Source organism: Amphiprion ocellaris, chromosome 8, assembly GCF_022539595.1.
Source record: "Amphiprion ocellaris isolate individual 3 ecotype Okinawa chromosome 8, ASM2253959v1, whole genome shotgun sequence".
Lineage (NCBI taxonomy): Eukaryota > Metazoa > Chordata > Actinopteri > Pomacentridae > Amphiprion > Amphiprion ocellaris.
This window is the reverse complement of record NC_072773.1, coordinates 10,933,135-11,077,313: the sequence shown is the minus strand read 5'-3', so window position 1 is coordinate 11,077,313 and position 144,179 is coordinate 10,933,135. Positions and strand designations below refer to the sequence as shown.

General features: G+C 39.4%; 2 protein-coding genes across 2 annotated transcripts in view; both read left to right on the top strand.

The window, feature by feature from the left end:
- Nucleotides 1–61,330, top strand: part of LOC111564728 (transmembrane protein 26) — a 106,357-nt gene extending 45,027 nt beyond the window's left edge. The window contains exons 4-5 of the mRNA XM_023264495.2: nucleotides 60,794–60,914; nucleotides 61,005–61,330. Of these exons, the coding sequence (XP_023120263.2) occupies nucleotides 60,794–60,914; nucleotides 61,005–61,330 (447 nt within the window). The remainder of the gene's footprint in view (nucleotides 1–60,793; nucleotides 60,915–61,004) is intronic.
- A 16,402-nt stretch (nucleotides 61,331–77,732) lies between these two features.
- On the top strand, nucleotides 77,733–134,737 carry ajap1 (adherens junctions associated protein 1). The gene is made up of 6 exons (XM_055012874.1): nucleotides 77,733–78,610; nucleotides 108,310–109,049; nucleotides 122,820–122,907; nucleotides 123,041–123,283; nucleotides 125,210–125,342; nucleotides 126,638–134,737. Exons 1-5 carry the CDS (start codon nucleotides 78,582–78,584, stop codon nucleotides 125,280–125,282), a joined length of 1,173 nt encoding a protein of 390 aa, XP_054868849.1. The 5' UTR covers nucleotides 77,733–78,581; the 3' UTR covers nucleotides 125,283–125,342; nucleotides 126,638–134,737.
- The last annotated feature ends 9,442 nt before the right edge of the window (nucleotides 134,738–144,179 follow it).

Here is a 144,179-nt window from a genome sequence, read left to right as displayed (position 1 = left end):
GTTAGACCTTCAGTTCTAATACAGTCATTCCATTGCTGTACCCACTTAATCTACCCAACCTCCCACCATGGAGGTTAGGCTTATTAATACTAAGTCTCACAGCAATTTTGTGAAATGGGCCTGGACTTAGAACATTCATCTCATTCACCAGAAATGGGATTATGCAACAAGAATGGTACAGCACATGGCATTAGAACTGAGCAGACCACCTTCTGCCTTAAATCATGGATTAGAGCAATGAAAATAAGAAGCAGTCATGTAAACATATCTTGGTAAAACATTCTGTTGGTGTCCTAAGTTTCCTATTGGGCCAAAAATAAGATTGTAAGATAATATCAAGCCTCAACTTTTCGCTGTGATTTACACACGGCTTCTTTTAAACAGACAACATACAGACAGATCTTGCAGAGCTTCAGAAGTTGATGCACAGTCTGGCAATCAACATGATGTCCTGAAATGAAATTGGAATCCGTTTCTACCTGGAAGCTCTCTAACACTTTGTCAGTTACTCCATGATTCAACAGCATATTGTTACTCCACCAAGGCAGAGTTATGTGATAATCAGCGTACGTTTGTCCGTCTGTTTGTCTGTCTGTCTCTGTTAGCAACATTACTCCAAAACGGAACAATGCATCTGGATGAAATTTTCAGGGAAGGTCAGAAATGAGACAAGGACCAAGTGATTAGATTTTGGCAGTGATGTGGCTTATAGTCTGGACCCACGGATTTGTTAAAGCTTTCTGTATCGTTGTGAGATAGTGGTACGGTGTGACTGTACCAATGACACCAAGTGAACATTACGTCAGCTGCCTGCTGATGATCACATCATTGCGATCCTACTACAAATCGACCATTGCAAACTTATCGGGACTTATCCATCAAAATTATACAAGGAACAATTGATTAAATTGTGGGGGTGTTTCTGAGTCCCATCAATTCCCACCGCCTGCTACATATGTAGGTCACACGATTCGGTATCCGTACATAACGTACACATGCATAACACACACCTGGGCTCAGCACAAGGTCATTTTGTTTGTGGGCACATCTATATTCAAAGGACACATTCTATGGTGCTGTGATTTCTGCCACAATTTTTTTCAAGAGTTCAGCCATTGGAAATGATACAACTGAGCAGCCTTGGTGGACTACTGCACTCTATGAGTGCTTTTCTTGTTGCAAATGTCACTGTTAGGAAAAGCAGCTCATTAATTGATATTAACCCATTGGTGGAAGAGGTGGAGCTAGTGGTGAGGTATGATGAAGATTTTTTCTTTTCATGAGAAACTTGGCTTAAAATATACATATTGAAATTTAACATTTGGTGTGGCCTGCTGGACTCTACAGATACACTTTTGAATATGTATATATGTATGTTGTGTGTGTGACAAAATCACAGAGCAACATATAAAGTAGTGAAGTTTCAAATGGGGCCAACTGGAAGGTAGGAAATCAATGTAAAACTTATGGTACACTTTGAAAGATTATCCAAAACAGTAAGAGATATGCTGCCAACAAAAATAGACCACAGGAAGGAGAATATGATGCATGATAACTGCTCTGTAAAGAAATAGGTCTCTTTCTTTTAACTAGTAAATAAACAGAACCATGTTATTCTAATGGGAACTATGTGCCTCTTGAGGCTTTGAAAACCAGTCCATGCAAATGGAACACATTCACATTTTGTAACTAGTAAGATGAACATGTAAAAGCCTATAATATGATTGTCCAAAGCTTTGGTCATGGTAACATTAAGACACATTCTCCAGTCTCCAAATTGTATGTCCTCATCTTATGCTCAAAGAATTGTATTGTTTTATTAATCAACAAAATTGAAAAAAAAAAAACAACAACAAACTTTTCTTTAAAGCAGGACACAAACTACATCCCATAAATTGAATTAGTCATCTGCAGCATCATCTACAACACATACACCACGTACTCTATATAGCAGAGGTTAAAAGTTAAAAGACTGTGTCATCTTGCAGCTTCTTTAGGAGCCATGCGATGCAGAGCATCTCTCCCAGTGGTTCTCGCGAAAGAGCTTTGGCAAGTGGGAGATGCAGTGGGGGTGAAGTGTAAGGATGAATTGAATTAAAAATGCAGGAGAACATCAGCAGACTCCTTTCTCAAAGCAGGCACTCTCACGCTCTCTTCTGGTATGTGTCACTTAAAGTGCATTTTCAAATACATCACAGCTGTTCTCATTTGGTGTTACAAGCTGACCATGTTTGCTGTCCTCGTTTCCGTCTGGCACTGGAAAGAGCAAGAAGAAGAGGAGGAGGACCATCGTTAAAGTGTCAACACAGAACTTTTTTTTGACTGCCAAAGAATTTTAGAATTCTCTTTTGGTGAGCGTCAAGCCCCAGTGTGGATTATCCAATCGTCACCCTGAGGGATAGAAAATTCTAAAGACAAGACTGAGCTTCTTTTCACATCCAAATGAGCTTCTACCTGTTTTACAGAGAAATAACTGCTCTCTCAAGGCATTGCCTTGGCTTTTTGTGTCAATCCCCAGAAGATCCTTGACCTTGGCTATGTATTCATCAAACTACAATGATTCAAAGATGGAATATTAAAGTTGTTTCCTGGATACTTCAAACATGCTCATGAGCTTCTAGGAATTGATTTTTAAACTGCTAAGAAAAATGAGATAGATTATAGTGTCCGGGTATGTGAGTGGAGGTAGTGCATCCTGGACTGTAATCCAGTCTTAAACTGCCAAGTCAAATGGATCTGGAATGCACTACGAATACTTACGAATAGTAAAGAAAGTCACATGCTACAGAAGTCAACAATGGCTACAAACATTAGAATTAATACTTACACATCTACAGGAATACTAGCGCCAAATGGCGGAATATAACCTAGAAAAACAAACTATATTAGAACTGGGTACAGAGATTGGGCAGGGAACTTAGCTGAAGACTGACTGGGAGCAAAGCGGAGCTAGAAAGGACAGGTGGTGTGTGACTGGAACCATGACGGGAGCTGGACATGTGCTGCAGCTGGAGAGGGAGCGGGTGGTGGGGATTCCAATGGCACAGACAACAGAAGTCCTTTAGGAGGATCCAGGTGAGTAATAAAAAATATATTTAAAAAAAAAAAAAAAAAAAAAAAAAAAAATATATATATATATAAAATTAGAAAAAATAAGTCGAACTACTTATAACATCAGCATCACTGGCTGATGTTAACATAAATTGGACTCATATCACAGCAATTCTTGCACTGCTGCATCTTTGCACTTTTTAAACTTATTTTTTCGAGCCACTTTATATTATATTGTTTACATTGTGTCAGTACCATAGTATTTCATTCTCATTTCTCGTCCCTGTATATTGTAAATATTATTGCTACTATTTTATTATTATGTTATTACTATTACTGTGTTTATTGCTACATAAGTTGCTGTAATGATGTGAATGTACCCTGGTGTGGGGATAAATAAAGGATTATCTTATCTTATCTTATCTTTTCTTGTCTTATGTGCCATACAGTGGGAAAGCCTAACTGAATCCAAGCTTTAAATCATCAAAAGCACTTTTTTCTATGTCCCATTTCAAAATTTTAGAAAATTTCAATTATAAACACATATATGTCTATCCATTGACTCATCTGTCAATGTCATTTATTTGAATTGAAACTTACTGAAAAACATCTTGAAACTTTACTTATTGTGACAAATATTGCTATTTGACAAAAATGCGATTAATCATGATTAATTAATTACGAAGTCTGTAACTATATGTATATATATATAATATATATGTATATATATATATATATATATATATATATATATTCACATATATAGTTGATTACTATGTAAAGGTTGGTTAGAGTAACTTACAGGACTCATTTTGTGCACTTTTTTTTTAAAGAAAATTAATGAAAGTCTCACATATTTTCAGATCAATATACTACAAAGATGGTTCATTACACCGTTACTGTATAATCCCTGATTTTAGCCTAGTTCTAAACAGGCTGTTTCAGTGACTGCTGCGTAAATGTTGCTTCTGTCTACAACCCCTTCAGGAAGACTCTTTCAGCATCTGTGATAGACAAACAACTGACAGCACTGCAGCTCACAACTCAACTCCCAGACATGAGTGTGTGAGACCAAGAAATGTTGTCGCCCCTAACTTTCTCTCTAGATGATCATTTAACATGGAAATAACACCAAATTCACAGCACAGCCGTTGTTTTTAACTCATGTGCATGGTGAGTTTGTCAGATAATGTAGCAGTTACAAAATCAGGAGTTTTCGAAGCAGCAGCTTGGTGATGGCGCTGAAATGAAGACTGATTAACATGTAGTCGCCATGCGCTGCATTTTAGTTTTTGTTTCATACACATGCAGTTGTCTGACAACAGAAACAAATGAAAAAACTATGTTAAAAAACAAACAGCTTTATGAGGAATTCGGTTGTATTAAAATACAGTATAAATGAGCACAGGGAACATGAGAGAAGTAAACACATGTAAACAGTGGTGGAGCTGAGCACAATAGGCAACTTTAAAAACACAGTACCCACCCAGTCCTTGTGAACTGATTTCAAATTGAAATTTCCACCCTCAGTGTCACATTTTAAACAGGGCTCGGACTTACGGGCATAGGATCAAAGCTAATGGTAAAGTTTGTCGTACGAGTGCTAAAATTAGGAGTTTCCTTTTGCTGTGGGGACATTGCCATCAGTCATAAAAGTAAGCCACTGGATCTTCAAGTCTTCAGATGCTCAAGCGTTCACTCCTGCAGCCAACAGCAGAACATTTGGTGTGCTTTGCTCATGGCTTAAACATTTTAGAGTTGGCAAAAGCAACTCTTGAGGGTAAATAAACCTGGTGGACTGAGAGGCAGCTGCTCATTTGAAATAACTCACCTGGAAGCAGTGCCGGTTCAGGATTATTCTCATTTTTAGTTGGGAACTATTCATTCCAAAGTTTTTACACAGAGTGTGCATAAAATTCTGAAGGCAAGAGGTCATGTGGTTTAGGCGTTGCTAAAGGAACAGCAGTAGGAAGTGCGTTCATATTGTCACAGCTTTTGCTTTACACCTCCAGGTTTATGAAATGTACAAAACACAGGAATGGATTTTCACCAGAACGAGACCTTTAACACCATTTTGACAAGCAGCGTTTCATTCACCTCTGTGTTCTGACAATTTCAGCCTGTTTCACCTTTAGCTGCACCCGTATCACTGATTCACTGGTGTAGTTCAGCATGTTCTCCTACACCTGGCTCCTCATTCTACAACACAGAACACCCTGATGTACGCCTCCGTCTCCCTGCAGCAAGGTGAGAAATCCCACCGCTGAAGACACAGTTTTCAGCGGTTAGTCTTTCAGATTTAAAAGATAGTGATTTTTATGGTTAAAAAAAGTGCATGCTAGGACAGTCTTGCAGACTCTGATGGTGGTTTTAGCTGACTGAGTGGTTTGAGCATTGAGCACATTGTTAGCAACTAGTACCTTAGAATATTAACATCCAAATTGAATTTCCTGTGAGACAATGTGGGAAATGAAATCACAGTTTAGGTATTTGAAATGATAAGCACAGCAGCATCTTCCTTTTTGTCTCTTACTGAAGCCTTAAATTCAATCACACCAAAGGTGATTAACAACAAATTGTGTTGGCCTCAGACACGAACTTCTGTTTAATATTTCATCTACTCTGTCCAAGAGGGTGAGGGCAGTATCACCCATGGAGCTGGATCAATGAACAATGTGTCACTCACTGAGGATTAAGCTTTCAGTCATGCAGTATTGTTTGCTGTACTCTTTCTATTGTCAATATTCAAACACCAGCAACCTGATGTCGTCCACTTAACCATGCAAAAACAGAGGAAGAGTCTGGCTGTTACATTACTCTAAATCTAATCCTGATGGATTTTTTTTCTCTTTCTTGCATATGTAAGCCTCACAGACCATAAAATCAGAGACTTCATTGCTAGGCAACTAGTCTGCGCACAGAGATGGGGAGGGTGTTCTGTGTTTACTGTCAGAGATCTGCTGCTAGTGGGAGTGCAGCCTCTCCAAAAGAGAATAGATAAAGCAGATACCAGTCATTTGTGCAGACTTTAAATAATTCCAAGTAATTGCCGTATCCCACAGGAACATGTGTGACTTGTTCATATTAGAGGTCTTTGCTTGTATCATTCAGTGCCCGCTCCAAATGCAGTATATTAAAGTCTCACAGCAAGAGACGGCCTCTGGATTACCAAGCTGTAAATTTACTGGGCAGAGTACAGAGGGAGAGGAAGCTCTCTGGAGAATGGGAATGATGAGGTAATCATTCACCCTGATCTGAATTAATAAGGCCTCATTAGGCAGTCAGAGGCACACTGCAGCGCTGAAAAGAACCACAGTGTGGATTTACCCCATCATCTCCTCCAGTCAGATTTGGCTTCTGCAGCCCGCCGGCGCACACTGTGTTCGTTAGAGATCTCCACGTCTCCTTCCTACTCGTGCATTAGGCTGATCTGAGATGCGTGTGAATTGTACAGTGTCGACTGCAGGAACAACCTTGTGTTACATCCTTGTGCTTTGTGACAAGATAATATGGTTACGCAGGTTTTCTTTCAAAGGAGCTGAGCATGTGAGATCATTAGACTCGATTTAGTATTGCTCATTTTACTGCTGATTATGTTACATATTCCAACATATTTACCTGCACTTGAATGCTCTACCTTGTGCGTAAGTCTTTATTTAGTGTCAGCCGGTTCAGATGGTGTGTTCTGGGTCAGTGAGAGAAGGCTTAAAGCTTCAAAATGCCCAAAACGCAACTTGTGACTATTATCATTCCCCTCAGCTGTCAGCAGCTTCTCTGGGTTTGCACCCCTATGAAGTGAACCTAAATATGCGGACAGACGCATAGAAAATCACACAGGGGATTGATTAAATGGTCAAAGACCCCCCCACAATCTAGATTTCATTACCCGGAATAAACACATTGCATCACGGCCTGAGCTTTTGTCTCCCTGCCAGTCTGTTTTGAAATTCAATAGATTGTAGTGTAGATCTCTGAGGAGTGGCAGAGAGAATTGTTTCATGGAGTGGAAGCCTGTGGTTTTGGTTTTATTCCCAGGGAGTACTTGCCCGAGCAGACTGAAGGGCACTTTGGTTCAGAAAGCACCCCGCCTCACCTCAGCCTAAGTGGATGTGACAGGTAGACATGAAAAAAAAGAATGCAACAAAGACACAACAGTGGAATTACTGACATTAAAACCTCTGCCTGTCCTGGCTTTTTTTTCTCCTCCCTCTCCGTTTTACATGCTGTGGCATTTGCAGCACAGCCAACCAGAAAGACACGTAATAGGAACAGTTCCAGTTTGATACATTTTGTTTATTTCCATTTACCTCAACCTTGAAAATCAAACTGAAGCTAGGTAATAGTGTTAAAGATCAAAATAGGGAGATGAAACAAAAATGCGGTCATTCCATTAAAAGTATATGAAAAAGATGCTATGTTTTACCACAGTATCATTCATAGCTTTTTAAAAAGAGGTGTGTTGAGCAACCCGAAAGAAACTTTGGGGTAAATTATTGACGACTTAGTCATTAACCTACTTCTGCTGTTTAGACAAAATTAGCCACAACTAAGAATACAGTAAGAAATCAGGGCCATACACTTGGAGACATAACTGGAATAAGCACATTGTGTTAAGATTTAAACTTTTCAGGTTTTCTGTCAGGAGGTGAATGTCCAAATACTGACAGACAGTTTGATCTGTGTTACCAACCCAGTGCACACCACAGTCAGCCTTTTACAACACAGCACACTCATGTGCCTGGATCTGTACCGTTCTTACTGGGCAGATGTACCGCTGTGAAAAGAAGACAGAATTCCCAGAGGAGAGGTCATTTATAGGACAGACACACACTGTCTGTCAGGGCAAGGTTTGCACTACTCACCACTCCGACAGAGGATGAAAGCAGAGGCGCAGAGAAGCCAAAAGTGAATCTCTTTGTGACTGAACGACTCAGCTCATATAAAAATGTCAAAATAGAGACTACACTGTCAGTGAATTAAGTAAAACGAGAAAGAACAGCCAGCTAGATATGTGACAATTTGAAATAATGAACCACTGTAATCACATTGGTTTCCTTCGAAGTTTTCAAGGAAAGTACTCACGTATCGATCCACAAGATAGAATGTTACAAATAGCCTCAAGCCTCTTTGACTCTATTCCATGGTGCAATATTTATTGACTGATTTCATGAGCCACCCTTCTGGTCATGTGTAGAAATATTGGAACTATAAATGGATTAGACATAACTGAACCAACAAAAAGGTAAATATGTTTCTTAAATTGTAGCTTATGGCGAATACTTTTTTTGGTTCTTTAGAAGAGACAATTGATATTACTCTGACAACCTTCTCTTAAGGCTGCAAGACCAGTCCACAAGACTGGAAACAGGAGAAACAGGTAGTCTGGATCAGTTAAATGTCAATTATTTGCCTAATTTTTTTGTCCAGGACCAGTCATTTCCTGGAGTTGTCACTGGTTGACTGGCAACTTTCTTGAGCAAAGAAACAGTTTGACACAAATTCCGTTTTGCATGGAATAAATAAATAAATGAGTCAAAAATAAAATGCTAATTAGGGAGCTTTAGAGGTGCTGCTAGGCTGATTTTGTTGCCCTTATTAAATTTGTTTGTGCTACACTAAGCTAACACTTCACCATTTCTTCTTCTACAGTAATTATAATACAAGACTCTGTGGGAGACAGCGGTCAAGTCAAACTTTATTACCCAAAGACAACTATGTGTCAAAGTCAAGGAGCATTTAGATAAATGTGGGTTGCCAGAATCTACCAACAGCTTCAGCACCTCCTGTGATACTCAGAGTCTCTGAACTCTCTCTAAGGTTATACAGCATTTATCAATATAGCAGGGTATTTGCTGTGGCGTCACTTTAGAAGGACGACCACTGCAGCTCTGATAAGTGGCACTATGTCTCATTCTGTCCTCAGCAACCTAAACCTGATTATTGCTGCAATTTGCTCATCATGATTTTTAGTTATTACTGACCTTACTGTATCATTTCCATCTTTGTGAAGTCTAACAATCAGTTTTTGGTTCCTCTGATAAACTTTGCCCATGTGGAGTCATGATACAGACATCCAGATAGACAAAATTAGTAAAGTTCTGGTGCTCTGGTGTGCTATATATAGTTGTGCGACGATCACCGTACGTTTGTGTGCCCGTCTGTCTGTCTGTCTGTTTGTAACATTACTCAAATGGAATGACGGATTTGGATGAAATTTTCAGGGAAGGTCAGAAATGATGGACAGACCAAGTGATTAGATTTTGGCAGTGATACAGCTTATAGTCTGGATCCATGGATTTGTTAAAGATTTCTGTATCATTGTGCGATAGCAGCACAGTGTCACTGTAACTATGACTACAAGTGAACACTACATCAGCTGATTGCGATCCTACTACAAATCGACCACTGAGGTCTTATCAGGACTCATCCTTTGGAAATGAACAGTTGATTAATTTGTGGGGGTGTTTCCCAGTTCCATCAGTTCCTGCCACCTGCTACATATTTAGGTCACGTGATTTGGTTTCCGTACATAATGTACACATGCATAACACACACCTGTGCTCAGCACAAGGCCATTTTGTTTGTGGGTACATCTATATAAATGGCCACATTCTATGGTACCATGATTTCTGATCATCAACAACCAACAAACAAATGCTGCATTTCTAAATAAAAAAAAAAAAACAAACTAAATTTCTGACAATGCCATATTGGGGAATTAACAACCTTGGCAGAGTACTGAGCTCTCTGAGTGCTTTTGTAGTTTTATAACTGGGAGCATGCAGTTATGCTGATTGGAAATCACAGCTGTTAGTTCAGTTAGCTAGTTAGTTTCAGTGATCATATTGTTTCTAACTTGTTTGTCAGTCATCAAGTGTGTTCACTTTTGTTTTGAGTTTCTAGTCTGGGGCCTGTATTTTTAATATAGACTTTCTAAAATACATCTTTTTGATTGCTTGTAAGACAAAATACTCATCTACAAATAATGTAACAATGAGAAGTGATACAGTTTAAAATCATTTGACATTTAAACGACAGGGGTGTACTCACTTCTGTTGTACACTGTATGTTTAGATCAGGATAATATTTTGTGAAACTGCTATCCTTTAATAAACACAGCGTTCCATAAGACCTAAATGTTTTCAAAACAAATGGTGCAGTTCAAAAGTTCTACCTGAAGGAGTCGAAGGGCTCAGACATGGGTGGTTGCAATAACAGCAGCACAGAGAAAACCAAATGCTTTCTGGACCGCAGAAAGCTGAAAAAAACCTACATTTGAAAAGAGTGTGGTTTGCATACCAAAGCCACAATGATATAAATGCCTATGCTTGTGCACTTGTTTTTGTTTAACCTGGTTAAACTCACAAAGGTTTCAGTTTCCTCTTAAGCTGCATTAACAGATACCAGTTTGTCTTTCATCTCTCTTCTCCTGTCCATATACACTACCGTTCAAAAGTTTGGGGCCACCCAGACAATTTCATGTTTTCCATGAAAACTCGCACTTTTATTCATGTGCTAACACAATTACACAAGGGTTTTCTAATCATCAATTAGTCTTTCAACACCATTAGCTAACACAATGTAGCATTAGAACACAGGAGTGATGGTTGCTGGAAATGTTCCTCTGTACCCCTATGGAGATATTCCATTAAAAATCAACCGTTTCCAGCTAGAAGAGTCATTTACCACATTAACAATGTCTATCTTCATTGGAAAAAAAAAACGCTTTTCTTTCAGAAATAAGGACGTCACCTCAAACTTCTGAACGGTAGTGTACACTCCTGCTATTACACTTTTAGTTGTCCCTCTTCCTTTTTTCTTGGCTAAATCACATCGATTGACCAAAACTGTTTCATGTCAAAATTAATATTTTGGAGGAGACTTTAAATGTAGAATTCCAACTTTGTCAGGTGAAGCTTGAGTCACTGACCATGATGGACATTTCTTTCAAACGCAAAACCTCTGAGGAATCATCTATACTGCTCCTTAAATAACCACAGTTAAGTATGCATGATGTTCCAGCAGCCTATAACGTTAATGCTGAAAGGTCACAGAGAGACAAGGCATGTGGACGTGCATTGATATAGAGCCATTAGTCAGGCCTCTCTTGAGAATTCTCACTTAAATATAAAGCAGCTTATGTGACAAACGACCTCAACAGCATGAACCCCCCTTCAAAGCTGATGTGTCTCTTGTGATACACAACGCCCACAGCTTCACAGCAGAATGTGGAGAAACAGCAGGCCCTATTGGTTCCTGCAATTTTCCCTAATGGTTTTACATAGCTCATTCAGTGAAATAGTCACTTTGATTTACCTGAGCAGAGCAGGCAGCTGGGAGGACATTGAGATTCTAGCGGATGGGTGCCATATACACCAGCGATAAATAATCCAGAGGGTGTGTTTAACAGATAAATGGCTTTTTGCTTGAGTGCTATCCCTCCCGTGAAGACTGTGTGGGCCTGAAAGAGCTGCCGTGATGCCGTCCTACTCTGTACACTGTTTATTCTCACTGTCTGCAGCTTTAATGCGCAGTTGCTTTTCTTTCCTTTTCCCTCTCCTGAGACCGTTCAAGTACACCCTAAGAAAAGTCTGACCTACCAACACAAAACAGAGTTAATAAAAGTTTCAGCATTTGCCATTCTGAATGCTTGCTGGTTAATAGCTGTATCACAGTGCTCTGGTAAAATTTGTTTGGCCCAAAAATACTTCTCCCCCCCGGGAGGTCTTCTTATTTTCACACCCAGCAAGAAATGTCATCAATTAACATTTTAATTTCCCTTACTGATGGCTTCTGAGACTGAATGCAAAAAGAAAATGTAGTGAATCTCACTCTTTGCCTCTTCATGAACAGAAATTACACGTTGTAGTGGTAATTGTAAGTGTTATTTTAATGCATAAAACATTAATTCCTTTAGCAAGTTGTCAGGCTACTTGTCACTTATCTAAGACAAATTTCCCCTCAGTAATCCCCTCAAGCGTTATGATTTCTCATACAACACTGGATAAAAAAAACCCCATTTTGATATAAAGTAAGTGATGGGTTTCTGCATTTTCAGTTTAATTAAATCACAAATCAATCTCTGCAGTATCCTTTCACACAAGCTGTTGTAGTCCATCATCCACAGTTGATTTCAGCCAATAGGGAGTCTTTGAGGCATACTGAATATCAGTTTTGAGAAAATATAAAAACAGCATGTTGGTAGATCTACGTAGCACTTTATGACATACCACTGATGAGCGAGGCATTTTATAGCTGATTATGTCTCTGAGTCTACAGCCATGCTCGTGTTTATATGAGGCTGTACGGGGCCACTGCTGTGATTTCAACTATATGCTAATGTTATCTCCAAACAGCAACGATAACATGGAGTTCTAATGTTTGCTACTATCACTTTCTTAGTTGCAGCCATCGACCACCAACAGGGATTTCTACATTGATTTGTAGTTGGAAACTGGGTGATAAACAATTTAGATTTATTTTGAAAAAAAGACAGACTCCACAGTAGGGATCCTAAAAAATCATGACACTTTCGTTAATGCAATTCAGATCTTTTATTTGTTCATACTATATGTGTCCTCTTTAATTTTTGATGAGAACTGAGGATAGCCTATATCTGAAGAGATGTTCTGCCATTCTTCAGGGATGACCAAAATCCTCACAATTCATCCTGTGTGGAAATGAATGCACGAACCAAACATCCTGACAACACTATGCTATACAGTGGACTGAACAGGTGGAGTCACAGTCACAGTCACTGTCATCCCAAGAACCATACAGCTGGCATGGCAAAAAAAAAAAATAGACTTGTACGTGGTCAAATTTTCTAATTTGGACCATGTTTCTAAACGACCTCAAATGTGTCTTTCATGTTTCTCCACTAGGGGCTTGGTGGATAGCACTTTTGCCCTTGCTGCTAGAAGATCCCCGGTTCGTGTTCTCCCTGTGCATGCGTGGGCTTTCTCTGGGTTCTCCGGCTTCCTCCCACAGTCCAAAAACATGTTAAAGCTAATTAGTAATTCTAAATTGTGATAGACTGGTGAGCTGTCCAGGTCCTGCCTTCACCCTAAATCAACTGGGATAGACTCCAGTCCCCACATGACCCTAATGAGGATTAACCAGTGTATAGATAATGGATGGATGGATGGATGGATGGATGGATGCTTCTCCATTGATATGTTTTCTACTTATCGACTGACATAAACACAGATACTGATACTTGTGAGCTAAAGTCTTTGGCCTGTAGTCTTGAGATGGAACCTGTGGGTAATGAAGTCATTTTAAAATGTTGTAGCCACTATGCATGGGTAACATTTAACAAAATGAAATGAATCAGTGCTAAATCTACCACTGAGGACATCAAATACATGTCTTCTGTATTGTTTTACCAAGCTGAAAGGCTTTCTTGTACAGTATGCCATTAAAAGTTGTACATGAATAACTTTCTATTTTCACAGCTTAAGATAACGCTGACGTTGTTTGAGTTGGCCTTCGTTCACCACGATGACATATGATTTTTGTTCACCTACATCCCTCTGCTTCCTTTTATACTGCCAATGACTAAAGAGTGTAGGTACAGTATGCATGTTGTTATTTTGAGTTTAGGCTTGAGTCCAAAATTTCTCTTTCCAAACAAGTACAGAGACGAGGCTAAAATGCTCTCCTTCAATGTGAGGTGCAGCCTGTGGTTCACTTCTAGCAGACAGCTGCTGGATAACAGCTCAGGCTTTTGCTCCCTGCTCCAACAACGTGTCAGTAAATGGTCCGCCATCGCAGTACAGTACTGAGGTGCAGAGAGGGGATAGGATTTGTGGGGTTTTGAAGAGTGACATAAATAGTCTTTGATTCAGTATCTTTACAGACGTTTCAAAAAAAATTGGGAAGGTGCATAACGGCAAGTATATTTTGCCGTGGTTGAAAGACAGCTACTGTATTCCATATTTAATCTGACTGATGAAATAACTGGCAAATAACTGCCTGCCAGACAAAGTGAGCGGTTGCAGTTCTATCAGAACTTTTAAAACCAACTTAAAAAGTCGGCTAAAAGCTGCTCATGTCTGCACTCGCTGACTTTGATAATCTATTCTATGGACTTCATGAGCTGCATTTATCTGACAAGTACTTGATGCACTATTGTGTGTAGTTTTTGCTTTAGTGCAGATTCTTTTCTGTATGATTTTGTATTCTTTAAAGGGATGTCCTATCAGTTATAATGTTTAGATTTTTTTTTGTTGTTGTTCTGACCAGCTAAGGGACCACATATGCAAACTACACCGATCAGGCATAACATTATAACCGCCTGCCCAATATTGTGTCAGTCCCCTTTATGCTGCTAAAACTCTACTGACCCAGTGGGGCATAGACACAGGACCTCTGGGGATGTCCTGTAGCACCAGGATGGTGGCAGTGACAGTTAGCCATGGGTGGTTGTGGAGGGTTGTTTGACTTGCAATGTATAGGTAGGTGGTACGTGTCAAACATCCACATGAATGTAAGGACTCAAGATTTCCCAGCAGAACGCTGCATTATAACAAGATGATTGATGTTATTCACTTCACCTGTCAGTGGTCATAATGTTGTGATCAGTGTACAACAAAATGTTTTTAATACTCAACCCCCTACAAAAACTGCAGTTTCAACATTCACTGTCCTGCTGTTTTGAATTATCAATAGTTAACCAAATGTGTTTATAACCCTCCCCAGCTGACTATAGAATATTGCATGATGCCTGTGTTTGCCTAGTTTGTGCTTTCCATCCTGAGGTTTATTTCTTCTTGTAGTCACTAAAGCTACAGGCACAAACTAAGACTATAATAAAACATACTGCATTTTATTCCTGTCGATCAAATAGTTAGGCTTTATTTGTATAGCACTTTTCACACAAATGGAATGTAACACAAAGCTCTTTACAGGCAAAGGAATAAAAACACATCGCAGCAAAAACAATACACCCACCCCACCCTATCCACCATCAATAACCACAAATGAAGGACTCAATAAAAACAGGGACTGAGGAACTGAGGAAACAAATGTCAGAAATAAACTGAAATTAAATGAGAAGAAATCAGGAAACCACAGAGGCAGGATAAATCAAATTCCAAATTAAAAAATAAGACAAAAAACAGCAAAGTGATATAAGACAGATGCGTTTATGTAAAATGTACAAATAAACAACTGAAACTGAAAAAAGGTAATACACATTAAGAATAAGAATAAAAATCCATCCATTATCTATAAACTGCTTAATCCTCATTAGGGTCGTGGGGGGTGTTGGAGTCTATCAGCTGACTTAGGCTGAAGGCAGGCGACACCTTGGACAGGTCACCAGTCTGTCGCAGGGCTACATATAGAAACAAACAATCACACTCACATTCACACCTTCGGACAATTTAGAATCTCCAGTTAACCTCAGCATATCTTTGGACTGTGGGAGGAAGTTGGTGAACCCAGTGAAAACTCCAGACAGAAAGACCCCAGGCCCAGATTAGAACCCAGGACCTTCTAACTGTGAGGTGACAGTGCTAACTACTGCCACTGTGCTGCCCAATAATATTTTTTTTTTTTTTTAAAGGCTGACTAAAAAGGCATAGGTTCTGAGTTTGCTTCAAAAATTATCGACCCTCTGTGCAGCCCTCAGGCTTTCAGGAGGGCTGTTCCAGAGATGTGAGCCATAATAACAAATGCTGCCTCAGTGTGGGGTTTTTGTGTCTTTGTGTTTGACACTGGGAGTCATTAAAAAGTCGCTACTAGAGGACCTGTGGACTTTAGAGGTTTCATCGGATAAAAGCAAATCTGATAAATAGGTAGAACCAAGACCATTAAGAGCTTTATAAACCAATAAAAGGATCTTAAAATCAGTTCTAATGGAGACAAGCAGCATTGCAGAGGCTTTAAAACTGCTTTAACGTGTGCTGTCCTTTTGGTTTTAGTCATTATTCAGGATGTGAAATCATGGTGCATTGTTCTGCTGAGGGTGGCAACTGGCATCAAGGACTGCTGCTTCCGGGGGGTTAGGGTGTTGCTTGACCTGCAGTGTTTAGGTGGGTGGTACATGTTAAACATCCACATGAATGTCAGGACTCAAGGTTTCCCAGCAGAACGTTGCATTATAACAAGATGATCGATGTTATTCACTTCACCTGTCCTACTGTTGTGAGTTATCAATAGCTAACCAAATGTGTCTTTTAAAAACCCTGCCAAGTTGACTGTAGAATATTGTATGGTGCATGTGTTTGTCTAGCTTGTGCTTTCCATCCTGAGGTTTATTTCTTGGCTGATCGATGTCAGTAAACAGTGAAAATAAGACATTATCTTATCTGATGAAAGTCCCCTGCTCATGTGAAGGTGCACGTTTCACAATTTTGATCCGAGGTAAACCAGTTCTACTCTGTGCTCTGCTCTGTTGTCATTCACAAAAACAGCCCAATCCCAATTCTCTGCAGTGCTCCTACAAAGTGTGTGAAGGTTTAGGGCTGTCCCACTGTCAGATCCTCAAGTGCATGAGGGCTCTGATGTGGATTTTTGAATTCTAATATGTGCCCATTCAGTAAATTCACAGATCTGCTTATTTTCCTGAGAGACTTGCACGTATATCAAAACAAATGTAGAAATGGGTTGCCTGTGTATGTGGAGTTTGTACACAAGCTGGACATGAACCATGTTGTGATCTCCTCTCCGCAGAGGAGCAATGGTGATGAGATGTATGCCTCCTTGGCCTTGGCATACAATACGTCTGGTGTTTTATTGTCTCTGGTGTGGCAGGTGACATACTGTGTGAATGTGGGCAGAGTGGAGGACGGAGGACCACGGTTAAAGTCACCAGAAAAAAGAAGGAGGGCATGTGGGTAAAAAGAAACAGATGGCAAAAAGTATCTTGCTTAGCCAAGGCAGTCAAGGGGACAGTGTTACATTGTAAGGTACAATGGAGGATGCTGAACAGTAAAAGCTGCCTTGCCAAAATGTGCACCCTGAATGTGTTGAGGTGCATTACCTCCATTTTTATTTCTTGACAAAAACGAAATATTCAGCATTTAAATGAGACCTTCAACATTTGGAGTTGTTGAAATGTTCTGAAAAGTTTGGGTGATTGCTTCCTGCCTCTCTCCTGAGCATTCTGGAACAAAAATGAAACTGATTTTATATGACTTTTGCCAACATAACAAACAAATATTCCAATATGTTGGATTGTCCCATTATTAATAGATTCGATTATTTTTTTTCTGATCCAAATATTCACAGTCAAATACAATCAGCAGGTCTCCTAAGTTATTAACATATCCCATCTGCCATCCAGTTTCTCCTTCAAGTTTCTGTTAATGGTGAAATGATGTTCCGTGAACCTGCATATTAAAAGTCTCCTTGTCATTAATTACTATGCTGGAGAGATCAATCCAAACTACAGTCACAATTTAATGAGTGATTGTTGGCTAGCCTGCTGTAAAACAAATTTATTTTGGAATGGCCTCAACAGCCACTTATTGATGAGAGCTTGTGGTTTTCATACAGGAGTGCCTGACCTTGTTAAGTGCTCGGGGGGGTGGGAGGAGGAGGCTTTGTTTCACTCATTCGGATTATGCATTCATTTATGCATTGATCATGCAGTCATCTACTTGTTACCATCAAGTGTTGTATGGTATACTGATACAGGGAAAGTGTTGCATATCTTGCAGCTCAAAATGACACTAAATCCCAGTTTATTACCACAGATAATTTAACTGGCCAGCAGTGTTTTGCTCAGAGTAGCATGATTAACATCGATGTGCCACAGTGAGACACTGGATATACTCCCAGCAGGCAAAGTGGGCGTGCCAGCCACTTTTTACTCTCCGGCAGCTTTAATAGCCTTAAGACATGGCTGCAAATTCAAACACTGTTGCTGGCTATCCACAGCTTGTGGATAAGGCAGACACTAAAAGTAAAATATGAAATTATTTCATTTACCTGGCTGAGGGAAAGCCCATGGACACTATAAAGTCTGCAAAACATATTTAAAAGACCAAATGTGCCAACAAATCCATTTGTGATTTATTTTGTAATTCTTTGGCTATTAAGTTTGATGAGGTAATTAGATAAGACCGATGATGATAACTGTTTCACCGGACTGTATCTTTTAGGCTAACTGACCAATGTGGAGACATGTCTAAATGCAAACGCAGCATTCACTCTGGTACATTAACTATACCATCGCTCATGAAATGTTCAAAGTGAGCTTCTTGAAGTACTGCTGCGCTAATCTCTGCCATGACATGCCTTTTATGAGCAACAGTCTGGCAAGCAAAGGTGGGAGACGTAAATGTGTAAAGAGTTGTTCTTAATGAAGAGTCAGTTCTAGTTGGGTAAGAAGACATAAACACATTTTACACTAATTCACTCCTTTTGTTTTATGGCTTCTTTTCTCATCCTCCACCGCCTGGCAAAATATTTTTAATTTCTAATTCTAAAAAGTTTTAGGTCTGTCATCTATTATTACATTACTTACCCTGATTTTTTCAGTTGTTGCTGTGGTATCATTGTAGTATCAGTGTGGAAGATTATCAGGTCATTTTGACATCATCTGCTCCTTCACACATACTACCATGGTGGAAAAAAGTTTTGCGACACCCTCAAAATTTTACACAATCTCAAATTTTTTTTGTGTTTCAAAAGGTGTGACTGTGTTAGACAGACACAAGCAAAGACAAATAATATTTTTTTGTTTCTTGTTCACAAGAAAAACTAACAAATACATTTTTGACGGTTTCAATATGTCTGTTCTCAATGTGGTCGGCATCAAAGTCAACAAAGAACAGAGAATGTGTTCAAAACTGAACAAAAAATAAACCATCACATCATCAAATTAATATTTAGTAGTCCTGCCATTAGCACACAGTCGAGCTCTAATCCTGGCTGGTATGTTCCCAATGAACCTTTCACACTGTTGGGGGGTAATCTTGTACCATTCTTCTTGAATTACTGCTTTTAATTCTTCTAAATTCTTTGTTTTGTGCTTTGAAACAGACCTTTTGATAATCCACCACAGATTTTCAGTGGGGCTCATGTCCAGGGATTGAGCTGACCACTCTGAGACCTGGATACTGTGCTCATGCAGCCAAGTTCTACTGGTCCTGGATGTGTAGCAAGGAGTATTATCTTGCTGAACAGTGCACATGCAGAAGGGAGCATGTGGGTCAAAGGGACAGTGCACAATACTTGGTAGAATTCAATGTGCCATCACAGACAGTGAGATGACCAATACCAGCAGCACTCATGCACTCCCAAACGACGATGCTACCTCCACCATGCTTGACGGTAGGTACTGTACATGCTGGAGATAATGCTTCACCTGGTCTTCTGCGTACCCTCACATTAGCAGGAGGAAGATAAAGCTGGAAACTGTTCTTCCAATTCTTTGCTGTCCAGTTCTTGTGTTCTTGGGTCCAACAACGCCGGGCTAACCTCTGTCTCTCTTTGATCAGGAGCTTCTTGACAGCCTGCACTTCCTGGCTATCTGGTGGCAGTTGTAACCTTCCTGGCTGAGAATCTGTATCTTCTGGAGTGTTTCCTGAGTTAGGTTCCTTGTTTTAGCCATTTTTGTCTCTGAAGAACTTTCAAATGTGCTGGCTTTATATAGACACAAAGCACAGCAGCAAAAATAGTCTCTTTTAATGAAAAGCTTGACCTTCATTAGTGGATAGCTGGTACCAAAATGACCCAATACTCAAAATTTCTTATGATTTTTATGGAATTTTTAAATTGCTATTTTAGGATTTGTTTAGTATTTTGACTGTGTCTGTACTAAAATAAATTGCATTAAGACCTAAGAATGATTCCTAACGCAATATTTCACAAATGCATGGGGGGTCCGAAAACTTTTTTCCACCACAGTAGGATACTCAATCATTTTTCTTCCAGTGGTTACAGGAGTGCACAGATCTGAGGGAACATATACAACCTCTGTGTTTTATGATCTATGTTTAATATAATTTCCAGTGGTTTCAGACTGCTCCATTTATTCTGGTGTTCTTATTCAGCGAGAAATGAGAAAAAAAAAGAGATCTTGTGACACTGCTCTATGTCTAAGAATTGGAAAAGATAGAAAAGGTGCCTGTAAGTGCACCACGAGGAAATTCAGTTGGGGATAATGGATCAGTTTTCTCTGTGGGATCAGTTATCTTTATAAAATAAAGCTTATTTGTTGTGAAAACAACTAAAGAGACGAACACAAAAAAAAAATCCAATAAATCAGCACAGCCCAGTCAGTGTCAGTGATGAAGCTCCAGGTTGCACATTGTGCACAGTACAAGATTAAACCTTCGTATGTTGTCTAGCTGCCGGCAGGGGTTTCTCATGTTGGGTAGCTGTTTCATTTCATTTTTAGAGCAGATAAGATTAACACAAACTCAAGTTTGCCCATTAATCTTTCGGACTAATAACTAGTTTGCAACTATCTCCACTGTGAAAAAGAAAAACTATCCCTTGACAAATGCCAAACACATTGATGGAGTAGCCATGTTGCTCTCCCAAGCAGTTTTATTGATGTGTACGGCTCATGAAGATGTGAGATTTCTCACTTGAGGGGGAGCAAGAGAACAAACAGAGTGGCTTTTTGCATCTGCTAGAGTGCCTCTCATTCTGTTAGGGCTTGGTGGAAGTGAGACAGTATTTGTGTTATCAGCTGGCAGTGATATTATTTATTCCCCTCAATTAACTCCCACCCACCCACGCTCTGTGAAAAGGATAAGACACCTGCACAAATGGGTTAATACAAACCTTCAACCAAAATTTAACAGTTTGCAGTGAAGTTGTACAAACTCGTAATTAATTTTATACCAAACTGCTTTCTAATGTGCACTAAGGTACTGAGGTATTACCACAGTCAATCTTCCATCCAAAGCCTCCAGCTCAAGATTAGGAATTTGCAAAACAAAACAGGTGAGACTCGAGCACCTATTGGAGGAAACTGTGGCACAAGTGTCTTTCTCCAGCTTTTTCATCCAAATAACACCTGTCATTGCATTATGCTCAGCTGGAGAGATATTTCATGTAAGCCACTTGGTATGATTTATTTTTTCTCATTATGAGCAGAGGGCTAAATTGATATTGCACCCCAACTTTTTGATAAAGCATCAAAAATAACCAAGAACTAATAAGGCTGCTCATTACATTGCTTTCCATTATTTTGCTGAGTCCAGTCTGAGATGGCTTCTGACATGCCACAAGACAACTGCATTTTACTACAACTTGCTGAGATCTTGGAGGATGTTGACAATGTTAGAAACCTGACAAGCAGGACAACAAATACATCTGTGACTTGTTGAGATGGGAAGATAAATGCAGTGAGTCAGTTCAGCCCCATTCACCAGTAACATCAGATTATCCATGAATCCCAGTTGTCTGTGACGAAAGTTGTAAAAACTAACAGTATAAAATGGCCATTGCAGAGGCAGGTGTTTGTGGTGATCTTCAGCTCTCCATCGATGTGGCTCTTCATATAATCAGTCCAGCTCTTTTTCATGTCATTAATCTTAAGAAATTTAAAAAAGAAAGCGGAGCTGTTCTGCAAATTCTGGCATCCAGGAAACATGCGACTGTGGGATGAAAGCATTGCTTACAGGCCAACTGTAGGCTGTAGTAGGTGTCCAGATCAAGCAGGAAAATCACTGATGCTACTGCATTCTAGTTTTTACAACAATACAGGGTTTTGAGTGGTCATGCAAAGTGGAGCTCCAGTACACCATCAAACCATGATTTCTGACACAAACAGACAAACTGGTTTTGGCAGGGAAAGGAATCTTTATTACAACAAACAAAACTAAGGATACAAACTAAGGGGGAACTAGAAACAGGAGGGATGACTGGGCAGGGAGGACGGGCTGAAAACTGACAAGCCAAACGTAATTGAGAAAACAGACATGACCACAAAAACAACAAAACTCTAAACTAACTACAGAGGAGAAAACCAAGAAATCTGCAGATGAAATGAACTAAAACCAATCCAACAAAACTGAACACTCACAACAGGAAAACACTAGAGAGAAGGGGCAGGAAAGCAGGCTCAGGGAATCCAGGGGCTGGAGGAACAGAAGAGGGAGTTACAGCAGGCTGAGACAGAGCAAGACAGGTCAAAATCCAAAGAAGGGGGAAAGCAAGTCCAGGTGGGGAACCAAACATTAAGTCCATGAAACTGTGGTGGTTGGGAGATGCTACAGGATACAGAAGTCTATGGTCCAACAGGGAATGAATGACAGAGCAGGCTTATATACTGGGAGGTGGAATTGCAAACAGGTGACTGGTGTGAGCTAATTATGGCAGCTGATTCACATTGCTGCAATCAGACTGCAGGGCAGGTGGAACATTCAGGAAGCAGAGAGACAGAGAGAGAGGGAGACAGGCAGACAGAAAAAAAGGAGGGAGAAAGAATGGAGAAGGACGGAGAAGAACAGGAGCAGGAGCAGGGACAATAACATTGTTCTGTTTTCAACTGGGAAATTTTTGTACTTGCGGATGTAAAAAGGTAAAAGAAAAATAAACGAGTTATACGAGTCCTACGGACTATGAACTTTCCTGAAACCAAAGACTTCTTGGTTTCAGGAAACCCAACACAAAAATATAGTTCACAGTCTTTTCACATGTTTTCAGCAATTACTGTGTAAAATACATAATGTGTTTAAAATCAAATTCCTGAATTCACTGATTAATACTTCTAACAAGGTTATCAATTAAATTCATATCCTGTAAATCTAGATCTTGTACTCCATATGCTTTGGTCTCTGCAGATATGGTGAACGAGCCTCTGAAATAGAATTGACAAAGCCAATACATAAGCAAATGCCTCCACAATAACAAAATGACAAGGTTAAACTAAGACTGCTGGACTTATCTCCAGGATGACTGACATTGATTAAGCAAGCAGTAGGCACACGTATGTGTTGTTTGCTGCTGCTATGGTGATGGGGAAATGTTAGAGCTAATAACCATTTCCTTCTATTTACAGACTAATTCGAACTGCTACAGGGACAATCAAAGTTATCAAATTTAAAGGCTAAATATGTATCATGCAAAATCTTATTTTATTGTTTTTGAACTTCATGATATGCTTCCAGGAAGCACATCGGTCCAGTGGTTAGCACTGTTGCCTCAAAGCTTCCCAGTCTTCCTGGGATCCTTCTGTGGGGAGTTTGCATGTTCTCTCTGTGTGGGTTGTCACTTGCTGCTCTGATTTCCTTCCACAGTCCAAAAACATGAGGTTAACTGGTGATTCTAAAGTGTTTGTACCTGTGAATGTGGGTCTGCTTGGTTGTCTGTCTCTATATGTAGCTCTGAGATAGACTGGTGACCTGTCCAGGTGTCACCTGCCTTCACCCTAACTCAGCTGGGATAGACTCCAGTCCGCTACAAAGGATGAAGTGGTGTATAGATAATGGAACAAGCCAGTGAACAAGCCATTCAGGCTTGCAGCACCTCAGAGCCAGAATGTCATAAAGGCCTAAGCACAGCTAGGGAACATTTCCATGCAGAGAAAGCTAATATCAGCATTAGCTGCCTAATTATGCATTAGTCACTGTAGCACCACTCTTGCACTGATTGGAAAAAAAAAGTTCTACCAAATTGTCAAATAACCATTCATAAACCTCCTGTTGTGTTTTCAGTGCTGTGACCTTCACAAATCTCTCCTTGTTCTGCATCCAGTTCTTGTCCAAACCCGTATGGTTGAACTAATATGTTTTCTTTACCTCCATATTCTCCTATCACATTTTTACATCTAAAGCTACTGACACTGAAACAGTCCATTTGGTAGAAGGCATGTGTCATGTTACAATGAATGATGTGCATGGTATTTTGAGACAAACCTCAAAAGACACATTCTATAGACATGTGAAACTAATATTAACTTGTTATAATGGGGTATAACATGGCACAATCAAAATCTGGATACACCCACAGTTTATTGGCACAATAAGAGTTCATCTGAAAAAGGCTGGGGTGGAAAGTTCTCAAATGTATCATTTTCAGCATATTTAGAGACAGCAATTACATGCCCCTGAGAAACAAAATGACAATAGACTTGAAAAGTTGACTATGTATCACTTCATGATTTGAACGTCTTCAAAGGTAAAGTGATAATTGGTCTCTGGAGAAGTCTAGATACCATTAGAAGTTCCACAAAATCATGGATGAACGGCTCCCACTTTTTCATAATGTCAGAGATTCCTTCTTGTGAGGGGCTTTGCAGAGTCATTCTCCCATCTTAATGCCATAATGGTCACAATGAGAAATGGATTGTTAAATACAGATTATAGGGCTACTGTGATAAATCCTCAGCCACAATTCAGCTGGGAAACTTTCACCTTCATGTAACCTGCACCTAAGTGAAGAACATTGATTTGCTATAAAAGGGATCGCATACTCTCCGTGATTCTTTTTCCCACTGACCGAACTGCAACATGTGTAAGAGATTCTTTTTTCAGGTTCACTGGACACATTCACAGATGTCTGACAGAGTCAGTATGCTCACTTTATCCTTTTTGCTCTGCTATTGTCAGGATCTTTGGATGGGGACGTCAGTCTGTTTGTCCTGCACTTCTATCCACATTTTGACATCTCAGACTCAAAGTTGTTTTGGATGTTTGAACTTGTGGTGATCATAAAGTTGAATATTCATGACAGTCACAGGATGATTCACAATTATGTCTATCTTCTTCTAAACTAACACTTTGATATGTGATTAGAGGTCAGAAGGCCTATTTCCATTTATTTAATTGTGGATAGTTGTGATCAGCAGTAGATAATCATGACTCTGTGGTGATACTTTTGTATTCTTGCATTACCTGCAGATGAGAATGTACAAAAGAAACTGTACAAAACCACTGATCACAAACTAATGAATGTAAATGAATGACCAAGGAAATGTATGAAATAACCTTGTAAACACATTCATACTTGCCAGGGGATGAACCTTTTCCATTTTGGAGAATCCATGGATTTTCTGTCACTATGAGGGGAAATGTTGAAAAGACATTTATTTTGCAGATTTTCAGTTAAATCTGTCCTGAAATGATGAATTCCTAGTGTTTCTGGTGATCTATACCTTTTTCTCTATGACCATTCTGAGGCTGATATTTGTTGTTTGTGGGAAATATCTCACCAGTTATTATAGTGATTGCCAGGATATTAGATACAGACATACACATTGGCAACAGAATAAATCTGTAATAACTTTGGTAACCTCTGAACTTTTCACTGAGTGCCATGACAGTGTAAAAATTTTGAATTTTGGTTATACTTTAGTTTATGAAAAAATATCCATTAAAACCAACCATAACATTGTCACTGTGAGCATGGTTGCATGCTGACATTAGCATTTAACTCAAAGCACTGCTGTGACTAAGTACAGCCTCACAGAGCTGCCCGCATGGCTGCAGATTATTGTTTGCAATTATGCTTGTAAGGATATGATTGTGTATTGGCCTGTGCCTGTGTCTGACTGCACAACAGTACTGTGGCTGAATGAGTCCAGTGTGGACACTAAAGCTGCTGATGTGCTGCTTTTGAATGTTGATTTTTTGAATGTTTGTGACCTAAAAATCAAAACAAGTTGCATAAGTAAACTGCACTTCACAGATGTAAAGTTTGCTCCATATTAACAGATGTGATGAAAGTGGTGATAACACTGACTCTAAATTACTTTTGGATTTCATACTGAAGTTTCACTTCATGACTTCTGTTAGGGACCAAGCAGCAAAGCAGGGACACAAGAGAAACTTTCAAACCTTAAGGTTTTATTTGGCCAAAGGAAACAGTCAATAGAAAAAACAGGATTGCAAAAGATTAAAATACACAGCCAAAGAAAAGAGCATCAACAGAAATTCTAAGTCTAGGCCCTTTAAATAAACTGAGGTCAATAAACCAATATAGCAACAGAAGTCTGAATTGAACAAACCTGACCTCCTGAATGATACAAAAGAAGGGATATATATACACATAGGCTAGCCTACAGACATACAAAAGGGGGAGGGACCTATTTCCATACCATTAAAACCCCAAAATATACCCAACTGTCACTTAAAGCCATAATACAAATAATAGGTATAAATACTAAATATCAATACCACCCCAAAACTCAAACAAATATACACATGCTGCTTTTCTCAAAGCCTCTGCAGTTCAGAACTCCCCTTCCTAGCACTGGGAGTTGACGCCTTCAACTTCCTGTCTGCCGGCATAAAAGGCTGCCTTAAACTCCACCTGTCCCTTAAGTCAGGAAATTTGCAGCATGTGGAGCAAAAAAGAGAAAGGTATAACATAATAACATTTAAAACCAGTTTGATAAACCTTTGATTATCAAATGTTTACCAAAATGTGTACACTCAAATTGGCAACAGTATCATAATGCAAATCAAAGAAGTTAAACATATTTAACCAAAAACTGTGTTGGTGATTATTTGTTTGAAATGAAAAGAAAACATTACTGACACTGCATGGTGCCAATTGTTGATGGGTCCATCACAACTTCCTAAGAGCAGAGAAAATCCCCTTCAGTTGTGACACAATGATAATTTAGAAAAATATACAACATTTTAACTGTGAGAATGCAGTCCTCTTAGTTTCACTTCACTTTTGCTGCAGCCTCGTGATCCTCAATGATCAAACTGGCATTGGGGGAAGACATCAATTTCCTCCAACAAAAAGGAGCACTTTGAATATTTAGTGGATCAAAATAAATCTGACATGCACAGTGGAATTATTAGTTGAAATTGGTAGACAGTACATAGCGTACATACACATCTGTACTGGTATAGAGGTCACAAAAACATTGGTCTCCCATAAACGAAAGACAACATTTACAACAGCTCTGTTTGCATTGAAAACTTCCCACGTAATGTGTGCAATCAACTTTAAGTGTTTAATTCTGTCTTGAATAATGCAGCTGAACCGCAGCTCACTTCTGTGCCAGCTAACATAACCCTCCACTGTGGATAAAATTATCTGTTCAATTCTTTATGAGCAATGGGAAGGAACTGGTAGAGACTATAGGCTTATGATAAATGAAATAAGCTGAATGCATTTCCATTTAGAGCAGACAGAGATTTCAACAGACAATTCAATAAAACTGACCCTCAGAGACTGGCTTCTGTGAAAATGGAGTCACCATTAATAGAAGAGGTTAACGTTCTTGAAGCAATTATAAGGAAACACAATTGCAACGGTCAAACTTAAGCATCATAAAGTGATAAGGAGATGTGGAATATGCTGATATGATGGAAAATACATTTTCAAGGTCAGAACAGTAGGCAAAAGCCTGAGAAAAGAATGAGAGGAGAATGTAACCAAGTGAAATCAAATTCAAAGGAATCCAAGATTATCAAAGTGAATGCCTGTGCAGGGAGCAGGGTATAATTGCTTGTCATTAAAATATGCATTAAAGCCAAGAAATAAGCAAGCATTGTTGATAAGTGAACTCCATTTGTGTGACCCTGTTTAATGGATCCTGTGGCACTGATAAAAATGTGTGCTGTTCATGAAGAATTAATTACCACCCACAGCTGAAAAGGCCGTGTTAGAAAAAAAGCAACCAGAAAACTGTGTCTTTTGTTGGTTGGAGAGTGTTTATGGGGTTTTGAAAGAGTCACACTTTTAACAGCAGCTTCCCTTATCTGGAATTTGTCACTTCATTAGCAGCTGTCTTGCATGCAGAGACAGAAAGGTTCCTCAAGGGTACTTTAATTCTGGCACTGGCTTATAGTGAGCCACAATAATTTAAAGTAACCTGACAATTTATATGAAGTACCCTTGTGGTTTTCTTAAAATCTTGTTAAAAATCACTCAAAAATCACAAATATTTTCTACTCATGCATGTGCAGCTTGCTTCTTTGCAGAGGATGGCACCTACCAACATGGATCAGAACAATGGCAGAAGTATATGTCAAAATGCCCACAAAACCTCCCAAACCATTCCTGCAGGATAGTAACCCATACACTACCATTCAAAAGTTTGGGGTCACCCAGAACATTTCACAATTTCCATGAAAACTCATACTTTTATTCATGTGCTAACATAATTGCAGTAGGTTTTTTTTAAATCATCAATTAGCCTTTCTACACCATTAGATAAGACAATGTAGCATTAGAACACAGGAGTGATGGTTGCTGGAAATGTTCCTCTGTACCCCTATGGAGATATTCCATTAAAAATCAGCTGTTTCCAGCTAGAATAGTCATTTACCACATTAACAATGTCTAGACTGTATTTCTGTTTGATTTAATGTTATCTTCATTGAAAAAAAAGATTTTCTTTCAAATATAAGGGCATTTCTAAGTGACCCCAAACTGTTGAACAGTAGTGTATGTCCACTGCTCATCACTATGTCTGAGACTATTCTCTTGAGCAAAACAACATAATCAATTCTTTCAGAAAGTGTACCAAAGCAATATACGTCTACATTCAAGTGACACACCCATCTACAGGCTGTGGGAATTAAAGCTCTTCTCTTTTGGGAACAAAGGTGGAAACTGAGTGACATAATCATAGAGTGACAAAGTCAATGGATGTCTTTCATTATGCTAACTTCTTCATGTTTTCTCCTCTCCTTTGACCCTATTATCTCCCTGCCGCCATTGAGACTCTTCCAGTTACTTCATGCACCACAAGGAGGATACGAGGGATTAAACTTTAGGTAGAGCTTAGAGTGAGGAATAACAGGTGTATCCTACGCAGAAGTCTTTTATGAAGTGGCATGACATATCAGTGCAGCACCTTTGTTGGTTGGATATGACAGCACATCCTTAGTAACTGTCTGTGTTTAAGACTGACGCTGAGGGACCAAGTATTTCTCATTTGGCAGCTTTGGCTCCTCCATCTTCACTTCTCTTCTTCACATGTCTTACATCCTCGCTGGGAGAAGCTATGACACAAGGAAGAAACATAAGAGGGACATAAGAAGGCTCATTACCATAATGAAAAGCGAATCCATTGTGGGACAGAATGGCAATCCATGGTTTGTCTCCTGTTTTCTAATGACATAATGGTGGTTGCTTTTAACTACAGTCACGACAGTTCCCTAACCTTGACCACATAGTTATTATTGACAATAAACATCTCCTGACAATACTGAAATAGTTATATATGAACTCAAACCATGATCTTTTCCTCACCGTAGCCAATTTGTCAAGCCAGGCTCACAGTGAATGTCCTAGCGCATCTTAAACATGAAACACGCTATATTGGGCCATAATGCAGTACTGGATAGTACTCAGTGATGCTTAGGAGAGAAATGTGACTCTTGATAACTCAAAAGTGATCTTCTTTAATAAGGCTATGTGATGCAAAATCGAGTTTTTCTTTGTTTTGGAACATAATTAAGCGTCCACAGCATGTCTACAGTCTCACAAAATATTAGAAATGACAGTGTCATTGTTTCTTTCCATTCTGTAGCCCACTCCTCTCCCAGCTAATGTGTGTTTCTAAACGAGCTGTTCAGGTTTGTAGCCTATTATGATGTCACAACCGGATAAGCACCGCCCCTGTGTGGCTCCTCCTCTTCTGGGCTCCTCTGTTCCACTGAATGAACAAAGCAGATGTGCCTGTGGCCCTGTTCCTGAAAAGGAGTGTGGGTAGCAGCAGCTTAGTTGGATTTGAAGCTACAGACACTGAAATGCAGCACCACTGTAGGCGTGATAGATATAAGAATCTGTATTTTGAACTGAAACTTGAAAAACACATTTTGAATGTAAAATTTACACTATCTTGTTAAAGTGGGTATGATAAGGGGCCTTTAAATGTTTTACAGGCTCTTTCAAGGTCAGGCTGGATCTTCTGCACTCTGTGAACAGGGGCGTTACTATGTTAAAACGGGCCAACCACAAACCGGATAGTGCTGCACGAGTGCTTTGAGCAGTTTCTAGACATTGGGATCAGTTATGGCACTTCTTTCTGCCACTAACTCTGGGTTTCCATTGTAATACATATCGTCATTCTGCAAACTATTCACAGATGGCCAAATTGAACAAAAGGCGAATTAGGGTGGTCACCTGTTTTCTGAGTTTATTCCAAATGAAAAGGTTGAGTTGCTTCATTGAACTGTAAATAAACCCTTATTAAACTCTTGTGGAACTAAATATTTTGCAGGAACTTCAGCTTCGTCCCTAGACGCCACTTTGAGAACCAATTCTATAGCATTATCATGTCAAGGAGTCTTTCTTTCTTAACTTTTGTTTCTCCAACTTACATACAGTTGAACTAGGCCAGGTTGTACTATATGTTGTGTACACTGCAATAAACTCAAGCGGAGAAACAGGCGCATGAGCAGCTAAAAACAAGGACACTGCTACACAGAGGGCGAATTCCTCCACTGTTGGCTGTTCCATGGCTCAGGGCTCAGGCAAACATCTGTTGAATGTATTAAGATCTAAAACTGAGCCAATTACCAGAGAGAAACACAGCCTCTGGTCAGTCTGTCCTCTGCCCATTTCTGGTTAGCTGTTGATGACTGCGGCTTGTTTCCATCTTCCTCCCTCCTGCAGGCATGATTGGCTGAGTCTAGTCCAAGGACAGGGATGTGGAGAGCTATAGCGGCAATAAAAAGCCAACCGGACTGACTCATGTTGTTTATAAAGGAATCCATGCGGGAGTGGGTGTGAGGAGGTGGACCTCTTTGTTTATGTGTGTGTGCTTTGTGTTTAATCTCTGGCAGCTATTTAACATCAATATATTCATATTCAGATATGTGCTTCCAACCGCTGGGGTGTTTTAAGGCTCTTTTCTCATTTTAAGGCTCTTTTCTCTATATAGGTGGCTTGATCTGGAAGGAGGAGGCAATTATTTTTGATTGGACACAGATAACAGGCTTTGCTAAATTGGTATGTGCCAGGTCTGTTCTGCACTGTAGCTTCAGTGTCGTCAACATTGCATTAAAATGACAGTAGGACTTCAGTTAAGAGATTTGTTATATAGGTGACATTTATGTAAATATCATTGCAATGTGTGACATATTTCAAGCAAGGGTCAACTGCCATGAAGTTACAAGTAGCTATTATTTCAGGCTTATTAATGAGCATTACCTTAAATGACGCCCAAATCTTGTGATTGATATAAATGCCATGGTACTTTGATTGATAAAAATCTGTGTCAAAAATTAAGGACAAGATACCTCTCTATCTTGTTTTTAATACTCAGTGTCCTTTTGAGGTTACATTCTGCTGTCTTGTTATTTTCTCATGTTTCACCTAGTGCCACTATAAAGGCAAAGTTGCCATTTGAACACAAGAAATTTCAGCGAATTTAATTGATTGTCAGTAAAGTAAGGACTACATTTCCACTGCCAAGAAGAGGAACACATGTCTACAGTCTTTTGTCAAACCTGTAAGAGAAGTCCGTCTATTTAGCATTGCACTTAAAATAAGGATACACACTGACATAACATATTCTTTTTTTTCATGCAAAACTCTGTCAAATCCTTGCACCAAAGGACCTACAATACTAAATTTATTACTGACAACTGGTCAGCGATTCAGGCACTCTCTCAATCTACTGATTACACAACAATTTGAACCTTTCATCATCGAGTCATTAAGCCCTTCTTCCTTTCTCATATTTTTGCTAGATACTGTGCCTTTGTTTTTTGTATTGTGTGTTGAAATTCACAACCCAATGGGAAGTTTTGGCTTTTGATTTCTATGGAAATTGAACAGGTTTTAAGATTTATAACCCCAAATAATACAATCCCATTGGGAAAACAACACATGAGCTCAAGTTAAGGCCTGTGAGGAAGTATTCTGGTTTTACACCATATCTCACTGTACTCAGTGCTATTTAAATGTGCCAAAGGATAGCCAGGATTGTAAATGCGACCTACATTTGGCCACCTGGACCGGGTGTTTGATTAGTGACTTGGTGTTTTCCCTTCTAGTTAGTTTTTTTGACATGCAGCAACACTGTTTTTCTTCATGCTAGCCCAGCAGACCTCCAGGTGGCTTCCCTCGATGCCTCACTCTATTTTAGTCTCTACAGGTACTCTATTATTCTGACAGTGGAAATCTATGCTCATACAGTATTGGGGAAGCACCACCTCACTTTGTGTTTGTGATCTGAATACACCATCTCAAATTTATGCTCCAAAAAACAAACAAGAAAAAAAATTAAACAAAGAAAAACATGTGCTTGTAGCTGTTGAAATATGACCTAGCACACCTAGCTTTCTGTATCCCTTTGTCTCTTGATTGAGAGCTTTGCAAGGCTACATTTTAAATTCAAGAACATTGACAAGACCCTGAACTTGACAGACTTTGAGGGCAAGAAACACCTGGTAGCAAAAAAAATATTTAATGTCATTATCTTACCTTTGCTCAGTAATTCACCCTATATGATGGATATGTTGCTCTTTATTTGTGAATTCCCTGTAAACCCCAAAGATGAATGGTTTTGTATTCTCTAGGACAATGTGCTGCCAAACAAGCGTTCAGACTGAATCAGTACTCGGTGTCAGGAGCCTCCCATAATCCAGCGCAAATACGAGGACTTGTGCCAAAGCAGCAATTCATGTCAAACTGGGTTTATGTACGGTTCGTACATGTGCAGTGAAGGTCAAAATGTAGTGATTTGCTCTTTTATTCACAGAAGATAGCCATCACTCGACATCTGACTGATGTCATTATCTGACTAGTAAAAGGCCAGATTTCTGCACAGTGACACATAAAGGCATACGGATGAATCAGAGCAACCTGTCCTCTTTTAACCTTTCAGCAGTTAGACATGCTATTGTACACAGAAGGTGCACATGTAATCAAGTATTTATGGCTGCACTGTCAGGCTGACCGGTGTGGCTTACCAGGCTGTGACTGCTCGCCTGGCTGAGCAGCATCCTCCCTGTTTGCCCCTGCTGGAATCCACTGACATCTCTTTGTTTACGTCAGTCCGACACCGTTATCAAACTGCACACAACTTTCATGCGGGTGCCTGTCAACCATATCAAACTCAGTTATTCCCTGCAAAGTCAGATACTTATGCCTCCACCGAAAAAGTAATTTCACACCAATTAAAAGCTGCAACAACGGAATCTGCAATCCGGTATTGCAGACCCCTTCTATCCTGCCTGCAGCCCCGACAATGTGATACAATGAGGTCAGTCGTAAGCTGAGCATGATGATCATAATGCCTCTGTCTATTTTTCTGACAGGATGAACTAATAAAATAGGAAGGAACAATATTAAGAGACTCAACACAACATGGCAGTGGGGTGTCTGCTGGGGAAAAAACTGTTTGGGGAGGCACGTTTCAGGAGAATAAAATGCATTCCTTTAAGAGCGAAGAGAAATAAACACACAGCATCTGTTGAAGGCTATCGTTGAGATAATTAAAACCTGCACAATACCTGTCTCTGCCCCATTGGGTTTTATAGCGAGTCTTAAACTGCCAGATTATATTTAATGGAAATTGGGTTGTCACTGCGGCCTGAAGAGGTGAGAAAAAAATTAGCACGGGTTACCAAATCACCTCATTGCTGCTGTGTCATTGTTAAAACCATAATTAAAAAAAGAAAGAAGGGTTAGCTCCTCCGCATCCATCATGGACTCGAGCATCTCTGACACTGAACCCATGGGCTCAGAAAATCCTTTCATTATGTCTTGCCAGCGGGACACGGCCTCTTTTCAAATCTCTCATCCCATTGGACCTGTTATGGGGAATTTTCTCTGTGGGAATCATATTATTGATGGTTTTCTCATTTGAATAATTTTGCAATAACAAGAAAATGAATTTCCTGTGTCCCTCGCCTGGTAGCGTTCGTGCAGCTAAAAAGTGTATCAGTGTTTTAATAGCTTGCCTGTGGTTGTTGTTGCAGCACTTTGAACACAGTGCAGGAAACTAGTCGAATGTTGTCTGCTTGAAGATAATCTTCAGCTAATAAGGGTATTTGCTTGTCACAATGGTTTTATTTGCTCATTATTAAATGCATAGTTTTGAAACATGTGCCCCCTTTGCTGGTGTAATTCTAGAGCCGTCTCTTTGATGGGATTTAATGCAGAAAATACAATAGGCTGTGCTCCAAACACAAACCGCATCTGTTGGCTTGCAGGAAAATTCTATAAAGCAAATTTACATAAAGCAAGCAAAACAGACAAACATAAAAAACAAACAAACAAAAAAAACCAGTATGCAGATTCTTTAAATAAAGTAGCAGTATAAGAATGGAAAATACTCTAATTAAAAAAGTTAACAAGTAAAAGCAGTCAAGGCTTACAAGCAAAAATGATCAAATGGAAAAAATAACGTATAATATTAATATATATATATCATATTATGTGATCATTGTTACTGATGCATTAGCATGTCAGCAGCTTTTGCAGCTCTTCAGCATGGGATTGGGCAGTTGAAACAATACCAATTTATCATGTAACTTCAGATGATTTCAAATAAAATCTCACACCGTGCCATACAATATTAACTACAGCTGTAAATAAGTGTAGTCGAGTAATATGTAGGACTTAAAGAGAGAAAAGATTCTTAGTGACAACCAAAAGCAACCCTAAGCAAAAAATGCCATTATTTTCTCATTATTCCACGTAAATTGAAACAATACATTTAAGTAAAAGTACCAAGTTAAACTCTCTTATCCATCACATAGATGAACAGAATTTATATGAAGAAACGTTGCAAACTGCTGACTAACATGAAAGACAACCCAGCTCAGCCCAGTCTGTTACTGTTATAACAGCATCCCTCCTGTATGCATCCCTGTCTGTATGACTTTGTCAACTGATCTGGGTAGTTGAGATTATTTGAACACGAAACAAATTTCCCTAATTAACCAGACAGGACATGTGGCTTCAGAGTGCTGTGACTGTCTTTGTTTGATCACTCTTGTCCTCTTCAAAGCAGGTAGCGCTACTACAGTGAATACACTTCCTGTGGGTTTGGATTGGTTAATTAGATTTTTTTTTGTCACACTCTTCCACCAAAACACAGGGAAGTTGTTAGCACATGTACAGAGTGTTCTCGCGTACATTCTGCTTTGAGGTGATAACAAAAGAGAAATCATCTAAACAAACAGAAAGCGACCACAAACTTGACAAAACTAATTTCAGGACCTGTCAACACGGTGACTTGCTCGAGACGTCGCTACAAACAACTACGGGTATCAAGCCAGCAATAAATGAGGGATAAGGCTCGAGGTATTTCATCATGACCTTCGGTTTGGTGTGTTTTCAGCACACAGCTGGCGAAGGAAGAGAGAGTGTACACAGAGATTTGTTGTCTGAGTGTTTACGCTGACTATTGACATAGCCATGGATGAAGGAGGTGTCCATTAAAACACCTCAGGCCGTGCTTGTGCTGTTGTTGAAGGAGTCAAATAATTTGTCTTTCTGATGTGAAAAGAGGACAAAATCAATGTGGGCAGAATGGCCAACACTGATAAGCTGAAGGAGTTACTGCTGCCCCTCGCCACACATGATATGTGGCGATGCTCAGCATTTCAACAGAACTAAACTAAAAGTCTTGCATTCAGAAAAAATCAGAGCATTTACTTCCTTTAAAACTGTTCATGTACATCTACGCTAGAAGACCCATGGGACAAAAACACAGCGTAAGTTAAGCTAAAGTGTATTCAGATAGTTTATGGGGATAGACTTGTTTCGATGCCAGGCAGGTGATGCAAAACTATTAACCACTTTAGGGCAATTTCATAATCTATTCACCTTCATAGGAGTTTGTAAGTTTTCATCAGGCCTCTATAGTATAATCTGTTTATAAGTATTTTACAAAGGGGTTTTGTTTATTTTTCACTCCATTTCAGTCCATTAAACCAGTGTTAATATTACATGCCCACATTGCAAAAGAAATTACCTCCACACTCATGAATATTCTAACAGGGTTAGTTAGAGGTTTTGGAGCTATCTTCCCCCAGATCTGACTGTTCTCATCAGGCACACTCTGCAAAGATTTTATGCAACATCAGTCACTCTGGAACAAAGAAGACAAAGACAAAAATATAACTTCAGAGAGTTGTTTCAATTCTTCTGTCAGCTAAGGATACCAACAATGTATGACAAAATGTTTGAAAGCTTTCTGTACTCCCTTTCTAAAATGCATAGATGCCTTTTCATTGTAGCAACACAAAACAAGCTGAAGACACTTCAAAGACAGATTGACAGAGTTCTGGCAAAAATCTGATAAAATTATTGTCTTTTGTTGATTCAAACACTTGTAAACACCTCAGCACAATATCAGGTGCTTTTTGGCACTGATGAGACTGAATTGTTAAATAATTTGTTACTATTACATGAACCATAAGCGAATGGTGATGACATAAACCATATATATATATATATATATATATATATATATATATATATATATATATATATATATATATATATATATATAGAGAGAGAGAGAGAGAGAGAGAGAGAGAGATAGATAGATAGATAGCTATAGACACTATATTGCCAAAAGTATTTGCTCACCCATCCAAATAATCAGAATCAGGTGTTCCAATCACTTCCATGGCCACAGGTGTATAAAATCAAGCATCTAGGCATGCAGACTGCTTTTACAAACATTTGTGAAAGAATGGGTCGCTCTCAGGAGCTCAGTGAATTCCAGCGTGGAACTGTGATAGGATGCCACCTGTGCAACAAATCCAGTCGTGACATTTCCTCGCTCCTAAATATTCCACAGTCAACTGTCAGCTGTATTATAAGAAAGTGGAAGTGTGTGGGAACGACAGCAACTCAGCCATGAAGTGGTAGACCATGTAAACTGATGGAGTGGGATCAGTGGATGCTGAGGCGCATAGTGCAAAGAGGTCACCAACTTTCTGCAGAGTCAATCGCTACAGACCTTCAAACTTCATGTGGCCTTCAGATTAGCTCAAGAACAGTGCTTCAGCAGAGAGCTTCATGGAATGGGTTTCCATGGTCAAGCAGCTGCATCCAAGCCATACATCACCAAGTGCAATGCAAAGCATTGGATGCAGTGGTGAAAAGCACACCGTCACTGGACTCTAGAGCAGTGGAGACGCCTTCTCTGGAGTGACGAATCGCGCTTCTCCATCTGGTAATCTGATGGATGAGTCTGGGTTTGGCGGTTGCCAGGAGAACCATACTTGTCAGACTGCATTGTGCCAAGTGTAAAGTTTGGTGGAGGGGGGATTATGGTGTGGGGTTGTTTTTCAGGAGCTGGGCTTGGCCCCTTAGTTCCAGTGAAAGGAACTCTGAATGCTTCAGCATACCAAGACATTTTGGACAATTCCATGCTCCCAACTTTGTGGGAACAGTTTGGAGCTGGCCCCTTCCTCTTCCAACATGACTGTGCACCAGTGCACAAAGTAAGGTCCATAAAGACATGGATGACAGAGTCTGGTGTGGATGAACTTGACTGGCCTGCACAGAGTCCTGACCTCAACCCGATAGAACACCTTTGGGATGAATTAGAGCAGAGACTGATAGCCAGGCCTTCTTGTCCAACATCAGTGTGTGACCTCACAAATACGCTTCTGGAAGAATGGTCAAAAATTCCCATAAACACACTCCTAAACCTTGTGGACAGCCTTCCCAGAAGAGTTGAAGCTGTTGTAGCTGCAAAGGGTGGACCGACGTCATATTGAACCCTATGGATTAGGAATGGGATGTCACTGATGTTCATATGCGAGTCAAGGCAGGTGAGCGAATACTTTTGGCAATATAGTGTATGTGTGTGTGTGTGTGTGTGTGTGTGTGTGTGTATGTATATATATATATGTGTGTATATACATATATATATACATATATACATGTATATACACTTTCTGATGTGTCAAAGGTTTTAGAACACCCCAATTTTTTAAATTTTGGGGGGGGGATGATGCATGTTAATGTGTCATTGTACTCTGAAATTAAACCATAGAACAAAGAAACAAATGAAGTTTTATGAAGTTTTAAAGAAATGAAGTTAGAAACCAAAATGTATCCACCTTTGGCAGATATAACAGCTGAACACACTTGTAGCATTCTTTCCACAATGAAAATCAAATATTCTTCAGAAAGTTCTTCCCAACTCTGTTGCACAAGTTCCCATACAAGTGTGGCATCTGTAGGTTGCTTTGCTTTCACTCTTCTGTCCAGTTCATCCCAAATCAGCTCCATGGGGTTTAAGTCTGGAGACTGTGCTGGACACTCCATGTTTTCAAACTTACCATCTTGTTCTTTTTTCCTATGGTAGTTCTGGCATAGCTTGGACTGATGTTCTGGGTCATTGTCTTGCTGTAGGATGAACCACTGACCAACTAGGAACATACCAGAGGGTACTGCATGGTGCTGCAGAATGCTGTGGTAGCCTTTTTGTTTCAGGGTACCTCTCACTCTGTACAAGTCACCAACACTGGATCCAGCAAAACAGCCCCAGACCATCACTCTTCCTCCTCCTTGTTTGACAGTTGATGTCACACACTGAGGAACCATCCTTTCTCCTACTTGACAACATACAAAAATCCTACATGACGAACCAAAGATGTCAAATTGTGATTCATCAGTCCATAATACCTTCTTCCAGTCCTCAGTAGTCCATTGGCGGTGTTTCATGGCCCAGACAGCCTCTTTTTCTTATTCTAATATCTTAGCAATGGCTTTCTTGCTGCAACTCCACCTGTCAAACTTGTAACTCCAAGTCTTCTCTTCACAGTTGAAACTCAGACTTCTTGCTACGTCCACTATTAAGCTGTGCTTGAAGCTGTTGTCCTGTGAGCTGCCTATCACCAAGCTGTTGACTCTCAGAAACTTGTCTTCTGTTGTGGCTTTAGGAAGAAATGAAGTGAAGAAAACTGTACTCACGGACACCTTAACCTTTGCAATTTCTCTGTAGGAAAGACCTCCATTTTTAAGTGTTATGATGGTCTGTGTCTCTTCTATTGTTAATTGCCTTTTCTTCGCCATTTTTATAGCAGCACACTACTTTATGCAGTACAATACTGTTCAAATAATGCTCTGGAGGGTATGGTGCCATGGTGTGTTCCAACACTACTTTTATGCAGACAGAGGGAGTTGTAAGTAATCAAGAAAAGTTGGGACACCTGTAGGATTTGGTAGCAACAACTTTCAAGGTTTGATCAACCTCCATTGCTGCAGAACAGCTGTTAACCCATTTGTTGTTCCCTGAAAAAGGCCTTTTTGTATAATTCTGAAATATACATTACTTTTCAATTTTATATAACCTTACCTTTTTTTAACCTCTTCCAGTTCACCACTTCCGTTTTTATCATTTCAAGCTATTCACTGGACTTGAACTACATGAATTTCAATTTAAAAAAATGGAAAAATTGTGTCATTCTAACACTTTTGAATGGTTGTGTATAGATAATTTTAAAAAATACACCTAGACCAATGTATTTATTTGAATATATACACATGTGGACAAAATTGTTGCTACCCCTTGGTTAATGAAAGAAAAACCCACAATGGTCACAGAAATAATGTCTGATTTTCATTGGATAATTTTCATAGAATTTTTATTTATTATTGCTTTTGTCAGATTCAAATTATTTCTGTGACCATTGTGGGTTTTTCTTTCATTAACCAAGGGGTACCAACAATTTTGTCCACGTGTGTATATATTTTTAAATAACTGAAGGGATTTAAAGCTCTCATTCTCAATGTTTTTATGGTAGCAACTGATCAAATAACTACATACACACAAAATGTGCTTGTAACAACAACATACAGAGTCATCTTGCCATTTGCTTCAGATCAATGGGCCACATCTGGTCACATCTGGCTCAGAAATCTGGAGATTTACTGGCCAGTATTTCCAGAGGCAGTATGCAGCTGTTTTTGGGACAATTTCATGCAAAATCCACTTTTTCTTTGTTTTTTGTGATAATTATCCCAAATGTGTGTAGACACCCCGAAATATGAGAAAAGACCATTCCCTCATATCTTTTCTATTTCATAGATTCGAAAATGTGTCTCTGGTTTACAGCCCGTTGTGATGTCACAACAAGATAGGCTCCACCCCCCTGCAGGCCCCTCCTCCTTTGGACTTCTCTGGGTTTCAAATTGGGCTAAAACCAGGAGTATAATAGGCATGCTGGAATGCTGCGCAGTATTTTGAAATTGCACATGTGAGACTTACTTTAGCTTGTTAAAAACGTGGTACAATATGGGACCTTTAAAAACTTAGTTTCTGCAGCCCACAATTAAAAAAAACAAAATGAGGGTTAAAATGACTTTAAAGCAGACTTTGTGTATAGCTATAGTCTGGAAACTAGATCATAAATCTCACACTATTGAGTTGTGTTTATATCATCCATGTTGAAATTGATTACCATAAAATTTCTATTGCTTCAATGACTAAAATGCCATATTTAAACATCTTCATGGAAAAAAATAAACAAAAAAACTAACAAAAAAAACACTTATCCCCACTTCCATTCGAACACTTAAATGCTTTATCAAGCCTTTTTTTTTCGGCCTGTCTTTCTTTTTTCCTTTTCTTTTTTTTACACTGGAGGCCAAAAAGTCTCAAAAACAAATAAAACATGGATTAATTGTTAGGAAACATAGGCCGACATTTATATTCAGGAAGCACAACATTATTAATCTGGTTGAGTAATAACAACAGAAATATTCACTGTGTTCTAGTCTTCATCAGCTAACGAGAAAAATATCTTTTGCCAGCCACTATTTTGCTGCAGCTCTCTGCCCAACTGAGCTTGTTTACTGAGCACCAATACCCACAGTTCTACACTGAGGGATCAGTGAGTGGCGAGACCACTTTATAATACACACCTAAATGTAAAAATGCTTTCCAGGTTTTTTTTCTTGATTTCTTCAAATGCAGCAGAACTTTACTAGTTCAGGTACAACATTTGGTCACCAGCCTGATATTTTCAAAAACAAAATCAAGACCTGCCTCTTTAGTTTGGCTTTGAATTCAATTTGTTTAATTGTTTTTATGAATATTGTTATTTTTGACTGTATTTATTCATTTTTGGGAGGGTATATTTCTTTACACATTGCATTTGTACAAAAAGTGGTATACAAAAAATAATAAATTGGATTGACTGCGAGTGTTGGGAGTCTGTGAAATTATCTGTTCAAAGTCATTTGTCATTTTATGGCTGCAGCTATGAAATAAAGCAAGTTTTCAGCAATGCTAGCAAAATCTCAGAAATATTAGATTACTATGAAATCTAGAAATAACTTTGGGCAATCAGTTCATTTTTCATTTGGTAGCATCAACATCATCAATTGGCCAACATTTATGTTTGGCCAATACACTGGTTTAGGACCAAATACCTTCAAAGTTAATAATGTCCCTTTGTACTTATTTTTAGTAATAATAAGTGAATGTTAAATTGTGAATGTGGTAAAAGTTCGTATTTTAAAAATTCTACTAAATATCACCATATTAGCATTGTCACTGTGAACATATTGCCTTGGTATTGGTTAAAGTGCCATTGTGCTTAAGGAGGCCACAAACTCACAGTACTGCTTGCATGGCTGTAAAAAAAAAGCAAACAAAAATTGATAACTGGGCATTAAATTTCATGTGAATCAGAGACAGCAAGACATGCAAAAAAAATGCTACCTATCCTGATTAATAGATGGTCCAGATGTAGCCACAAAAGAAGCGAGCTGTTTCATCCTCACTTGTTCACAGTCATGTAAGAGAAAACATTTTGCATTTTAATTTCATAATGAAGATCAGGTCATAATCTGCTGTATGTATGCTGTATGTACCAAGTTTTACAGTTTACATTAGGCCCTTATTTCATGGATTTATAAGTGCACATTGCCTTTACAAACCAGTTAATGGAAAAGTCAATTTTAGAAATCAAATTTCTTTACAGGTTTGGGAAACACTAATATACCCTGTCAAAACATTCAAGTACCATTAGCTGCTACTACCATAGTGCACACGAATCTCCATTCAAATTGCTGCTGTTAGCGTATTCACCAAGGTTTGACAAATAAAGAGAATGTGCAATAAAAGAAAAGATAGTTCATCTTTTGTGAATTCAGCAATGTTAAAGAAGTCTAATGCAAATCAGTGGTCAACACTTTTATTAAAAATTTCGAGGTATGCTCATGTGGCTGCACAGTTCATAATATTTATTAAAGGAACTCACAGGGAGACCTATTAAGTTAGCATTTCCCCCTGAATTTTGCAAAGCTGAGAGGCCTGGATGCCGTAAAGCTAATTGCCATTTCTTTGTAGCCCGTACAGATTTGGGCATTCAATTAAATGAGTGTTGGAGGAACAAAATGAACTGTCACTTTATATACTATTATGCTACAGCACAGTGCGTCCAAGAATAGCACAATCCATGCTGGTGACCTCAGCAAAGTCTTATTATTTTGGGCTGATTTTTGAATACTGTCTCAGACCTTTGAGCTGAGACAAGAAATTCAGCATCCGGCAAAGCTTTCAGGATAATTTTTTAATGAAGTGGCATTTAGGTTGGGAGTAAGTGCACAAAAGCATTAAAATTTGAAGTGTTATTGAGAAAGGAGCCATTTTATCGATCGAGAGGAGCGTTCTTGTTTATGACTCTGTGAAGAGGAGCAGAAAGCGGCCTTGGTTGAGTTTCTTAAGGTGTGGGAATATCCACCTGCTCTGACCAGAAACCTGCTCTTTCAGAGAGGCTGAAGGTTTTCGTCCAAGCTGCTGAGCTCTGTACCACACTGCCAGCATACAGAGAGCGTGGCAACGAATTCCACCTGAGACTAGACAACTCTTACTCTGATAACGCAGGAGATTGATTATTGAACCAAGTTCCTTGCTCAACAGTAGGTCATACATTTCCAGTCGATGGCTTTAACCTCAGTGTCAGTGACGAGATATAGCCAAACAGAGGCATGGATTGATGAGGGACCGAGGAGAGTGATTACTGTATATGGATGAGAGCTGAGTTAAGTATGCGGTGGCACTGACAGTGAAAGTGGGGTTGCCCTCTTATTGTCAGATGAGGTTTGAATTGTACGGTGTGTGATAAATCTAATGGACTTTTGTGGCAATAAAATATCTGGTGTTGACTCCATAACCAGTGCACCAATGATTTGCAGCACCACAAGGTCGTGGCAGCGATGTATCAGCTAGAAAGGACGGCACTTTGATATAACTGACACCTGCAGATGGAAAAATGTTCCTCAAAATCTATGGATTAAAGCTTCCCTTTGCACATTCTATGTTACCGTGATTTCTGATCATCAGCAACTAATAAACAAATGCTGCATTTCTAAAAAATAAAAATTAAAAAAAAGCTGCATTTCTGACAATGCCATATGAGGGAATGAACAGCCTGGGTGGAGTACTGTACTCTCTGAGTGCTTTTCTTGTTTATAGATTTTATGGTTACAGCAGACAGTTAGCTTTTGATACATTTTTAAATGGCACATGTAGAATACAATGCTTGTGATAAAATATCCTAATTTTAAGCTTAGATTTGGTAAAGTTTTGCAACAAAATGGCACATCAGAGATGAATGACACGGTTTTTAACAACATGCCTTTCAAACCCAGTTTTAGGGCTTAGACTGTTGAATGTCATGGTTCTCATCAATGCAAGCAATGACTTCACACTGAAGTTGGTCAGCTACACATCAGCTTCAGAGCTATTGTACAAAACCAACTCTTTCAAAACACAATTTCACTGCTTTGGTTTCATGATGTGTAAGAAAATGTCAATTAAGATAAGCATTTTATCTTTATCATACTGTTCAGTAAATGACACCTCAAACATTTTCTTCAGCTTAACAAGTAAAGCATTACAGCTATAGATGCTAATCTCTTCTTCTCTTTCTTGATATTAAAGTTTATCCCCATCCAAAGCTGACAATGTCAAAAAAAAAAAATCACTTCGGTATTCTGTGTTCATGCCATGATGTAGGAAAAGGAGCACAGCCAATTAAAGTAAAACACAGATGACAAGTGCATCACTGTGGCCCAGTAAAACTAAATCAGCTAACATCCATAAAAAGCAGCTGATAAGTGTAGCATCAGTCCAGTGTCATCCTTGTTGAGGATTTAAAAATCCTGGCCATTACTTAAAAGGTTGGCACGGGTTCTTCTAATATGCTTTTGATCCTGTGCCCCTCAAGAAAGTCTGCAATTCTAAAACTGGGCAAATGGCGGTGTCTGTCCTCCTCTTAATGAGCATGAAACAGACATTATTCTCTTATGAATATTGCTCTCAGGCTGCCTGACCTGAGCAAAATTACGTCTTGGTACTCAGTCATATGGTGAGTGGTAATGAGCGAATTTAATCACAGCTTTCGGCCTCTCACAAAACACGTGATAGAAATTTTAAAATGAGCTATTTCCATAGCCCTGGAGGAAGGATGAGGACTTCAAGTGGAATACCACAAAACTAAGGTAAACAGAAATCATTTTCTGATGGCCTCTGGATGCCCAATCAGTATTTGTAAGCATAACTTCAACAACTTCCCCAGAGTCAGAAAATATAGGAACAAACCTCTGAGATGTATCATGCTAATGTGCAGTCTCGTCCTGCTAAGCAAACAATGGACAGATTTGCATATTGAAAACCTAAGAGTCAGTACTTTTTGGTATTAGTTGCCAGTTTTTGTAACCTCACATTCTTGAAGGTTGACTTATTCCAGCCATTCTGGGATGGGGGTTATAATCTTAGACTGATCACCACCAGCAAGGCAGTAGACCTGTCTTACACTGTCCCACTTGGACAAAAACACATGGGAATGCACAACGTAAATCTTATACATACAGAATAAAGACATCAAAGAGGATTTCTGGTTTACAGGGCTGCACAGTAGCTTGGTGGTTAGCACTGTCTCCTCACAGCTAGAAGATGCCTAGTTCACGCCTCAGCCTGGGATCTTTCTGCATGGAGTTTGAAGCATGGAGCATGTTCTCCCTCTGCATGTGTGGGTTTTCTCTGGGTACTCTGGCTTCCTCCCACTGTCCAAAAACAGGCTAAGGTAAATTGGTAATTCTAAATTGTCTGTAGGTGTGAATGTGACCGTAATTGTTTGTAGCCCTGCGATAGACTGGTGACCTGTCCAGCCCCCTGTGACACTAATGGGGATTAAGCTGTGTGTAGCTAATGGATGGATGGAGTTCTGGTTTACAGATGTGTTTTTCAAAACTTTGGACGTTGTTTTCATCATTCAAACTAAGAAGACAACAAAGAGATAACAGTGCTGGCATCAGTAACAAGTAGTCAGAATTACTAGATGTTGGTTGTTGGTAAAAGCTGCTATTTGCTGCATATTTCATGAAGCATTTATTTATGTATTTATTCATTTATTTGATCAGGGACCATGCAATTAACATAGAACACATCTGATGTATTACATATAGAGTGTATAGCATTAAGCTAATTTTCAACTCCCGTCCCTGGTTGGGCTTTTCTCTTTTTCTCCCTCCTTTCTGCTACCTGCATGTAAAGGCTGATACATGCTACTGTGTTGGTACTGCCATGGTGCTATGCAGAGCTCTGCTGAGGCAGGTATTAGTTCCAGCTGTCTGTTGCCACTTGGGGGCAGTGCCAAAAGCATGTGGAATAGCTGGGAATTCTGTCTACTCTTGCTCATATTTATGATGTGAGTAACAAAAAGAATGGATTGATGTCAGAAAGCATTATTGGTTGGCCTGTTGCATCAGCAGTGTCAAGCACTTATAAACACATTTAATGTTCATCATACCAAACCCTAATGGTCCGAGCCAACATTTTAACCAGTCAGTCTTCAACCTATGCATAGCATCATCATCAAGGGATGACCCACTGTTGGCTTGTTGGAGGCCTGCACAAAAGAGCATCACTGTAGCTTCTGCATTGGTTGAGTTCACATAATCCTTTATTCTGCCTACCCACAGAGTTACACAAGTTGATACCAATGGGAAACCATGAATACACTTTTAGTGTTTTCAAAATTTACTTTACTACGGGAAACAATAACCTCTGGGTAGCAATCTAAATGCTGAAAATCTCAAGTTTTGAATAAGCTTTGTATCAAGAAATGAGACAGGCCACCCTGGTTCTTTCACTAAAGATTAGGAATGCTTGTCCATCTGTTTCAAAACTGTTTCATTTTGTAAGCGTGTACCAGAGCAAGTTCCCCTCCAACAATGTTTTGCAGGGGCATCATCACTGTATCCTGGGCAAAGATGATCATGATTGATAAAAACAAAACTAGCCAGAGCTATTCTTTTTATTGTTGTTTATGGGGTTGTTGGGTTTTTTGTTTGTTTGTTTTTTGCTGATGTGTTCAGTCAGACCATTCTTCAGTGCTGACAAAGTGCAGTTGAGTTGGATCTGGTTATGTGAAGCTAATAAAGATGAAGCGAGGTCACAAAACCCTAGCCCTGAGATAGTCAGAGAAGGTGTATACAAACCCACATGTTAGAAAACCTATTTGTAATAGCAAATAACAGCTAAAATAAAAGTCATACCTAAGGCTGCAATTTCACCCATGGCACTTTCTATGGGCACACATTCTTATGCAATTAGGTGTATATTTGGAGCCTTTTTGTGCTTTCATTTCCAAATAAAGGGGAATAGATGATTGGAGTAAACTGCTGACTTGTTTACAACCCATTTGATGATGTGGCTGCTCATTCTATAATAAGTTAATCTAAAAAGAAAAAAGAAAAACAAACACATTCAATTACAGAATGTTACGACGAAGCATGTTTTGTGTACATTTGAAGTGTATACGGTTACCGCACTCATTCATGTTATGTAATTAAGTATTAACAATGAGTAAGGTTGCACAAACATAAAAAAAGGGTTTCAGCAGACAAGCATACTAAGAGTCAATAGCATTGTATCGGAAACATATATGACAGTAAATGTTGCATAAATACACATTCATTTGCTTTACTACTGCATTCACTAAAAAAAATGGAGACCTTATCATACTTCATAATTACAAGATCAGTAATTAAAAAATCAGCTGCCTATCTAATCAATGTAATTGCAAGACAAGGATCCTGTAATTATGAACTACAAATTATGCAACCCTTTCCCAATCATTTACCATTGATACATTTATTTGTGAAATGGTAAGTTAAAATGACAAGATACGAAAGCCGTAATTATGAGATAAGGTCTCTAATTTGGCCTTGGTCTAGTTTGGTGAATGCGGTTTTCTTCAGCGCTATACGTGGTACGAGAAACAGTAAAAATCCTATGCACCCTAGAGTCAGTGCATCATTGATGCACAGAGTTATAAACAAGCTGCTGTGGTGCTTTTTGTTAATTGGGCCTTAAATCAAAGGCCTTATAGTGAATAAAACCACATATCTAGAGGGAGGATAAGTAAAATGATTCAACAGCCAACAATAAATAGACACCATAAAAGTGGCAGAAACAGCAAGGCTCTAGCCAATTTGAATGATGGGAGTAACATGAGAACAGGGTCTCTTGGAGTGAGCTGTGGCAGTTCACACTTATTTTGCTTCAGAGTGTTGTATTTCAAGATAATTTCCACTTCTGTGCCTTCAGCCCGTTACCACATTTGCATATCCTATCCAAAAGTTTGGCAGCCACTGACAGCCTTCTAATTCTGTTGTGAAACATCTCTCTCTGAATCAAATGTCTTTTTTTTCATTTGCAGTTCTGGCACAGCACACTGCAAGTGGGAGACTGATTCTTATATCACCATATAATGCTGACATTGACTCATATACAGAGTGATCAGCACCAGTCAAGCATTCTGGAGTTTAAAACTGAATGACAATCCATTGAATACAGTTTCTTGTAAAAAGGCAGCAGCGTGCAAGTGGTCAATAAAGGAGCTTGTCCTCATTAAAAGAGCAGATTAAAATGAAGGGGCTGAATTTTCAGTTGTGACACCTAAAAAGACCAGTCCGATAATTCAGTACAATTCTTAAAGTTGCAATTAGTGATATTTTATTGGCAAAAACTGGCAATTCATCAGTGGTTTTGCCTGCAAGCTAATGAAGTGTTTCTGATTACCTTAATTGCTATAAAGATTTAAAACTGTCTGAGCAGGCAGTGCTGGCTTGGCCCAGCCCTGTTTCTTTTTTTTTTTTTTTTTTTTTTTTTTTCTGGAAGTGGTCCATACTCTCAGGCTCCATGAACTATCCTTTGTGTGCTAGTTATAGCTCCCCCATAAAGAGGTGCTGCTGAAGTATAGCTTTATAGTATATAGCATAGGTAACCGAAAAACAATGAAACTATTCACATAAGAATTTAGGTAAAGTTAGACATTGATGAAGAAAACATCAGTTTTCTCATGATTTGTTTACAAAGATTGGTTTATATAGGAATTATGAAAAAATATGGGTGATCTTTATATGCTAGCTTGCAAACTTTAGCCTTTATGCGTGACTTCACAGCATGGCAACTCTTCACCTGAGTCACTGTGGATCTCAGGTGTGGACTTACTCCTCTAGAAGTGTTGGAATGTGTAGCTTTTATAGAAAGGTGGCAAATTAAAGTAAAACGTGGATGAACAAGTGCAAGAAATAACGATGGCTCTATATGCTGCATGATTATTTACTGGATGGTTTGAAGAGTATAAAAATAAATCAAACAATACATTCATCAGTTATCTGCAAAGGCTTGGAGAACTGGTTGTTTTAGGGAAAAGGCAAACAAGGAGTTCATTGTACCTGACTAGTTCTGGTCCCTACTTTTTTAAAAGTAGCTGTCTGGCCAATGGTTATAGTTAGCTTCACTATTTCCCCAGTTATCCTGAAATAACTATTATTTTTGCAATGATACACCTGGTTTTTCCAGTTGTCTCTGACATTTGAATATGATAATCTCCTTAAAATCCCCCTGTGGTCATTGATTTAACCCTTTTAGCCTAGGTTAGTTTTAGGATAATTCATGTATTCATGTATCTTGTTTTTTTTTTTTTTTTTCTCAGACCAGTCTAGGCTATCTAGATCTTCCATCATTTGATTTGATAACACTTGCAGATTGTTTGCATTAACCTTCATATAAAAAGGATGTTGTACGTATACAAACGTAATGTATTTACATGTGTCTCAACCTAAAAAAAAAACTGGTAGGAGAGCTATTTTTTGTAACTGTTGGGAGATGTGGCATCTTCAAATAAATCAGTGGGGAATAATTGGTTATCTGTGTTACCATTCACTCTTGTGGGCAGTTTATCAATTTATACTTTTGTGTACAGTGACCTTGTATGTTACATCCTGGTTACAGTGGTTTTAGCTTTTTTTTGCACCTTTTATACCGTGTGTTTTACTGCCGTGAGTGACTTTTACTGTGTACTTTTATTTTGTAATTCTTAGTGTGTGAATCTGGATTCTAGATGACCAATGACTGCCTGCACGTATGAACATTTGGCTTTTAATAACAGAGGACTGCCCGATTAACAGCTGTATGTCAGGGGATTCGGGAGCAATGAGGAGAAGGAGAGTAGAGGCAAGAGAAAAAGAGGGCCATGGCTGAATCAATACAGCACATCTTATGACAGAGGTCGCTGCTTGGCAGACAACAGGACGAGTGAGCGATCGAGACAGTGAAGCAGCTGTGGACCAAGTGGAGTGACCCAGAAGTTGGTAGCACACCTGACCAGAGAGAGACCCCACATACCTGGTGCTGCACTGACAGCATGTCCTGCTAAGTAACTGCTGCACTCTGGCTGTGTGTGGGCATATTTTGTGTTTCCTGTACAGGTTCAGTGACTCTTGCATTTTGCAGAAGACTGACGGTGCATCAGGCGTTAGCAGCCAGAAGGCCTGACAGTGTACCGTGTTCTGCCTCTCAGGTTTATCCTGTTCTATCTGCATCCTGCTGGAATGGCCAGCACCCCACTTCACTTCTCATGTTCAAACGAAGGGACTTTTTGGCCTGCTTGCTTGTTTTTAGCAATTTAAAAAATAAATCATTTTAACTTATTGCTAAATTTTTCATCGTTTTAATTTGACCTGGATCTCTTTTAGTGTTAAACTCTTGAAATAAATGTTGTTAAAACTCCTCTCTGGTTCTGCCTTCTGAGGCGCCATGGTATTTGCTCTCACATCGGAATTTAAAGGCCAAGATTTATTGATAACAAATTGCACAGACCTCACTCCTCCCATTTGACAATATCAGAACCATGATGATGGCTTACTATGCGGCTTAGAAAATGGTAAAAAAAAAAAAAAAAAAAAAAAGTTTAGTGTCATTATTGTCATTCAGTGATGCATTGTATAGTTATTAACACATGTATGAACATATCTCGGCAATGATAACTTCATAAGTAATTTAAACCAGAGTCATGGGTGTGGAGATGGATGCCCCGTTGTATACAAATCGTGACTATGATACTCGATACTTGATGTAAATGAAGTTATTTGTTCTCAACAACACGTTGTAGCACAGACAAATAACGAGCACTGTTGGAAAGGTCAGGTTATACAGCTTTCATCTGATGTGCTACTTGCTGCAATGAAGGCTTCTAGAGCAACTCAACCGGCAAGCAGGGAAGTAAATTTGTATGCAAAATGTGTCCATCAGGTTTTAAGAGATAATCCATAAAAATTCATCTCTTTCAAAGTTATTTTAGTGATTTGGAAGGTTTTTTTTCAACGAAAATGATACCCTCCTATCTCAAGATGGCACAGATGTAACTGCACCATTACTTCCTCTTGAATGCGTAGCTCTGTAAAGGTAGTCTTTACCTATATGAATTCATGTTTTTAAGACTGCTCATTGGTACAGTGCAGTTTCAGACTGCCTATTTGATTTATTGTCTGCCTTTCAGCATATAAACATTATTTGGACATGTAAACAGGGTAAAAAAAAAAAAGAAGAAGAAGCTAGATTTTCACTAGTGGGTCTTTAAAGGAAACAGCATTGGAATGTAAAAATAATGAAAATAATGTTCACAATGTTCGCAAGCAAAAGTTTGAGGTCACTTAGAAATGTCCTTGTTTTTGAAAGAAAGGCATTTTTTTCAATGAAGATAGCATTAAATTCATCAGAAATACAGTCTAGACATTGTTAATGTGGTAAATGACTATTCTAGCTGGAAACAGCTGATTTTTAATGGAATATCTATATAGGGGTACAGAGGAACATTTCCAGCAACCATCACTCCTGTGTTCTAATGCTACATTGTGTTAGCTAATGGTGTTGAAAGGCTAATTGATGATTAGAAAACCCTTGTGCAATTATGTTAGCACATGTATAAATGTGTAAATTTTCATGGAAAACGTGAAATTGTCTGGGTGACCCCAACTTTTGAATGGTAGTGTTTGTTCTCTGGTGTCAAAAGTCATATGAGCACTGACAGAAAGAAATGAGACAAATGAAAAATGTTGTATCTGGATATTATGAACGGATAGTTAATGTGTTGAGTTTCATTCACTTTTGTTCAAGAGAATGCAAAAAGTAAGGATTACTATGGATTATTATGGATTACTATGGCTGCAAAAGTACCTTATGTCAATACACACTATTCAACAGATATAGATTCACAACGCTGCACAATTACTTAAATGTCAAATGTTTCAAGATTGTATCACCTCTCACTAATTTCCGTACTTCTCAGTCAAAACGGTAGAGTATTTCCGCTTAACAGTCGAAAGCAAATAGTTTAGAATGGCTATTAAATGTATAAAATATATAATATATATATAAAGGTAGGCCCCAAAGCAGAAATACAAGAATAAACTTGTGATCAGTGAAACCAGTTTCATATTCTCTTTTCACTGGTACAAAACACTTGTGATTTCCAATTAGTCTATTTGCATGGACATGGTTATTAAATGAGCTGTGAACATGAGAACTTTCTCAGTTTTTGACCAATGGTCTATGTCTATCTGAATGTCTACATCATGAAATCACATGTAATAAACCTGTCAAAAGCATTGTGAGCAACTGGGAAATCAGAGAGAGAAAGAGAATTGTGAGACTTCACAAAGATGGTAAACGATAGAGGAAGATCAATGTCCCACTAAAAATCAGTTGATACACAGTAGCAGGTTTAGGAGGTATAGAACAAACCATAGCATCATAAATCAAGACCACACTGATAATCTTTAAGTGATGCCACAGACAATGTGCCACTTTCACACCTGACCTTTGAAAAACAGGAAGGCAAGTGCTTCAGACTTGACACAGGGGTTATCACAGGAAATCGTATTTTTTCTGATAGCTCAGTGTAAAGAATACCACCCATTGCAAGGCTGGCAGTTCAATCCCCCACCCCCTCTACATGTCAAAATGTCCTTGTGCAAGATGCTGAACCTGAAGTTGCTCCCAATGGCAGGCGGGCACCTTGCATGGAAGCTATTGGTGTGTGAATGTGTGTGTGAATGAGAAACACATTGTAAAAGGGCTTTGAGTACCGCTAAGGTAGAAAGGTGCTATATAAGTGAAGACCATTTACTATAATGTTAAGACGACATCCAAGAGAAAATCCCTTGCCTGCTCTGTAGCACAAAACTGTAAGATTTTGTGGCCAGATGAGACCAAGTTAAATTTGTTCGGCTCAGATGGGGTCCAGTGTGTTTGGCATGAATGTGGTCAGGACAACGACAGTGAACGCATAGTCCTGAGAGTGAAGCACTGAGATGGGAGAGTGATGATATGGGGCTGCATGCCAAAGGTGTCAGGGAGATGACATTTATAGTTGTCACCAATAATGTCTATGGATACACCAGAATACAGGCTGGCAAGATGACTCCCAGTCTGCACAAGCTTGGCAGAGGAGAGATATTCCAGCATGATATGATAAAGTGAAACTATGACCTTGTCAATTATGTTTCCTGACTTAAATCCCATAGATCACCTTTGGGATGCAGAGGAGGATTGATTCTGCCAATAAAACTAAAGGTTGACAGAAGAAGTGGTAAACAATTATAACAATTGAATCTCAGTAGCCCTTTTTGTTGGACTGAGCTTTTTACTATAGGGCCTGTGTTTTCAAATATAGTAAATCTAAGCTGTTAGTTTTACCCTATTGTTCAACTTAGAATGCATTTACTGTTAGGTGATGCAATCCCTTGACATTTAAGTGATATTGCACAGGGTCGTGCTCACTCTGTTTTACTGTATGCGCTACATTATTTATTTGACATTGCTTTTATAACATGTCTTGATCAACAGATGGATTTAATAGCAGTTCAGCATTTGCGTTTATACTCAGATCATACATGTACGCTCACACAGTGCTGTGGATGGTTTGCTGTTTTTCTCTCATACTACAAAGGAACAAACTAAACTGAGAGCCTCCTTTTCAGGCTGTCACGGTCTGGTTGTTTAGTCAACACCAGAGCTTGATTGATGTGTTTCACACCAGCCTGAAAGAACTGCTCCAAAAGGGCAAATGCACCAGGGTTTGTTTTATCCAACAGGCAACGTGTGAAAGAATCCTAAGGAAATCTTACATCTTCATCACCGCAAGAACAAAAACCCAAACCAATGCAAAAATGCAGAAAGCAAAAATGTATCTGTTTCTCAGAGGCTCTAAAATCTGCATGTTCAATGTGGCATTAAGCCAGTATTGTTTTGCCCTCTGAGGGTTATTAAAGTTTCCAGAATTTAATTGAACTGATCAGTGGTCTGCATTGCATCCCTTAAATGTTAATCCTGCAACTAATCAGCCTATTCTATATGTGCCTTTTTAAATACTACAAAGAATCAATGAAAATGTTTTTGTGATATCATGAAATATTTCCCAACTGACCTAGTGAACCATTGGCATTTGCACAGGATGTCTGCTGTGTTGACTAATTATGTAAATTATTTTTTTAATTCATCCAAAGTTCAGTGAGAGTTGACAGAAGAGGATGAGATCATTTGAGAAATCATTCATTTTATCAGCTATTTAAATTTAATTTAAGGTTTCCAGTGACTCATTCATTTACCTGTCACTAGAAACAACAATTCATCCATGATTTCTGTCAGTTACTATATTTTAATTAATTTAAGCGAAATAATATACGCCTGTCATCATGTATGGTTTATATACAAAAGACAAAAGATTATATTTATCTATTGTTGAACTGTAAATTTTAAAATGTATAGTAGTATCCAATTTTCACTTTTATATATGAAAAAGAAAATTCTTTAAAGACCCCAAAAATCCCAAAGACTAGCAACAGGACAAAACTACAGACACTACAGTTCAAAAGTTTGGGGTCAGCCAGACAATGAAAACTAACACTTTATGTACCCTTATGTAGATATTCCATTAAAAATCAGCCATTTCCAGCTACAATAGTCATTTACCACATGAACAATGTCTAGACTATATTTCTGATGAATTTAATGTTATCTTCATTTAAAAAAAGCTTTTATTTAAAAAAATAAGGACTTTTTTAGTGACCACAAACTTTTGAATGGTGGTGTACATGGCTAAACTGTATGTGTTACATGTGCAGTAGATGTCATCATGTAGGGAGTTATTGCTGTTTGACCTTAATTATGATCAATTTTCCCAAAGAGAATCAGTATAATTAGCAGCTGACATGTTTATTGTTGCTTTGTTTTAGGGTGAATCCACAGATTCACAATTCATTCATAAAGTACATGTCTGTGTTCTGTCTGCTGACTCTAAATATAGCCTCAATGCAGCTCTGTAATTTAAACAAATGGTACAAGGCGCCATCAGTTGAGTGTCATGGGAGCTTGAAAAGTCATGTATTGACTGTAATATTTCACTTTTCTGCTGCACTCAATCAACCCTCTCCAAGCATGGTGGGAGGAAGACTGAGTGAATGAGGAAAGTGAAGGCAAAGGCTGTTATATGTAAGAATCCCCACGCCACCCTTCCTGATTTATTTTATTTGGTCTCCCTCGACTCTTTTCCCTCACTTACCTCTCCTTTCCTGCTCACTTGTTCTCCTGCTCTCAATGTCTTTCCCTTCACAATTATCTCTTATAGCCTGTGAGGTGATTAATGGGTTTCATTTTTACGTCCTCTCCTACCCTTCGCAGAGCACCAACAAATAAAGCCAGGGCCCAACACACAAATTGTCCCTCAGAAGAGCAGTAAAACTGGGCAAAATACGGGGGCTGCAAAGACAATGGAGCAGAGAGATCTGGCCTTTGGAAAGAACAACATTTGCAGAGGAACGGCCTGGAACGATTTCCTCTGTAGCTTCTATCCCCAGAGAAATCCCCCTACTGCTAATCTACAGTTATTGCTATTGCTGACGGCAGTCTCTAAATTAAAGAAGGGAGGGAGATGAAAAAAGAAACACTTAGATCTTATCATCTCTTTACTACTTGTTGTGATAAACACCTTGTTGTCTGTGTTTTGGAGCAGCCTAGCAGGTGACATCACATGGCACATTACCAGCCAAAGATTTCTGAATGAGAAAAAGGTGGATCATCTTGAAAGACAGTTTTCTCTTTGTTTTAGGTCATAGGTTTCTATAGGAACATTTTAAATGCCTGGATTTATATAACTTACTGACATCTCTCTGCCAAATTTCTGAGGTCATAACAATCCAGATAGTGTATGTGGCAAATACATTATAAGGACTCCCGACTTAAGTCATTGCCAGAGACACAATCAATGCCAAGATCTTGACCGTGTAATTAATATCAGAACATTTTGTTGAACAGTGAGTGGGAATTGTCACATTGGCATCATGCTTCACTGCATAAGTAACATGAGTAACAGAAAAAGATCTGTAATATGTTAAAATCATGTTGTATGGAGATGAATTATAGTTGGGAAAAACACAGCCATCTACCTGTTTCTGTGGGTTCCGACCTTGTGTTGTTTATCAGCTGATTAAGCTAAAATAACTCAATCACCTTGGATGGATAGTCATAAAATATAGTCACAAACTTCCATGACCACCAGAAGATACATTATTCTGACTTTGGTGATGTCCTGAGTTTTCCTATAATGCCAACTTGATGTTTAAATTTGTAGCTTCCAGTGAAATTCCTCATTAAATAAAGAATAGACTGACATCAAAGTTGGCAAAGACATGTAGGTTCCCCCCCAGCCATTGAAATTATTTTGATGATCCTTTTCCTTTATTGCAGTCACCAGGTCAAATTTTAATTTGATATTATATTCGATTCGATTTAAAACTTTAGTTTATGATTAAATACCTATAAATCTCTTGAGTTAGTGTTAGCTCTACTTTGTGTTTAGTGCTAATCAGCAAAACTGAGACAGTACTAAACAAACATTTTAATATTAATGACTGCTAGTCTTGTTTTTCCTGTGTATTAATGAGGACTTTCATGGTCAACTTATTCCTATTATAAATTCTTTTAAGAGCTTCGTACTTTGTCACATCCATAGTTGTACAAATTATGAGTAATCTTTCAAATAAGTTTTGGTGAAATCTGCACCCAGAGTGGACTGAAAGATTTGCAGAAAATCCATAAGGCCTCTTGCAGGCTTGATGAATTGTGCTTTTTAAATGGCCTGTGGCAAATGCGCCTTCACTGATATGCAGCCCTCAAGTCCATAAATCTGCAAGTTTAGGACAAGTTCAGACATTTATATTCATTCACTGAATCTGTTGTTAGCAGCAGTTGCAATGACAATGATTGTCATGATCACCGTCACAACTAGCAGCATAAAAGACAGTACATGCAGCCATTAAACACATTTTGGTGCTTCATTTAGAACCACTTAAAGCCACATTGTGTGTATGTTTTTAGACATGGCCTTTCACTTTCAACATAACTATGTGTATTATGTAATTATTGTACATTTCAACTATGTGATCACAACATAATGCATTTCTTTTCCTGTACATTGCTAGAGTGAGGAGGGCCTCTCTTTTCTGCTGCAGGTCATTTTCAGCAGTCTTATCCATAAAGCATGGTGGAAAATGCCAGCCAATGACATTCAGCTCTGTAAAGGGTACATCATTCCATCTGCTTTGCAGTTTGCAGCTGTCTGACCACTTATCAAACCCTGTCTGGGCATCATTACCGTATGTTCACCGTCCTTCCAACAAGTGGACCCTATGTGAGACAAATATAAAAGCAGCCCTGGGGTCATCCGGGAGTGGAAGGACCGGAGAGGAAAAGGACGAAGCTAATGTGTGTGCCACACTTACTTCAATTGCACTACTGTGGTTGTGTAAGTGTTCTGACAGGCCATTATAGCATCACTACATACATCTAGCATGACATTTAAGTCACATCTTAAGGTTTTTCATAGTTACATGTTGGATGAAGTGCCATTAGCGTGCACACAGGATGAAGCCTCCTTAAAGTTTGCGGATATCCAGATGCCAATCAGTAAATGGTAAAATATAACCCACACACCCGGCTCAGCAAAGGTATTCAGGAGAAGTGACTCTCCAATCAGCAAATTGCCACTACACACCACAGTGTTTTACATTAACAGAGAAACTGAAGCAATGTGCAAGTAAGGGGAGATATAAATCATTCAAATCACCTGTCTTGAAACCTTGAAGGAGTTTGGTGTGGAATGGAAATGTAGTGGCAGAAGCAGGAGAGTGTGTGTGTGTGCGTGTGTGTGTGTGCGTGTGTGTGTGTGTGTATGTTGGCTCTGATCTTTACAATCCTCTCAATAAACATATGAATAATTTGTAACGGAGTCGTCAGGAGCAGCCCCACACTTCTGATCTTAAATCGATACATGGAGGATAAATTAAATGCCACAGGGACAGGAAGGGGAGAGGGGAAAAAGAAGGAACTGAACTAAGGCAATATTACAAGGTGATTAAAAGTGTCTCTAAGAATTGCTACACTGGAAAGCTGGCCCACAGTTAGGAGCACTGATGCAAAAGAGAAAGGCAGGAGGCTATCTTTTAGCCCTGATTTGTTGAGGAAGCAGACTCCCCCACAGAATGTGCAGATTTCAGCTTCTACATTTTAGCATTTGTAAAGCTTCTGGTGAAAGGTGTTGTTCATGCCAGAGGACTTCTGTGTCAGCAAAATCATGAGTCTGACTGGTCCCTTTGAAAAAAAATGTTCCAACACAAAATTTGCCAGCACTTTGACAAGCAGTAAAGTGAGTGTTAAATGGTGTCTAAAAGCAGAGCACATATTGCTTCTATGCATGCAAACTGTAAATATATTCTGGCTAATACTGCACACTCTTAACTCTAACAAGCTGTTATGGAGTGCTGTCATTGTTCTGTCTGGATTCTGATGCTCCATATTGAGAAGAACTACATTTGGCTCCTGCTTTACATCGGATTAAACTAATCTGATTTGAGCCTGTGATGAATCTTACTGGATTTGTGACCCTCATTTCTTTTGCAATAGCATTACCTACGGAGGTAGAGGAGTATTAAGTAGGGAAACAGGTGCAGAGATGAGGGGTAAAAAGAGATCAAATGACTAAGTTAACCTTAAATGTCCCTCTTGAAATCCAGATTGACTGAATGTGTGCTAAATCTGCATTTACCCACGGGACAGAGTAGGGGCATTGGGACAGAAAAAGCAAATTATTTTGTTTGCACAGCAAAACCCTTTGAATTGCAGATGAAAGCAAGTAAAACCTATTAACTGTCTCATAATATGCTGGTGGCACACACTCTCTTATAAAAACACACTATTCTTCAGCCCCTGGTATACAATAGTAGTGGTATCGTATGGCCGGATGTGTTGCAAGGATGATTGCTGCTTTTGCTTCAAGGGTCCTGCTCTTTCCAAATGCCTTATTTGCGTAGCTTGAGCAGAGAAAAGAAAAGTTCATCATAGCCAGAATGTCTTTAATCCACTGGCTGTCTTTTTTTTTTTTTTTGCTCAGCAGCAAGGTGATTTATACCATCCCAGTAGTGCAGCCTGAGGAATAATACCATCAATTTGCCTTAATTCAGTTTCAGTGACAAACCTCTCACAACCCATTCCCTCTGATCAGCTCACTGCTTAAGTGGTCAGCAGTTAAAAGTGGGAGTTTGCAGCACAAAGCCCAGTGTTGCTTGGCATCATGGCAACAATTTTTGAAGTGAAATTATTGTCACAACCTGAACTGCACCGTGTCCCAAGTTCTTTCTCCCCAGAAAAACAAAGCTAAAGACTGAATAGGCAATATAATCAATTTATTCAACCAGTATTTCCCCCTTTCACTTTGATCACGGCTTTCAGTCTTTCAGGCATGGAATATACGGGGTTCTTGAGTGTGGATGGTTCTATCTTCCCCCACTTCCACACAGCCCTAGGGTTGAGCTATTTTATTGTGGTTGGTGGTGGACTGATAAAGATGCGACTGTTCAGGATTCTCCAACAATTCTCAATTGGGTTGAGGTCAGGGGGGTTTGGTGGCCATTCCTCCTTATGCAGAAAGCCAGACAGATGCTTAGAACACCATTGCTGAGTCATACGGACAGTGTGAGTAGGGCCAAAATCTTGCATAAATACCAATTCCAAACATTTGTTAAACATTTTCCATTCAGTGACAGGCCCCAATTTTTTCTTCCTGGCCGAAACTGCAAGTAGTACCTTTTCTAGAATGTTGTTGTTATAATATTGTGCATTAACAGTGGTACCTTGAGACACAATGTGCAGCTCTGAGAGACCAGAAGTGGACATAACCCCCCAAACCATACTATGGGCACTGAATTTCACTTCCTCAGAAGATGGTACTTTTTGACTATCATCTGTATAGAAACAGTTGTTTTGTTCTGTTGGATGTTGGAAATAAGTAAAGAGGGCATTCATCAGAGAGAATCCAGTTGATCCCAGTCTTTTGGGATCAGAGTTATGTGCTTCTTTGCGAAGGTCAGTCTCTTCGCCTTTTGCGGTTGGGTGAGTCGCGGGGTACGTTACTTCTTGTAAGCTTTCTGCCTCAAAGTTTCTGTTAAATAACGATACACAGTGCTCTTAGAAATGTCTACTCCAAGATTTTTCAGCCTCTGAGTTGCCGGCATAACTGATGTCTTTTACCCTTGGTCGTTCTCATCAGATCCTTGGCTCTTGCAGTTAGGCTCGATTGACGTCCTGAGTGAGGTGAGTCCTTGAAGGGTCCTTCTGTGTTGTACCTTTGCCATTTAAAAAAAAAAATGTATTTCTTCTCCAGTTGATCAGACTGTGTTTATCGGTTCTGGGATGCAGTGGTCAAGTTTGGCAATCTAGATAGATTCAAGACTTACAATAGTTTCTCTACTAAGGTGTAGGATGGTCAAATTCCACTGATAAATTTGACTGGCATTTGCTATGGGCAATAGAGAAACAAATTACATTAACTAACTAGTAGCTTTTGTAATCTAACTTCCTACACAAAATCAGTTTTTGTCATAGTTGTGACTACTCCCAAATTCCTTAATTTCATAGAATGTATTTGTAAAAGACATGACACTCACCTTGAAATGTTTTCTATTTTATATTTGTTCAGTTTACAGATCTTCTAACACACTGTTGTAACCCAGCATGTTAAGTAGGTAGGAGAGAAGGTCTTAAATCTTGACGGCCTGGCAAGATTAAGTTGTCAAGCAGACTTCAATGACTTACGACAACTTGATTTTAGTTTCAAATAAAGGAATGCCAAATTTGAGTTGAAATTACAAACAAGATTGCAATTACCAATCTTATGATGTCAACATAACTCATTAAAATAATGTTTTCAACTTAAAGGTTTATTTGATTCCATAAATTAAGTGGGTTTTTTTTGTAACCATATATGCAATTAAGTTATAGGAATAAGTATCCTACATTACTAGCACACTAGGATGCCACAGTACCTTTTTTTCATACAAATTGTTCCCAGTGCAGATTAAAAGATCAATTCCTAAGATATGCAAGAATTTTCAGCCTCAACAGCTGCAAATGTACTTCTTTTAATGTAGACAATATCTCTACAGTCTGAATATGTCAGGCCTGCTGCTGCAGGCTCTGGATAGGGCTCTGCCTTCACCCTGCCTTTCTGTTTCTTTTTAGGTGTGCTTGGCACAGAGGCTGCGGCGGCAGGTGATGACAATCAGCAATCAGCATCAGCAGAAGCACGAGCAGGTGGAGCAGAACCAATCAGGATTCTCCCTTTCGACAATAAAGCCAGACCGTGAAAGATAACTAGTCAGTCTACAAACCATTCTCTCCAGCCTCTGTTTCTTGAAGAATCCTTGTAACCTGTATTTCTCTCTCTCCTTAGTCTGGACTGCTACCTGCTCGTACACAACCAGCTCCTGTTTCCCAGACTCACCTGGCTTCCTGGTCTCCTCAGCTTGCCTGTCTTCCATTACCGCCTCTCAGCCCAGTCCCCCCCCGACCCTGGATACTCACCTGGTTCGTCTTCCTCTCTCTGCCACTATTCCTGACGATACCCCCCACCTTCACGCCTGTCGTCGCAGCCTCCGAACACCAGCCACACACCGAGTCTCTCCCAGCCACTCCACCCTCGACGTTCTGCCCGGCTCTCCTGTCTTCCCTAACTCCTGTTCTGTTCAGCTAAGTCTCAGTCCATGCTTTCCAGACTAGCTTGAGTTCTAGTTTAGTAGTCTTCGGTAGGTTAGTATAGCTTGAGTATTTTCAGTGGGTGTAGTCACTCTTTTGTTTGTAGTCTTCTGTAGGTTAGTATTACTTGAGCATCTTCAGTGAGTGTGTTCGCTCTTTTGTTCATTGCCTTGTACGCCCGTCTACTTCTAATATCTTGTCTTCTTGTTCTGGTATTCTGCAGGTTAGTATTTCCAGTGAGTGTAGCCACTCTTTTACTGTGCCTGGCACAACCTAGTTCTAGTAGTTCTGGTTTGTAATTATCTGTATTTTGAACTCTGTATTTCCTAGTGTGTATGCAGTTCCACTTTCCTACCCAGGTGTTACTTGCAGTAGGTTAGTTATCTGTATATTGAACTCTGTATTTTCTAGTGTGTGTAATTTCATTTTCCTGCCAAGGTTTTACCTGCAGTGGGTTAGTTTTCTTGTCTTGTATAAAACTCTTCGTATAGTCCGCCCGCCTCTAGGGGCTTTCTTGAGTCAGTCTGCATCTCTACTCACCAGTAACTCGGTATTACTTCCGGTTGTAGTCTTCCGGTTCAGTTTTATAGTTCATGGGCCTGTTTACCTTTGTAAATAAAAGCTATTGATTTTGACTTGTTCGTCTCCATCTCTTTCCTGCATCCGAGCCTCCCAGAAACTATAACAGAACAGTTTTTAAGCTAAAGTTGGTCCTCTACCTGTTTTTGTTTTTTTCCCCAGAGTCAACAGCCAACAGCTCTTACTCTGTGGTCTGTCCACTTTTGCTCCCTCTCCCTCTGTCCATAGACCTCCCATCCTATTTAATACTAAAGGCAACCATGTGTGATATTGGCTGTGCTGGCTTTCCAATGACTACAATCCACCCATTGCACTCCAGCAGTGTTTTGCTTCACTGGTAGTCAGGAAATCATGGTTACCCTGGCTGAAATTTTCCTACAAGAGGACAGCATTTTTCAAGGTGACAGGGGCAGAGAAGTGACTTGAAATAAATCAGATCACCCTCGTGCTGGTCATCATGCTCTGTTTCTCAAATGGAGGAGAGAAGCTTGTCTCCTTGACCTGTTTTCTGCCCCATCAAACTTTAGAAAAAAGCTAAGATGTCAATGGATTCTGTATACTTTAGAGGAAAAGATGTGTCTGTTCAGTACTTTTACTCTTATTTTCTCAAAGTTCAACTGGCCAATGAATTATATCCTTAGATGTTTTTTTTTCATAGCCCTCTAGGTAATAAAACCAGGTCAATCAAATTTGCTGTGGATATCTAGATTCCAGCATGAAGTTGCTGTGCAGATATTCCTCCTCCTCCCCCGGCTTGTTGTCTCCTGCACAGACTTACCATTTGTTACAACAACCTTTTTTCTGCCTAGACATGGGAAAAATGGTGCTACATAGGTGTGACTTGGGAAAATGGAGCAAGGTATTTCTCTGCGCTTCCATCAACGCTATTGACCAATCAATTAGAGCATTCTTTCCTCCGCGGTGCAGTTTTTGCTTTCAGTTATGCCTTGTGTGTGCTTCTTTCCTGGCAGTGTTATGCTTGTTTCCATAGCAATGACTCTGGTGCTCCCACACTCTCTGCTTCCAGGTAGGCACTGCTGGGGTTACAGTGCTTCACTGAAGAATTTCTCATCATTACAGCTCCTCTGCTAGACTAAAGAATGATATCCTTGCTTTAAGTCAATTGTCCTTGAGTGTGCTCCAATAAATTTCCATTGATATCTCGTTGAAAGGCTTGGGCATTAACATTCAGCATACCAGAGTGGATTTATTCTATATACTTTATACTCTGTGTTAAGCTAAATAAAAAGGGTCAAAGCAAGGCAGACTTAGGTGGCTTATTTAAGTCTACATGATAAATATAAAAGAGAAATTTCGAAGATCTAATCATGCATTATGTTTCTACGCATAGTAAAGCTTTTGTTTCATTATGTAACTATTTTGTTCCTGTGTAACAACATTAAACATTATGCGTAGCCACAGAATATTTTGGCATCCTTTGGGCATGGAGAATACACTGCTTAACCAGATTTAGCCCCCACCACTAACACAAATTGAGCATATTTTCAAGGTCAACTCCCTGCATTTCACATCACTGCACCCCCTTCAACTGGCTCTGCTGACGTTGCTCAAATTCTGATTTATCTAGCTGACTTTGTATGATTCAACAAAATGACAAAAATAAGAGGCAGCACAGAACTGGAGCTGAAGAGATGTATATGCTGCACACATATAACAGTCTCTAAAACCATGCATTAAAACAATCAACTCTGGATATTGTCTGTGATGGAGGGTGTTTTTTGTGGCTATTTATTTATTTTTTTTGGACAGTCATTTCCATTTATGCATGAAAAATGCTTACAGCCAGAATGCACAGGGATAAGGGTCTTGCAGTCAGTCAATTAGCAAATCGAGCTTGATTTAATGTTCCCTCCACCATCTAATCATGTAAAACACTCAAGCACTGAGGTGATTTATCACGTGGTGATGTTTCCCACTTCTAGAAAGGACTATGCAGGCAGTGAAATGGATTGAGTCACTTTGTTGCTTTATTTGTTCACATATTCCAGGCATATGTCTGTGGCCATTTATGGATGCCAAATAGAAGAACCCCAGTCTGTTTTATTTGGAAAACACACTCTAATGGCTCAAAGACAACAATTGCTCATCATTGTATACTCAGTTAAAAAATATCCTCAGTCTCAACTTTATTTCTCTCCAGTAAGCTGAACCTCATTCTGAAGAACCACATTGTTAAAGTTTTACTTGTGGCATCAGTGTCGCAGCTTAAGAGTGTCAGTGTGAATTTGTCTCCTTTCAGATTGACATGTGAAAATTCTGTGTGACTTCACCACAGCTGTGTGAAAAGAGTTGAAAGCAGTGTATCAAGTAGATTGTAGTTGTTCCAGACAGAGAGAGCAGATATTGAATAGTTACATTTTGTTACATGTACAATTCCTCCTCTCCTCCTTCTACATTCGTCTTCAAGCTATCTGTCAAGACATAAACGTCCTGTCCTGTTTCAGACAACTCCTAATGCACTATGTGCAGCACAATACAAGCACTTGCTGTTATAAGGTTTAAGGTACATGCGAGCTTAAACGTCACTGAAAAAGAAATCTGCTGGTTGTCTTTGAATTGAGAAGATATGACATTTCCCTGAATATAGTTCAGTGGCCCTGAGCAACAGCCCACTGTGCTGACAGGGCATCTTTGTCTGTATATGTGTGTGTGTGTGTGTGTGTGTGTGTGCCTGTGTTTAATAAGAGACGGAATAAGTGCATGTCCAGCGTGACACTAGAGTCTTGCTGGGGATGGCAGAAGATCAATGGAGATTGCTGATCCACACACCCAAACTGCCACCCTGTTCACACTTAGTCTCAGAAATATTGCAAGGTAAATTTCAAGTCAGTTTAGACAAAGGCAGCAGGAAAAAGGCAGGGTAGATGCAACACAAATACATTCTTTCCCCTAAATATTTATAAATTAAAATTTCTTCTTGAAATTTTGTGTGATCTTATCTGAAAATATTGCACCTTTTAATCAAATGAGTCATCCTTTCAACATTGTAACTTTTAAAAAGGTGTGCATTGTGTAGTTTTGTTTAACATTAAGAGACATCTATAGCAATTTACTTTTGCTGTTCCATATGGTTGGGGAAACTGCAAGAGACCTATAAAGATCCCATATGGTGTATTGTGGTTTGTATGTCTTAAATCTTGGAAGTGTGAAAAAGCTCTGGGAATATGGATAAGCTTAATACTTTGCTGTGAATTCTGTGATATTTCCATGCAAAATGATCATGTTAGAAGCGATACAAGTGATCCTGGTTAGTTCCCGAGTTTGTTCTGCTCCCAGAGCTACTTGCTTTTGTTATTGTGTGCTGAACTCTTGGCAGTAATGTCACTCCGTGTCCTGTTTACTCTTTAGCTTACCTGATTTGGTGTTACTATGTTTTGGGTCAGTTTTCATAGTTCTGTTGTTTAGTGTATTATGCCTGGTTTCAGTTAACTTCTGCCCCACTAAAGGGTCCCGATTCTGTTCCGAGATCTTCCTGAGTTAGTATTTTCTCTTTTGTGACCCTCTAGCATCACATTCTGTTGTAGTTTTTGTGAAGTTTGTAATAAACAAGTGGTTTACTTGTATACCAAGTCTGTCCTGTCTCTGTTGCCTTGCTTCTGAGTCTCTGATTTACGGCATCATAACAGTGTGCTTGTTTGTAGCCCTGTGATAGACTGGTAACCTGTGAAGGGTGTCCCCTGCCTTCACCCTAATTCAGCTGGGACCGACTCCTGCTTCATTAGTTTAAATGTTTTTTTTTTTTTAGATTTTATTCTGTTAAACAGATGGAAGTGTGCACAATTGCCTTACGATAGAAGGCATTTCAGTAAACAGTTCCACAACCAGTTGTTTTGTGGTTGGGTGGTGTGGATTGAGCTTTATGTAAAAGGCTGTAACTTGTGACTATGTAATGGAATTTATATTACATTGCAAAGTATGAACTTCTTAGTTCTCCCACATGCTTTCTGTATGCATTTATGGCTTGACCAAAAATGCCACCAGAAATAAAAGATTCATAAAGTATACATTCAAACAAATCAGTCACTTAAAAAAGACTGAGATATGACATATGTTTTTGTTTGTTTTTATATCCACAGCTGTCATTGTAGGTTTGATGCAGCCCACAGGGAATTACGTCTGTGAAAAGCCAATCTGGCATGACTGCTATGAGATCTTATCAGCAATGATAAACTCTGCCCATGGTTCTGCCTAAAGTAGTTGACTTGTTCATTATGTCGACATTTCAAGTAGAAAAATCTGCCTTCCACCTCTTTATGACATTTAATGACATTGTTTTGCATTTAGTGATGGATATTTTATGTTGTTCTAATTTGGAGTAGACTGAAAAGCAGCACAACCTTTTGCACTGTTTTCTATGTTCAAATTTAATTGTTGCCATGCTAGAGGCTGCACAGTGGCTCAGTGGTTAACCTGGGATCTTTCTGTGTGGAATTTGCATGTTCTCCCTATGCATGCATGGGTTCTCACCGGGTTCTCTGGCTTCCCCCCACAGTCCAAAGACACGTTGAGGTTAACTGGTGATTCTAAATTGTCCATAGGTGTGAATGTGAGTGTGATTGTTTGTCTCTATGTGTAGTCCTGTGATAGACTGGTGATCTGTCCAGGGTGTCCCCAACACTCTACGTCAGCTGGGATAGACTCCAGCCCCCTGCAATCCTAATGAGGATTAAGCAGTGTATAAATAATAGATGGATGGATGGTGCAGTATTATGTATTCATAGCTTAACTATTGACTCACCTATTAAACGCAAGTGGGTTAATTAATTGTCCTGTTTAATTATGATCTAGACATGGCAAGGAAACACATATAATAACATTCATTGTAGTTATTTTTCAATGTATTTTGTTTGTTGTAGTTTAGCATGTTAAATTTTCTAATTATCAGTACTATTGTTTGTGCTGCAGCAGGAGTTGTGGTTTTAGGTGTTTTAATTTGCTGATAATATCCAAGCAGGAAGTGATGTATGAGTTGTGCTCTAACAGGACCATCTAAGTAAATAAAAAAATACATGAATGGAGCCCAGAAGCAGGGAGAATTAGAAGAAAAATATCTAACATGAAATAATCTTCCTGACTAGACTGTAAGTGAGCTCCAATTGGTTTCTCTTTCAGACCAGTGAGTGGGCACTAGATCAGTGTTAAAGATTAAATATATATACCAGTGTCCAAAATGATCATTTTCCAGTTTGGAAAAACATTTGTTCCAATGTTTCTAATTTTTTTGTTTAAATTATTTGCTTTGGATGAAAAATAACATGATCCTTGGAAAGTTAGACTGTTAATCCCTGCTGCCACTAAAATGTTCATCCAAATGATGTTGCCATAGTAACACATCAGCTTTAGTCTCTATCAGCTGAGTCTTGTGCTCTACATTTTTGGCCCATGAGATGTAATGATTGTCAGATTTCCATGACAAGCTGTGTGGTTACCATGGTGAAGAACAAACAGTACTGGTGTGGATATAAATGACATGCAGTGCTTGTACACTGATCAGCCACAACATTATGACCACTGACAGGTGAAGCGAATAACATCGATCATCTTCTTGCAATGCAATGCTCTGCTGGGAAATCTTGAGTCCTGACATTCATATGGATGTTTGACATCGCCACAGAAGTCCTTGGTGCCAGTTGCCATGGGACAACACACCCCGACACACCACAAAAACTGCTCAGGAATGGCCCGGGGAACATGACAGAGCTAAGGTGTTCACCCGGGCTCCACACTCCCCAGATCCAAATCTTATTTAGCATCTGTAGGATGTGCCAGGGTAAGCCTGATCTAGGTAGGTCCCACCCTGCAACCCACAGGACCCACAGATTCACTGCCACCATCCTGGTGCTACAGGACAACCCCAGCGGTCCTGTGTCCATACCCCACTGGATCAGAGGAATTTTAGCAGCGCAAAGGAGACCAAGACAATATTAGGCAGGTGGTCATAATGTAATGCCTGATCGGTGTATGTGATCAGTGTATCAGTTCTGGATGACAACTGTGTGCTAAGTGAATAGCAACATGGCAGTTGTTGCTACAATCCTGTGTATTGCCCACCCTTTAATGCTAAAGGTGTGCAGCTCAGCCTAGATCATAGGTGGCCACTCAGATGCTCCTACAAAGTAATGTAGTAAATTACATTAAATGGAAACCTGAAAAGGTTTTCTGTTGCACTTGAAGCAGCTATTTTCTTTATTTTCTTATTTTCTTTAAATCCATTGGTAAATGCAGTTTTCTAAGGAATGAAGCAAGCAAGCCACTACTAGAAACATTAATAGAACAATCGTTTTCATTTGAAGATGCATTTTTGACTTAAGTTAACTTTTGAAAAAAAGCAAATCTACCTGAAAAAGACATCTTTGGTCTTATGCTGCATTTTGTGATGAAAAAGATCAGCACAGGTTTTTGTGATGAAAAAAGTTGCTTGCAGAAATGCGGGCTCCCATGACAATTCTTGTGGCCTTCGGGGAGACAGTCCTTTCTGATTGGCACTACTGCCCACTGGTAGCATGAAAAGGAAAGTAAAAGCCCATTGTGCAGCCTTTGAAATATATTTTATTTGTGTTCATGATTTCAGTTTAAAATTCCCACTAGCTATGACTTTGAAACAGCAGTAACCTGAAAATAAATTTTCTTACTAAGTTCTTAACTTTCAGCAATAGACCCATCACTGAGCGAAACACTAATTTTGAGGGATTGACGATGAAACAAAAATATATGAACTATGTCACTATTTTTTCTTTGGGTGTAACAGTACCAGACTGCATAGTCGAGCATTAAACTAAATTCTTTCAAATTTTATAGTAATAACTCGCATAATATCAATGCAGAAAAATGCCTATGAAAATACATGAAAGATACAAGTCTAAAAGTCTGTATATGTTGTCATTAGAATAACATAATTAATATAAATTGCAACAACACTACTGCAGCTCTATAACTGGAGATTAGACAAAGGAGCTGTGTGAGTGCAATTACAATTTAATCATTTAGATAGCTCCTAATGTATGTCTTAATTATGGAACTGTTTGGTGGAATGTTAATAACAGTGCAAAGATGCTCTGAAATTTAATGTACATGGTAAACTCTGCCTTCATTTAGTATGCTATATATATTATTTATTTGGTAGTCAGCAACAGAACTGTGCTGTATCCTCTGTGAAAAGAGGTTGTTCTTCTTCTTTATGAGACTATACTTTATCATACTGCCACAGATTTTGCAATATTACTTTCAACATCAACAAACATTGCAATTAAATTTGAAATACTGTCTTTTCCCCTCTAGGATCAAAAAGAAAAGACAAAAAGAAGAAAAAATAGAACAATAAGCTGCAGAGATAACAAGAACTAATTCGCCAATTGCCAGTCAAAGGACAGTCCTTAGACCTTAAAGCAGTATTGATCCAAACTGATGTATTAACAGTTGATTAAATGGTTATGTATAATGCGTAGCCCTCTCCCAAACATTACGTTCAAATACAAACACCCTGCATTCTTATTTATGCTTTAAAAAGTAATTTCAGTTTAAAACAAACGTATTTTCTTATGGAAAGTAGTAGCAGGAAAAGGCTTCCAGTTTGAAAGAGTCACACAGACAGGATAAAGCCAGTGCAAGGCCTTGATTATAGGACACACAAGCAGCTTGCACACAGCTGCACCACAGATGTGTAGTTATAGTAGACCCTTCTGTGCTCATGGACATAGATCATATAACGCTGGCCTTAGGCTGGCTATGGAAAGTAAGTGCCATGCCCTCAACTTCCAGCTCCAGCTAGTTGGCAACCTTCCCTCTCCCTGTCCTTTCCCTTTCTCCCCTGTGAGTGGGTGGTAAGTGTGTGTGTGCAATGTGTCAGGTGCAGACTATTGGTTAATTACCTGAGTATGCACACCTGCAACGGGGAGTGTTCAGCCATCAACTCTTCACTCTGCTCCATAAAAGCCAGGCTCAGACCATGACACGAAGCTGGATCATTGAATAACTCTCATCTGTAACCACCTCTGCTCGTCCGCTTACCAGTCCTGCCTGCTAATACTCCAGGATTCATACCATCGCCAGCTACCTCGGTTCTGCTGTGCCATTCCCACATCAGGCATGCACTGATTATCGAAGCCATCCCAGCCACGATGCCACATCTTCCGTGCCACACACCCCGCATCGTCCACATTCCCTTGGCTCCTCTCCTTACTCGGTTGCCAGGTAAGTAGCTCCCCAACTTGTAGCTGGTCCTTGCTTTGATAATTCTGTGTACCTGTAGTTCAAGATATTCACTGTAATTGTTTCGCCTCTATGGCATATCGTAATATTATTGTTGTCCGTGCCCTGTGCACATTTGTTTAGTCTGCTCCACTTTCCTAACTTGGTAGAACCCAGTCTTGGTTAGTCACCACACCCATTAAATCTTGTAAGATCTCGTCTGTCTGGTTGTGTAAAGTACTGTGCATGTTCCAGTATTATTCTCATTTCCTGTTTTTCCCCCTCTAGTCAGTAGTTGTCACCCTCTGGTATAAACTGTCTAGTTTCTCCCCTTTAGTGATCGTCACTTCTTGGAAATACATTGTTATCATATTTAAAATATTGGTTTTCGACTGTGTCTTGTCATCCTGCATTTGAGCCTCTGACCCACTCTGTAACAGTAATGCCAGTTTTATTTTTTCACCATCCACAAGTATGTGAGGGTCTGCTAGAGCCGATGTGACATAAAGTTCATCATCTCCTCATGTCAGTGAGACTCTGTTGAATCCCTCCAAGGACATCTTGGGTTATCAGGGTGATGAGTCCTAGCTACTGAACATGTGACTGCTTGTCTAAAAAGGACAGACAATAAAGCAATAAAGTAAAGTGTTATTGTGGGACTGAGTTACCTTCACTTCCATATAGAGCAGTTAAGCCTCCTTGTGCTCAAGCCACTAAAACATATATGGTGAACACAGATCTGCTATAATTAGTATAGTATTTGACATTTACATGTATAAACAAAAGGTTTAACTTAGAAATTTAAATATGAAATAATATTGCAAAAAATACTGATTTGTGAACCTACCTGGGAATTGCAGGTTTTATTAAAAAATAAAGTCATTGATATGGATGCATATTACAAATATATACAATTATTACTGGCTGAAAATTAAATATTTGTGCAGTATAGCCCATAAGATAATAGCGTTACACACATGCTCTGGCTTACGAAGCCATTTTAAATTAAATTGTGTTTTACAAGAGTGCCAGGAAGGATAGTTTAATGACACCCTCTGAACTCTTGCCCAGTGAGAACCAAGTCACTGTGTTCCTTCTCTGTGACGCCAGCAAGACCACAGCCGTAAACCCGCTCTGCAGCATCCAATTCACCCCGCACACTTAACTGTGCCCACAACTGCTGTTCGGAGTGACTCAATCCAGCTTAGCAGATACACAGCAATACTCAAATCCCTCTTCCTTTTAATTCACACTCTCGTGGCGGGGTGTTAATGGCTTACACAACAGATGTTTAGCGTGCTGAGTTTAGGTCCATGTGAGCTGAAGCCACACGCAGTCTTAGACATACATGACAACCTGTGAATCTATCGCTGAGGTAAAATAAACCTGTTCGCACTCTATCACGCATATGTCGGTTGCATGAACAAAAGTAATGATGTGTAAGTAAGCGTACACACACAAACATGAAACAGAGGGAGACAACATGCAAAACAGTGATTATGTGAGATGAAGTGTGAATGAGAAGGCAAGAGATGGAGGAAGTGACAAAGAGAAAGACAGCGATGACAGCTTCCATCTGCTGGGGAGCTGCTGACTACTCAGACAGAGATACCCACTTGGATCAGTATGTATGTGTACACAGTAATGCAGTAATGAAGGTATTTGACAGAAGTGTGCTTTATAGCAACAATTAGTGTGGGAGGAAAGTTGCCTCATCATGTATAGAGCAGTCAATTTCATAAACAGCTGCTATTCATCTGATTAGGAGATGAGTGACTGAGTTCATAACTACATGGTGATCAAGGCAGTCCCAGAGAGAGTGAGCCAAAAGCCAGCAGAGCTACAGAACCACACCAAAAGCAAACGGAAGCTCATCTTTGCACAGTGAGAATCTGAGCACAAAACAAATCCATCCATCCATTATCTATACACCGCTTAATCCTCATTAGGGTCGCAGGGGGCTGGAGTCTATCCCAGATGGTTTAGGGTGAAGGCATTGGACACCCTGGACAGGTCACCAGTCTGTCACAGGGCTACACGTAGAGACAAACAATCACACTCACATTCACACCTACAGACAATTTAGAATCACCAATTAACCTCAGCATGTTTTTGGACTGTGGGAGGAAGCCGGAGTATCCAGTACAATATTTCTTTGCTTTTTCGGGAACAACTCGACCAGCTGCAAAAGCTAAAACAGGTGTGATGTGTTCATCAGTTTGACACTTTGACCCCAAGGTGTACAACAAAGGCCGCCGCATTCTCTCTTTTTCTCACGCAAGGGTTGAGCTTGTCATACGTAATATGTTCCACCTATCACACAGTGCGGTCACATCAGCACAATGATTCTAATGAAATGGGATTTTGCCCACCACTGACATCTTGTAGTACAGGTGTGCAAAAAGCCTCCAGGATGACAGTTTAATGCTGCATTCATGTCATAAGGGAAAGATGGTAGATATCAGTCTCTTGCTAGAAAGTACCTTTTGCATCAGCGTTCAGCCGGAAAGTATTACAAGAAAACACATTTAACCTCAACTTAGGGAGTTGTCACTGCTCTAAAGCCCTCGGGGCGATGTGATTGATCCTGATTTTCCGAAGGCTTTCTGAATTCTCATGTCACGTATTCTCTTTAAAAACTGGTTTTGCATATTTTAAAGAAATTAAGAAAATGTGGAAGCTTCTTCACATTTAAACAAAAAAATCTCAAACCTGCAGTGTGGATGTTTTGTCTCCCCCCTTAGGCACTGCGAGTACTTACAGACAACACTATTGACGTGTCATTGATCCCTTTCTTTTTCTGAATGGTGAGCTTCCTTTTTAACTAGAGCAACTGAATTTCATAGCTGCTGTTGCCTACTCTGTCGCCATTGCTACAATTGCACACCTCTTCAGCTCTGGCAAACCAATCATTGCCAGTTGACATGAGCCACGTTGCTACTGGTGCTTCCATGTGAGAATGCCACCATAGATACAAGGCTTTAAAGTCTGGTATATTGTATCATGCAGAGATTTACCTCATCACTGTATGGACTAAGGGCATACATGAATTATTCTATCTATCCTTTTGTGTTCCAAGCAATCCATCCATCTATCTATTATCTAAACACCGCTTAATCCTCATTAGGATTAGTGGGGTTGGAGTCTATCCCAGCTGACTTAGGGTGAAGACATTGGACACCCTGGACAGGTCACCAGTCTATCACACGACTACATATAGAGACAAACAGTCACACTCACGCTCACACCTACGGTCAATTTAGAATCACCAGTTAACCTCAGCATGTTTTTGGACTGTGGGAGGAAGCTGGAGTACCTGGAGAAAATCCATGCACGCACAGGGAGAACATGCAAACTCCATGCAGAAAGATCCCAGGAAGGCCGGGACGTGAACTGGGGATCTTTTAGCTACAAGGCAACAGCCCTTTCAAGAAATCAATAAGAGAAAAATAAAAATGAAATACACTACACTACATACACTACATGCGTACACTACATCACTTATTTGGGGTGTCAGCTGGACCACATTGCTGCCTCCCTTTCAGAGCATTTATGAATAAATTGTCATAAAACCAAACACAGTGTAAAAATCACAACCAAAATCAATGTCAAATATAGAACCTAAGACAATCCATTGTACTTCACCATGTTTTGCAGCTGATGTCTCTCTGACCCCAACCAGATGGTGCATTAAATGTGGCAAGATCAGGTCAAGATAACTCCACCTGTACTCTTTGTTCTCACAGTTTCATTAACCTCCACATTCCCAAATTCCGTACCACTCCCAGTCGATCCTCATTCCAGTTTTCTGCCGCTAATGACTGGAACTCTTTGCAACAATCCCTAAAACTCACCTCATACGTATCGCTCTTGTTTAAAAAAATCAGTTAGAATAACACTTCAGCACCACTGTGGCTGTTTTTAGCCTTCTATTTTACAAGCCATTGTGTAATTTGTTTTGTAATATTGTGTGATTTGCTGCACATGTAATCTGTTCTGTTGTTTATCTTGTTGGTGTGCTGCCTTTTAGCCAGGACAAATTGAAAATGACAATCAGTTCCCAACTAATTTACCTGGTTAAATAAATAAAATAAAGATAATTTCAAAAGTAATTCCTATAGAATTAGCAAATGTCATCTGTGTGTTTTTCCCCTGTCAGTGACTTCAAACAAAACAAGAGTAATAAAAGACCTTTACATTTACTTCAAGTCTCGGTAGTTTCAACGTAGTTATTGCCGAAGTTCTGCTTCAAACACTGTGTTTTTCCAGCAAACACAACTATCATTATTTCCTGGTAGAAAACCTATTAGGGATCATGTCCTTGTTGCAGCACTAGCAACTGACCTAAGAATGGGAGGTATAATACCAAATTATGAATAAGAATGGTGAATTCAGTCAAATTAGTTTTAGCTTGTTTCAAGCATCTTTACCGTTATAACTAAATATGCTGCCAATAAGTTGAGATTTCCCAATCTTATTTAAAACCAATAATGCTGCCGGTAGATTAAATATCTGAAGAAGTTTTGCATTCTACCAATCATTTTTAAAAAAAGATAACAAAAACTAAGAACAAATTATTTATAGGACTCTGGTTTAATCCTGATATCTACAAATCAGAAATACAGTCTAAGTCAAACTAGTCCTCCCTAAACAACTCATCCACACCTATATTTTCTCCTGGACTACTGCAACTCATTATTCACTTACCTTAATGATGCCTGCTTAAACTTGATTCAAAACACAGCAGCAGGACAACAGCTCACAAACACTACAGTGCTGGCTGAATTACGCTGGCTTCTCATTCCTTATAGAATTCAATCTAGGTTTCTATTGATTACTTCTAAATCACCACATGGTCTGACTCTACTCTACATCTCAGAACCTTTAATCCTTTTTTCTGGACCTACAGACCCCTTATATCAGAGAAAGAGCTGCTGTTAAAAATCCCAGTCCAGGCTTAAAAAAGAGGACCATGTTCTTAGCTCCAGTTCTGTGGAACAAGTTCCCTCTGACTGTCAGAAAAGCTGAATCAGTGCCTCAGCTCAAAAGGCTTTTATAAACTTGTACAGACAAGGATTTGTAAAATATTTTATGCATTATCTGATGTTTTATTGTTGCACTGTTAAATGTTTTAGTGGCTTTACTGAAGTTTTATTGTCTTTCTTTTCATGTTTTACTGGGGCTTTTTAATGTTTCATTGTTCTTGTTTTGTAAAGCACCTTGTACCTCCAGTTTGAATGGTGTTATAAAAATAAAGTTTGTTAGATTGTATTATTTTAGATTAGATTAGATTAGATCAGATCTCTTGGCTAACCCTGAGTGTGATTATACGTCATGCTGTATGTTTTTCAAAAATATTACCAGAAATGTCCTCAACAGTTTCACTTTCCACTGGTGTAGTCATTCATCCCTAGTGTAGAGTGCTGTACTCTAATGGACAGTGCTGCTCCTTGGTATACCTACTGCTTAGTCATCAAGAGGCTAAAGAAAACTACATTTTGTTGTGACTATACTGGTGACGAGTAAAAATGCTGACAAAATTTCTGGAGATATTTTTGGAAACACATAGCCTGATATATACAGTGCTATGCAAACACATCTGCCCCCCACCCAGTGTCTTCTCTTCTCATACTTAAATGTTCCTATATTTATTGAATTTTATAGAGAGATAACCCACAAAACACAAAATGTAATTTTGAAAAGATGATTTATTGAAGATTTTTTGAAAACCTGTATCATCCCTGCTTTATGCCAGACGTCACAGGGCCCATGTCTACAAAAGAAAGTTCCACCTTTGACTCATCCATCCATGGGATGTTATTCCAAAAGTCTTGGAGCTCATCCAGATATATATATATTTTTTTTTTGCAAATGCCACACAAACCTTTTGGTTCTTTTTGGTCAATAGTTGCCCATACCTTCTAACTCTCCCATGATGCTATTTTCTCCTAGAGTCTTCCTTATTGTGGAATCAAGTAGTCGGACCTTTACCAAAGCTAGTGAGGCCTGCAGATCTTTGATGTTTGTCTGGGTTCCTGTATGACCTCCTGGATGAGATACTGATGCTCTAGAGAAACATGGAACAGTGGTGAACCTTCTCAGGAGTGACCAGCCTACCAACATTTCTCCATTTGTGGATAATGTTTCTCACTGTGGTTCTCTGGAGTCCCAGAGCCTTAGTAATGGATTTTTAACATTTTCCAGACTGATAAATGCAAATGACTTTGCTTTATCATCTGTTCTTTAATCTCTTTAGAACATGGCATCATGTGCTGCTTTTTGAGACCCTTTAGCTACTTCACAATACCAGACAGGTTCTATTTAGTGATGTTTAGATTCAACAAACCTGGCAGTAATCATATGTGGGTGTGGCTGGTGAGACTGAACCCAATTGCCACATGAATTTGGTCGTTTGGTAGATTAGGGCAGGATGGGCTGGATAGCATTTTTCATTCAATAAATGATATTGTGATTTTAAAATGACATTTTGTGTTTTCTTGGGTTGTCTTTGATGATCTGAAACATGGGTTGCACTTGCAGCTAGAAGGTCTCCAGTTCGTGTCCCGGGATCTTTTTGCATGGAGTTTGCATGTTCTACCTGCGCATGCAAGGGTTTTCTACGGGTTCTCTGGCTTCCTCCCAGAGTAGAAAAACATGCTGAGGTTAATTGGTGATTCTAAATTGTCCGTAGGTGTGAATGTTTGTCTGTATATGTAGCCCTGTGATAGACTGGTGACCTGTCCAGGGTGTCCCCTGCCTTCACCCTAAGTGAGCTGGGATAGACTCCAGCCCCCCTCGACCTTAATGAGGAGTAAGCGGTGTATAGATAATGGATCTGAAACATTTAAGTGTGGCAAATATGAAAAAAAAGAAGATTTCTGTTGGGAAAATTCTTTTCCACAGCGTTGTAGACACATCTCAAAACACGTGTACAGACACACAGGCGTGAACAGCCTAAAGGAGACACCTCCCCACCCGTAAGAACAAACACATGCATGCCTGCTTACATAAATAATTAGTTGGTAGAATTACAGGTGAAAAAAAAAACTGAACTGTAATAGATACACTGTGGGATCATCATTGATGAGAAACATAATTTTTAGATTTTGTTGCTGTCAAAGTTTTGTTTCTGATTTTACCCACAATAATGTAGAAGCAGTGGGTGTGTGCACTGATCAGTGCTCATCCTGGATAGAAGAGCGGGTGGAATGTGGGAGAGGTAAGCATGACCTTATTGAACAACATTTCCCCTTCGGTGATAAAAAAAAAAAAAAAAAAAAAACATCCCTAAACAGAAGCAGTGCATTTTCTGGGGATATGACCTATTTCTGCAGAATTGCTAGGAACTGGATCATGTCTATTATATTATATTTCAATATATTTTTAGACATAGTGGGCTTCTTAGCTGGTCCTGACTGTGTCTATGTGTCCTGCTGTCTTTTTTACACAACCATTATGACTGTTCACTGGTGTGGTCACCTGTCCCGTTCTGAGCTGCACAGCGCTGCTGCTTGTCATATCCAGCCTGACAATCAGGGATGTGCAGCCATATGACGTGAGACTCCTCAGCACATGACATATTTAGCTTTAAAATGACGTCACGGCAGCGTGGGGCTCAGCAGGCAGGTCGTTCGTCAGTGTGAGAGAAGAGGAGCAGCAGGAGGAGACGGAGCAGTCTCCTCTCTTCTCCAGTGACGCGCTCTCATCCCCCTCTGTCCAACTCCTCCGAAACAAGCCTCCAGGATTCTCCTCCGTCGCTCCCCTCTTCCTTTTTTCAGTTGCACCTATATATATGTTTCCCCCCCCCCCCCCCTTTGGTTTATTTATTTATTTTTTTAAATTACTTTCTCTAACCCCTTCGTCGCCCTCAACACCTCCAGAGATGTAAGCAGATAATGAGGACCCCCCATTCAATCCTCTGGGCTTCAAAGAACCGAACATCCTCATCGTCCGCCCCCATTTTTTTTGGACCTTCAGCTGCCTTTCAACAATGTAGAAGAAGATGCGCTGTCATTTTAGCGACCAGGAAGCCAACTACATGCCCTGTTTCTGCTCGCGTTTCTTACATCTGTGCGTTTGCAGCCTGTGGGGTGGAAATGAAAGCTCTGCGTAAAGGTAAAGTTTGAGGGTACCTCTCTGGTTTCCAGCTCACCTGTCCGCCTGCCCCTGTCCTCCTGACTGATACCGAGGAAGAGGAACGTCAACAGAACATTAGGCGAACTTCAAAGAGACCTGACTGTTGTTCTGGTATTTTTTTAGTGGGATTTGGCTACGTTATTGGAGGAATCTGATGTGCGCAACGTTGAAGGATATGGCTTAAATAATGTTTGTGTTGACAGCTGGAGTAAGATCCGTAACTTGAGTGTTTTTTTTTATTATTTATTTTCATTTTTATTTTATTTTTTATCAGCCTCAGCAATTGTCGACTTTGGTGGAATCCCATCTAAATGGGAGGATACCTGGAGGACTGATTCGGCAGTCGAGAAAAATGTGGATAAAACGGAGTGTTGCGCGCAGGTAAGACACGAATAATTCGATTTAACTTGACGCTGCATTTGGGAGATGCTTGCATGAATCGAAACATGTCGATATTGTTTTTTGTTCACATTTGACGACGTTGTTCTACAACATGTTTGTCTCAGTTTTTAAATCTACGCCACTGCAAGTTCTGACAGTCTGCTGGAATTGATGATTGGATTACGTGTATCTGTAGGTGCGTAAAAGCAGGCCAGCTGTGGAACCGTTCTAGCAAAGTTCTCCACATAGACCGACCGCTGACCGGCGCGGTATTGACGGTAAAGAATGTTAAGGTAGATATGGTCAGTGTGTTTATAGAAGGAAGAATACGATGGAAAAGTTCTCCTGCTGAACGCTGGGGGTCACCAACAGCACGGAGCAACACAATCACACGGACAGACACGCGCGTGCTCACGCCACATGTGCACAGACACAGGCGCGTGCACGTCCTCAAGGTGAGGTCTGTCAGCTCCTCCCCACCTGTGACAACAAACACATGAACGCGCACTCAATTAGAAGGGTAATTAATTGGTGAAATTACAGGTGAAAAAGGGATACATTTCAAATCGGGATTATTGTGGCATTACATTTCTAGAGTGTGTTGCTTTCAAACCTTTATTTGGCTCTACCTTCAAAATATGGAAGCAGTGAGTGTATGCGCAGATCAGTGCTTATCCAGGAGAGAAGAACAGATGGAATGTGGGAGAGGTAAGCTTGACCTTATTGAACAGCACTGCCCCTTTGGTGATGAATAAAAATCCATCCCTATGTAGAAGCAGTGTGGAAAGCAGGCAGCTGATTTCAACTTAGTGGGGAAGCTTCTAAACTAAACCCCAATCCTGAGCTCATTCGTTGACTTTGAAATAGGTTTTGAGGTAATGACATGCTGTGAAATGAAGCCAAACCTGCTAGCAGTAAGGTTCTTTTGCCACCTGCAGGATCTCATTCCCAGAGGTAGGTCTAATTCCTGACCATTTGCTGCCATGCATTTATAATGCATAGCGTACACTGTACATCTTAGGGCTGACCTCGCAGGGTAATCGCAACACATGCCATAGACAGAGTAGTTGCACAAGATGATGAAATGAAATGCTCTTAGGTACCATATCTGTAGATGAATCGGTACGAGACACAGAGAAACCAATTTCCTTCTTCAAGAATTTGCTTGCTGACATGATGTGGAATGTCAAAATGGGATGCTGGATGAACAGTGACTGCTGATATGGGCTGAAGTCGCTTTTGATTTGTCATAATTTACCATATTTCACCATGTTTACCACCACAGGCTAAAATCTTGTATTATTTGTTGCTGTTATTTATCAGACAGGGATGGCAACCTTTGGTTGGTCCTTGCTGTAATGAAGTTTTACTTTTCCCGTGTAAATGGTGTAACCATTTTTGTTTTTTTTTTTAATTTAGAAAAAAAGGAGAAATGTACTGTGAGCGTATGCAGAGAAAGCTATTGTACCTGTTGGAGCAGACAAAGAACAGACCACCTACAGAAACTAGATATGTGGGCGTAAATGCAACAACACTGATGTTAACAAACCAGGAGGAAAGGACTGATGGATAGATGAAGACAAAATGTGAAAACAAGGCTTTAGAAGATGACCACTGGAGCTACTCATTATGTATTCAGGGCAACCTGTCTCATTAAAACAGCCTGTAGAATAAGTGATTATATCAACATGTACAGACTGAGTGATATGTGATAATATTGTTACATATTGTAATAAGCAGATTATCATGTCTTAAAATTGATATTTTACAGTAACTGTTCCAAGCAAATTGTAATTAGAAACTGACAGTTTAGAATATATGAGTTTTCTCAGTGAAATAATACAAAAACAGCCAGTTGAAGTAATTACTCAGAATTTATGAAGGCGGATTTGACATCTGTGTTGGATGCATCCTGCTTTTTTTGATAAATTAAAGTCAATGATAAATACTGTAGTTGATTTACTTTTTGTTATTAGACTTATGTAGGTTGTACGTTATTTTTGCAGGGATGATACCAATAGTGATCATCAATAATCTAGGAGACCAGTAACCTATATTTGGATCTGATTTACACGACTGTTCAAAGTGTGGGGTCACTTAGAAATGTCCTTATTTTTGTAAGAAAGCATTTCAATGAAGATAACATTAAATTCATCAGAAATACAGTCTAGACATTGTTAATGTGGTAAATGACTATTCTACCTGGAAACAGCTGATTTTTAATGGAATATTTCCATAGGGGTACAGAGGAACATTTCCAGCAACCATCATTCCTGTGTTCTAATGCTACATTGTGTTAGCTAATGGTGTTGAAAGGCTAACTGATGATTAGAATACCCTTGTGCAATGATGTTAGCACATGAATAAAAGTGAGTTTTCATGGGAAACATGAAATTGTCCAGGTGACCCCATACTTTTGAACAGTAGTGTACATTTGCAAAAAACTGACAAACTTTTGATCAAAATTTAAATAAAACGTAACTTTATAACTTTTTTGAAAGGATATTCCTCATGGCATGTAACCAATCACACGGCGCTGTGGGTGGGATATTGTCAGTTTGAATAAAACAGAACACGTTGCATTGTATTTCACACGTAAAAGTCACAGTCATAGGTTTTTCAATTTGCATACATGTTGTTTATCTCAAAGAAGATAGATTTGTTTAGATCCAGTGTCTGACTTGAGGCGTAACCAGCAGGGATCTCATCTCTCTTAGGCTTGGCATTGTTGACTTAATCTTTCACGGACGTCACACAGTCTTAGGCTCCCTACGGTGTGCTCTTGTGCTGCTGAAGCACTGGAGATGTTATCAGGCCATGGCACACTGCAGCTGCAAAATATTGCTGGCAGAGACACTAGTTGCCTCATTTTCCTGTTTCCAATTATTTACAGCAGGATTGTTCAGTATAGGTGACTATTCCCTCACGTGCCTTGCTTTTTTCTGGCCTTGTTAAATACCTGTAATAATGGAAATAGGGTGTGATATGTCAGGTAAATGAAGTGTTAGTTTGAAATGATTATTAGAAAAACAGCAACAAAAATAGTGAACGTGGTTTTAATGAAGTGTGTGCTACAACAACCTGGGAGTTTTCTCCTTGTATTGATATTACCGATGATCATATGCTTAGTATTCTGTGTGTTAAACCTGCATCAAGAAGAAGACTGTGATGTATCTGACTAATTGTCTAATTCTGATTCATATCACTGTTTTAATGTACAAGGGGTAATAATATGTTATACCAAACATTGTCGTGTTTTTTCCAGTGGAAAAAAAAAAAAAATTTCACAATATCCTGAGTCTAGAGCTGCTTGGGATGTGTATGACTAGCCGTCATCCTCACAACTAGCTCGACCAAGAACTCCAGGGTTAAATGTGGCATTACTGTGCTAGGGGCCGTAAGATATTCAGATATTCCTATGATTTAGGTGCCATCTTAATAGCCTCTATGAGGCTTATTAACTGGGCCTCTCTGGAGCGTGATTAACCTAATTTGCAGTGAAATAGGCTGTGTTGCTTCTCTGAGATCCTATTCTCTGGAGGCGTGTGTGTCTGTGTGAGTGTGTGTGTGTGTCTGCGTGTGTGTCGTTAACACCCTGTGCTCAGCAGTCTGTTAAATCCAGAAGGACCAGAACAGGTTGCCCTTGTGTAATAACGTAAGAGACAAAACAGACATAGATGCCGGTTCATCTGACCGTTGTGCAAATACCACGAGAAGAGAAAGATGAGAGAGCAAGAGAGGAAGTAGTTGTTGTTAAAGACACGGATGAACCATAAATGACTTCTCACTGACTGACACAACAATTAGCAGAGAAGAGAAAAGCAGAATTGGATCATGACTGCTATTGTGGTTCACTTACAATAACACATGCTAGCTGCATACTGCTTGAAAAGAGAAAAGTTTAGTTCATATATATAACTTGGAGAACCAGTGACACTAAAATACAATAGTTTCAGTGGCATCAATTGTAGGAAGTTTATTACTTTTTTTTCTGGACTTGAAAACTCAATGAAGCTGGCTTTAGTCCATCATGGGACAGTAGCCTTCCTAAACTACAGTAAAATCCCTGTATTTGGATCTCATGAAATCCAAGTCCAAGTTCCTACTGTAGTGCCAGCAGCCCTCAGCTTGATTGGATTTAATGAGCAGCCTGTCCAGTGAGAAAGTTTGGGTTACTATTTCACTGGAGCACATCCATCCCGTAGAGTAAAGGAACTAACAGCGCAGAGCTCATACTTGATTCATGTAGTGAGCTTTTGCTGGATCAATACTGCCTCTACAAAGGATCAGATTTATCCATCTTGGCCCTTCCCACTAACTAGCTTTCTCCAGGCATGGGGGCGTCTCTCAGCAGACCGCTTTCCGCTAAAATACTTCATAAATGAACAAAAGACAGCCACTTTTCCCACTACCCCACCCATCAGCCCCCCAAACCCCAACCCACTTTATTTTGCTCTAGGCTACTCAGTGGTAATTGATGTGGATTGTGGCGTGAGGCACAGTAAGAACTTTGACAGCGAGGGACTGATATGGTCGGAGCATTTTCGTGCTATTTTGATTCTTTTTCTTCTTCACACTTATTTCTTTACAGCCCTGCTTATCTTCCGGAGCATGTGGGTCATGTATACTGCGCCGGAGGACATTGTGCAGTGGGAGTAATTAATGGGATGATGCAACGCTCTTTGCTGTTGCATCTTCGACCCCACACATATACCCACCTCACCCCACCCTTTTCTTTTTTTTTGTTTGTTTTCTTCTATGAATTATGTTCAGACCTCAGCAGTGCTGCAGCGTTTCCTACACAACACTCATAGAAGCAGCTGCTGCAGCTCAGCGTTACAGCCATGGGTTGAATCTGTGTGTGTGTGTGTATGTGCGTGTGATTGAATGCATGTGTGTGCATGTTGCACACTCCCAAAACATTTGGACAATTTTATACAATATTTACCTACCCAGAGGCCTGCTGCACAGCAGCAATCCATAAATCTCTGTAGCTCCTCGGAAAGCCAACTGTGGTATTTATCTCGCTAATACTGGATCTACTGACGGCAGCTTAACACCTACACCTCAGAGCCTGCATTTTCCTAAGCAACATAGCATACAGCTGATATTCTAGAAAACAAACAAGCAAAAAAACCACAACAATAAAAACAACCCATAGCCAGCAAGTACAGATAATTCAAAAAGTGTTTTTTGATTTATGTTGAGAAGAAGTTAAGAGGGGGCTGCACAGTGGCTTGGTGATTAGCACTTTCATCTTGCAACTAAACAGCCCACAGAACCTCCCACAAAAACATGCTGAGGTTAACTGACAACTCAGAATTGTCCGTAGGTGTGAATGTGAGTGTAATTGTCTCTATGTGTAGCACTATGATAGACTGGTGACCCGTCCAGGGTGTCCCCTGCCTTCACCCTCAGTCAGCTGGGATAGACTCCAGCCCCCCTCAACCCTAATGAGGATTAAGCAGTGTATAGATAACGAATGGATGAGATGTTAAGAGATAAAATTTTTCAGGAAAACAGATAGTGCAATACAGAATGCTGGCATAGTAACAGGTCATAACAGAATCTTATGTATCTACGAAGATAATGGTGATTATCAGTACCACTGTTTCTGACCTCTGGAGAAGTTTGTTAGAGTTTATTCATTTTCAAAGTATTCTGGGGAAAAGCTCATGTATTTATGATTGCACAGGACACCGTGAAAGAGCTGTTCCTCATATGACCTGTCCTAAAGCAAAATACTTGAGGGATATGCAAGATGTCAGCAGCAATCGTGAACACCTGGCCAATCTCAAAGCTTATCACACTCATTTGATGTCAGTGGCATGCCACTTGGCTGGAGCAGTATCTAGGAGGATTTAGCCACCATAATCAGCAAATTAGAAACACAACATAGTGGGGAAAAGTGATTTGGTTCCCGTGTATCTTGGCAAATGAGCTTGCCACCACAGAGCCACTTGCATGTGTGTATGTTAGTGTGTGTGTGTGTGTGTGTGTGTGTGTGTGTGTATACATGCTGGGTTATATTTGTCCTGTCACTTAGTCTGAGAGCTTGAGCACACAGCCCTCTTCAGTTCCAACAAAGGCATGATTGCATATTCAACAGGCTGCAAATAGAGAGTCGGAGGTATCACAGCTCTTCTGAAAGTTTTCCCCGACAAATGCATTATACTCTTCTACATGTTTGAGTAACATTTGCTAAACTACAATGCTCAGCTGTTTTGGATAATCATTTAACCCCATTTAAAATTGCTGCTGCAACCAATATTTAAACATTTATGTCTTCGGTGGGAACAAATATGCTTCAGGCTGATAAAGACATACTGGGGATGATGGAAGGTACTGAGAAATAGACGAACTCTTCGCATGTTTAGTTTTTTGTGTGATAGCCATGTAATGTATTTTGGCCCATGACTGAAGTGCTGCCAAAGCAACATCTGGTTCTGAAAAAAAGAAACATAAAACTACACGTTCATCAGAAGTGAGGATCAGCTCCACTTCTCAGATATCAAAATGTCATCTCCCATAATCTGCACCCCCCCCAATGTTCGCTCAGAAATAAAAAGCCTGTTCAAGGCTCGTCCCTGAAAAGTGCTCTGCACAATGCGAGCGAGTAGAAAAAAGTGCCAAGCGAAGGGAAAAATGAAAAATGAGCAGAACTGGATTAAAATAACAATAGAGCATTTTGCTAATGGTCCATTTTGAGGTTCTGCCACAATATGATACACTGTGAGAATTATGATGAATAAGAAAGGTACTGATGTCTCTGGAGAAGTCCTATTGCTTTGCATGCCATACTTTGTGAGAATGTCAGCCCTTTATAACAGATGTATGCTGACTGTCACTCTTTCTCTCAAATGTGTTGACATATATTAAGGCCTGCATATTAAGGTTTATACTAAACTAGACTTTACTTTTGTTTCATGAAGAATTTCCTTTCCAGTCTGATAAAATGTAAAGCGGTTCTTCAACGATGTGTTAAAGTTTGTGTTTAGTGTCATAACAGGTTCTATTGTGGCCAGAGCTGTGTGCCAGTTAAAACGAGTTTCAAATAGAATAATGGAACAAGCCATGTAACCTCATAATTCATAAATATCCAATATGCAGCACCATTCATCAAAGTTGAGAGAATTCCTTTCAGCATTTTGTATACCCTCTGACATTTTCAATTTGCTTTATCATTAACAGTCTATTGAATTTATTGAACTGGAAAGCCAGACCTGCCATATTTTGCACATGAATAACACATTTCTCTAAGAAGTTCAGCCCTTTTAATGGCCATATTTCTTCAATGAAAGTTTGGTGTTTCTTTCAGACTATATGCATGATTACACTCCGCTGTGTGTATTTTTATTTCCGTGTGAAAAAGGAGATGATTCCAGTCAATTTAGGCATTATCTCTCAAGAGACACACAGATTACAGCTCACTGTGACTCTGATCTGCCTGCCAGATTTTAGTGATCAATGCATTACAGCTTGGAAGGGTAATGAGATTAGATCAGGGTAACTTCACAAAATACTGTGGCATCAGTAAATACTTTGGACCGCTATGAACAACAGTTACTTTTAGAATTTGTAATATCTTTAGTGTGACACAATCAATACTGATGTACCTATAACCGTAGAATTTATGAGACACAATACAAGTGGTTATTATAAAACCACTGCATTTTGTTTCATGTGAAACAAAAATGTGATTCAGATGAGGAATCCTGGCAGCTTTTGCATCTATTTACTCTCATATTTTGTACATATTATGTGTTAAATTGTATCCACAGGTAATTCCAGTTTAAAGAAGTCAATAATCAATGGTATTTTGAGAAGCTTTAATGTCAAAATGTACTAAAATAGATGGTAATACATCATAAAGTTACCATGTAGTACTTAAGCAACCACTATATGCACTATGAAATAACATTGCAAATGCAGTGACCAGGTTTGTTGCAAAAAAGCAGTTTGAGCCTGTCATTAGCAAGGTATCATTAAGTATGTAGAGTATAGGTTTGAAGTCCATTCCCCAGACAAGCTGACAGAATGTTGAGGGGTTACAAAACTTGCAAATAGCTGTAAAATGGTGGTTATTTTTGCTCTAAATAAAAACACATTTCACATTTCATTCTTTAGATTATGCAGAGCTATTTTCCTAGTTTCCACTCATGGTCTTATTTATTCATGGTCCCTAGCGTGTGTTGAAAATAGAGTAAAAGGAGAAGGAACACCTGAGAGACAGGTGTATTAAGGGCAGCAGAGTGCTCACAGAGTGTATTTGAATAAATGTGTTTCTGGACATGTTTGAATTGAAGCTCCCATATCCTCGCTCACTCCCTTGAGAGTTTTGCCCTGTGCAAAATAAGAACCCCAATTTTCTTCTGTAATCTAAATACCCAGAGGTCTACAGCCTTATCGTCTGCTTTACACCACACCAGGACTTTGCACATGCACAACTCACACAGTTTTCATTTTTCATAACTTATCTACAAGAGAAGTGTGTCTGATAGAACATGATTCACTCTGATTTAAATGTTCTTGGATATATATATTCTTATATATTTTTGTTAAACGTAATCAAAAGACATACTATTGGTTGACATGCAGGTTCCAAATGTGCACAACCAAATACCAGAACAGGAGAGAAACACTGACAAGAGGATTTGTTTGCAGAAAGAATGTCAATGAAAGGATGATGATGATCAAAAACAGGAGGTCTGTGAGCAGCGTCTCCCCACTGTAAACAATATAAGAGGCGACACAACTAATCTGTTTGACCATTTAAATCGGCACCACAGCAGTCTGAACAAGAAAAGCACACAGCGAGCGCAGCACTCTGACAAGGCTGCTCAGCTGTTGTATCATTTTCGACAGATGAAATCTTTAAACAATTCATGATCTACAGCAGTTGATTTCTAGTCGGATCGCAATCATGTGATCGTCAGCAGGCAGCTGCGTTTACTTGTAGCCATAGTTACAGTGACGCTGTGCCACTATCTCGCAATGATACAGAAATCTTCAACAAATCTGTGGATCCAGACTATAAGCTGCATCACTGCCAACATCTACTAACTGGGTTCTTGTGTCATTTCTGACCTTCCCTGATTAGTTTATCCAAATTCATTTGTCTGTTTCTGAGTAATGCTGCTAACTCTACCGCGTTCCATGGTGGAGTCATGTCAAGTGCAAAGCCAGATCTGAATGCAGTCCTAAGCAAAAAACTTTTCTAGATGCCTTGGCCGGGTTTTTTCAGCTTTTAAAAAATGATTCTTTATGCAATACAGTGTCATTTTTTTCCCTGCATTACGCTCCCCGACACCTCATATACACACAGATGATGAAGCACAGTGCAAAGTTAAACCTGTAATATTTCCTGTTCTCTCTGTATCAGAGAGTGAAATTAATCAAGCACCTGTTGAGTAAGCAGAACATAAATTTGTAAAACTTGGACATTCTTAACTGTTGTGTATTCTTTCATACCCATACACTATTTGCTATGCTAATCTTCATGAATTATTGTGACTAAGCTTAAACAAAGTGTAAAACTGAATTGTATGTGATAGTTAAATTTAATTAGGTATATGTATGAGGTTGTGGATTTTTTGTACAGTTTAAGACTGAGGCTGAGCAGCCCTCTTGTCTACCAGCAGTATTCGCAGAGCAGAAAGTCTGTTCACATCAACAGAGCCAGGACAGAGGAGTGGATGATGCCACAGAAATTTTAGCCCGTTTAATGTACGAAATGTAAAAATTTTGTCAAATGAAGGTCTAGTACTGAAATATTGCTTTAATACATTTATGTTTGCAAGTTAGGCAGTGTGCAGGATACCAGTTTTTGTACCTGCTGGATGTGCTTTTTTCTCTCCTCTTGAAATAGATGTGTGAATAATTCCCTTGAGCTGGTGGAATGCAAAATTCCTATTAATTCCTATTTTTAATTCAGTTTTTTAATTGCTGACTATAACCTATCCAGGATGTCCCCTGCCTTCACCCTAAGTCGGCTTGGATGAACTCCAGCCTGCCCATGACCCTACAGAGGATTAAACGGTGTATAGATAATGGATGAATGGATTTGCTGACTGTACCAGGAAAAACTTCATTTTTTTTTTTATTTCTGGGGTGGATGGTGAGGGTCTCAATATATTTTTATCTTCATAAGTGGGCTGTGTTTGCAAAAACATTAAAAATGACGGGTGTTGCCTAACATCAAAAATAAAAATATGCCTCCTGGGGTTTTACAATCATCATAGCATTTAACACCCTCTATGCTTACACCCTTGATTTGAATAGTGAAAAATGCTTTAATGCAGAAAAAATGGAAGAAACCTCAGGGAAAGCAGCAAAGCAGAGATCCATTCAGTATGACAGACATATGGAAGATAAGGTGTACACAGAATAGAGCAACCTACTAGCATTACAGTATGGACATGATGAGGCAGTGAACAGCTCAGTTGGGGAAGTTTGGGCACCAGGGATGTGATAGTCTCCGATTGAATAAGGCAACTGACATTTACATTAAACTGGCAAACAGTCTATGGCATCATTCATCCTCTGCTCCCCCTGCTGCTGATACAAACATGTTCTGAGTCTACTGCTGGTAGAGAGGAGGAGGGGCTGCTCAGTCTCAAAGCTGAGAATGAACTAACTTTCATACAGAATAAGACACAGCTGTTACATGCACTTTTAATGTATTTACAGAAATTCACTAAGTTAACAATAAAAAATGGCACAGTCATCTTAACAAAAACAACCTTCGTTCGATTCTGCAGTCTATTTGTGTGAACTTGTTTACTCATACTGTGAGGATGTACATTTGTTTTAGAGTTTAGCTTAGCTGAACAGATACAGAGGGAAAAATCATCAGTCAGAAACAGGCCTTGAGTCTGCAGAAGACTTCATTTCATATTATTTTACTGCAGCACCCTCTCTGTGATCCTTACTCTGACTTTCATGTAAAATTTTACTCCAGGTGCTGATGATGGTGTAACCTCAAGCAGTACCTCTCTCACAGACAAGTTTGGGTTAGGGCCAATGATTGAGGTGGGTTCAGATCAGGCACCCAACTGGCCTGTGAGCTGCAGGTTACAACAATGTCCTCCTCTGTTAGGGTGCTAACACCCATAGTGTAATTTGTAACCTATGTGACAACCTTTGGTCCAACTCAGTGCTTGTAATTCCTGATCAGTGAATCTGTCAGTGACAGCTAAGAAGCAGTGGGTTTGTAAGGGAAACCTGTGTCAGCCATAGCATTCAGGAAACCTGTTCCCTTTTCTGCCCTTATGGGAGCAAGTAAACCCTCTTCATGTAGCAGAGGAAACTTTATTTTACAAAAAGTATTTGAAATTTAAATGAACAAGGTCTATACAGTACAATGCAATGCAAAATGTCTACTGGTTTTAAACAGGGCTGCATAGTGGCTTGGTGGTTAACACTTTTGCCTTGTAGCTAGAAGATCCCAGGTTGGCGTCCCGGCCTTCCCGGGATCTTTCTGCATGGAGTTTGCATGTTCTCCCCGTGCATGCGTGGGTTTTCTTCAAGTTCTCCAGCTTCCTCCCACAGTCCAAAAACATGCCGAGATTAATTGGTAACTCTAAATTGTCCAATTGTCTGAATGAAATTGTGATTTAGTGAATATGTAGTCCTATGATAGACTAGTGACCTGTCCAGGGTGTCCCCTGCCTTCACCCTAAGTCAGCTGGGATAGACTCCAGCCGTGCGCGACCTTAATTAGGATAAAGCGGCGTATAGATAATGGATGGAGGGATGGATGGTTGTAAAGAACAGCTTCCAGACAGGATGGTTTGCTTTATTTCTATCCACATCTAAGCCAGAGAGTCATTGACTATTGAATAAATTGTCAAAAGCATTAGTCAGGTTATTCTGATACTGTGTAATTCCTTCTTCTGTAGGGCCCCTGTTTTACAGAGACAATACTAGTTAGGTTGAATTGTTTCGAGCTTCCCTTCTTGAGGCTGTCTCAGTTTTACAGATCATCTGTGCTGACCTCCTCTTGAAAACAGTGATTATTCTGGGTCAGACTCTCTTAAAGCTACATGTTGGAATTAATGGACTGGGAGGGGCAAAGATGTGCTGTCATGCCCTAATTTTCTCAGTACGCTGCAGTTCAGCAATAAATAAAAAAATAAAAAAATTTAACTTACTAATTCCAGAGGGCTATAGTATTTCCTGTATTTCCTGTAAGAAAGCAATCTAGTTACCGGTATATGAAAAGTGTTGTGAATAAGTGAGAGTGATGCTGCTCATGTGTGTCAGCATTGTTTTTCATGTATTTTTAGAAGTCAGAGTTTGGTGAGACTTTGGGGAGATTCAGCAGCATTTTAGCTCCCAAATGATTTATCTGCTTGAGATTTAACTGTGATGATGATATGGCATAAACCCTCCTCTATTATTGAAAGCTTAGAGAGTGACAATGCTTGATGCAATTTATGTACTATAAATTCATCAGTGTCAAGCAGCAATCTGTGGAGCAGAAGATAAACGCTTCCATTCTGCAGACATGGAGACTTCAGTTTGACATTTTGATTATTCTTAGCAGTAACACTCCGTCAGGTTGGGAAATATTTTTGAGAAGATGATGCATCAAAACAATATCACCATTACATTAACATAACCACATAGGGTTTTGGTGAATCGTGAATACTGTGCCATTGTGGCACACACACATACATAAATTAGCGGACAAATCTATCTTCAATTATTACCATTTGTTAGTGAGTGAGACAAATAAGTAATTTGGAACAGATACATTTACAGTTAAAATGAAAATATATAATATTTGTGGAAATGTCTCTGCAAAATGTGTCTTGCAGTGTTCATAGAATGCAACCAGTCGGACAGTGTCCTGGGTGGGACATTGCAGAAAAATACTTCATATCTTATCTGATAATCAGCCTGGCAGATCAGCCAACACCAAATGTGGACATCAGACTTGTAACTCAAAGTCAGTGTCCAGCACTTTTAGAGGAATCATGCTATGAAAATACAATAATGTCATTTCATGTCATGAAATATGTAATAACTTACAAAATGAGGAAGTAAGGTTTTAGTTTTAAGGTGTGAAGATAGGGGCTGCACAGTGGTGTAGTGGTTAGCACTTTTGCCTTGCAGCGAGAAGATCCCTGGTTCGCGTCCCGGCTTTCCTGGGATCTTTCTGCATGGAGTTTGCATGTTCTCCCTGTGCATGCGTGGGTTTTCTCCGGGTACTCCGGCTTCCTCCCACAGTCCAAAAATATGCTGAGGTTAATTGATTATTCTAAATTGCCCGTAGGTGTGAATGTGTGAGTGTTTGTTTGTCTCTGTATGTATCCCTGTGATAGACTGGTGACCTGTCTAGGGTGTCCCCTGCCTTCACCTGAGTCAGCTGGGATAGACTCCAGCCCTTCTGCAGAAAGACTTAAGCGAAATATGAAGAGTTTTGTTTGCTTATTAGACGTTCTTACACTGCATATAAGTGCTAAACAAGATGACTTGTAGGAAAAATGTTGCCAGAATTGATTAAATTAAAGATGGTATTGCATTACTGAAGCTTTTGGAACAAATTCCTCCTGCATCGCATGCAATCGACCCACAATTTACAGCCAGAAAAATAAAGTGTCAAGAAAAACAGGATGTCCTGCAACAGATGGCATGGCCCCCACAGACCCCTGAGCTCAACATCATCAAGTCAGTTGGGGATTACATGAAGACACTGAAACAGCCTAAATCCACAGACAAACTGTGTCAAGTTCCTCAAGATGCTAAGGACAAGCTGCCAGCCAAGCATCTTGTAGAGATACAAACACCACAGGCCACAAAGATGCCTTTTGCTAAGACCTACCTCACTGAGCCTCTGATTGGCAATGACCCCAATATTCTTAGCCTAATCATCTCACTCCTAGCCATCAAAGGCGATGAGTAGGCTACTAGCCAATCAGATGCAGGGTAGGGTGGGTCGATAAAGAGTCTGCCGAACGTGAGGTTAGAAGAGCTCATTCTGTTAACCCTTGCAGTTCAAAGCAGATATTAATACATATGATTATTAATGTTCATTAAAGGTGTGACAGGTGTGGGTCAACATACCGGGCTTTAGCTAGGTACGTTGTCAGCTTAATCTAGCTAGCCACCTGTGTACACTACAGTTTTTCTAAGGTGGTGCAAACATTTTCCTTGGTTTGAAAATCATGCCTGAGTTATGTTTAACCTGGCAGGGTTAGGGTTCCGTCATTTTGTATCGACATATTTACTCCATCAACAAACGCGACAAAGTTATGTGATGATTGGCATACGTTTGTCTGTCTGTGCACAACATTACTCAAAAACAGAATAACAGGGGCGCTCGTATAGCTCAACTCGTTGCGCGGGCGACCCATGTACAGGGGCTGGTCCCCGACGCAGCTGGCCTGGGTTCGATTCCCGCTCGCGGCCCTTTGCTGCATGTCTTCCCCTGACTCTTCTCCCATTTCCTGTCTCTCTCTCACTGCACCTATCCAATAAAGCCGATAAAAGGCCAAAAAAATAACAAAAAAAAAAAAACCAGAATAACAGATTTGGATGAAATTTTCAGGGAAAGTCAGAAATGACACAAGGACCAAGTGATTAGATTTTGGCAGTGATGCGGCATATAGTCTGGATCCACGGATTTCTTAAGGATTTCCATATCAGTACGAGATAGCAGCACCACGTCACTAACTATGACAACAAGTGAATGCTACGTCAGCTGCCTGCTAACGATCACATGATTGCGATCCAACTACAGATCCGATGCTGCGGACTTATCGGACTTATCCATTGGCAATTATAAAACAACTGAGCAGCCTTAGTGGAGTTCTGCGCTCTGAGTGCTTTTCTTGATTCATTATTTGATTGATGGTGTCGTGGTTTCTCTTAGACATCGAGGATATGCAGATGTTGAAGAAAACGCCCGTTGGTACTGACTTGCTTAACAATAAGTTTATTATAAAGAAGAACAGCATCAATCAGACAGAATGACTGCCTGGGAGGATTCAGAGTCAATATGAACCTCCCCAAATAACAGGATGCACTCACTTTTATATGCTTTGGACAGGTATGAGGTCACAACATATGTTTCCTAATTAGAAGACATCTGGTCATGGAACAAGACCCTACAGATCAACCCCCTATCATTAAGGTGCCCAAAGACCCATTAGGGCCCCAGAGATCAATTATCATTATCTGGACATAATGACTCCCAATCTAATCACAGCAATGACTTCCTTCAGCAGAAGAACACATTCTATTCTGACAAGCAACATGTATCTCAGATCAGATACTACAATGGAATGTAGATATTGGCTTCAGAAGTTTGCTGTGAAAATGTTTCTGACCTTAAGTTATCTGCAGTTTTTAAATGCAAAGTCATGTTTATCATGGCCTTGAAATCTGGCAACTTTGATGTAAAAGTAACGTGTGAAAATGTTATATGTAAGTTTTATTTATTTTATCCTATAATAGCAGTTGGCATTATTTTTCCACAAATAATAAATGCTGGCAATAGCTAGATATGAATATGTAAAGTAAACATCTTGAAAAGATTTTTCCCAGGGGAGCATCAATTCAAAACAGTCATAGTTGGTTGTGGTGAAGTACAGGAGTGCATTACATTTTTAAGCTGTGTCGACATGTTTAACATACATGAGTAGGGCAAATTATCAGGAATACTTCTACGTGTAACTACCACGGCCTTAATAATAAACATAAAGCAGCAGTTTATGTTTATTAAACATAAACTGACAATACAGAACATGGGAAACTAAACTAAACCCTGCTAGAAACTAAGCAACTCTACAAAAACCTACTGATACTACCAACCAAACCCAAAACTGAAAACTACAAAAACCAAAGCATAATAAACTAGTAGAGCTGACTAAGTGGGTACTCACAAAAATAGCGAACTGAATACAAGGAGGGGAGGCAGGCTTGGGAAATCCAGGGGCTGGGTGAAATCTGAGCAGAGATGGCAGCAGTCAAGGCAGGCAAGAATCAATGGCTTGGGAAACTGAAGACTGGAAACATAGCAGGGACTAGTGGGAATACAAGGAGGTAGTTGGGTCCATGAGTGGCTGTTGTAGTCTGGAGGTAATGCAGGGATCAGTGGGAATCCAAAAGGAGAAACTGAGTCCATGTGGGGATCTGACAGTCTATGGTCTGATGGAAAGTGACTGAATGAACCGGTTTATAAAGCAGGAGGTGATACTGTGAGCAGGTAAACTGAGTGAACTGATTACTGCAGCGGACTCTCATGACAGTGATCAGCAGTGCAGGCAATGCAGGACTGACAGGGAGTGCAAGAGGGTGAGTGTGAGAGATTCAAGGGAGAGAGAGGAGAGAGAGACAGAGACAGATGACAGACGTAAAGACGGACAAATGCAAGAAGAGGGAGCCAGGGGGACAGACAAGTCAAGACATACATAGACAGATGAAGAGGGACAAAGAGGGAGAAAGAGGGAAGAAGGGGAAGAAGGAGAGAGAAGAACAGGGGCTGGAGCAGGGATCATGACAGCGGTTGTGGCTGAGGTGGTAGAGTAGGTTTTCCACTGACCACAAAGTTCAATTCCTGGTTCCTCTGCATGCTGAAGCATCCTTGGGCAAGAACCTGATAGCAGGCAGGCACCCTGCATGGAAGCTCTGTCGCCATTGGTGTGTGAATGTGTGAGTGAATGGGTGAATGTGAAGCATCGCAAAGTGCTGTGAGTACCAATAAGGTAGAATAATACTGTTTAAGTGTAGACCATTTAGCCATGACCTTATTGATAACATCAGCATCAACCTAAATTGGCGAACCTTTTTAAAATTAGAATTTTTGACAGAGCTGTTACATTGGTCTGCATTCAATATCACAAATGTACCTAAGAAAATGGCCGGTGAGCGGATATGTCTTTGTTGTAAGTTGTTGATGATGCAGTCAAATGCAGCTTGCTTTGCCAGTAGGGTCCAATCTTTACTCCTGTTTGGACAACCCTCACACTGAGTCATCTGAAAAGAGAAGTGTCCTTGTTCGATGGCCTGGATGTTATCGGAGAGTTTATACCCCCTAGAGGGGCAAGACTGCCACACAGCTTCTTCCTCGTTCTCTCTTTTCTTTCTCCATCTCTGTCACTCTCTTAGGGTAATGCAAATGCACATGCCATATCATCCCATCTCTATTTTAAGAATCTTCTCCCCAGTGTTCCCGCACTGTGCTTGGGGCTGGCAGAATCGGGGAAGGTGGAATGAATGGAAACACATTGTATGAGCTCTTGCTAGCATCCCACTGTCTTTAGTGTATTGTCAACACATAACCCTTTAAAGTTGTTCTATCAAGCAATGTATGTACTGGAGCTACTAACTGTAATAGTTGCCTCAAAGTGTATGACTTTAATAGAAGATGTAAACAATCCACAAATCCCCTGGAGGCCTTTGAGGAAAGCCATGACAATGTCATGCATTTCAGACAACTTGACTATTAATAACACTGAACACAATGAGGCATAGAATCCCCAGAATGAACATTTCCAAGTGGAATGGTATCTGGCTAATGGGACACCATCAAAGAAATGATTAGCATTACTAGTATACTCTTACAGATCTTCTCCCATATGCTTTATACGTTTTAGGGTATCACTGTGAAAAGCTGCTCAATAACCATAAAATACTCATTTATTGGCAGATACTTACCAGACGTTTCGCTAAAAACACTGCAGTAATAATCATGACAGGATTAGAATAACCACTGTTGGTCCATGATTAATGGATAGGAGACCAGTGAACTTTCTGAAATTTACATATTTTATGTAAAAAGGAACCCCCCAGTCTTCTGCATCTAAAGTTAAATTGGTGTCATCAGTGTTAACATAGCCACCGTCTACACACTGGAGATGCTGACTAGGTAATCATCATTGCGCTGAAACCAGCAGTAAAATCAGCTCAGTTCAAGTGTTTGGTTAAGCATGGAGGCTTAACTGTCTGGTAGTGGTTATCATTCTGGAGCTAAACACAAAGCATAAATCACGGGCTGAGATTTTCTTTCATAGTTTGTTCTTGAAAGGGGTTTTCTTTAAAAGTAATTCATAAGAAAACCCCCCCCTTTCCTCACAGAAAATATTAAAAACGACCTCTAGCAACTTACCAAAATGTATGTCCTAGTATTTGTTAAAGTGTATCTGGACTGACATTTGCAACTAAGTCTTAAAGTACACTATAGGATTCACACAATTGTTGACCGCCTGATGGCTCTGAATTACAGCAGAGATGAATAGTAAACTGATAAAGTTGCTGCGACAGTACTTGTGGACATCTGTTCCAGCTGAGCAGCTGTTTCCAGCAGCTGGAAAAACATTAACTCTGTTGTTGAATAAGTCACTCCATCATGGAGTTTAGCTAAAGAGATTAATAATGTTACAGGTTATTTACTGTGGAAGGCTGCAGCTAATTTGCCAGGCCAATCACTAAATAATGGTTTTAAATGGCGTTATTATATATTTTATTATTTAATTTGGTGTTTATCTGTTCTTCAGCTTTCTAAAGTAACTGAGCAAATTCTGTGGTAAGTATGAAGTGTCATTGGTTACAAAGATTTTATTAACATACACTACAAGTCAAAAGTTTGGACACACCTTCTCATTCAATAGTTTTTGTTTAATTATTTTCTACATTGTATTTCTACATGTATTATTTTACAGTTTTTATGTCTTCAGTATTAATCTACAATGTATAAAATAATTAAATAGAAACCATTGAATGAGAAGGTGTGTCCAAACTTTTGACTTATAGTGTAAGTACAAATGTGTCTGGTATTTCATGCATTTCAACATTAATCAACTAGAAAAGCACTCAGAGAGCGCAGTACTCCACCAAGGTTGTTAATTCCCCTATGTGACGTTGTCAGAAATGCAGCATTTTTGTTGTTTTTAGAAATGCAGCATTTGTTTATTTATTCGTTATTGATGATCAGAAATTACGGCACCATAGAATGTGGCCATTTAATATAGATGTACCCACAAACAAAACAACATTGCGCTGAGAACAGGTGTGTGTTATGCATGTGTATGTTATGTACGAACACAGAATCACAGGACCTAAATATGTAGCGGGCGGCAGGAATTGATGGGACTCAGAAACACCCCCACAATTTCATCAATTGTTCCTTGTATCATTTCTGACGGATAAGCCCCAATAAGTCCACAGCAGTCGATTTGTAGTAGGATTGCAGTCATGTGATCATCAGCAGGGAACTGACGTAGTGTTCACTTGTAGTCATAGTTACAGTAACACCATGCTGCTATCTCGTGGTGATACAGAAATCTTTAACAAATCCATGGATCCAGACTATAAGCCACATCACTGCCAAAATCTAATCACATGGTCCTTGTGTCATTTCTGACCTTCCCTGAAAATTTCATCCAAATCTGTAAGCCCATTTTTGAGTAATGTTGTGCACAGACAGATGGACGGATTAATGCTGATCGTCACAGAACTCCACCAGGTTCCTCGGCAGAGTAATTATTGATTGTTAATGTGGAAGACTCTCAGTTAAGAAAATTGTTTTAAACGACACCACCAATCACAACTACATCTGCTACATCTCAAGAAACAGTCTGCAGGCGGTTGGCAATAGAAAGGAACTCAGCAAAAGTATTGGATTGCAAAACAACCAAACAGCACAAGGACATAACTTGCCTGGTAGCATACCACATTGCTAAAGATATATTACCACTCAGCATGATTGAAAAGTATTGCTTCAGAAAGCTTCTAAGCATGGTTGACCACTGTTTTGTTGTTCCAGACCACAAGCACATTTGAAAGACAGTGGTTTCACAGAAGAGGATCTGTTATCAATGTGCTACTTGCCCACAACCTCTAATGTGTGGTCAAGTTGCACATGTGAGCCGTATATCAGCTTGACTCTTCATATCACTGATGATCAATGGTTGGATTAGTAAATGCTTTAAAACAACTTCCAGAGGACCGTAGAGTCTGAGTGAAAAGAAGATGGCAGGCATCACCACTAACAGCAGGGTGAATATAGTAAAATACACTTTACTTAACAACGGATCTAGGCTGCAGTGTTTGAGCTGCATTCAGCTAATGATAAGGTATGTTGACACTCTGTAGTCATCAATGGACAATTTCTTGGGTTTTTCTCAATAATTATAAATACTGACTAAAGTTAAACATTTTAAAGGGATACATTTTTAAAAAAGTCTTTCCTTGAGTATGCACCTCAGCCAAACTGAATAGCCAATCAAGGAGAGCCCTGATCAGGAAGGTGACAAGTGACCCAAGAATGACACCTACAGACCTGTAGATGTTTAGACATAGTAGAGCAGCGAGATGGAAGTAACTCTGAGCACAAGGAACTGCTCATAACCTGGCTAATAGCAACCCTATAGTGAAGCATGGTGGTGGCAGCATGAGAGTGTTTCTCAGCGGCAGATAGAAGGAGGTCAGAGTTAAAGGAAGGATTAATGCAGCCAAACACATAGAGGCCTTAGCAATAAATCTGCTCCACAGTGCAGTGACCTGTGACTTAAGTAATGATTCACCTTTCAGCATGACAGTGAACCAAAGGAGACAGAAAAGACAACACTGGAGTAGCTTCAGGACAAGTCAATCCTTGCTCAACCAACCCCATATAACATCTATGTAGATTCCTGAAGATGGCAGTTTACAGACATTTCAGTTCCAATCTGATGAAGCTTTACAGGATCTGCCAGGAAGAGTGGGATAAATAGCTGGCAAATGGGCGTTGACACCATGTTTAATTAAGGTCTGAACCATTTTAAATGAGAGACTTCAGTTTTGGATTTGTGATACATTGGCAAAATCTCAACATGTTTTCACTTTGCCATTATGGGTTATTGAATTTAGACTGATGAGAATAATGCATCCATTAAAAATTAAATGTGAAACACTACAAAGTACAAAAAGTGAATGGGTCTAAATACTTTCTAGAGCAATGTATATTACTCAATAACAAATGTGCTGGCATCAAATGAAATAATGACTTAGTATTTCCGGTATGTGTCAGGTTACCAGGGCTGCAACTGACGATTATTTTGATAGCCTAACAATTTATCAATTATTGCAAGAAGAGATTTTGACTTACGCATTTACTTAATATCTACCTTGGAGCTATTACCTTAAAGTTGTTTTAGGCATATGCTAACTAACAATAAGGACAGTGAAGATCCTTGATGTATAGTTAGCATTTAAGTTTTTTATGATTTATATTAATTGCTGCTACAACACTGCAGTTTTCAATACCCAGCTTTATTATACAATGTGTCCCTAAAGTCTGGACACATAGGAAATCTCACTAACTATAATTTTTTTTGCCTGCACAGATTAAATATGACTTTGTTGAAAGAAGAAAGAGTTGAACTGGTGCTTCTCAGTGGACATGAAGGATGGACATATCAGATAGCAGATGAACTTAATGGCCATCATCCAAGGAGGATTCCACTTGGCTTTTCCATGGTGGCGAAGGTGGTTAAAAAGTTTAAAGAAACGGGTCATGGACAAACCCCGTTCTGGATGACCAAATGTATCAGCCAAAACTAAAAAATTGGTCATGGCTAAAATTCATGCCAGACCAAAAAAATCACTTCCCTAACCCGAACCCTATCTTTCAATATGTTCATCCTTCACCCTAACCCTGGACTGGAAGCCAATGACCGCTGGACCTGTGGACAGAGAAAAAGTGTGGAAAAAATCTGGATCACAAAACTGGGAACCACCACACCATCAGGACTGAATGACATCTGAAGGCCATAATCACCTCCATTCCCTCCCACACCAGTCATCAATGCATCACCCAGATCAGTAGGCCTGTGCATAAGAATAAAAAACCCTAACCTCTAACCCCAACCTTAACCCAAACCTAACCATAACCCTGTCTTTCAATATGTCCATCCTTAACATCCAATGAGAAGCACCAGTTCAACTTCTTCTTCTTTTGACAACGCCATATTTAATCTATGGAGGCCAGAAAATTATAATTAATGAGATTTCCTCTGTGTCCAGACTTTAGGAACACCCTGTATTATGTTGAAAAGTTGTTAAACCCGATGACGGGAACACGTTCTGTGCACTCTCACAGAGGACGGGGTGCTTACTGGCTGCTCTTTGTCAACTGGAGGCTGGGCTGCAATTGCTGGCTCGGTTGACCTGCAAATGTTGGATGAGCCTGTTGGAGTGCTTGTTTTGCAGTACACATCCAGAAACCCTGATTGTTTTGGTTCATCTAATGTTCCTTAAGTTCTGTTGTTTTCGCATTGGCAATAAACTTGGTGTGTATGAGCAGATGTTCCAATAACTTTCCAATAACACTGGGCAGCAACTCGCATTGGTTAGCCTAGTGGCACACTTCACTTCAATAAGTGATGATGCTCTCATGTTGTAGTTTTCAGTCTGAAAAACACGTGATGGCATCACCAGCTAATTGACAATTGAACTCTGCAACTCACTTGGTCTGATTTGATTTTGTCAGCTATGTCAGTTATTTGTTGCAACCAGTTGAAAAATGAACAGTATTGTATTCTTGCTGATATGGAGAATCTCAGAAAGTGTTCAGCCCATCACTGCCAAGATCAGTAACTTTCAATGTAAAATTCACTGTGATGAAAAAATAGATCAGATGTGCTGTGGATAAGTCTGAGTTACGAGTCTTAAAGTTAAGCAGCACCATTAAAAAAACAGCAAACATATTTAGTACACATTGTTTATTCTTGATTTAAATATTTTTTAGAAATGAGATGCATTTACTTGGTCTTCCTGGAGTCCCCACAACAGGTGTCAAAAAGAGAATGTCAATGAAAAAAGTATGTTGTTGAGATGCAGTCCTGAAGTATATGTTCACAAAGTCTCATTTTAACCTCTTGCTATGCCTGTTTGGACACACCAGAGAAAACCACCCACTGCAGCTTGAAACTTAGTGAACTGTAGCTGGTGAACCTTTTCCCCAGTGGATCTCTTTTTTCTCCAAGAGCTGTTTTTAGAAGTGCGTGGGAAACATGGATACCATGGTTCAGCGTGTAAATACTTTATCAAATGCTAGTGCTACCCTGAATAAAAACATTGGTTATTTTTTGCACTCTGAAATTGTTAACACAAGGTTGAATAGCAGCACCTTTCCTGGAGCAGGAAAAACCCCACTGAGAGGTTAAAAAAAAAAAAAAAAATCACTGATTCAGTCTAAATCCTGCTTGGCAGATAGTGTCTGCCATCACACCCAGCTTTTCAGCAGAGGCGGAGTCACCTTCAACAAGGCATCGTTCAGTGGCTGTGTCGGCCAGAAAATGATGTGTACTCAGTGGCAGGGCTGTCGGGACCATGCTGATAAAATTTCTATTGATGGCAGCCCGGGGACACAGGTTGAAGGGATTGAAGAAGGCATACCTTTTTCACCTCCCTCAGGTGTGAAGTCCATCTGCTGAGGACTCACTTCTGCAAACTCCCAATAAGCTACAATTAAGGCCTATTTCACACAAGTAATCACTGTGCAATGATGACACAAGAAGTGGGCCAGAGACCCAGAGACAATAATTTTGTGCAATATCTGATTAGCTGCAGAGATAATAGTTTCATTTTACTAGGTCTAACATAGTGCCAATGATGAGTTCAAAGAGTCAGGTAATCCTCCAGTAGGCCCTTATACTTTCATGACTATAATTTATAGACAATATAAGGAAGGTATTTGGCTCTAAATTTAGACTTTTTTAAAAATATAGTCACTGTGTGTAGCGGTACTTTAATGTATTCTTAACTGTTTTGCCACTTTTTGTCAAGCTCGACTTCCTATGATTACTAAAACATCAAGGCTCTGAGAAGCATTCTAAAAAGGCTTCAGAAGATCTTTTAAAGTTGGCCTCATTCACCAAGACTGTATCCTGCCCTTTGTTTCTTTGCTTATCCGTGTCCCACTGGCACATGGTTTGCAGAATTGCGGTGCATAATAGCCTACACAGCACTCAACCACTTTGATCTTTTCTTGGGGAAGAGCACAATCATCAGGCACTGGGCATTGCTCGCCTTTTTCAAGATGCTTGACATGTTGCAAGCCTTAAGGGTGTGATGAGTTCTGTTCACTGAGATAAAATGGTGGTAGTAACTGGCCCAATAACCATCATGTGCTGTTTGGTTAGATCTTACACTGAGCTCATGCATATTTGATCTATATTTAATACAGAAAACTAATGTTTTATTGCATTCCTTGTGGTTTTAACCACAATACAATAAGAATATTTGTAAAAGCTAGAAAATATGTGTGATAACATTACACTGAAAAAAACGGCTTGCTGAGCATTAAATCATATTATCACTGTGATGTTGGCTCAATAAACTGATTAGCCAGTTGACAGAAAAAAAAATGTCTTATGTGTCAGTAAACTTAACATCTTTTGATTTTTGAACAACTGCTTGGACAGCAAAGGAATTAGAAGTTGTTACTTTGGTCTGCTGTAATACCCATTTTATAGAACCCTGAATTAATTGAGAAAGTAATCAAACAAACTAATCTATAATTAAAATAATTGTTGGTAGTTGTTGGTTTCAACTCTAAATTACATTTACAGTTATCTGTGTTATCTATAATGCTGGACAATTTCAACTCAAAATTGCAGTGCAAAATTATGCAATTACCCAATCCCAGAGACTGCAGTTTAGGATATATATTAAGCATTTTCTCGGGCCCAGTTGTTAAACTGTCGTGTCCATGGGGTTGACTGTAAGCTGATTACAAAGATGAATATGGTTTAGGTCATCATTTTCAAAGCAGCAGGGATCTCTTGACCCGGACTCATTTTCATCCAAAACTAAATCGTGCACTTTCAAGCATTTTCAGTATTCATCATGAAGAGTGTCAGTGTTGGGAGAAGAGTTTGATCGCACCATGTCAAATCTGACACCCACTAAATTATTTCATATAGACCCACAATTTTGCTGTCACTGATGCACATAAAAATCAGCTTCAGCATCTCCATGTGAAACGCTTCAGCTAAGGCTACATATGTATAAAAGTGAAGCACATTATCTAGTTCTGTAGTCATTGTGTGCTAACATTACGAAACATCAAACACTGCTCTGGCTGAATTCACACATTATGAAAGAGTGACAAACAATACCAAAATGAAACCCAGAAATCACACAGGAGTGCAAACCACTGTAGACCACTTCACATGTCAACAACCTGACATGTGCGACGTAGACAACATCCTCTTATGCAAAGCAACCTGTATCTTCAAGGCATAACAGTCTGTATGAATGACCTTTTTTATTAACCGCTCTCACCCTTTGCTCAAGCATTTGATTCAGGATTATGCTGTGAATCTTTTTCACAGACTTCAAAGGATACTCTTCATTCATTTTGGTCTTTTGATGGTATTATGTTGGTTATGTGAGGTTTCCAGTTTCAAGGCTAGGTAAATGGTATTAAGTACTGTGTGCAATGGATTACTCAGTCTAATGTTTTTCTGTTTGCACAGCAGTGCGGCATGGCTTTGGAAGAAGAGAGCATCAGGAAATCAGAAAAATGTCCAGTTTTGGTTCCAGTATTAGTGAGGCAGACACTCTGTGCTGTAACTTCAGCTTTACTATAGCTTTAAACTTTATTTTTGAATTTTTTTCATGTTCAAGTCCGTCCTATTTGTATGCCATTTTTGCAGTATTTTAAATTCATGACTAAAATGCAATTTATCTGGGATTGAGAGAGACTGACTAACATTACACTGATATTTTGATAAAATAGGAAACCCTGATTATGTGCTACAGACTGGTTTATGAGCATGAAGATCATGTGTTTAATATGGAAGGCCTGTCAAGGACTAATCCTAACCCCCCTGACAGTGGCATTTGTAAGAAGATGCAGAATAAGTTGGAAGTAGATTTACTGAATATAGTACAGCTTAAACTGGCACAGAGGAGAGAGAGAAGTCAAGCTTGGTGAACCTTCCTCTAGCGTTTTTTCATATTTGGGCTGAGAAGCATAATCCAAATATATTACTCTGAAATATCTTACATATATTGTTACATCACTGGCTTCTGTCAACATTCTACATTGCTGGAGTTTGATGAAGGACAGAAGCAGAAGCTGGTGTCACACTGACGCACATGAATACATTTACCCAAGTGTTCTTCACAGCTCTGCTGAATATCTGATATCACTGGACATATGGCAGACATTATGATGGCTAGATCAGCAGGTACAAGAATCAGTGAGGGATATAACTTACAAAAAAGCCCAAACATATTGCGCTTAATGTGTGTGTGTTTTGATGTAGAGACTCCAGGAATGTGTGTACGTGCTATGCACAGAGATTTCGTTTTGCCCGATGTGGCTCTGAGCAGAAGCCCAAAGTGCCTCTTTCATGTGCTGTCCATCAAGTCCTGGTTAAAATCGTCATTCCAGCAAGTCTTTAGTTGACCTTCAAACCTGAGTCCTTCAGGCCAATGGGCACGCTAATTATCCATAACTTCACAGAGCAATTCCCTGTATATTGGGCTCTTGAATGGGCTTAGCATACTGAGATCTAGGACTTGAAAGTTGCCTGCAGGGTCACTGAATAGTGCCCAGATTATGCATAGAAAGCAACTTACAGTTAACGTGAGCTTTTCCCAGTCATCCAATAAGCATGTGCATAGGGTCCTCCTTCACCAACATACAGGTTTTTCACTTTTATAGCTAAGAGTGTTTTTTCTGTAAATAAAAATAAAAATAAAATAAAATAAAAACATCTGCTTGTATGATCCACAGGGACTGCATGTACAGTCACAATGCATTGTTGTAATAAATATGTGAGGCAAGGGCAGTACAAGCTCTGAATCAGGAGATGTCACAAGCGCCACTAAAGGGATTTCTTGCCATAATGTAAGGGCTTACCTATTTTCCTAAGGTAGTAATGGCAGTATGATGGAGCATGTGCTTATAAAATAGGACACCAGACATGCAATCCCACCAGAAAGCAATCTGGTATGTTGACGCTGTGAATACTGCACTTATTCTGCCATCTGTGTAGTATACTTCAGTATTAGATTTTCACTATGTGGGATGCCAGAGTGTATTAGTAGTTCTTAAATTATGAAACTACAGTATTTAAAAAATATCACTTGCAAGCCAATTTGTTTGGAGCATGCGCTGTTGTTGCTGAAAATGCATCAGTTCTATATATTCCAATTACCATGGTACTTTGCTATGAACAAACTATGTGTATAAAATAGTAAAAATCTGTGATACCATGTTGCTGAATTTAAAGAAATTATTCCTGCTCTGAGCTGGTTTATTTTAAAAAATAATTTTACAATAGCATTAGCAATAATTTAACAATTCTTTATCAGTGTTTTTTGTATGTGCAGTGTGTCCATGTATAATATGTGCAGTAAAATAGGAAGACAGAAGAGTGATGGAATGATGGAGTGACTTGTGATGGAGAACAGTATTTTGTAGTAGTATATGTGTAGTATTACTACTAGGATTTATTCTGGTGAGCTTAGAAAGCTGCCCTATAACTATTTATAGCACTACTTACTATGAGCTAAAATACAAAGATTCACATTATTATTTGCTATCATTTAGCATCAGTGTTCCTCTATTCAAGAAACAGTTTTCTGGAAAACTGCCTGAGAATGAGAGCACCTGCTGTATTGTATGCAGCTGTTTACTTATCTGTTTCTTTAGGGAAAAATCCACCAATTTTCTAGAAAACCTGTACCCACTTTTATTTGTGTCTATGATCTACGGTCTTCATTCACCTGTCTACCACTGATAACAAAGAAAAACTCAGCCATATTTTATAAATATTAAAGCTGACTTGGCTATCTGAAATCATTGACATCACCTGCGTTGCTTTATGTGCCCTCAGGCTGCTTTCGCCTCTGAACAGTTCTACATTGTTGCAGCCATGTTTGAGATGCAGTGTTAAAATTAAGATGTTTAACAAACATGGTTATTATGCATTTGCAGCTCTGTTTTTCCTGTAAAGTAAAAACAAACACTTTCCCCATCAGATTAGATTCATTTGTCCTGTAGAGGCAGAAACAAGCCACCTCAAGTGTGCCGATCGGACAAAAGTCAACATTTCAGTCTAAGGTCAGGGCTGAAGCACTCCGAAGACAAATCATTACACCTATTTTTAACTGTCAATAATGCACTGACCTTGTCACAGGTCTTTCATGACCACATCAGTCACCATTTATAGTTCAATTAAAATGCCATTCTAAATTATCTTTCAGTGAGAGGCTTGCTGGACCCTCACACCTCAAATGACAGGTGTGGAGGAGAATTAAAACATGTTTTTTTCTCTCCATGGCCAGTGTTAGTGTCTATATCACAAAAATTATGAATGTTTAAAATACTCTTGTTGTTGTACTGTATACCGTGTTACTTCTGAATGTATATTTAGCCACACAGTATCACCTTTGTCCTTGTTTATATATCAGATCCAAAATTTGTATCCTGCGTTAGCAAAGAGCAACAGCAGAAGCAACCACAGGGAAAGAGGGCATGCCGGAGGTCACACATTTTCAGAAAGTATGTCGTACGGCCTTTTCGAAATGTAGATTGAGTTTCTGGGGAAATGTTCTGGTTAAGTACAGATCACTTCGTTAGGGCTTAGTGCAGTCTCAATTCTCTTTGTCCACTTTGCAGAACGTTTGCATTTTCTAAGCACAGTAATGTAGATTTGCATGTGTGAACAATCTTTTATGGTCAGAGCAATCCTAAAATTATCCACAACTCACTCAAATGTCCCCACAGTTTAGCTCGATGACAGTTATGGAGATTTGTAAAAACACAACATGACCATTATATGATTGACAGATGTATTTGTGTTGCCTGTGACAGTCGATGAACCCATTCACACTTTCCCATCTATCATCACCTATGTGCTCCAAAATTAGTCCTGTGTGTGGGCTTAAATTGGCCAAGGACAGCAGAGATGAAAGATAGCCTATAATGAGGTTTCTCCCTTAGGAATCAATGTGTAGCTTTGTCCCAGGGGCCACTGAAGGTTGTCTGTAAAATCAGTCTAGTGCGGGGTCCTAGCCTGAACAGCCAGCCTATCTATCACCTTGCCATGTAGAAGAGCAGAATGGAGGTTCATTCAGGAACAAACAACATTTCATGACATCTGTCGGTACTGGATTAATTAATGCAAAAGCCATATAGGTGAAGGTTCCGCTGATATACTTGCCATGCCATCTTCTGCTGGTATTGCACGTTACCTCCCTGATCATTGCTCTGCATAATCAAATTGCCCTTTGGGAATCAGATGACTTTGTGTCTGCAGGAGATAATGCAGAATATGATGATGAGCTAAACCAGGTCTGACCTTGTGTGTTGGTGTAATCATCCCTGGACTGATATGAATCTGTAGCATCAAGGATAAGTTCTAACTGATTTTGACAGTTGAGAACAAAGGGTGCAAATCCATAATCTTTCTCATGTTCTACAACATTTACTTTGTAGTTGACCTTTATACTGTAATTCAAGAGGTGCTTTGTGAAGCTAATTATTATCAAAGCTTAATTGAGCTGGTGTGTACAAAGTTGTGGAGTATAATTTTGCTAAGTATGCAAGTAGAGGATGAACATACACACAAATCTTTCGAATGGTCCAATAATTTGAAGGTGGGAGAAAGAGGAAACCTGATTTACATGTTTTGGATGTTTCATAATAGAATCTAAAACTGTTTCTATCATTTACTCTGTTTTCTCTGCAGTCCGTCTGCTTTGAGGCCAGGCAGCTGTGTGGGGCACCGGGTGTGGATCCTGTTGGCGATGACTCACCTCACCCTGGACTTCTCTGTTTGCAGTCCCCTCAGTCAGGGTCTGGGGATCAAACTCACACCTAAATCGGTGCCTCGCTCACGACCTCGCTTGCAGCCCCTCTGGGATATGCCCAACAAGCTTCAATGGAGAACAGTGAGCCCGTTGGCCCGTCGCCTCCTCAACCCTGTCCCTCCCCTCCAAGACAACAGGGCAGGGATAGGGCCAAAAGTCAAAGGTCAAAAGCATCGAAAACCAGCACATAAAGGACAAGCAGCATGTAAGGAGTGCCGGTTGAGGTATTCTCGAATAGAGACAGGTGATCCTTTGGCTGTAATAGCAGAAGCTCCAGCGGCTTTATCAAGTGGGAAGTCGTTAATTAGAGCCAGAAGGCAGCTCAAATGGGACAGCTACGACAAGTCTCAGGAGGGCCGGACTACCACGGTGGCTGGATTTATTGACTGGGGACCCACAGGGACAGATAGCATAGATGATGATGGCAAACCAGAGCCCAATGTAACACTGTCCACCAGGGCCTCAGTTACCACAGTGGTCGCAACCACTAGCACTACAACCAGGCTCTCCCAAAGGCCGTTAACTGTGGTGACCACCCCAGAGTCCAAGAGCACCACCAAGCCCACTATCAGCCACACGGAGACTGTCAAACCAACAAAGCCATATAGGGACACACCAGGTAAGACATCTGAAACGCATGAACAGCTTATCATTTAGCGAGAATCCTTTATTGCATGTTTTTTCTTTCAGTCACACAGCCCATGTGAAAAATGTTCCTTCAAAGTCAACAATGTCTAGCCCTGTGCGTTATGTTTTCTTGTGCATGTTGTCTTTACAGTCGTTCTCCCTTGTTCAACCTTTAAGCATAGACTATTGACAAATTAATTAAATCACATCTAGAAACAATTAAGAATGATATGATGAATAGGTTTGTAAAATTTGAATGAATGTCTTTTGAAATGTCAGTAAGTGTGTAACCCTGTAAGACCCAAGTATAGAAAAAAACAGCAAAATTTTATCCTCTTGCTATATATATATATATATATATATATATATATATATATATATATATATATATACATATATATATATAGTAAAGGAAAAAATTAGACCATCCTTGTTTTCATCAATGTCTTCTTCATTTTAATGTCTGGTACCACTAAAGGTATAATCCCTGAAGAATACAATGAACATGACAAAAAATGCTGCTGATTACATAATATTTCATGTCCTATTTGACATGCTTAAGCTTAATTGTATTCCCAGGATATATAAGAAGCCATTTCATGTCATAAGCATCACTGCACATATAAAGGCCTAGAGTGGTTTCTGAGCTGACAACTCAGAAGTTGTCAGCTCTCACATAATGCCAAAAACAAAAGAATTATGTGAAGGCACAAAGGCAGCCATCTCGGCACTGCTGGAAATGGGCATGAGTGAGAGACAGGTAGCGAAAAAATAAAACTGAAGATCTCAAGACAGTCGTTTGTTACACCAAGAAAAAACAAGCATAACATAGTACTACCAAATTGCTAGCTGGTTGTGGCTTAAAAATGAGTGGGCACTGTCGAGAAATGTGACTTGTTCAGCAAGGACAGTTGGAAACTGACTTCCTGAAGCTGGTCTGAAGTCACACAGAGCACAGAAGAAGCCCTTCATCAACGAAAGTCAGAGGAAAGCCTTTTGCTGGGGATCACAAGGATTGGACTGTTGACGCTTGGGCTAAGGTTCTTTTCAGTGATGAATCCAATTTTCAGTTGATGCCCACTCCAGCCAACCTACTGGTTAGGAGGAAGTCTGGAGAAGCCTATGAACCAGACTTTTTTTTACCCCTGCAGTAAAACATGGGGGTGGATCAGTGACGATCTGGGGTTGTTTCAGTATGGGTGGAACAGGGCAAATGCAATTTTGTGATGGGTGAATGAACCAGGCCATGTACTGTGCTACTCTTGAAAACAGTCTTCTTCCATCAGCTGGAAAACTCTTTCCTGCCTCCAGTGACTGGATTTTCCAACAATGCCCAGAAATGGCAAGTAAAAAAGGAGTAAAGTTGTCCTTTAGTAATTTGAAGTTGTCTCCTCCCTTTCTGTAAAGATATTGAAATACAAATTGTTTCACCATTTAACTTCATGCTGAATGGTTTACTTTTCATGAATACAATATTGCAGCTTATGGAATTTGCCTCTGATTCACTGCCTATGTACTTGACCATATTGTACTCCTTTTGTCTGAAATACTGTACAGTGCCATATGTGACTTTTATGGGCAGCCTCTCAGTACTCTGTGGACACACAATCCTCTCTGCCAGGCATATTAGATTTAATGTTTCATTAAGTCTATCAGGAACGAGGCTTTTTAAATGGCCCATGCAACTACTAAAACACAAGGCATGTTTAACAACTTGTGAACAAGCGCTATTTTAATTGACGTTTTCCCATTTGGTACAATAATAACACTATCGTAAAATTAGTCACCAAAAGGTAAGGGTGATCAAAAGTCCTTTGTTACCTGTTACTGTGTCACTATAAAAACTGTGTTAACGCTCAGGGGAATGTGAAAGTATTGTGAAATGTGGTGCAATATTTGCAATATTCAGGTAATAAGCAGAAAATACAAGAGGTCATGAAATGGGATCACAAGTAAACCTGGATCTCATAACTGATATTACTGTTGCCCCTCAGTACTGTTCATATTAAAAAACAGAGCTTCAACTGTCATGCTGGAACAAACATCCCTGTAAAAGTAGGTTATAATGTTAGTGGCACAAATATATGTTGTACTATTGTGACTGAACTGCTTATAGCGAGAGTGAAGTGAAATGACGGTATGTAATTGTCTTGTCAGCGTTGCTGTGATCTTGTCATTTTCTCTTCATTGGGAGGTGACTGTGAGACCACCTGTGTTTGAACTGATGCCTTGATATTGTGTCCTGAAGGAAATCAGTCACCATTACTAACTGGAAGCTGATAAGGAAAGAAACTCTGAATTTTTCCGAATGAGTGCACATTGTATCACCAAACAGACTGTCTCATCAGAGCAGATGAATGGAATCACTTTTCAAGGCAAAGCTTGGCGGCATAACTGCTTTAGAAAACGTTCCTTTGCCCTCACAACACATGAACCCATGTCTCCCTCATTCTAGCCCCAAGGCAAGATTTAATTACCACACTGACAGCACAGCGCTGCACTGCTGCTGAAATTAAACTATTGCAGAAGGAGGGGGGCTTCACTGTATCTTTGTCTCTTATTCTCATGTGTTTTTCTCTGAGGATGTTTATGGATACATTATATTCTGTCTTTGTCTGATTAAAGCAAACTTACTTTTGGGGAAAGCTCATATAAACACCCACAACTGGTTGTCTTAATCAGAGTAAGGTGGTAATCAGAGCTCAATTTAAATAAGTGAGATTTCTGCTTCAGTCTTGTGATTATTACAGCATGTGTTCAGTAAATCCAAACATCTTTGTCTCTCGGGGGTAAAGGAGAAAATTGATTTTGATAACAACTGAATAAATACACATACATACTGTAGACAACTCATACATAGCACGTAATGTAGAATCCTTGTCATATGCAGATTTTACGTTATTTAACTAAAGCCCCGAAAGGATAATACAGATTAATTATAACTGAGATCTAATTGGCTTTTAAGTTAGAAAAACATTGTACTCAATGAAATCATTTATGAAATAGGGTGAACACTTAATTTGAGACAGCTATGTCAAAAGTTTGTCAGGAACATTCTGTGATTGCAGTAGCTTTTTTGTCATTGGTTAGCTCCTGTATCTGACCCATCTGAAAAAACATGAGATGGCAAAGAGTAAACTAGAAAAGCACTCAGAGAGCACCTTACTCCGCCAAGGCTGCCCATTCCTTGTATCATTTCTGACTGATGAGTCCCGATAAGTCCGCAGTGGTCGGTTTGTAGTAGGATCGCAATCATGTGATCATCAGCAGGCAGCTAAAGTTCACTTGCTGTCATAGTTACAGTGACGCCATGCCGCTATCTTGCAATGCTACAAAAATCTTTAACAATTCCGTGGATCCAGACTATAAGCCGCATAGCTGCCAACATCTAGTCACTTGGTCCTTGTGTCATTTCTGACCTTCCCTGAAAATCTCATCCATCCATTAGTCCGTTTTTGAGTAAAGTTGCCAACAGACAGACAAACCAACGCATCATCATCATCATCATTATCACAACTACCTTGGCAGAGCAATTTGGTCAAAAGGAAATAATATTTTAAAGAGTGGCATATTTAAATTTTGTTCTAAACTCCTTCTCTACAAGCATATTTTGGATGTGAACAAGCAGATGACAGGCAGATGATATAGCTAACAACAGCATTTGATATGTCATTGCTTAGAACAAAAGGCTGTTTTAGCACTGCTCATCATTTGCTGAAGGTTTTTGCAGTATGCAAATATGAGTCTGGTTCATGTCTAAACATATTTAAACAGAGATGTGCCAACTTCAATCCAACTGAGTTAGGCATGAGTTAGGCATGTGCAGATGCACGCAGTATCATGATAATTGAGATACATCACTCTGAAAAACACATCACTGGTGCCAAGACTGTGTATGCATTATGTATGTTTGCTTTCTGCAAAGGCTTAAAGTGACAAATGTTGAGATATGTATTGTGTGCATTTGGCATTCAGGTACTGTATGGAGCTGTATGTTGCATGTTTTCGGTTTGTTTTGAAAACTTGTGACTCCACAAAGCCCAAGTGATCTACTTGCATAGTGAGGAGAAAAGTACCTGAGACACTATCAGCTGCACTGTTATGAAGCTTGATACAGCTTTGCATGTTTATCGCCAAATCATTTTAATTTTTAATCACTGATGTAATAATGCACTGTTTGAATTTTCCTAGTAATGAGAGTTTCAGTACACATGTAAGCTGGTCTGTTTTTCACACCCTTTTCGGTGGTGCTCTCATCCAGAGTCTAGCACAGAAACACCTCAGCTCACAGTAAACCTCTGGGAGAAACAAACCCAGCCACCCTGACATCCACAGCACTCACAACTAATTACAATCTCAAAGCACTAATGGAATGGAATAGAATGGCTCGTAACATCCTTTATTATGGATTAAGTGTTTATTGATTTGATTGGTAGAACTGTTGCATCTGTAAAATGTCCAGAATGATTTAAAATGCACGTCACATTATCAGTCTATCTCTGCTTGTGTTGTCTGTTTTTACTTCCTGCAAATAGGACTGGATATGACCTGTTTGTGTTTTCCTATACTGTGCAATTGAGTAGCATTCATTTTCAGACTAAAATTTACTTCCATATACTTATCATTTCACACAAATGCTTTAGTTCTGCAGGTCAGACAGTGTGACAACATACCAATGCCATTTAGGCCACCAGTAAATGTAAGTAAATGTATTACAATAGATCTGTGCAGTCGTGCATTAAATAGGCTGCATGGACTAATTCACTATGACTCATGAATACTGTAGGCATCCAGCACAAATGTAAGACATGAGTGTACTAGTACTTTGTCTCAGCCCCATATGGCATGTGTGCATCATGACATTTCTCACACTGTCAGAACTGACATCACTGCCACACAAGTGGCTCTCAGTATAAAGAAGCAGAGGAGTCCGGGAAACTCCAAAAAGCCTTCTCTACATAGAAGTACTGTAGATACTCTCGACTGTAGCTGAAATCACCCAGTTTAGAGCCTGATTGTGGGCAGGTATAATCATTAATAAAGTGATGATGAATCTTAGGCTGCCTGTTCCGTCTGTTTCACAAGAGGATAGAAAATAAACTTAGAAAAGTAAGCTTCAGAGCACACAGGAAAAACTGTTAAAGTTTTCTATTGCCTAAAATTAAATGTCTCTGCACGCTGAGTCAGATGTTCCCACTCGGCATTAAATACACACACACTTTGGACCAGTAGGCAGTATCATACCAGTGTGACTTTCCTTATTGAATTGTGTGTTTTTACCTGTGTTGTGAGGGATTGCATCCTGGCCAGACACTCACTCCTTGTAAATGTATGAAGAAGGGAACCATAGACTTTATGCTCACCATAAGATTAGATGATTTCCATGCTTGTTTAAGTAATTTTTCTAGCACTGTGACATTTTGCCAACCATTTTGGATGGGTTGGAAACCAGTTACGTAGTGACACAGGGAAAGGACATGACAGCTTGCCACAGCTTGTCTGAATTGCACTTGTTGACTGTAGGCTATGTGTCTTAACTCCCACTCACTGCTGGCATGGATAGTGCAGGACGACAAAAGTGACAACATTTTTTGTAATTGGTGAAAATTAAACAAGTACACACCAGGATGAAGAAATTATTGTCCCACTTAATCATTTAAAAGGCCTTCAGCAAATTGCATAGTCTCCTTTCTGTCTAATTTTAGTTGTTGGCAGTATTTTCACTTATGTCATCTGTCATCACATCCATTAAAATTTAATGACGCACAACCTCAGGTGACAGTAATTCTGTAATTAGGCACTGCAGGCCACTGGCAATAGTGGGGAATAGCAACACACAATGCTGGCTTGGTGAAAAATTGCTGAAATAATGTGTCACCAGTATGCACTGATGATACATTATTTTAATTACAAAAGCACTCAGAGAGCACAGTACTCCACCAAGGTTATTCGTTCCCCTATATGGCATTGTCAAAAATACAGCATTAGTTTTTTAAGAAATGCAGCATTTGTGTATTTTTTAGTTATTGATGATCAGCAACATAGAATGTGGCAATTTAATATAGATGTACCTGCAAACAAAATGACTTTGCGCTGAGCACAGGTGTGTGTTATGCATGTGTGCATTATGTACAGATACCGTATCGTGTGACATAAATATGTGGCGGGCAGTGGGAATTGATGGGACTCAGAAACACCGCCACAATTTAATCAATTGTTCTTTGTATTATTTCTGATATCCAGTATCTCACAGTGATACAGAAATCTTTAACAAATCCATGGATCCAGACTATAAGCCGCATCACTGCCAAAATCTTATCATTTGGTCCTTGTGTCATTTCTGACCTTCCCTGAAAATTTCATCCAAATACGTTAATCCATTTTTGAGTAATGTTGCCAACAGACAGACAGACGGACAGACAGAGAGACAGACAAACAGACAGACTGTCACATAACTCCGCCGCGTTCCTTGGTGGAGTAAAAATACATGACATCTTGCATATCTCAGTTAATTTGGATAGGTGTCTATGTGGATGATGCTGCTCTTAGTGGATGGCTCCTGTTGATCCAGCTCTCATAGCACTCTGGTCAGCATGGAGGTGAGCGAGGAGGAGGAAGGGGAGGAGGTGGGTGGGGGTGTTATAGCTGCACTACTTCCAGATGCTCACTGATTGTTGCTGGTGTTTGTGCTGCTAGTAACTTCAACCCCCCTCTACTCTACACAGATGGAGCTGTCAGCTCCATTATGACTGTGAGATGATTAAAACTCCAGTCAGCAAAGCCACCAATGATAACTTGGGCCTTGTTAGACAGTCTGAGGGTTGTGAGGTTAAATATTACATATCCGTGTAGAGTAGGCAGAAAGTACCAGGTGTTACTGAAAGATAAAGAGCTTTACACATCTGTATTGTGCTTTCCTGAAACACACGTATGCAAAGAATGTTTGAAATACAACATGTCATTCAGTGTTAAAATCAGCAGGTATTTAGAATAAATAGATCTGTCTGTCAACGATTCACATCATGTTATCAAGTTAGTGAAGGGGGTGGAGGGTTAAATGAATGGAGTAAATAAATAAGTCTACATCCACTGCAGTGCAAAGTGAGCACATTTAAAATGTATGTTAAGTGTCTCGGGAATCTATTTTTAAAGAAGCTAGCTCAGTGCACATTGCAATGCAGCATTTTGACCTGTGGTGGACCTGTAGAGGCGTACAATACTGTCTCTTCAACAGTGAGAAACACACATAGAGACAGAGAGAAACTACTTTTCCCCACAGTTACCATGGCGATCCAATAAAATTGCTGTTACTCTCTGTATTGACTCTCAGTAAAGTGAGTAAAAATGAATCTCCTTTTCTCAAGTGTTAAATCTGGACTTAAATGCTGATTCCTGGTGACAGGCGTGCAGTCAAACCCCCTGTCCCTGATTTACAGAAAACCCAGCCAAGAGGAGATGAAGAGGCTAGAAGGAGCAGATGCTGTTTTACTTTCTGTTTCTCCAGCTCTTTCTTCATGGCTTGACACATCTGCCTTAAGGAAGACTAGCACAGATGTTGACTGAGACACTATTTTGGATACAAGAGATTGTTCTGTCAATCAAACGGACTAAAGCAGAATTTTAATATGACGCCTCTACAATATAATTAGAGTTTTGTTTTTTTTTTTTAGTTTTGTTTACATTCTCAGCGCTTATTTACAGGAGTTGGACTCCACTGAAACGTTGCAGGTGCACAGTTCTTTTCAGAGCGCATTCACATTCCTAAACAAATCAGGTAGGCTTCTGTCTGGTATATAAAAAAAAAAAGCTTCTGTCACCAACATGACAGTACACAGATATCAGGATGGTTGTTTGAAGCTGCTCTGAGTAGTGTTGCCACTTTACACCCACCTGAAAATTGCAGTCATTTTCATTTGTGTGCTGTAGGACGAGCTCTGGAGCAGCCCCCGCTTATTCTGATACAGACAGGCATACAAGATGAGTGTATCTTCCTTTAAGGGAAGCCATCATTGAAGCAATATGCTTTGGCTGCCACTTTTTGGGACATTTTAACAGCAACAAGCAAACATCAGCTTGACTGAAATATGCAGCAATGCCTTTGACATTGAGTGGAAATGCATAGAGAGTAATTGTTTCTGATGTCTTCCTCTTCAGCTTTCCTCTTCGCTCTGCCCATCCTGCTCCTCTCTCAGCCTCTCTCAGCCTCTTCTTCACTAAGTGTTTCAGATTGCTTGGTGACTCGGTGGAAACCAGCCTCGATTGACACTTTGACACAAGCATTAATTGGCAATTCCTAACTATCAGCAGGCAACCTTTGATGGAAGTCCTCTTCCATCCTGTCCTGCTTAGGTGCCCGCTTGTGGTAGAGGCAATCTTGGAAGGGTCGCAGAGCATATTAGCCTGTGTTGAATATGTCTGAACAAATGCACTTTGTGGTATGTGGGAGAGAGGTGAGTCAACCTCTATAAGCAGTAACTCTGTTTTACAAATGAGCCATCTTTCCATATTTTTACAGAGCTTTTAAGCAAACACTGTGTAGGCGTTGGTACCATTAGCTCTGAATGGCTCTTTGCAAAGATTGGCTGACATATAGACAGTCCAGCGTACACACATAATAACTCATACATACATGCATAGTAATTAAATAGTCATTTTCCTCATCATTTGTCCAGCATTGCCTTGTTACAGCAGTCTTACTCAAAGGACAAACTGCCTGCTGTCACATAATTCACCATCTGAACTGCAAATAGAAAATTCAGCAAGGTAAAAATCTGTGATATGAATGGCTGCAAACCATGGTTGGAATATCTTGGCTGCTAAATGTTACAGCTGTCCTCTTATCGTACAGTACACAGCAGATGTGACTACACCTCTTGCATTGTCACCTCACTGTGAAATGATTCAAATTTGTTTCACATCTCAAGAATTGCATCACTTCTGAATAGAGTAGCTCTTATGTAAAATTTAAAAGTGACATTTTAGATCAATCAATCAATCAGATTTTATTCATATAGCAAATTTGTATGCAAATTCAATGTAACACAAAGTGCTTTAGAGGTAAAAAATAAAATGCCCCAAATACCCCAATACCCCCACCCTTAACATCATGTTATAAATTAAAGACTGAAAAACGCAGGGACTGTGCAAGTAAGGAAACACTGTCATGAATAATGTCTAGTACAAATAAAGACTTCATGTAAGGTTGCCCATAGAGGTTCATATTATGCAGTGTCCTTTTCACTGCCTGAGCTGTCACAAAAACTCTGTGCTGAGTCTAAAGCGCTGTTTTTTAGAGCTAAATTTTGCAAACAGCACACTGTGGCTCCTTCTGTTCCTCCTGGGTCCTGCTGCACTGTTTCCACTGACTTTTAGTTGGTCACAAATCTTCGTGTGTTCTTTTTGTTAAAACTCACTCAGATTTTTCATGTAAACTGAGAATTCTTTTCCATGTGGAGCCATGATGCAGACATACAGATAGACACAACCTTTAAGTCCAAAATTACGAAAGTTCTGCTGTTCACAACTCATTTTTATAAAGATGTTCATGCAATCGAGCTAATTGTTTTCACATTGTTTCAGTGATTACAGGTGTATTCACTTCAGATGCATTAAGTTTCTAATTTGGCGCCTGTATTTTCAACATTGTTTTTTTTTTAAGTACTGATCGTTAGTTATTTAGGTGATACTATACAGAGGTGCACTCACTGCTAATGTGTACTATATACACAATAACTGTAACAACAGTAAGCAATTGCTATTTAGAGTGCATACTATCCATGTTCAGAAAGGATAACAGGAAATATTACTGTACTGCCTTAACATGTTCTAGATGTATGTTTGAGCAATAACATTTTTTACAAGAAGACATTTGACCTGTCACAGACAGAAAAGCACAGATTTAGAAAAAAAAAAAATACCAACAGCAACAAAAAAAACCCTTTAATAATGGCTGAATTTCTCATGGCTGCGTACATTTCATGGTGCTGGTATTGTGCATGCTGGTTCAGCATCACATTACTAAATGGAACATTAATGTAAGTCCAGTGCTTTTGCTTTTATGACAAATCAAAATGTCTTCCCATGTAAAAAATACCAGTAGAACAAGCAAATAAAAGTTGCTGAGGTTACAGAATAGCCCATTCTTCTTCTTCTTTAAAATTTTCTTAGTCATTTAATGGAAAGGAAAGACACATATTGTGTATATATGGCAAGTATTCTCAGTGAAAATAAGAGCTCAGCCTTTTGGGTGACACTAAGGTCTTTGTTCCTCATATTCATACAGCATCTTTTATCTTTTACAACATTATCGTCTTCCAAAAAAGCAGCTACAAGTTAGTGCTCTTTCATTAAAAGTAGGTATCATGGCGAAATTTCTTTTAACTGTGATGCTTTTGTTGACATGTTCATCAAGCTGTCATGTCACAGAAGGTCTCATTTATCTCTTGCTGGGAGCATTGATGGCGGCTCAGATCCTGTTGCAACAGAGGTCACCAGCTAGCTGTCCCCTCTTCTCTGGATCATTTTCTGTTTCTTCCTTTTTGCTATCCCTTTCTCCCTCTATCTCCCTCTCAGTGTTTCTTTGTTTGGCAGTGATTTGACCAAACAAAGGCTAACTGAGTATCTCTAAAGCAAGGTGACTGACAAAGGGGATTTTTCAACCTGACTGCCAGGACACAATGAGTTTTAGATAGCCGGGCCAAATTTTCCTCCCTCCAACTGGCAGTTTGAGATGGAAATAGAATTGGCCTCTGCACTCATATTTGTCACCCATGTCATTATCTGCTCTATTATCCCTGCACCCTTAAATGTACTGCTCTGAAAATTAGCTTATAATAGACTAAACGTTGTGTTTGTGTTGCTGGACCTAATGTTCTTGGGTTCATTTGCTTCATTAAAAGCTGCAATAGGAACTTATGCATATTTTGGCAGCCTGAAGAAGCTATTAATGATCTACTTTGACTTAAATACCCTGAAAATCAGCGTTGGTAAACTACACGCAACATGCTCATATTTTATGGGCATTACTCTCCAATAAAATTGCAGACTGTCAGAGCTGCCTAACATTTGTTGTGTGTTTGTTGATATTACATTCATTAATCGATGATAGTTTGTAATTTACTAGTTTGAGTTTCACTTGTGTTCCTTGCCTGAGTTTTTTAGATCAAATTGATAAAGGGCAACTTTTGATTTGAAATCTACTGTCTGGACAGTGCCTTGACTCAGTGTGACATCAGTGGTAAATGAAACAATTCTCAGTAGACACTTCATCTATTGATCAAAGTCTGGGTCAAGCTCTATTATTCCTGATCTTGGACAGATGTTAATTTATAACTGGACACTTTCAACTTACCATCTTCAACGCCAGCCTGAGACAGGCGGGGAGGGAGCTGAAGCATAGACAGGGTATCTGCAGGGAATGCAAATGACTTACCGGATAAGTTAATGTGACTTTGCCATGGCAGGGGACTCTGATTACACTAAGAATGTAAGGCTTCCATGAGCCAGCCAGAGATATCATTAATCCAAGGTTGACCTGGTATGGCTTTTGGTTGGCTCTGGCCATAGAAGTTTATTATCTAAGAGGAGGCTGTCCAGGCAGCAGGAAAGCAGAGGAGAGGTTGTGTGTGTTTTTCCAAAATGACCAAGCAGCACTTCCTTTTGAGCATTTCACAAAGACAAATTGGCTCGATCAGCAGCTAGGCAGCTGGCTGACGGAGAGGTGAGATGTATAAGGCTCACGTGGGCATCTTCATCATGATGGCTTTTATTTATTTATTTATTTATTTTTTGTCCTCCTGCATAATGTCACCCGCTGCAGTGTGTCATTGTGTCCTAGCTGCTCCATCACACACCCACACACACACACACACACCAACCTGACAGTACAGCGCAATAGGCTTGCACTAATCCTTACTTTAGCACTGCACAGTTTTGTTCAGTTTTGTTTGTGGATTACTATCCTCTGGCAAAAGTGAGAGATCAGTACACACGGGAGTCTTAAGAGTTTAAATAAGAGCAACGCTTGTGTACTTTCGTCACACAGAACAAAGGGGGGGAAGCGGAGAAAATTTGGGCTACACTGCATGCTGCTGAGTGAAAGACTGAGTAGTCCCTACTTCAAAGAATTATCAGAATTTTGTAACACTTTTTTGAATGCTTATCAAAATACACCTATGAACCAGAGACCGGGACTGTGGAGTGAAGTGTGAGAGGTTATGATTACACGGGTTTCACTGGTTTGACTTGACTATACAGAGGTTGGTGAGTAAGCTGCACCCTTCCCCACTGCCATACAGTTCAGATAGTTACTTTAAAGGCAGAGAATGTGAAAGCCACAAAAATACTGAAATAAACATCTACCAAGGACAAAACAGAGCATCCTTATTTCCTTAAAAGCTGTACTATTCAATATTTTTGACATTGTTAATGGATCAAGTAACTATGAGAAAAGGTCCATACGCAACTTCCTCATTTTCAGATGCAGCACTTAGTCCTGTTCAGCAGTAGAGCTAAAATAAAGCCACTGTACACTAAATGCTCAGTACCAAACAGGAGTCAGACACACTTAACAACTAGCTGGAGAACCTAGGGGAGCATGTAACACAGTAAGAGCGAGATATTACCCTCATGAGTTGGAGGAGACCAAAGCAAATCCAATAGAAGAATGGAAAGACTTTGGTTTTATGCAGTAACCAATAAGACTGCAAATAAATGTAATGCTGTTTTATCGCTGGATATGACAGGAGGCAGTTGGCTGTTTCTTGTTATTGTGCCATTTTTAGGAAAATAATACCTGTTTGCTACTTAGTTTTCACCATTTGCTGCTTCCCTGCTTGGCCCCAAAAATCTAATTATCCAGCTTTAAGGTATTAAATCTGATTTACTTTAAAATATTCAATTTCGTATTGCCATGGTTGTCTTATTTCTCACTTGAATTTCCCACATCCATTTAATTCTTTTACATGTTACAAAAACGAATTTAATTTTTTAAAAATGTACATAAAATAAAGTATCATAATCATTGACAACGTGACAAAATTTGTCACTGTAGCTCTTTAGAATAATATGTATAATATTTTTCTTTCCATCAGACTAGTTCTAATGCTTGTGTTTAAATTTTAGAACATCAGTGTGACAAGATAATCAACAAGGATGTCTTTCTGTGTGTGCACGCATGTGTATTTATTCATTATTAGCATTCCTCTCTCCAAGTGTCAGCACTACCTATCAAGATCCCTTTTTGATCAAATATTTTATTTAATATAGTCAACCCTATCACATAATTTGCTTTTATTTAATGTTTAAATAAAAGCCTCCAGGTAATATCTAAAGAGAGACTTTGAGGTGAGCAAAGGTTATAAAAAGCACAGCAACTGTTGATGTGTGGAGCTCTGGATGAAAATTTGATTTGGTTTGAGTCTCTCATTTTCTTCTTGTAATGATACAAGAATAATAAGATTCATGCAGTACATACCTACAGAAAACTTATGTATCCACTACAGTTGACTGTACTGTAATGGAATAATTCATGCCACTCCTCATCTATAAATGGATATGGGTGAAAATGTCATTAATACTTGCTGAAGAACAACATTGCTCTGGGTTGTTATTTCCTATTTTTTGAGTGAGTAGCCCTTAAAACTTTGTGAAGAGCAGTGGTTTTGTGCATTACAGAAAGCAAAAGAGAAGTGCATGGCTGTTTGCTGTGAACAACAGGAGAGAAAGCATTTCTCTGCTCTCATTTATTTCTGTCTTTTTCCAGGTTTGGCAGTTCACCAGATAATCACAATCACTGTGTCTCTCATTATGGTTATCGCAGCCTTGATCACAACACTCGTCCTTAAAAACTGGTAGGAAAGATTCCTTTACTTTTGATTTACAGTAGCGGCACAACTCACCCTGTTTCATAAATCATAATAGATAACCAAAGGCACAAGGTATGATTTTATGTTTGTTTCTTGTCTTTGGTGCGTGTTTTTGTAGCTGTGCGCAGTCTGGAAATGGTCGCCACAATAGCCATCAGCGCAAGATCCACCAGCAAGAAGAAAGCTGCCAAAACCTGACAGACTTCACCCCAGCCCGGGTACCCAGCAAGGTGGACATATTCACTGCCTACAATGACAGCCTGCAGTGCTCACATGAGTGCGTTCGGACTGCCGTGCCCATCTACACTGATGAGATGATCCAGCAGACGCCCGTCTACAAGTCTGCTTACAATGGAAACAGGTACAGTTAAGGGGTAATTTCATTTAAAAAAAAAAAAAAAAAAAAAAAAACGAGATGCACTCATATTTCTTTAACTGTTTAGCACTGCAAATTCATAGTGTTGAATTCTTTTTCATGATATGTATGTATCATAAATGTTTCTGGAGCTAGGTCATTTAAACTGGGTTAAGAAATACAAGTACAGTTCCTCAGAGTAATTTCATTCCTTGCGCATGAAATTATAAAACATAAAAAATATGACAAAATGCAAACAAATGAGAGTGAGCACATTGAAATAGCCATCATTAATTCGCTTATTCTTCTCCTTGCCTATGTTACTCTATGACACAATGAGTGTCAATCAGAGGTAGACTACCGTTCAAAAGTTTGGGTTCACCCCAGCAATTTCATGTTTTCCATGAAAACTCAAACTTTTATTCATGTGCTAAAATAACTGCACAAGGGTTTTCTAATCATCAGTTAGCCTTTCAACACCATTAGCTAACACAATGTAGCATTAGAACACAGGAATGTAGGTTGCCGGAAATGTTCCTCTGTACCCCTATGGAGATATTCCATTAAAAATCAGCCATTTCCAGCTAGAATAGTCATTTACCACATTAACAATGTCTAGACTGTATTTCTGATTAAATGAATGTTATCTTCATTGAAAAAAATAATTTTCTTTCAAAAATAAGGACACTTCTGAGGGACCCCAAACTTTTGAACGATAGTGTATGCTTAACCAAATTCACACATAAATTAGTTTCCTTTAGTGCTGTCGCCTCATTCCTCATCCATCTGCCCCACATCCGGCTGAACGGGGTACCTCAGTACACTCAAGCTGCAAGCACACACCCACACCCACACACACACACACACACACACACACACACACACACACACACACACACACACACACACACACACACACACACACACACACACACACACACACACACACACACACACACACACAAAATGTTCCACTGATATTTAATGCTATATAGACACAGGGGAATGGGATGTCTTTACAGTGTCATTTTCTGTCTATCTCTGTCTGACAGAATTTCAAATGGCACACAGGTGTATATATGCTTTGAAAACTGAACTTCAATACCCTGAAATCATGTAATGTGATATCAGTGAACTGCACTCAAGCACATCATGTTTACCAACCCAGTTAATCTGTGCTGCTTTTACACCAAAGAAACAGGAAAAAGATCCAACATTGGTGAGTCATTGGTGTGTTTGCATTTCACTCTGAGTTTAAAGGGATCCTCTCTGCGGGTGACTCTGTGTCACTCTTTGTGATTCAAACTGACAGGCGCGTTTAACATGGAAATCATGTAGCCATTATATGAGTAGTGTGACAATACATTGGTAGAGTATTGACACTGTTTGCTGTCTGAGTGGATAACACTAGCAGCCATCTAAGATGGTCACACTTACTGTGTGTATCTTAGTCCTGTAATAGATTCATTATATTGGCAGCGAGGTTAAGATAATTCCTCTGGTTTAGATACTCCAAAATGAAAGGATAGCTACATTGATTATGGTGCTGATTCTGGTTGCTGGTTATAATTCTCAGGTTTGGTAACAACATTGCTCTTGAATCCTAGATTTTGAACCAGTTCAGGCCTTTGTCTCCCTGTTTGTGTTCATCTGTAGCAGTGCTGCTGTGCTGACTGTAGTACTAAAGCTAACTAGGGACATAATTAGACCTTGGATGGCATACTGCATGAAGTCTATTGAACACAATGTTTGTGTTCTGAGGACATGCCACTGCTCAGCAAAAATGTCACATAAGAATCAATTCAGGCTTATTACTGACAGCTACTGTGTTGTGATTGTATGTAATATAAATATGTACTCAATCGCCCTGCATAATATATTCATCAATGTGTGTTCCCATAAGGTTCTAACATCTTACTTTTTACCCAACAGGCCCTCCCCCACTGAGAGACAACTGATTCCTGTGGCCTTTGTGTCAGAGAAGTGGTTTGAGATCTCTTGTTGACGAGCTGAAGGCCTTGTTTACGTTCTGTGGGTGGAAGAGACTTCCTGAATTCATGCTCTGGTGGGTACTGTGCCACTTTGTTCCCCTGCAAATCATCGTCTGAGCTTTAGCCACCTCGATCCCCATGGTGATGCTGCCCCACTTTGGGAATAGAAGGGAACTTGGCATATGTTTGTTATTTGTGACATGATTATGCTCCTTTCCATATTTTGCACAGCAATAAAAAGGGTTGAGAAATCCAGTTCAGTGCAGTATCACAGGCCTTTAGTTGAGATAAGAGACTAGTCATGTACACTGTATGTAAGTATGAATAAACTGTATGGTTGATGGTTCATATTTAATTCTTAATAGCAAAATATTTTCAATAATATTTATGCTGCCACTCTTATTCTTACAACAAAAACAATGTTTTGAACATTTCTAGCAGTAAAGGAGCACTTTTGTATGACCTGTGACACATTTACACTACCTTTTAAAAGTTTGGGGTCATCCAGACAATTTCATGTTTTCCATGAAAACTCATACTTGTATTCATGTGCTAACATCATCGCACAAGGGTTTTCTAATCATCAGTTAGCCTTTCAACACCATTAGCTAACATAATGTAGCATTAGAACACAGGAGTGATGGTTGCTGGAAATGTTCCTCTGTACCTCTATGTAGATATTCCATAAAAAAAATTTTCGTTTCCAGCTAGAATAATCATTTACCACATTAACAATGTCTAGACTGTATTTCTGATTCACTTAATGTGTTTCTTCATTGGAAAAAAAAAAAGGTTTTCTTTCAAAAATAAGGACATTTCTAAATGACCCCACACTTTTGAACGGTAGTGTATATACGTGGCTAATATATTCCAGGATGGCCCTGCATTTGAAATTCAAAGCGTGAATGTTAAACACATGCTCTGGCCTGGCAGTGTTGCTGAAAACCTGGGGGGAGGTGTAACGTTTGCTATTGACCCAGATTTTAAAAGCAATAGATTGCCTGCAGGTAACGCAGAGAGAGGACAGGGCCTCTGCGTTGTCTGGACACACATTAGTCTCAGTCAGCTCAGCTTTCCACAGCCTGCTCCCAGTGCTGCAGTCTTAAAAGACGCAAGATCCCTTATTATCTCTGCAACCTAATGTATTTCTTAAGCTTAAGTGTATGTTACAATAGGCCTTAAGAGGACTTATTTTTAATACAACATTACCCTTTCATCTGGTTTCGGAAAGGCACTGCCTTCCATGCTTTTCAGGCTAGAGTTGGATACCAATTCTGTCTAAAATATGTGGAAAGCATACGTGTTGCTTCATTGTGCACTGTGCATCTAATCAAGGCTAATAGGGATTTTGTTCTCTGCGTCTCCACAGGATCCAGTTGGAAACAAGACACACACAAAACAGCTTCTTTTGTAAAATAGCGTGATCACTCTTTGGACAGTGGTGAAGATATTTATTTTTCTAGAGATGACAAGCAGAGCAGACACAATGCTGCCACTCCATATTTCCAGAAACCTACAGTCATTTAGATATAGATTATATATAGATATATTTACAGGATGTATGGAACAAGACAGTGGACGTCACGGATGTCTCAAGGAAAATATTTGACATTTGACAAAGGAACCCAAGGAGCTGCTTTGGGTGGAAGATGAACTGTATTTCTGAACAATGTGCCAATAATGCCACTATGTGCCACAACCTGGACTGATGAAAGTTTCAACAACAACTGATGGACTAAAAAAAAGAGCGCTCTATTAACCCTGTATCAACTCCAATTACATTTTTTTGTTTGTTTTGTTTTTTTAAAGAAATGTGAAAGTTAAAAAAAATGCTACAAATGTATTTGAATATGTTTTGAAATAGTTTTAAGAAATGTGTTGCAAAAGAGTCTAAAAGATATTTATATGAAGCACTATTCTATTAGCTGGGGAAGAGATGATGGAAAAATAGAAACGGTATATGCTTTATTGAATAGTTGATTTGAAAACATTGTTTCTATAGGTCCCATTTTAAAAACAGAATAGTTATGTCTATTTTTTTACACTGATTAATCTGCCACAGCCCTAACAGTGGAGGTCTTAAGTGCTTAAAACCACTGTTAATGAAATATTCCCACCCCAGCTGAGATTATAACAAAGAAACCATCTAAATACCCTTAGTAGAAGCCAATTCAGTGCCCACTTCAACTGCATATTATGGAACAACTGTACCAGATCTGGCTAATGGAAAATCACACAAAAGGCTTCAGTGGTGCAGCTCATGGTATCAACAATTCCCACAGCAGTAAATTCATGTATAGATTGAATATGACACCAGACTGCATGGAACTAGACAGGACATTCATACTGTCTCAGGTCTGTCTAGTTCTTTTGCACACTTCATATTGGTCTCTGTCTCAACAGCTGTTTGGGATAAATTCTAATGAATGGTTCTGATTTAGAGCCGAGCTGCAATGATAAGGAGTGGAACAGATTTAATTTGAGCTTCACATTCAAATAATTCATGAGATAATTTGCATAAATAGCAAAGAGATTGAAAAATGAATCCCTCCACAGATAGTAATTGAATATCCCCACCCCAGTCCCAGATTGGTTCACTTCTGAATTTTTTTTCTCAAAGCCTAAAACTCTGAATTATATTCAGAAATTCAAGAAGAACATGAGCCAATTTGTTGAGCATGGAACATGAAATTATCTTCAGTTTTTAAGCTACAACTGGAGAAGAAGCTGTGAAGAAGCTACATGGTGTTCCTCAGGATCAAAATGATCTGCGTCACGCATTTAATACAGGATGCCAGTAGTAAATAATTCCCTCACCAAAAATGTTGTAAGGGTTACTTCTCTGTGGACTCCATGCAGTACAATATTTCTAGCATATCAGAGTTTCAGCTATCACAGCCACGATGTTCAGTGTTGTGCACAAAATACATCAGTTTGTGCCAAAGAAAGCTAAGAAAAAATATGATACATAATTGACAAAAAGTCAGATTTGGTTCTTTCAAACACCTAAAATACTTCCACAGTATTTTATTGAAGTAAAAGAATTAAGACAAGCCAATCAGTGCTAACAAATTGATTTCAACTCTCTCTTAAGTCAAGGTGAGTGAACTCCGTGGTGAGGAAGGACAGTAAAGCTCTCCTGAGAGCTTCCTAGCACTAATAATTTTATTATCACCTTCAAGCTCCAAAAGACAGATTACCTTTGTGCTATGAGGCTTTTGAGAAAGTTGCCTATTAATCTACCTTTCATTGTGCTGTGGGTTTGTACAAAGCACAAATACAATTCTGTAATTGTAAACGTTTTTGGCTGCAGACAGCAATATGTACAGATTTAAATGGTAGGTTTTGCTGGGTGTTCTCCAGTAATTCACTTTGGTGGTTTTTAGACTTTAGTACTCACTTCTTTAAAGGATTGAAGAAAACAGATTGTCCCAGTGAGATCAGTATCTGTAAATGTGAGCCATTCAGGAGGTGTCAAGATGGCTTGGGATAAACACTGTGGTGCAGAAACCCCTGCTGGCCCATTCACAACATGAAGACCACTCTCATGAATGACCCATACCAGTTCAGCCTCACATGTGTCAGGCTGTGTTGCTTCTTTGACATAACATATATTTTTTTGAATGAAAAGTGTTATCTTATTAGTCAGAGGGTTATGAAACTTACTGTATATTATACACGTGTAAATGTATTTTCTATATATTTGCTTCTATTTGTGTACAGGTGTGTTCTATTTTTCAAGACCTCTTCCATTTCTGGGAGGGTTTCAGCTAGGTCGGGGATAGTGTCTTTGTTTACATGTGTAACTACAATATTTCTTTCAAAACACAAAACTAACCTTGTGCCAAGCTTCTTACCTGCACTTTCAAGCAGTACTTGTATTATATCTTTAGCTAACCAGTATAATACTTCAGTAGACGCTGCAATAGTTCAGAGACAGGACGGTGACTTCCAGGTTAAATGTCTGAAACTAACAGTGGTTTTAAAAGGTGTTGTGATCATATCTTGGGTTCTGCTGTATTCATGGTTGGCTGGGAAACCAATGACTTGCTCTTCTTAAAAATCATTTCCACATGGATTTTAATGTGTTCCACAATGTGAAAAAAAACAACAACTTTAATTCCAACAGTAGCTGCCAAGAAACCAACTAAACTTGATCAAGACTGGGTTGCATTCATTTGTCATATTTCCCATTCTGTATTTGTATATACATATTGCTGCTCCAGGATCTGTACGATTTGACACATATTTTACGGTAATGACTGCGAAAAGTCACTATTAGCATTTATCACCATGTGAAATAATCAGGGAAAGACATTTCCAGAAAAAATTGTGAAAGGAAGATGGTCTGTAAAGTACACTGTCTGTATTTTCCTTTTTGATGTGACTGCTCAGTCTTCACGGTTAAAAAAAACACAGGACCAAGATCAGAGTTGATAAGGTTTCTGCCTTATTTCCTTAGTCATGTTGGTGGTATGGCTTGGGTGTGTTTTAGACAGATTCTTCTTACACATATATTAACTAACACGGTAAACCAGGATAGAACATGATAGAACATGGTAAACATATATACACTGTTCAAAAGTTTGGGGTCACTTACAAATGTCCGTATATTTGAAAGAAAAGCAGTTTTTTTTTTCAATTAAGATAACATTAAATGAATCATAAATCCAGACTAGACAATGTTAATGTGGTAAATGACTATTCTAGCTGGAAACGACTGATTTTTAATGGAATATCTCCATAGGAGTACAGAGGAACATTTCCAGCAACCATCACTCCTGTGTTCTAATGCTACTTTGTGTTAGCTAATGGTGTTGAAAGGCTAATTGATGATTAGAAAACCCTTACGCAATTATGTTAGCACATGAATAAAAGCGTGAGTTTACATGGAAAACATGAAATTGCTGGGGTGACCTCAAACTTTTGAACAGTAGCGTATACATATATATATGCTGTATTTTATCAAACTCATGCTTAGCTCAGAGTTGTTGATGTGATTACATGCAGACTCTCAAAGCTGCAAGTAAAGCTGGAGACTCAAAAGCCCTTTTCGGACATGGGAAATGTAACATTGCGGCTTCATCAATCTAGTAAAGTGAAAAGTCTAATTTTCTTCACAGACATACTCCCCACAATGATAGAGACATCCACGGTATGATATTTGTCTCACACAGAATATTAGAGAGAACATGCAGTGATGTATAATACATAAAAATGCACTAAAAAACAAAAAACTAAATTGTAACTAATAACTGTTTATCAAAGTGTCCAAACAACTGACAGTTAGCTTATTTATGATTTCCTAAACAGTAAAGATTGTCCATTTATGATGATAATCAAACCATGACTTTGCTAACAGCAAAGTAAAAATATCTTGACAGCTGTGATGGCGGTTCGGACTCAACATAAGGACGGTCGCTTTGTGACAAATGATTGAACTGCAGCTGATAAACTGAGTGTGTGACCACTCACCTGTCTGAGGACAGGGAAAGTACACAGTGTGATCTGCTGTTAAATCCTGATCCACCCTGTCTGTATGTCAGGGATATTTTGTAATGATAAATAATTAATGAAGTTACGACTGTAGTTCCATGTGCATAAATGTGTGCAACTCTGTCCTTTTTGAGATTTTCACATGGATCCGGCTGCTGTCCGATGCTGCAGGTGTTTACTAAACTCCACAAACGACTGGAAGCAACAAACTAAACAACCAGTCATTTTAACATTTTGTCAAAATACAGACAACATTCATTAATTAGTAAGTCTCATTTGGTCTTTTCTGAAGTATCGTTATACTTTTATGAACATTTTGGTTTGTAATAGATGTGAACTTGAACAATGATGTGGACAAGACAAAGTGTTTTGTGATTTTGGCACACAGACTGTCTTTTGTTCTCTGATGTTTTGGACCACTGTTGGTGCTGACAAAGTCTTCCCCAAATCACTTCACACAACTCAGAAGTACTTCTCTTGTTTGTGTGTATCCCTTAATGTCACTGCATGCACTTCAGACTTGCACTGTGTACAGAAATGCCACTCGCTCCGACCTTGTAAGATCACTGTCTGGACTTTTACAAGGAAGTGAACAGAGCGCTCATTCAGAAATGAGGCCAACAAGCTCAGTTGTGGAAATGGATAAGTGGAAAGCAGTGCGTGTCTGAAAAGGGCTTTGGCCAGCATTTCTGCTGTTTTAAATGGCATTGTACTGAGACATGTGAACACAGCAACATTGCTACAATGAAGCTAGACAAATGAAAACACAAGCAAGGACCAACTTCTAATGCAAATACAGTAGGTCCAGAATAAGCTTTGAAGCTATCTTTGAAGTGTAATGGACATGGTGTTTACAATATACAGTTTGTGTAATAACTTTATTTTCTCTTTGAAGTACATTTGAGTACCTGGAGTTTTGTTTTCAACCTGTCTGATGGTCCTGTTAGACTGACTGTTAACAACTGACGCAGTGAATACAATGTTAGAACTGATGGTAGTGATGGCCAAAGCTATGAAATTAGGTTCTTTTTTTCAACTAATTTTTCACATTGCGCTAATCTGTTGTTTGCACTTACATATTGCTGATTGTGAGAGATCTGTGCTGAAATATTGACAAGTTGGGGCTGCACAGTGGCTTGGTGGTTAGCACTTTCACTTTGCAGCTAGAAGATCCCTGGTTCGCATCCCGGCCTTCTCGGGATCTTTCTGCATGGAGTTTGCACGTTCCCCCCTGTGCATGTGTGGGTTTTTTCTGGATACTCCGGTTTCCTCCCACAGTCCAACAACATGCTGAGGTTAATTGGTGATTCTAAATTGTCCGTAGGTGCCAATGTGAGTGTGCTTGTTTGTTTCTATGTGTAGCCCTGTGATAGACTGGTGACCTGTCCAGGGTGTCCCCTGCCTTCACCCTAAGTGAGCTGGGATAGACTCTAGCCCCACCCCCAACACACACACACACACACACACACACACACACACACACACACACACACACACACACACACACACACACACACACACACACACACACACACACACCGGGACCCTCATGAGGATTAAGTGATACGTAGATAATGGATGGATGTATGGATGGATATTAACAAGTTCCCTTCTATGCCCACAACTTTATGGAATTGGGACTGTTAACCATTTTACCAATTCTTCAAATTGCTGTGAAATGTTTCACCAAGGAAGGTAATTGTAGTTGCTAAGTTTCTGTAGCGCTAACAGAGTACCTGATTATTATGGAATGTCAATGTGACCCTTAAAATTGTTGAAATTTTCTATAAGCTGTTAATGATGATGTGAGAGTAATTTCTGGTAGTTTGGAATATACTACATCAGATTGTTGAACACTGGGACACTGACATTTGTCTGTGTTTCATATTTCAGGGACAAGAGGTTTCAGTTAGCCTTGAAAAGCTTGTTTGTATTATTACGAGCCCTCATTAAAATCACAAGGACTGCTAGCTAAGAGAATCCACTTTGCATTTGTGAAGGACATTTAGACAAAGAAAAATGTAACCAGCAGCTATACTTTAAACAGGCACGAATGTGTGGAGACATCAGCATACATCACCTATCCTCTGGAATCAAAGTGAAAAGTAAAGGAAATGCCTTAGTGCTTTCTTGCCATTTCAGTTTAGATTCAGGATAGCTGATGAGTGTTTTCTATTGTAGCTAAGAGGGAGGAAAATTATTCCACTGGTCAGATTTGATTCAGGAAACATTATCTGAGAGTAGTCTAGGCAAAAGCAGGGGGGTGGGGTGGGGTGTGTGTGTGTTGCAGGGCAAAAACTTGACATGCCTTTTTCACAACGAATGAATATTTTGCAGCTCCTGTTTCTGTCTCTTCAGCAACCCATGAAACCTACGCTCCCTTCAGCACAAACAAGCTATCAATCAGCAAGGCTTTTCCTGTCAAGATGAGGGATGTGGCACATTTACAGGGACTGTGATTCCTGTTTGCATGTCAGACACACAGAGTGGAACTCATTGGCATATGTGTTTTTTAATTAGATGTTGGCTGAACATCTTCAAGGCTATTTTTTTTTTCCTGTTTTGACCCGGATGCTTTTGGAAGCATTTGTATGCAAAGAAAGGAGGTAATCTAGCAACTCTGTTTAATCATGACCCTTTGCTGTCTGATTAGCTCAATAACATATTACACAGCTGGCATTGACAGTGACGTGGGGGCTGTTTTTAGTTTTTAAAAACTTAATAGGAGACTTGTACAATAAAGTGGGACCCAGCAAAGAGGATGAAAACATTTGATAATACAGCAAAAAATTTTAATGCAGACAAAAGGACAGAGCTTATCTCTCTAGACAGACATGTAACTTCCTGATTCCATTTTTCAGTCGTCAAAAAACTGTAGCTCCTCACTCTGCTTTTCCTCGTCTTTTCAGAAAAATCACGTACTGTGCGCTTACTGTATCTAAAGCGGAGGGCTTTGACTCTCCTCTCGGGTCATGTTTTTACTGTTCTATTCACAAGAGCTAATGCACTGTCTCTGTCAGTGCTTATCAATACAGTCAAAGACTTGAAAATAGAAAAACATTTTGTTTGCAGTATCTCAATTCTCCCATAATCCCTCTGCTAGATGGAGACTAGCAGCGTGACTCAAATCTGCCGTTGTGTCAATGAATCCGCATAGAGGGCCTCTAGCACTGTAGGATGCCTTCAGAACAAAGCGCAGGCTTGCAATTAGTGACATGGCAAGGAAATTTCAGATGTTAAGAAAATGTTGATGCATTGTTTCATGTTCGCTGAGACTTGATCGAAATCAAAGTGGATGTAGGTGCCAAAAAATGACATAAAAAAAACAAATACCATAAGTAGAGTATGACTTTCAAGGGGTAGGATATTTGTAGAATATTTGTTTTCTTTTGTTGGGGGAAGGGGGTGTTCACATAGGGGCACACAATGTAAACCATTGAAGCTACAATCACAATCCATCCCTACCGTGAAGGAACCTGACTCAAGTCGTGTTGTCGCCATAAAAATGAAGAGTTTGTACTTTGTGACTCTTAAACTTTTTATATTTGTGTTTAATATATCAATGAGTACCTCTGTTAACTTTTGTATAAGACTATAGTATATACAAACACATACATACACACACAACACACCTCCACAAAGGGACTCCAGTCTGTCTCTGTGACGGCTAAATGTTGTATAACTTTTATTTTGTGTCTTATGAACCACATCTCTTCCTTTTGTAGTTATTGGTAAATGTTTCAATTTCCAGGTGACTTTGATTTGGTTACTCTTGTACTACTAAGCTCTGTATTTGCAAGCACTGTAAATGCGATTCTCATTGGATTCGTCCTCTGTACATTTAGTACTCTGATGTTGCTATTAATAAAATGTAAAACATCACAGGCCTGTGCTATAAGGACTTTGTTGGAATGAGTCTGGGGGAACGCAGCGATCAGAGCAAACAGCACAAAATAAAAGATTTGAATATGAATTCAAGCTGGGTTCTGATGCATCTGTCAAATCAAATGACATGCTAAATATTAAGCTGTTATGCTTAGTTACCATTTTAATGAATAAATAATTATCTTGTTAAATTTGATACATTAGTATTATTACTGCCAACAACTGAGACCAGCACTAAGAACAGCATAATCATCCATCAGCAACCGTGATCCAGTGTGACACTGGATCACGGTTCTTCCAACACCCACAGAGGAACAAGTCAGTCTTATACATTTTTGCTTTGCATAACCAAGACACTGTGGTCATTAAAATAAAAAAAATAAAATAAAATAAACATGTAAAACTTTATCCTAAGGGGTACTATAACATATACACTACAGTTCAAAAGTTTGGGGTCACCCAACTTCATGTTTCCCATGAAAACTCACACTTTTATTCATGTGCTAAAATAACTGCACAAGGGTTTTCTATTCATCAATTAGCCTTTCAACACCATTAACTAACACAATGTAGCTTTAGAACACAGGAGTGATGGTTGCTGGAAATGTTCCTCTGTACCCCTATGGAGATATTCCATTAAAAATCAGCTGTTTCCAGATAGAATAGTCATTTACCACATTAACAATGTCTAGACTGGATTTCTGATTAATGTTGTCTCCATTGAAAAAAAAAGATTTTCTTTCAAAAATAAGGACGTTTCTGAATGACCCCAAACTTTTGAACGGTAGTGTACATCTTTAGATGGCATAATACATGATAAATCATTTTTAAAAATCACGCTGACCCTGCTTCAAATACTAGACTCAGGTTCATTCAAGTTTCAACTAATGCAGCAACACATGCCTGCATATTTTCAGTTGTATGCAAGTGTGTGTGAGCAGATATGAGTGTAACAACGTCAACAGAATATGAAGGGGAGACAGTACAGGTGAATATGGCATAGTCTTTAATTAATAGAAATCACCATGGAACATCCCCGACTGAATACTTGCATTTAGATATTTTTTTCTGTCTTCAAACTCATTTAACTGTTGTTTTTTCCAAGTTACAAATTAAGGGTTCAAAAAGCACACAAATACAAAATAAATAAAATAAAATAAATGAAAAACATGCTCTGGCTTCTCCCAAGTGGGGTCTGCCTGTTTAGATATATTTAATTTGAGACCTAACGCTAAAATGTCATCAATACAATGGAGGAAAATGGAATTAGTGTGAGGTACAACATTATAACTATAAATACTATTGAAGAAATTGTCCCTATTTCTACTATGTGCAGTCTGATCTGTGGGGCCTGATTTCCCTTCTCTTCATAAATCCCTATTGAGCTCTTGCCCCTAGGATTCCTAGAGAGCAGCTTTGCAGCTCAGAGTTGTGGCTCCAGCCATTGCCATCTTTGCAGTGCCTGACTCCTCCTAATTCACAGTTAATCCAAAAATTAATAATGAGGTGGAGCTTGAGTGAAGCAGAGGTGGGCCATGTAAATGTCTGTGGTTCCTGTGACGACACCCACTTGTCACTGAAAGCAGCCTTGCTATTTTTTATGCACAGAATTTAAAAGGGTAGGTTATATAAACAAACAAAAAAAATATTACATGTATAGTTGTCTTGAACTAGGAAATTATCTATAGAGACTACAACTATTTTTTGCAGTAGGCTGTAAAAATGTTTGTTTCTGCTGTAAAGTTGAGCATTTTAACATGAGGTCTATGGAGATCGAAATGCTTTAGGAAGCAGCCTCAAGGGAACATTTGGGAAACTGCAGTTTTTGGTACTTGTTTCACTGCTTAATTTTTCAGCCCCAGGAGTTACGCTTTGAGTATCTTATGTCGATCATCATATTATTGTTAATAAATATTGCGCTGCTGTGCTTCTCCACCTTAGAGCTCCATAACTCTAATTGGTAAAAGTGTACTAAGTAGTTTCACTACTGACTATAAATTATCTCAGTTTGGTAATATTTGTGATTTGCTACATTTAACTGTGGGGCCTAACTGCAATCAGCTAAAAGCATATTTGGAGTTATTGATAATGTATCATTGGCTTGAAATTTAAAAAAGAAATTAGTGCTAAATATCTGGTAATATGATACAACTATTACTATGGTCATTATGATCTAATTATTGGCTCTAAAGCACCATTGTTTTCTAAAATGACAAAAATTATGGTGGCACCATGGTTCGTCTGGATATGAAGCTCCAAAATGAGCAGTAACATATTTGCAGGGAAAGCCATAAGTGCTGCAATAGCTATTTTTCTACCTGATTAAGGTGTGAAATGTCCTCTCAGCTGGATTTTCTTCCTATCTAAAGCAGCCAACCATTAATAATAGGATTGATTAAAGCTTTGAGAGCACAGTCCCTATTTGTTTAGTATTCTCTTCACAATGATTTTTGAAGGCTGGCTGGACAATTCTGTTTAACATTCACCGAAAGTTACAAGCAACTCACATGAAAGAACCACTGACTTCACTTACAGCTGTGGAATCATTATGCTCTTTTTCATGTGGAAATTCTTTACTCTGTTTTTTTTTGTCGTATTTATATCGATACATTTTGGCCACTTTTAGCTGCATGGCACTATATGAGGACAGTAATATTGGTGTTCTTGTCTCCGACCTTGATGCAGACTGAAATATAAACTGTTGGATGCATTGCCTTTCATTTTTGTATTGACATTAATGGCTTCCAGAGGATTACTCCTACTACAGAAGCACAATGAGGGTTCATATTTGTAGCCCACAAGTATTTGCTGGATTTTTGTGTTTAGTTTATTATGGTATGAAGTTGGTTCAGGGACACAATTACAATACCTTTTCAAATTGGCTGACTTGTGTACACTGCATAACATTAAAGTTTTAATTTGTCCAATACTATGGTCTTGATTAACAACTGCAAAACACATAATTTTTGTTTTGTGGTAATACCATGCTAATAGGCTAAACAACAGTGATGATGCTTTTTGTTACCTGGACATGTGTATACGAGATTGTTTTCAAATACTAAGTGGTAAAAAGCCAACACTTTTTATTATTAAGGCAGATGAACTGATTGTCGAGGTTATGGGGGCTGTTGGTTTGAAGGGGGGGACATAGAACAAGACAGACAAAGTATCCTGTTAAAAGGGTGAAGTACTTTTCAGGTAGACAGCCTTAGTATTTGAAAAATGTATATTTCATAGAAGTCAGTGAAGTCAACAAAAGGCATGTTTGTGTGAATGACACTTGTTTTGACTGGGATTTATAACATCACATTTTTCACCTTTCACATTCCTGTCATTGTAAAAATGCTGGTAGACAGGTGTGGGACGTACTGTCTGATGTAGAGACAAAACAATGGTAAAGACAATGCCTAACTCTTTACACACACAGTCAACTGATTCCATTGAGACAATAAATGTTAATTCCCCCATGCAGCCAGTTTGTGTTCTTCCATTTAACATTATATCTTCTGATCAGAGGCTTATCTCTCATTCTCTGTGTTGTCGGATTCTTTCTCTCTCATCTTCACGTTTTCTCTCAAGCCATCTGGGTGTTTTTTGGGATCACCTGGAGATACGGTTCTCCTCTTCTATTTGACGAATCGGCATGGGCAGAATGAGTCCTCCTCTGTGTTCCCTAAAGCTAGACTCTGTCCTCGGGGAGGCCTGCCAGGCCGCATTAGCATGAGGCCAGTTGGATCAGTCCACTGATTGTGACAGGCCTGGAGCCCCCCTCACTCCTCATACATTAAATAGAATTATGCAGCCCTGCCTGCACAGACGGACCCGATCAATGGGGTGGATGGCACATGCCGACAGCTGCCAGGGAGATACTTTAGTGCGGTGAGATTAATTCCTGCTGCAAACCTGAAACTGCCTGAGAGTCTGCTGCCACCAAGCCCAGATTAGACAGTCCAAGTTGAAGAGCTCTTTGGTTGTTTATTCTGGAAACAATCACCCAGATCAGCTGAGGTATTGGTGAGAGTAGGATTGAGAGACTATCCCACTCAAAGTTCTGACTTTCATGATGTTATGCAGCCATTGTGGTGGTGATGGGTAGTCTCCATCGAGGTCTAGGCATTGTCAGTGGTTTTCCAAATACAGATTATATTTTTCACAAATCCTGCTACTTGTTCACTGAGAGAGGATATTTATTCTTGTTCCATTTATGATGGAAAGACATTTGCACAGTTCCTGCTTGGCACCATGAAGTAGTCATCTCTGTAAGCAAGCAACAGCATCTCTGGTTTCTCTGGTTGCCAATTCTTTAGGCTCCACATGAAACAGAATCTTAATGCAGTGCTTCTTATGCCTCCTACCTTAATGGCAGGTGATCAGGGTTGCCTTCAGAAAATGCTGTGACTCAGGCAAGTTAACAAATTACAGCTGCAGGAGATGTTAACCTGCCACTGTCTTAGATTCACCTAAAACAATCACTACAATGCTGGAGAGCCAGGGGATGAAATAAACAGTGCAACAAAGAGTCTCTTCCTAGTAAGCTATCCACCCCTGTAGCTGATGTATGCGGTGGATCCTTGGCTATGGTATACTGTTAAATGTGCAAATCTAGCTGCTAAGTGACGCTCAATCACAGTGTTGCCAATCTGTCTCAGGTAGTAAATCCACACTTAAATCCACTGTTAAATCCTCTAAGATGGTAAAGTTAGTCAGGTTCTCCTACTCTCCTAATCTGCATATTCAACTGATGACAGTGATGTAGTTGTCCTTACTTGAAGTCCATGAAGTTCTTCACAAACAGAACCATGCCAGCTTGGTGTTTTACCTCGTGACCAGATGATGGTTAAATTTGGAATAGGATGTAATAATCAACCACATCTTTAACAATATACTGTCTACTACTAGTTTCTAGACATGTGACTGCTACCAGTTCATTGGCAATACTATTTATTAGTTATAAAATAACAAAACAAAAAGAGTAAGAGGCAGTAAATTAAGAAAAAAAAACATACTGTAAACTAAAAGACTGACCCTCCATCCCCAAATACAAGCAAACAAAACAACGACAAAAGCAACTATAATAAAAAATCTGATCTGTAATTTTAAAAAGGAAGCAGAGTTGTGTTACTATGAAGTCATCGGAGGAAGGAAGTCATAGTGGATGGATGGGAAAACTCAACACTGGACTTTATCAGGAGACTCCTCTTTGTATTACCTTACAGAATGATAGGCAATGTTGCTGTCTTTAATCATGACCATGATCATTCCCTAATCTTAAGTGGATAATAAAGTAACCATGACAACAAAGGTCCGATACTGTTAACCATGTGTGTTTGTTTGAGATATCCCTGCCATTTGTGCCTAGACCCAACCAAACCTTGCTGAGAGTGGTCTGGTCATGAAACACACAATAACTCAACCAGCAACATGAAAGTGACCATTACTGTTTCATATAAAAGTGGCAACATTCAATTTTTCACCTTTTCCTACTCTAACATTTTGAAGGGTTGTTACTACTGTTGTGCCACAAAGACTCGATGTTCTCCATTTTCTTTAGACATAGCAACTACCAGTACAACACGGAACAATCAACACCACTCTGGAAAGAAAAGACAAGAAAGAAGCATGTTCACTGGAGTGGTAGAGTGAAAAAATCACAATTTTATAGGAAGTAATATTATTTATGGTTTGAAAATTGCTTCATGCAAACAAGTAACTACAGCAGAGGCTGGTGTCAGGGTGGAGGAGAGAGCTGAAAAAAGCATTTCTAGCAACAGCATAAGAAACAACCCTTAGAATCTCAATTTCAAATAGAATCCTTTAACTCAGTGCTATGGTGAAGTAAAGAAAGACCCTTGTATCCACTGAGCGAAAGCCCATTCCGAAGTTCATTCTTGTTTTACTTTGCCTTCTATGAACAGTCTCTTTTTCTTTTGCTCGGTAGAGTTTCCACAGTTAGTTCTGTTGTTTCACCATCCTCCATTTTAGCTACCCGCAGAAAGCTTTCTGTTTTGTTTGTGTCATGGCACATGCATATCCTTTGTGTCGCAAGTCAAGCTTGGATTTTCCTTAAAGACTTCATATCTGGTGTCAGACAGAATTCATCCGTTGGCTATACCTGCTTTGTCCTGCTTTCACATCACTCTCCATCTCCATCTAGGCTCCTCCGTTTCACCATGGCGTTCACCTATGGTGAAGTGACAGACACTAACTTCATTTTTGTAAAATCTGCAATTAAATGCAAATCCTCCAAATGACACCAGTAAGACATTTTACAGCCTTGATAATGAGATTTTAAAAAAGGACTAGAAGCACCACAATCTTACACAGCACTTATGGTCAAATGCCATGCTATAAAAATACGCTCATCCTTAGCACCTACAGTAGTGCATTGTTAAGTCTGAAAATAGCAAAACGTTTTCGGGTGACATATTAACTTAATGTCTGTCACTTAGAGCAGCTGTGAGATGCCAAAGGGTTAGAGAAGCTGGAGAGCGAGAGAGCCTCAGACAGATTTGGGGGTTAGGACTTTTACCATTCCATCAACAAACTTGAAATCAGGGGTGGCCTGAGGAAGGCTTAAAAATGACAATTTAATTCCTCTTGCAACTGGAAGAAACACTCCAAAACAGGTTAAAACCTGGAGCCTGGAGTCGCCAGAGGTGATTTGTGGTGATGTCATCCAGCTAAAATAGCTCCTCATTAGCACCTCTGAAGCAGGCCGTATGATTAATCGTCACCAAAGATTTACAATCCAATTAGAGTGTGTCTGGGTGTGGAACAAATGACTCACCTTTGAGGGAAACACATCAGTGAACAGACCTAAATGGGCTTTTTTTTGGGCAATTTTTGTGCCCCAGGCTGATTGATGCTGAAGTGGATAGGCAATGTCTCCAGGATGGTGGATGTTTGTCGGATCGAGGCCATCACTCTCCACGGTGGGTGGCTTGCCATTGAAACAAGTCAGTAGATTTACAGTTTATTCTTAACATCAGACGTTTTGTTGAAGTGTTTTTATATTACATTCTGTCAGAGACCAGCAACATTAAATTGGGTCTCAGTTTGAGCATTTGTGAGCGTGCATGCCCACATGTGCATGCGGAAGCATTTCTGTGGAAATGACTAATTTAGCAGCGAGCGCTTCCCCTCTCTCCAGCCTAGCCTGAAGTTTTAATCCCCACATTTGCATGGCTAAACATAGATCAGCCTCCACACATCCGCACTGGATATCAACTCGAGGAATATAAATGCTTGTTTTGACTGCACGTTGAAAATGTTGATTAAACATTCATGAGTTCGCTCTTTCTCTCTCTCTGCAGCAGCCTCTTAAACACTACCTGTATATGATACAGTGAGACAGTATATACACAAGTTTCCAACTGAAGTAAAACCATTTCACTTTTTTTTATCCTTTCTGGGGCCAGGCTACTCTATGTTCCAAACAGTGATTAAATTCCTTGCAAATGGGGTTCTCCAAGAGCTTCCTGCTGAGTTTAAGGAGAGAGCTCACAGATGCGGAACGGATGCAATAACCGCCGACTCGCTGGCTGATAGAATAGCTTTATCACACACTACTTGCACAGTTGAGCCGGAGTATTCTATCTTGCTGGTATTTGCACACACAGAGAAATGTACAAACATGCACAGAAGCGCTGAATGAGAGACGGTGACATACATTAGAATGAAAATGCTGCCAGTTTTGTAGCAATCATCTTACACACGGTCCACATATACTGATTTCCATTTAATTAAGCATGAATAAAGCTGTCTGTGTGTTGTGTGACTGGTAATAGTAGAAGACACTGAACAGGTCCCAGCAGCTGTTTGATCCTTCTGTTTGGCAGAGTTTCTTATCTGAAGGTGCCTCAACTGCTGGCAGAGATTGGCTGCCTCAGAAGATAACCAAAGTCATTTGTTGGTACAAATAAATGGATTTATAGGTCATCAAATGTGCAAATGAGGGCATTTTTATCTCACAAAAAGTACATAATGGAACATGCAGAGTGTAACTGAAATTCCAACTGATTTACAATTGCTGCATTTAAATGAACACTTGCATCGTGGTCATGATAAGGGTTTTTGATTATGTTTATGATTATGTTATTATTTTTGCTATTATTATTAGTGTTGCACATGTAGGTGTAATGTAGGTCTAGGGATGAACTCAGAAAAGGCTGCTTTTAATTGGAGAGCACCTCCTTGAAAGTAATGAACTTATACCCTATGGACATTTTAGAAATTTCATTTAAAACCCGGTGGCTGCACAGTGCTTGGTGGTTAGCATTTTCGCCTTGTAGCTAGAAGATCCACCCCCCACCCTCACCCCCGCCTGTGACCCTAATGAGGATTGAGCGGTGTATAGATAATGGATGGATTTAACCCCCTCCCAGCCAAGCCCCACTTGTAATTGTTTTATGTGAAAGATACTTTTGAAATACATATTTATTAATTTTAAACTGAATATTTACAGCATACAAGAGAAGAGTGTATGGCTTTATGCAAAATCACATAAATGATAAATTCAAAACTGAAAATAACACTAACTGCCTTACTTCTAAGTTGAGGCCACCTTTATCTGTAGGCATGGTTTCAAAGAATGTCAAACATATTTAAGAAGTATTTCAGGAAATAGCAAATAAATGAAATCAAACCTAAATAAAGAAGTTTAAGGTTTTAAATGCCTATAGACAAGTAGAAGTCATATTGGTTGAATATTCATACCTTGACTCTGACATAATGCCAGTGCCAATTTCCACATTATACCATACAGAGAAAGCCGAATCTTTAGTTTGTTTACTGAAGAAGAGCTGCAGCTTGACTCAGAATCGCACTGGCAGCTTGATCGTGGATGACAAACCCCCTACTGTGCTTGTTGTCCCACCTCAGTCAGGTTCAGTCGTGTTCATGGTGAGTCACCAAAATACCAAAAGAGCACAGGCAAAAAAAAAAAAAAAAAAAAAAAAAAAAAGAGATTTTGTTAGCATGCACCACATTTTTTCTACCACCCCACAAATACATTTGTCATGGTCCCTCCCTTCTCTGTGCTGGGCCAGATGACAGCCCAGGCTGATCGGGCACAGCTGCTAAAGGAGCGCAGCTGTGGCCGATCAGCAATCAGTGGCAGTTAAAGCCTGGCTCGGCCTACCAGCCACCGTTGGATCATTGTCCCTGCTGGCTCCTCGCCAGCCGCTGTGGCCAGGTCTGCTTCGGCTCTGGACTCTCCCCTTCCTGCTCAGTCCTGCCTGGCTCGTTCCCGGAGCTTCCCCCTCTGCCCTCGCCTCGGATCCCCGTCGCTGCACTCCTGCAGCCGCCTCGTCTCCGCTGCTCGTTGCAGCCCCCAACCTCTGCTGCACATCTGGCAGCATCGGCGTCTGCCACCCACAGACTGCCGGCTTCTGAACCGGTCTGCTGCTGCCCCGTTTGGACTTAGTAGTCGTGAGTCAAGCCGTTTTGTGTTTAGTTAGTTCTTAGCCCATGTAGCTGCCAGTTATGTTGATTATTCTTAGTTAGTTTTGAGCTCCGTTTGGTTTTGTTAA

Bases quoted from the DNA above. Each gene is read 5' to 3' on its own strand.
- ajap1 (XM_055012874.1), top strand. From the start codon at position 78,582: ATGTGGATAAAACGGAGTGTTGCGCGCAG. The intron at 78,611-108,309 runs GTAAGACACGAA...TTTTCTCTGCAG, and splicing joins AAACGGAGTGTTGCGCGCAG to TCCGTCTGCTTTGAGGCCAG. The intron at 123,284-125,209 runs GTACAGTTAAGG...TTTACCCAACAG, and splicing joins TCTGCTTACAATGGAAACAG to GCCCTCCCCCACTGAGAGAC.